This window comes from Saimiri boliviensis, chromosome 1, assembly GCF_048565385.1.
Source record: "Saimiri boliviensis isolate mSaiBol1 chromosome 1, mSaiBol1.pri, whole genome shotgun sequence".
NCBI lineage: Eukaryota > Metazoa > Chordata > Mammalia > Primates > Cebidae > Saimiri > Saimiri boliviensis.
In genome coordinates, this window is record NC_133449.1 from 207,748,259 (window position 1) to 207,892,437 (window position 144,179).

The following is a 144,179-nucleotide window of genomic DNA, read 5'->3' on the forward strand; positions in this document are numbered from 1 at the left end:
GGCACTTCTGGACCCACCCAGGGCCTTAGGGACCTCACTGCCCTGAAGGGTAGAATGCAGGCATGACTGACTTTGCCACCTGGTAATTGCAGTATCCCAGGCCTTTGAGAAAACGTAGGCAGTAGTCAGGGAGTGTTTACAACAGCCCTTGAATGAGACTCAGTGTTGTGCTGGCTGTAGGTCTGACCCAGTACAGTCTTAGTAGTAGAAACCCAAAGAAATTCAAGAAACACAGAGAAGGAATTCAGAATTCTATCAGATATATTTAACAAAAAGATCGAAATTATTAAAAAGAATGAAGGAGAAATTCCAGAGTTGAAAAATTCAATCTGTCTTTGAGTAGACACAAAGCCTCAAGAGTCCTTGTGTCATCTACCACTAGCTTTAGGTTGCTCTGAACAGAGAGAGAGAGACAGAGAGACTTCGTTACATTTGGAGAAAGTAAGGGAAGAAGACAATAGTCTTTTCCTGGTAATCCAGAAAATTCTCCCAGATCTAGTAAAGACCATCAAGCCAGTACCCTTACAAGTTCACAAGAACCACAGTGTTACTGGGCTTGGGGTTTCCTCTAAAGTAGATACAGTAATATTGGGGTTTAGGGACTCAGTTGGGTCCTCAGTTCCCCTGAGAGGATGTTTCTTCAGGTTCTTGGTTTATCACTACCCAAGAATGGGAGAAGAGACCACAGCACAGTGTGCTCGTAAAAGTAAATGCTGGACTCAAAAGTGTTTTTAGAAGTGATTTATTTAGGAAGAGAGAAAAAGAAGGAGAAAGAAACAGCTAGCTCTCACAATGAATGAGAGAAAGAAAAGCTGCTCTCACACTGACTGAGAAGGGTTTCCAGAGGGAGAAAACCAGAGAAGGAAAACTCCCCTCACACTGAGTGAGAGAATCCAGAAAGATGGAATTCAGGAGAGGAGAGACAGCTTCCACACTGAGTTGAAGGGAATAGAGAGAGAGATGGAGTTTAGAAAGGGAAGACAAGCTTCTGAGAGAGTGTGTAAGGGGACTCCAGAGGGGAAATCCAGAAGAGAGAATGACAGCTTCCATGAGGGTGGAAGGGGATCCAAACATGGATCCAAAGGGGTGTGGAAGAAGGGGATTTTTAACCTAGGAGGAACCCCCACCTTCTCCAAGATCTCTGGCCAATGAAAGGAGTTCCTTGGAACTTCCGCTGGAGTGATTGACTTTTGACCCTTTCCCGCACTTGTGAAAATTAAAACAGAGACTGTTAAATCTCCCTGGATGGAGAGAGATGGGAAGGGGACATGGCACTGGGAAGTTCTTGCCCTTAAAACTATGCCCCTTTTGGATCTGGAAAGAGAACATATTCCTTCAATACAGCAGAGGTCACAACACCCAAGTCTTTCCAAATACCTGGAAAGCCTTCCCATAGAAGATGGATGCAAAAAAAAAGACCAGACAGTGAAGTCTATAATCCCTAACACTTTAATGCCCAGACATTGAAGAGCATTTACTAACGTTAGTATCATCCAGGAAAACATGAACTCACCAAATGAACACCAGGTGAACTAAAGAAGGCACCAGGGATCAACTGTAGAGAAATAGAGATATGTGAACTTTCAGACAGAGAATTCAAAATTGCTGTGTTGAGAAAATGCAAAAGAATTCAAGAAACACAGAGAAGGAATTCAGAATTTTGTCAGATATATTTAACAAAAAGATTGAAATAATTTAAAAGAAAGAAGAGGAAATTCTGGAGCTGAAAAATGCAATTGGAATGCTGAATAATGTATCCCAGTACTTTAATAGCAAAATTAATCAAGGGGAGGAAAGAAATATTGAGCTTGAAGACAGGCTACTGGAAAATATACAGTTAGAAAAGAAAAAAGTAAGAATATAAAACAATGAAGCCCACCTACAGGATCTACAAAATAGCCTCAAAGGGGCAAATCTAAGACTTGTTGGCCTTAAAGAGGAGGTAGAGAGAGAGATAGGTGTAGAAGTTTCACTCAAAGGGATAATAACAGAGAACTTCCCAAACCTAGAAAAATAAACTCCCAAAGGTCAAGGATTAAAAAAGAATCCTAGGCCAGGCACAGTGGCTCATGCCTGTAATCCCAGCACATTATATTAGCAAGATCATATACATGACCAAGTGAGATTTATCCCTAGGATGCAAAAATGATTCAAAATATGTAATTCAATCAATGTGATACATTATATCAACAGAAGGAAGGATAAAAACTGTATAATCCTTTCAATTGACAATGAACACATTTTTGCTGAAATTCAATATCCCTTCATGATAAAATCCCTCAAAAAACTGGGTATAGAGAAGACATACCAGAGCATAATAAAAGTCATATATGACAGAGCTAGTATCATACTGAATGGGGAATAACTGACGGCCTTTCCTCTAATATCTGGAACACAACAAGGTTCTCACTGTTACCACTGTTATTCAGCATAGCACTGGAAGTCCTAGCTAGAGTATACAAAGATAAAAAGTGCATGCAGTTGGAAAGAAAGAAGTCAAATTATCTTTGTTTGCAGATAATATGATCTTATCTTTGGAAAAACTTCAAGACTCCACAAGGAAACTATTAGAACTTATAAACAAATTCAGTAAAGTTACAGGATATGAAATTAACATACAAAGATCAGTAGCATTTCTACATGCCAACAGCAAACAATCTGAAACAGAAATTTAAAAAGTAATCTCATTTACAATAGCCATAGGTAAAATAAAATACCTAGGAATTAACCAAGTAAGTAAAAGATCTCTATAATAAAAACTACAAAACATTGATGAAAAAAATCGAAGAGGATACCAAAAAAATTGAAAAATATTCCATATTCATGGATTGGAAGAATCAGTATTGTCAAAATGTTCATACTGCACAAAGCAATCCACAGATTCAATGCAATCCCTATCAAAATGCCAATGACGGCCGGGCACGGTGGCTCAAGCCTGTAATCCCAGGACTTTGGGAGGCCGAGGCGGGTGGATCAAGAGGTCAAGAGATCGAGACCATCCTGGTCAACATGGTGAAACCCTGTCTCTACTAAAAATACAAAAATTAGCTGGGCATGGTGGCGCGTGCCTGTAATCCCAGCTACTCAGGAGGCTGAGGCAGGAGAATTGCCTGAACCCAGGAGGCGGAGGTTGCGGTGAGCCAAGATCGCACCATTGCACTCCAGCCTGGGTAACAAGAAGGAAAACTCTGTCTCAAAAAAAAAAAAAAAAAAAAAAAAGCCAATTATATTCTTCACAGAAATAGAAAAAATATCCAAAATTGTATACAGAACCATGAAAGACCCAGAATAGCCAAAGCTGTCTTAAGCAAAAAGAACAAAACTGGAGGAATCACATTACCTGACTTCAAATTACACTACAGAGCTGTAGTAACCCAAACAGCATGGTACTAGAATAAAAACAGACACATGGACCAATGGAACAGACTAAAGAACCCAGAAACAAATCCATACATATACAGTGAACTCATTTTTAACAAAGGTGCCAAGAATGTAAGCTGGGGAAAAGAAAGTCTCTTCAATAAATTGTGCTGGAAATACTGGATATCCATATGTAGAAGAAAAAAACTAGATTCCTACCTTTCACCGTATACAAAAATCAAATCAGAATGGATTATAAGACTTAAATCTAACATCTCAGACTATGAAACTACTGTAGGAAAGCATTGGGAAAAATCTCCAGGACACTAGTCTGAGTAAATACTTCTTGAGCAATACTTCACCAGCACAGGTGACCAAAGCGAACATGAACTAATGGGATCACATCAAGTTAAAAAGCTTCTGCACAGTAAAAGACAAAATCCACAAACTGAAGAGACAACCTACAGAATGGGAGAAAATATTTGCAAACGACTCAACTCTTACAGCATTTATTTATAAGGCACTTTTCTGCTTATTTCCTGATAGATGTAGCACTAGTTATGCCTTTATGTATATGCTTTTGTCACTTGAAATAAATATTATGCTCCTTGAGGGAGGGAACACTATTTTTTTCCTCTAAATATTCTCTCCTTCAACTACATATGTGCCTTTTTCCCTGTTGTAAATAAAATATAAGATCAAGTTTATTCTGCAGAATAATGTTCAATATTTATTTTTTCTCTCACTTTGCTTCCGGTATTCTATAATTTTGTCTGATTCCATAGTGCCAATATTAATATTCTGTTTTTATGAATGTATTTTATAATACCTTTTGCTTTTAAAGGCATTGGAAATAGTAAGGAACTTTTTTTTTAATTGAGAAAGAAATTGGATGACCCAGGGAAACAGGATTTACTTGTTCCAGAACCTGATACTGAAATGCCTATGCCAATGCATTATTGAACTAATCTTTCTTCTTCCTTCTCTCTAAGACAAAAAGAAAACATATTGTACTATTTCTTTCCCCTGAACCAATGAGAGGAAGCTTCTCAGTTTTACATTTTTTTAAATGTGAGTTTTATATGACAGTAATTGCAAAACATAATAAGCATGATCCTTAATAGCAGGTATGCAGAAGTTGTACAAATGTTTTTCATACCATTTTGTAGTTGGCAAAAACAAAACTGGCCCCCATATATGTCTGTGCCTTAATTCCCAGAACCAATGAATACATTGTTAAATGGCAAAAAATATTTCTGGTTTTGAAGATGGGAGAGGACTAGGAGCCAAGTAATAGTGACACCTTGATTTTAGCCCAGTGAGACACATGTGGACTTCTGACCTCCAGGCCATAAAATAATAATTGTATGTTTTTTTAAAGTCACTAGTTGCGTTTGCTAAAGCGGTAATAAGAAACCAATACAATTGTCATGTCTGCATTAAAAAATTTAGGGGAATGGCACTGTCACAGAGATAATGTTAATCAAATTCTCTCTTTGCATCCTCCACTTAACATTTTACAGTCCTTTTGAAGTAAGGTATTACTAATTCTGACCAATGAAATGTGAGCAGAAGTGAAATGCCTCAGAGAGTACAGCTACAGCAAGATAGATCTTTACTCAGCATGAGCTTCTGAGTGAATTTGTATAGCATACCAAACACCCTTAAGCCCTTGTTAAACATGCACTGGAGCTAGAAATAGTTTTTTAAAAAATTATTATATCAAGACACCACAATACGAGGAGTACTATGTTACTGCAGTATGACATAATAAAGTATATCCTAAAAAATACGGACACTAAATTATAGCTTATAAAGAAATTTTATTCAGGAGATAATTTCTTTTTTTTCTTTTTTTTATTTTATTTTATTTATTTATTTTTTTTTTGAGACGGAGTTTCGCTCTTGTTACCCAGGCTGGAGTACAATGGCACGATCTCGGCTCACCACAACCTCCGCCTCCTGGGCTCAGGCAATTCTCCTGCCTCAGCCTCCTAAGTAGCTGGGATTACAGGCACGCGCCACCATGCCCATCTAGTTTTTTGTATTTTTAGTAGAGACGGGGTTTCACCTTGTTGACCAGGATGGTCTCGATCTCTCGACCTTGTGATCCACCCGCCTCGGCCTCCCAAAGTGCTGGGATTACAGGCTTGAGCCACCGCGCCCGGCCAATTTCTTTCCTTTCTAGAGTTCTGGCCTGGGAGATGGGGCCTAAAAAATTTAGAAGACTTCATGGTGAACATTCCTATATTCAATCTGCATTTATAGCATGCAGATTTGTAATTCTAAATTGTGTTTTCTGGTTAGTACCTGAAGTGAAAACTGCGTATCTCATTTATTATAAAATAATCTTTTTTAAAATTTTTTAAAAAGAAGATGTAGCTATACGTATTAAAAAGGCTGTATATTTTTTGTCTAGAGGTAATCCCATCTCCTCTTGGAAGTACCCAGGGCAGTCTACAACAATGCCTGACAAAGGGCTAATAATTTTCTGTTTTGAACCTCTCATGCCTAAACATTTATTTGACAATTCAGAATTACCTCCCAGAGAACTAAAAGTTATTCTTTTATTTGAGGTTAGTTGTTGTCATTTGACCAAGTCAATTGCAGATGTACTTTAGTGTGAATCTGTTATATAAATAAGTAAAAGATGATCCTTAGTTTATTTATTTCTTCACAGCAGTCTAAAATTTGTGAGCTCAAAAGCCTGCCAGTGGGAAACTCAAATTTTTACATATCCAGTAGTTTACAACATTGCCCAAATAAATTTTTAGCCATTTAGAGCCTACCTACTTTGGATATCATGGGAAACTGTGCTAGCCATAGATAAGATCAACCCTGTAGCTATAAAATATCCCAAGCTTCTTTTGCCTTTTGCAGCTCTCTGACTCAGTCTCACTGTTGGGAGTGTTGCATAACACTACCTACACACACAATGCCTCTCTATGATCGCTTCTCCGCTCTGAGTTTCCTTGCCCTCATCCCTGACCCGTGCAAGTGCTATAGCCTCTGGATGGGATCATGCTGTGTGGGACTTAGCCCACATGCAATCTTGCCAAAATGTTGCCTAAATAAAACTCATGTTATATCATTTGTCTTGATCAACCCTGAAATTCCATTAAATACTACCAACTCGTATAGAATGCTTTTATCTATCATTATTAGGCCCACTAAAAACTAATTTCCAAAAGTACCTCAAAGTAGCTGAGAGTATTTACTAGTTAGAATTATTTAATATTATTATTTGGATTACAGTGAATAACCAACCCCCAAAACGTGGTATTACTTTGAGATAGATGTGAAGAAGTATTTTTTTTCTGTATTGTTTTATTTTTATTCTTTTTTAAAGATAGGGTCTCTGTCACCTAGGCTGAAGTGCAATGGTATGATCGTAGCTCACTGCAGCCTCAAAATCCTGGATGGAAACAATCCTACTCCTTCAGCGTCTTGAGTAACTGGGACAACAGGCACCTGGCTAATTTATTTTTAATTTTACTTTTGTATAATGGGGTCTTGCTTAGTTGCCCATGTTGGTCTCAAACTCTTGGCTTTAAGCAATCCTTCCTTCCTGGCCTTCCAAAGTGTTGGGATTATAGGCATAAAGCCACCGTGCCCAGCCATATTTTTTACTTAAATTTATTTGGCAGTAGATTCAGATGCTTTGTAAAAGTTTATCCTGGGTTAGAACAATTTCATTAGTAGAAATATAACTACCATTGCACAGGGCCTTGTGAGTATATTACAGTGCAGTGACTAGGACCTTAGACTGTCTCTGAAAGCCCAGGGTTAAATTCCAGTTTGTCACTTAATTATGTAACTTTGGCTAGTTATCTAATTTCTTTAAACCGCTTTCCTCATTGTGAAAACAGAGATAATAATTGTACAGAACCTTGTGTGTTAGTTACCAATTACTGTATAACAAATTAATCTAAAACATAGTAGCTTAGAACAAGAGTTATGTATTATTGTGTAACAGGTTAACCCAAAATTTAGTGGCTTAAAACAACAGTTATCATCCCAGATTTTGTGGATTAGGAATCTGGATGCAGTTCATCTGAGCTGTGGCTCTGGGTGTCCCAGGGATGAAATCAATGTGTCAGGTATAAATGCAGTCAGCTTAATGCTTAAGTAGGGAAGAATCTTCAGGCTGGGTGTGGTGGCTCACGCCTGTAATCCCAGCATTTTGGGAGGCTGAGGTGGGTGGGTCATGAGGTTAAGAGATAGAGACCATCCTTGTCAATATGGTGAAACCCCGTCTCTACTAAAAATACAAAAATTAGCTGGGTGTTTGGCACATGCCTGTAGTCCCAGCTACTTGGGAGGCTGAAGCGGAAAAATCGCTTGAACCTGGGAGGTAGAGGTTGCAGTAAGCCAAGATTGTGACACTGCTCCAGCCTGGCAACAGAGCAAGACTCCATCTCAAAAAAAAAAAAAAAAAAAAAAAAAAAAAAGCATCTTCTTCTTTGTCCACTAATATGGTTGCTGGAAGGTTCAGTTCTTCAGGGTTGTTGGACAGAGGGCCTTGGCTCCTCACTGGCTGTTGACTGGAGGCCTCCTTCAGTTCTTTGTCATGTGGGCCTCTCCACTGGACAGCTTTTATGGAAGTTGCTTCATCAAATAGCAAGCACGAGCCAGAAGCCAGGAGCAGTAGCTCATGCCTGTAATCCTAGCACTTGGGAAGATCAAGGTAGGAAGGTTGCTTGAGCCCGGAAAAGCCATGATCATGGAACTGTACTCCAACCTGGATGACAGACTGAGACACTGTCTCAGAAAAAATAAAACCAAAACGAAAAACAAACAAAAAAAAACAAAAAGCAAAAGAAAATTGACTTCCCATCACTTTTATTAAAAAGCTAAATTACAACTTTACTCAGATTTCACCATTTTCTCTACCAGTGGAAGCATTTTTTTTTTTTTTCTGTTCCAGGGATCCAGTCCACATACATTGCATTTAGTTGTCATGCCTTCCTAGTCTTTTTGATCTATGATAATTCCTGAGTTTTTTCTTGTATTTCAAAATCTCGATACTTTTGAGAAGGAGTGGTAGTTATTTTGTAAAATGCCTCTCAATTTAGGTTTGCTTTATATTTTCTCAGGGTTAGGCTGAAATTTTGCATTATAGGAAGAATACCACAAAAGTGATTTGCCATTTTCTTAGTATCATATTATGGAGTACATCATGTCAATATGTATTACTAGTGCTGTTGACTTTGATAATTGTCAAGTTCGTATCTACCCAGTTGCACATCAATAAAGTTACTATTTTTTTTTTTTGTCATCACACCACTTTTGACATATTCTGTTTGTTAGAAGTAAGTCACTAGGTCCAGCCAGCACACACAAAGGGAGAGGATGACACAGGGCATGAGTGCCAGGAGGCATGCTTCATTGAGAACCATTTCAGAAGCTGGAAAGGTTAGGATACAATAATACAGATAAAGGACTTAGCATATGACTGTTGAAATGAATGGTAGCTATCATAATGATTCATACAGTGATACCTATTGTATGGATCACTTTCACATGGATTCATTTCATTTAACATATGTTTATTGAATCCCAACTGTGCTAGAACTGGAAGTATAAAACTATCCTGGTTCAGGAAAGAGATAATAATAAATATCTAAAAAAAAAAATCTAAATTGTGTTAGAAGATACAAGTAAGCAAAGTAAACAGGACAAGATGACAAGAATGCATGTTTGTGTGTATGTGGTGTGGGGGAGATGGGGGAGGGTGACAATTTCAATCAAACCAGAGAAAGCCTCCCGGAGATAACATTTATCCTGAGATTGGATTTGAGAAAACATCAGTTTTAGAAGATCCTGAGAGAATAGCAAATTCAAAGGCTACAAGGCAAAAAGAGTTTGACATGTTGAAGGAAGGAACAAAACATCCTTATAATACAGTATATTGAGAAAAGGATAAAGTAGTATGAGATAAGGTTAAAGAGGTAGGCAAGGGCGAAATACACAGGGCTTTGTAAGTCATGGGAATGGCATTTTATTTTATTCTGTCTATGATGGAAAGAATTGGAGGCTTTTACAAAAGATCTTATTTTTTTCAAATTTTATATTTTCAAATTTTGGTCTAATTGAAAAAAATTATGGAAAAATTGTAAGAATAGTAAAAGGAAATTTCATATGTCATTTACTCAGTCTTTCCAATTATTTTTTGTCACATTTATAGTTTCCTATTTTTGGCAATACATTAAAAGTAAATTTGGGAGATCACATCTCTTTCCTTAGTAAACCTTAGTATGTGTTTCCTAATAACATAAACATTCTCTTACATTATCATAGTATAATTATTAAAATCAGAAAACTTAATACTATAATTCTATTATTTAATCCACTGTCTATATTTAAATTTTGTCAGTTTTCCCCCTAATATATATTACACTCTTTTTCCTGGTTCAGCATTCAAAATAGAATTCTGGCTTTGGATTTAGTTGTGATGTTTCTTTAGTCGACTTCAGTCTGAATAGTTTTTCAGTCTTTATTTGCCTTTCCTTGACTTTAACAATTTTGAAGAATACAGGACAGTTATTTTGCAGAGTGCCTCTTAATTTTGGTTTGATAATTTTTTATTATTAGATTTAGCCTATGCGTTTTTGTCAAGAATGCTACATGGAGGCATGACATCCTTCTCAGTGCATGTCAAGACTCTTCAATATCAGTTTGTTCCAATACTGTGACATTAACTTTGATCACTTAAGTTAATCACTGTAGTATTTTTCCACTGTTAGATTTTCTTTTATAATTAATATATACTTTAGATTTTCTTTTATAATTAATATATAATTTGTGGAGGGATATTTTGAGACTACATAATATCCTGTTCATCTGTCTTTCACCCATTAGTTTTAGCATCTTCTAAGTCCATTTTTTTCTATATTATTAATTGGCATTTTATTGTATAGAAGGACTTTCCCTTTTCCTTCATTTATTGTTGGTTTACTTATTTATATTGGTATAGATTCACAGATTTTATTTTTGTATTGAATTATAACCCATTGTTAGAATTTTTATATTGATATTTAAATGTTTCTCATATTTTAAAAGAATCACTGTGAGTTCTATGAGCAAAAACAAAAAACACACAAAAAAAAACAAACTGTAGAATTTAAGGAGAAGCATAGAAAATCACATAAGAGACCATTGTAGTAGTTTAAATAGAAGATAGGTGACTTAAAGAGTTTAATGGCAGTGAAGAGAGAACAAAGTATGTGGATACAGGACACATTTTGGAGCTAGTATAAAAAGTTCTTGTTGATGGATTAATATTAGTCACGGTTCTCTAGACAAACCAAACCAACAGGATCTGTCTATCTTTCTTTCTCTCCCTCTCTTCCCAGCCCCCCTGTGTGTGCGTGTGTGTGTGTGTATAAAGAGATTTATTATCAGGAATTGGCTAACACATTATGGAGGCTGGCAAGCCCCACATCTGCAGGGTGGGTCATCAGGCTGGAGACCCAGGAGAGCTGATGTCCAGTTTAAGTCCAAAGGCAGTCTGCTAGAGAATTCTCTCTTGCTTGAGATAGGACAGTCTTTTTATTCTATTCAGGCCTTCAGTTGACTGGATGAGGCCCACCCACACTGGGAATGACAATCTGCTTTACTCAGTCTACTGATTCAAATGTTAATCTCATCCAGAAACACTTTCACAGACACAACAGAATATTGTTTTTCCAAATATTTTTGCACCCCATAGCCCAGTTAAGTTAGGCCATGGGGTCTCATAAAATTAACCATCACATATGAGCATATGAGATATGAGGAAATACAAAAAGTCAAGGTTTTTTTTTTTTTTTTTTTTTTTTTTTAATCTGCTTTCTGGCTCCAGTGAGGCCATTTACTGAGATGAGGCTACTGAGGGAAGACTTTACCAAAGTGACTGTTCAGCTGAAGCTATTTGAAACAGGAAATATAAAAAACACACAATTTTAAAATAAAGTGCCTAATAAATATTATTTAAATTTTCTTGAATTTTTTAAAAGATTAAGTTTATGGCTTTTTAGGCCTGATCTTTATTCATGTATTTAAAAAATAAATACTGAGTGTCCTTTTCGAAGAGCTTTAGTTCGCGGGCCAAAGTCATTTGCACCTCCGTACCCCTGATATTGTACTATTTTGGTTGGGGCGTATTGTAAAACCTTAAGAACCTGATAGAAAAAGTCAATATCTAAAGGAGTTCTTTGACCTAGAGGAAAGCTTTCACTTCTTTGTTCTTTCTTTTCTTTTCTGAAATGATGTTTTGTTTGGATGAGAACATTTAGAAAAGAGGCTTTGGGGTTTTGAAGTATATTCTTGAGAAATATCAGAAATCCAGAATGAGATACAGAAAAGTTTGATTATATCTCAAAACTGGTTCTAAGCCAGTAAATTTTAACTTTTGGAGGATAGAGAGATCATACAACTGAAAAATTTTGATGATAGGTACAAACCTGTTCTGAAAAAATTCATATCAATACAAAGATTTTTTATATGACTTCAGGTATTTCCCAGACTTCTTAAATGCCTCTATGTACCTTGATTACATGAGTCCATCAAAGGAAAGTGAAAGGCCTTGGAACTAGGGTCAGCAGGAGGGCCTCACCGCTAGGAAGCCTGAAGGACAACAGAGGCAGTAGTGTAGTTGGTACCAGGAACCTGCTGGAGCAGATGGCTGCTGATGGAACTGCATACTTAGGTAGAGAAATGCATTGAATCCCAATCTTTGTTGTGGCAGGGAGGAAACTGAACTTGCTATCCTCACTAAAAATATATTTTTGATGAAAGAGATCATTGTCAAAACCACTATTTAAAGAAAAGGCTGGCCCGGCACGGTGGCTCCTGGCTGTCCCAGCAGTTTGAGAGGCTGAGACGGGCAGATCATTTGAGCCCAGGAATTTAAGATTTGCCTGGGCAACATGGTAAAACTTCATTTCTACAAAAAATATAAAATATTAGCTGGGCATGGTAGTGCAGGCCTATAGTATCAGCTACTCAGGAGGCTGAGGTGGGAGGATCGCCTATGCCAGGGACGGTTAAGGCTGCAGCTAGCAGAGATTATGCCACTGCACTCCAGCCTGGGCACAGAGTGAGATCCTGTCTCAAAAAAAAAAAAAAAAAAGGCAGGGGATGGTGGTGGCAGGGGAGTAATCTGCTGTATAACACTGTACAATCCCAAAGGAGAAATCTGCATACTACAGCATAGTTTCATTAGAAAGAAGAGGCCCACCCAGCAATCTTTCACCCCTACTGTGAATCCTCCTCTTTTAGTCTAAGTTATTATTTTTCACCATCTTCCAAATATAATTTATTCCTTCTTCCTTTGTAATTGACATCTACATTATTAAGGAGCCACACACCTGCTTATAATAAACATGACCTTGCAGGCCTTCCTTTAGCCAGGTGTGACTGATTTCTGGTTTAAGGGATATAAACAAATGTGGCCTGTGCAACTTCCAGTTAGTGTCCTTTTTAAATCCTTTTCCTTCTTCCTTTTGGATGCAATTCAGATGTAATTTAATAGCAGGAGCTTCAGGAGTCATTTTGGACCAAAAATTAATTTGTCAAGTGGAAACCACATATGGTAGAACAACAGGATGACAGGATGAATCTCTGACTCTTTGGACTACCATATCACCATGAACTGGTTACCTCTGGACCTCTCGAAAAGGAAATAAACTTATATTGTGTTTCAAAATAATATTGTTTTGTTTCTTTGCTGTAACTCACAGCTGAACCTAATACAATTTCCTGATAGGTTCTACCTTTGGCTTCCCAAATCCAGTGCCATTCAGGAGCTGTGTTATTATTTTAAAGCATGAATTAAATGGTCATTTATATCTATATAAAAGCTTCCAAATGTTCCTGTGACCCTAATGGACAAAAATAGAGTTGCCTTGGCTAACACATCCCTTCAGGTTTGTGCAGACTGTCTTTAAATATCCCCCATTCAGAAGTCAGTTTCTAGAGAGGCCTGTCCTTACCACTCCAACTAAAGAAACCATCTGGTCTCTATCTACCATGTGCACCTGTTTTGACTGCCTGCCAAGCAAATACAGTTATCTTCAGATTTTTTTTTTTTTTTTTACTATTAATATTTTTCCTCTGAACTAGGATATAGAGCTCCACAAGCGCAGGGACATATCTATTTTATCCTCCACTGTATACGAAGGCCTTGGTAAAACAATTTCCATGTAGTAGATCATGATTTTAAGAGTGTATGAATAACTGAATGGAGTCTTTCTTACATTCCCGACACTCTGCCAGGCATATTAATGAATTAACTCATTTAATTGTCACACTGCAGACTTATACCACAGCTGCTATTTTCTCCATTTTACAGAAAAGGAAATTAAGAGAAGTGGAATAACTTGCCCAATGTCACAAAGCCAACAAATGGCAAAGCATCAATATTGTAGATACGAAGATAATGCATTAAGACCTTTTGAACTATATGGTGCCTAGTTTGTGTTTTTAGCAAATTCAAATAGATCTTTAAAAGTCTTTTTTATTTAAGTGCAATTTACACACAAAGCTCACCAATTTTACGGGTATAGTTTGATGAAATTTACAAGAATACAGCAGATCCTGGAATAATGTCACTTTGTTCAACATCATTTTGTTATGACATTGATGAGGGAAAAAAAAAAAATACCCAGCTGGAGACCCTGTCTGTGTGGAGTTTGCACATTCTTTCCATATCTGCATGAGTTTTCTCTGGGTACCTCTATTTCCTCCCACATCCCAAAGCACTGGGGGTTAGGTGAACTGTCCTGTCTCAGTGGTGCCTGCCTAGTGTGAGTGAACCTTCGAGTGTGTTCTGCAGAGTGACGGAGTCCTGTCCAGGGCTGCTTCCTGACTTGCCCCTGCGACGCCAGGACAGGCTCTGCCCACTCACAACCCTGAACAGGAATAAGCTGTCAATAATTACCTTACTTGTTTTTTTAATTCGTTTTTCTTAAACATATGCGTAATTCACTATTTTTTTCAGTGTTTAACATTAGAAACCTTTTGGTCTTTAGAAGTTTGTTGTTTTTATGACCAGAAATATGCACAAAAACTTATCACTTGTTTATATCAACTAGCCTAAGGTAAAACTGGTTTCTTTATACTTCCTTTAGCTTACAGTCAAGGTTTCCAAGGGCTAATGGACAACTCTAAGTGAGAATTTATGCCACTGTGGTTACACAATCATGTAACCACCACAACTGTGACACAGAACATTTCCAACACTTAACTGTATTTGTGAGTATTGATAAATGTACAACTGCTAAATAAGTGTGTATTACTGAATAGCTAGGTACAAAGACATGACATTTCTTTCCTTCTTCTTTTTCAATTTTATTTATTTTAATTTGAAAATCAGTGAAATTGCAATTCGAGTGGTATATTTACTTTCTTTGTGCAGCTAGATCTGAGATTTAAAAAAATATATTTATTAAGGTTTTTAAGTATTTGTGTTTTACCTTCTATCAAAACAGCCATATTAAAAAAATCTTGACATTTTTATGTGAGGTTCAAATTATATGACAATGCCAGCTTTGTGTTATTCTCTTTCTTCAGTCTGTTCTCTTCAAAATATCCAAACTGGTAGCTGGTCTTTACTTTTTCAGGACTCAAAAAACCCCACATTTCTGTATCTACTACATAAGAAGCAGGGATCATAATAAATGGCTCCTTTTCTTTCTAAATATCCAGATACTAAGTGCAAAAATGTTTGGAGATTATTGAAATTTCCTCCAGGGCACCTACTGGCAGTAGGAAACCATCTTCCAGATCGGCCTCTACTGACTGGTATCATTCCGACTAGCCAGTAGGCAGTTTTATTTTGCTGCCTTAATTTCACTTCAAGATTTGGGCTATATTCTTGATTTTTTTTTCAAGGAAATACAGTTAAAAACGTCTGAATCATGAAAATCTTAAAACAATATGTAAATGATTCTCAAACATTGACACAACAAACGTGTTTGAACATTATGACAAATACATCACAGTAACTAATTAATGTCCATAGTTACAACAATTTTCGTGCTCATAAAATTCTATATTCACTGATTTCTTTAGGAAGTCTTGCAGCACATCTATTTAGTATACCTTTTATATTCAGGCCTGTTATTTCGGGGAAGTATTTGTTGGTGTCCAATTGTATGTGCCTTAGTGTTTTATAACATCCCATCCAATAGATCAAAGGTCCCCAAACTTAGGCCAGAGACCAGTACAGGTCTGTGGCCTGTTAGGAATAAGGCTGCATGGGAGATGGTTGTGGTGGGAGACCTAGCATTACCGTCTGAGTTCCGCCTCCCTCAGTGGGGCGTTAGATTCTCATAAAAGCGGGAATCCTGAACCCTGTTGTGAACTGCGAGTGAGATTATGCGCTCCTTATGAGAACCTAATGCCTGATGATATGAGGTGGAACAGTTTAATCCTCAAACTATCACCTGTTTCCTCACCCCCGGCCAGGTCCATAGAAAAATTGTCTTCCACAAAACTGGTCCCTGGTGCCAAAAAGGTTTGGGGACTTGGGGACTGCTGACATAGATGATCTCAAAATTAGGTATTGTTTTCATTTGTTTCATTCTTGTCTTCTTACTTCCCACTCACATCCCAGACTGAATCTTTTTCTTTCTTTGCTAATATATACTTTGAATGCCTTGGAAATACATAGAGAGCAAGAGTCAAGGTAAACAAACAGCACGTCAGAAGACTGAGAGGTCTTTGTTCTATTCAGCCAGAGTGCTGAGAAAGGAAGGTGGTTGAAACTAACAAACATCTTAGATGCTGAGCTCATGGTTCCATTTAGGATGGAACACAGTCCATGTGTTTGCCTGGCCAAGGCTGAGGCAAATGTAAGGTTGATAACTAGAGGAATAGGATATAGGGAAGAAATAAAAGTGGAGGAAAAACAACAGAATTCTAATTATGGCTCTGACACAGTAGATGTTTGACAAAAACATTTTTAACTAACTTTATGTTCTTATCAGTATTTTATGAAATTAATCAGTGATTACAGAGTTTAAGCATCATTGAATTTTAGTTTTGGAATAGGCTTCAGTGGCTGTCTAACCCAATTACTATGGTTTGCATGTCTCACACAATATCCTCATAATTGACCAACTAGCTGTTCTAGTGATAGATAACTCATTTTCTATTAAGGCAGTCAATCCTATTTTATATAGTTCTACTTCACTGGATCTTAGACTTTTTGGTCTTTATACCCCTTTTTACTCTTAGAACTTAATGGAGTCTTTCCTAACTCATGTTTTGTTAAGAAAAGAAACTTATTGAAGATCCCAAAGAACTTTTGTTTAATGGTGTATAGCTATTAATATTTGTTACATTAGAAATTAAATGAATTGTTTTATACTAAATTAATTCATTAATAATAAACCCATTATATATTAACACTTTTTTTTTTTTTTTTTTGAGACGGAGTTTCGCTCTTGTTACCCAGGCTGGAGTGCAATGGCGCGATCTCGGCTCACCGCAACCTCCGCTTCCTGGGCTCAGGCAATTCTCCTGCCTCAGCCTCCTGAGTAGCTGGGATTACAGGCACGCACCACCACACCGAGCTAGTTTTTTGTATTTTTTTTAGTAGAGACGGGGTTTCACCATGTTGACCAGGATGGTCTTGATCTCTTGACCTCGTGATCCACCCGCCTCAGCCTCCCAAAGTGCTGGGATTACAGGCTTGAGCCACCACGCCCGGCTATTAACACTTTTTTAAATTAAAAATATGTTTTCAAAAATTATAGTGAGAAGAATGGAATGGTTTACCACTTTAAATTTTTTTTTAATTGGCATCTTAATAAAGGGTTCTCATGTTTTCTTTTTTGTGACACAACATGTCAGGTAGCCCCTGGAAAACCCCACTGCACACTTGTTAGTAAATGATTGTTTTGTTATTTTATAAAATTTTTCACTGCAGATACTATAGTGACTTAGGTAAGAAAATGAGAGTCTAAAAAGCAAATAACACCCTAATATTATTTTTAATATAGTTATGAACTTGCAGGCTCCTTGAAGGTCTTAGTTGCCTCTGGGGCTTCTGGATCACATTTTGAGAACAATTGCTCTATTCATAAAGTAATTTTCTTTATATTGAGCCCATATTGTCCTTCTATATACAAGGTACTTGTACTAATCCTAAGAACCATAAAAAAAAAGTCTGATCACTGTATTAAATGATGCCCATACTCAAATACTTTATGACAGCTACCACGTTAACCACTATGCATTTTCTTCAGGATAAAATTTCAAGTTACTTCAACTAATTTTTATGTGACAATTTTCAGATTTTCTTTTTCATTTTAACTATGTTATTGGGCCCACTCCCATCAGTCAGCAGTTCTCTTAGTGCAACATTTATAATTCAGTATAATATTTTGGGATAGTCTGAATAGCGCAGAGAGAAAAATAATAAACTGGAATGGACACTTCAATTAATGTCCTTTACAATCATTTATTTTTGACCTATATTTTAACCTGCTGATGTTTAGATAAATCTCCCTTATCTTACAGTTTTAAGTTGATTTGTAAAAAATTTTTTTAGCCTGTATCAGCTAAATATGGATCATGGTTTTAGCTCGTTTGATCCTGATGCTGTTATACAAAGTATTCATAATATTTATGGCTGATACATTGCTATGTGTTTACCAAATTATTTTACTATCCTCCTGGTATACAGGACAACTACATAACCAACCCCCCTTGTATCTTGGTAGGGGAAAGGACTAAGTTTTGCTCCGTAGCTTATGGGCAAAAATGCCATATGATCTATTTCAGTGCTGGGCAGAAACATCTAGCACAAAGATCTTCATCCTGTCAGCAACTTACTGCAGGAAGAAAATAACGCTGGAATGAGAGAATCAGAAAACACAAGGAACTTGGATCCATGCATTCATATTTTGCAGGAAAATGTTCCAGGAAAGCCATTATTTATTGTTTTTACCTCATGGGACCGTTTGATAGTTTGTCCTTGAGAGCTTGTTCGGAGGTTCTATCAGGGAAGCACAGCTACTCGTATCCTCTTGAAAGAAGACCCATTCTCCTCTACTGGAGATGGTTGTCCTCCTAGACCCAGGACACAGCTTCCAGAGCAACGCACATGGAGCAGTGAGGGAGGAAGAAGACACCCACCCCCAGCCAGCCATCAGCCAGATCAACCCTGGTGATCAATGGGATGAAAGATGTTGCAGCCAGGTAGCCCTTACATTCTTGATATCTTATCTTTATACATGTTCTCATTGTTTATTAAAGTTCTCTCTCCATGTTGACACTAATCTGCTATTCAGTCACTGTTTTGTTATAGTCACTCAGTCAAAAAGAATTGTCAGTCTCAACTGTACTAATAGTTACTGTCGTTTAGCACACATTTATTTATCATAACCACAGGACAAAAGGTAATTTTGGGCGGATACTAAGATGAAGTCCAGACAAATGATGAGTAATTCTGGCACCAGAGAATGAGTTGGAATCACCTCTGATTTTCTGAAAGAATTTGTTTAGAATTGATGTTAATTCTTTCTTAAATGCTTGGAAGAATTCACCATTAAAGTAATCTAGCCTAAGGCTTTCTTTATGGGATGGTTTTAAATCACAAATTCAATTTCTTTAGTAGATAAAGGCTCATTTAAATTTTTGATTACCCACAGAGATCTTTGTGATTTGTCTTATAAGAAATTTGTCCATTTTCTCTAACTATCAAATTTCTAGGCCATTTTATTTTTTTTTTCCATGAGACAGAGTTTTGTTCTTGTTACCCAGGCTGGAGTGCAATGGTGCGATCTTGGCTCACCGCAACCTCCGCCTCCCGGGTTCAGGCAATTCTCCTGCCTCAGCCTCCTGAGTAGCTGGGATTACAGGCACACGCCACCATGCCCAGCTAATTTTTTGTATTTTTTAGTAGAGACGGGGTTTCACCATGTTGACCAGGATGGTCTTGATCTCTTGACCTCGTGATCCGCCCGCCTCGGCCTCCCAAAGTGCTGGGATTACAGGCTTGAGCCACTGCGCCCGGCTTCTAGGCCATTTTTAATGTAAGCATGTTTTCCCACTCTTTTAGTCTATCAGCCTTTATACTTTATACAAAAGGTGTTTCTTGTTTCTTTTTTTTGGTGAGGTGGGGATGGAGTCTCACTTTGTCGCCCAGGCTACAGTGCAATGGCATCATCTTGGCTCACTACAACCTCCGCCTCCTGGGTTCATGCAATTTTCCTGCCTCAGACTCCTGAGTAGCTGGAATTACAAGAATGTGCCACCACCTGGGCTAATTTTTGCGTTCTTAAGAGACAGGGTTTCGCCATGTTGACCATGCTGGGCTTCAACTCCTGACCTCAAGCAATCCACCCTCCTCGGCGTCCCGAAGTGCCAGGATTGCAGGTGTGAGCCACTGTGCCAGACCTAAAATGTGTTTCTTATTGGTAGTATTTAACTGGTTCTTGCATTTTATATCAAATCGAACAAATTTTTCCTGTTAAATAAAATGTTTACACTTTTTACAATTAGTGTGATTATTAATATGGTTAGGCCCAACTTATCGTCCTACTACTGATTTTCTATTTGTCCCATACAGTGTTTGTTCCCTTTGTCCTCTTTTGCTGCCTTCTTTTGGATTACCTGAATATCTGCCATAACTCCACTTTATCTCTTTTTCTGACTGTTTTTTATTTTAGCCATTTTAGAGGTTACTCTAAGGCTAATAGTATAAATCTTTATCATATTTGACCTTTGATATTACATCACTTCACTTATAAGACACATATATCACTTTCTGTATAGGACATTTACAATAGCATACCTCTATTTCTCTTTTCCTGGCGTTTGCACGATTGCTGTCACACATTTTACCTTTACATGTCTTATAAACCCTGCAGTGCTTTATTATTGTTATTTTTTATGTATTATTGTTCTTTTTTTCAACAGTGACCACAGCCAAACTTATCCCCAGGTCCCAGAGTGGGCGACCCAGTGCTCATGAGCTGTGGAGCTTGCTGTGGCAGCCCCCACTATGACAGGAACAGGCACTGAATTTGACTTGACTGCATATTATTACTTTTAAGCAGTGAATTATCTTTGAAAGAGATTGAAATGATAAGAAAAAATCTGACATACTTATCTATGCATCTTTTGCTCCATCTCCTCATTTCTGGTGCTCTTCATTCTTTCATATAGGAAAATATTTCTACCCGGTATCATTTTCATTCTGCCTGAAGGACTCCTTTTAACATTTCTCAGGTGTAGGTGCTTTTGGTTATTTCAGTGTTTTTTTTTTTTTTTTCAATGTGTGAAAACTTCTTTATTCCACCTTCCTTAGGCCCCGTGTGAGTGAGCACTAACCACTACTCCTTTAATGCCTTCAGATGACTCTTTCCTTGGGCTAGATTAGTTTCTTGACAACCATGTGCTATCCATATCTGCAGAATGCATGAGGGGACACTCTGCACATCCCCTCCACACAGCTTTCTCCTTTTTGGTGCTCTGCTCTGCAAATTCCAGCTGTCTTACTCTTCTTGGATATTCAGCTCTGTCTCCTCAACTCACAGAGTGTTCTGGGCCTTCTGCAATTTTTACACTAGTGTTTTTACTATTGACTTTGTTTGCTTTCTTACAGGATTACTTTATTAAATGTGGACATCTTTTTGTTTCAAATAATTATCACCAGCTATTTTTTTTTTTTTTTTGAAACATATTCTTTGTCACCCAGGCTGGAGTGCGGTGACACAATCTCAGCTCACTGCAACCTCCACCTCCTGGGTTCTAGCAATTCTCCTGCCTCAGCCTTCAGAGTAGCTGGAACAACAGGCGCACACCACCATACCCAGCTAATTTTTTGTATTTTAGCAGAGATGGGTTTCACCATGTTTTCCAGGCTGCTCTTGAACTCCTGAGCTCAGGCAATACACCTGTGTTGGCCTCCCAAAGTGCTAGGATTACTGGCGTGAGCAACTGCACCCAGCCTACATATTTATTTCTTAATGATTTATGATTAATAAGATGAAAAGAAAAAGGATAGTTGTATTTCTTCTCAATATGATTATATATTTATGTATAATTACAATTTAAAACAATATTAAAAATAATACAGTTCAGTGTTAAATTTATTTTCTTAGATTTAATTTATTAGCTATGTGTTTTGTAAAACATTTAAAATTGAAAAGATAATACTAAGATGGTCACTTAGATTGTCTGGTTGCTTTTATTTAGTTAATATAAAATGCTGTGACATTAATAAATCTTTAATACTAGGATTTGTAATTAACCACAATAATATTCACATTTGACCATGTTTGTAATCAGCTACTGTCAAGATCCCTCTAATTTTAATATTCTATGAGCTCATAGTCTTATACTGCTAAAGGATTCACATTTAGTCTAAAACCAGAAGGGAACAAGTAAAGTATTAAAAACATATGGAAGAAAATGATAAAGTACTCAAGATAGACATAGCAATACATTTTCATCCGGTATACATATCTACATAGAAAGCCCAAATCACAAGATTGCTCTTAAGCTTGAAATCAGAGCAAGGGGAGTTAGCAGGGCAATCTTGATGACGGCTGTCATTAAGCCACTTCACCTTGGTTCATCCAATTCCCGATAGGAAAGACCTACTGCACAGCCCAGAGAATGATATCCACAGGCAGGGACTACTTCTGTTTACAGTGTTGGAGTTTTACTATAAATTTTGGACATTGCTCTTTATCCCATTCTCCACTCTTTAAAAAACATAGTAAATAAAATCTACTAAACAAAGAGTAACCCATCAATTATCTTCTGAAATTTAACGTGGTATATTTTGACTGTGTTCATTAGAGGCAGATTTAACCTAGATTGACCAAATAATTAATTTTAAAATGGACCTTTTTCCATAGAATTACCAGAGGTGAAAACCACCAAGTTTTCTTTTCTATTTGTCTCTTTTGGTTTTTGTTGCAAACCTGAGCCTCTTCCTATCATCATTGCAGCATAGAGAATGTAAGGGAACAGGAAAGTGGTGTTGGTAACACTTTGAGTAAGAGCAAGATGTATTTAAGATGAAGCAATAGTAATTTTCTAATCTTTCAGCAAAATTCTTCCTCTAACACTGTGAGAGTTCTCCTTCGTATGAATTTAAGGGCATGATGCTTTGCCACTCTGATTTTGATAATATAGCACGGATTTATTAATTCATAGCTGCATGATAGTCTTAAGTCACGATTGTATGTAACCACATCTCATCAAAACAAAATTTGCTGGTTGTGTAAATTACTTTGTATTCCATAGATAAAATGGCAATCAAAGCAGTTACCTACTCTGAGTCCATTTTTGTCAAAAGAAAGCCTAGGAAGATTACATACCATGCTTAATTTGAATGCCTCCAAAATCTGAGGTTTTCGGAGCAGCATTAATCTTCTAAACCTCACAAACATCAGAGACTTTTGAATTCTGATATCTTAAAATTGGTATGTAATAATTTAACCTGATGGAGATACACCATAGTAATTAAAAGACAGAAAATACAAAGTTCAGGGAAGATTTCTGGCTAAAAGAGCTGAGTTCATATCCTTAAATGGCAGTTCACTTATTAGCTATGTGACTTTGAGACAGTTACTAAACTTTTATGGGATGTGGTTTTCTCGATATGTATAATATACATGACAGTGCAGTTGTTTTTGTAAAGATTTTAATAATAGGGCATATAGCAAACATTTAAAATGTTAGCTCCTACTTCTACTCTATATTCACGTTTTAGGCCAATCTAGAATTTATTTTTATTTCTTCTTCTTCTTCTTCTTCTTTTTTTTTTGAGACAAGGCCTGGCTCTATGGTGTGGGCTGGAGTGCTTACTGCAACCTCAGCCTCCCAAGTTGTAAGTGACCCTCTTACCTCAGCCTCCCAGCTATCTGGGACTACAGACGTGCACCACCACACCAGGCTAATTTTTCTATTTTTGGTAGAGACAGGTTTTGCTGTGCTGCCCAGGCTGATCTCAAACTCCAGGATGCAAACACCTGCCTTGGCATCCCGAAGTGCTGAGATTACAGGCCTGTGCCTCTGTGCCCAACTGGCCAGTCTAGAATTATTTGATTGTGAGGAAACAGAGGACAGAATGTACCTCTGTCCAAAGTAGGATGCATATTTTATATCTGTGTCTCAACTCAGTAAACACAGCATATATAATTGAAATGAGTTTCACAAAACAGTATTTATCATATTCTGTGCCATATACTACATATTATTACTGTCTGTTTCCTGTTGAAACATAAGCACCATAAAGGTAGGGGCATTTCCCAGTTTTTGTTGACTTGTGTACTCCTAGAACCTAGAACAGTGTTTGGCACCCAGCACACAAGTATTTTTTTTGTGTTAAGTGACACACACAATATTCTGTGTTAAGTGAAAGAATGAATGAATAACTAAATTGTAACTATCATGACACAATGGTGTTAAGCTCTTCAAAGTGTTTTTCTTATTTATTCAGCAGGTAGAAATGTGTTATTATTATTGAGAGAGTTTTGCCCTTTCATCCAGGGGAAAGTGAAACGGCACAATCTTGGCTGACTGCAATCTCCACCTCCCAGGTTCAAGCGATTCTCCTGCCTCAGCCTCCCGAGTAGCTGGGATTACAGCTGTGCACCACCATACCTGGCTAAGTTTTGTATTTTTAGTAGAGACAGGGTTCCGTGTTGGCCAGGCTGATCTTGAACTCCTGGCCTCAGGTGATCCGCCCACCACGGCCTCCCAAAGTGCTAGGATTACAGGCGTGAGCCACTGCGCCTAGACTGGTAGAAATTATTTACATGATTGTTATTGTTGTGTATCTGAGATATGCAATATGCAGCAGAGAGACCATTTCTAGTCCTTCGGTTTCGGAGAAATAAAATCAAATCAGTGGTTATGTTGTGATGTTCATCCTGGTGGTGACGGGGGTAGGGGTGGGGTGGATTTCTTTTTCTAAGGAGTATCCAGGGAGGAAAATAGGGTCTGAAGGTAGGAAACTTTCACACTTCAACTATAACAGGAAATATCCTCTTCATAGGGTGTAGGCCATAAATTACTTTGCAACTTAACTTCATCCTCTCCATTTACATAGAGCATACCCAAAGTAAACAATGGAAGAATCTTCCAGGGGTTAAACTCCCCCAAATTCTGTAATGGTCCCTTGAGCTCCTATGCTCGCTCGCTCCCACACTGTGGAGCGTACTTTCCTTTTCAATAAATCCCTTCATTCATTCCTTGCTTTGTGCATTTTATCCAATCCTTTGTTCAAGATGCCAAAACCCTGGACACCTTCTACCAGTAACAAGATGACAGGCAAAAAGTCTTATCAAGATGCCCTGAATCCAAAGTATACCTCCGACGTCTTGAGTCTCGGAGTCCAAGCTTAGCCTGGTTTGGAAAGCAGCAAAGGAAGAAAAACGCAAGCCATTTTCTTGAACAATCTTCTGACGCAACTGTGTTTACAGGTTTCATGCCAGCACCCAGGGGGAGCTTTTGGAAAGAGACTCTCACAATCTCTGTGTGACCAGCGCCTGGGCTTCATGGAAGCGCGCTGGGGGCTGGAGGCTCAGGTCAGAACCGCCCGAGCTCGCGCAGAGGCGGACTTCGGTGCACATCGGTGAGCTGAGAGCTCTCGCCCCCTCCACTGGGCAGCGGCCGGGTGGCACGCCCACACCGCGCCTTCCGGCCGGCCCCTGCGGCGACAGGTGAGACACAGCTGAGCGTCAAAGCCACACCCTGTGGCGCTGACGCCCGGGCTCCGCGCTCTGCGCTCCACGCGGCCACGAGCTGGAGTAGGAAGGCCCGGGGGCGGCGGAGGGCGTGCCGTCACCTGCCGGTGGGAGGAGCCACAGAGGGACCCGGCTTTTAGCTGCTGCGAAGCGCCGGAGTCGGGAGAACCCATCCAGACATGAAGAGCGCCAAAGGTATTGAGAACCTGGCTTTCGTGCCCTCCAGCCCGGACATCCTGCGCCGCTCGTCCGCGTCGCCCTCCCAAATCGAGGTCTCCGCCTTCTCCTCCGACCCTCGGAGAGAGAATTCGCAGCCGCAGGAGCTTCAGAAGCCCCAGGGGCCCCAGAAGTCACCGGAGCCCCCTCTGCCTTCAGCCCCTCCCAATGCCTCCGAAGAGAAGCCCCGGTCACTGTCGCTGTCCGAGTTTGACGAGGGGCCTTGCGGGTGGAGGAACCTGCACCCCCAGTGTCTCCAGCGCTGCAACACGCCTCAAGGCTTTCTGCTTCACTACTGCCTCTTGGCCGTCACGCAAGGTAAAGTGTAGCGCCCGCTCGAGCGGACGTTGGTCTAGCGGAGAGCTAGGTGGGCACGGCGAGCCGGCCAGGGGAGAGGGCAGGTGCGCGGGGTCCGCGGGGCGGTGGACGCGCCGTGCTAGGTGGCCCCGGGTTTGGAACTTGCGTGCGTTCTCACCAACGTCAGCCTACCGGCTCCAGCCAGCCTTCCACAGTCCAGCTTCTCCTTTATCGCTACAGTTCAAACTTGCTATACAAGACTTTTTCTCTTTTGGGTATTATCCGTTTAGCGGATTCAGAACCTCCAGGGAAGATTACAAGAACCTTCCTTTGGGAAAGGTATACCCTGGGGGAGTTTATTTTACGTAGACAACAATTTACTGAGTCCCTCTTTAAAGGGATTTTACTTTTACATTTGTTTCGTTGCTTCTGGGGAAGGAGTAATACATATGCAGGTGAGAGTTGCCTTGCAAAGGAGAAAGCTATGCAAAATCTAGTGTATAAATTAGATGCAGACATTCATCTTTTGTCAGGCTATTATTTAGTTTGAGAGTATCTGGGCACCAGAGCAGCCCGCTAAGTAAATTAGCCAAAACTCCCGACGTTGTTGAAGGGGAGCCTTAATCTTCATTGTGTTACGATAGTTACCCAGTATGTTTTGTTCTAGGATCTCTTTTAGGTTATCTTGGGAGTTACAGATTAAGTTCAGATTAAGTTCAGATTTATACCCTCAGGGCTTTGCAATCTAAGCTGAGTTTAGAGGAGTTACATCCTGGTGGGAGAACAGCTCCCTTGAAAGGAAGCACAGAGAAGGTTAAAACTGCTATGATGTGTTTCATATGGAGGTTGAAAGAAAATAGGAAGTTATCCTGAGGTGATTTTGACCGGCCCGAAGCTTAGTTGAATTGGCACGTAGGTATTTTTTGGTCGCTTGAATCGCAGTCTAAGAATATTTTCTGTATAATCAGTCAAGGATTACTTGGAAGAAAAACAACCTTAGAAATATTTTTTTAGAGGGTTGGAAATAGCTCATTTTTTAGTTAATAGAAAACTAAGTAAAAGCATAAGTATACTTCTTGTTCTTATTCTTCCTCTTCAAGGAACCCAGGGCCCTTTGCTTTGCACATTAGATGCTAAGTAACCATTTGTTGATTGCAAGTCAGCTGCAGCTCTTCTACTGAAGGTAGATTTCTGTTGAAGAATTGTTTCCCTGTCCACTTTTCTTGTCCCCACCAAAGTTCCCCTCCATTAATGTCTTGATCATACTTTACCGAAATTGTTGATTTTCGGTGTCAAAGAAATGCAAAGATAAAAAAGTTGGACACAAGTAAAAAAAAGTCTTATCTTTTGTGTTATCTTAAAATTCCTCTGATGTTTTCATATTATACCAGAATATATAATTTTATATTTAATATAGAATATTGCTTAAAATTGTCAAATATAATTGTCACTTCTAGAAAATTATGTCACGTTTCGTCTGGAGCAGCATCTATCCAGAGGTCCCCAGTTTAAGAAGCTTAATCAGAGATAAAAGTGACCTACTAGGCTGGGCGTGGTGGCACACGCCTGTAATCCCAGCACTTTGGGAGTCCAGAGCGGGCGGATCGCCCCAGGTCAGGAGTTTCAGACCAGTCTGGTCAACAGGGCGAAACTCCGTCTCTATTAAAAATGCAAAAATTAGCTAGGCGTGGTGACACATGGCTGTAATCCCAGCTACTTCCGGGGCTGAGGTCGGAAAATCGCTTGAACCCGGGAGGCGGAGGTTGCAGTGAGCCCAGATCGTGCCATTGCACGACCGGACAACAAGAGCGAAACTCTGTCTCAAACAAAGAACAAAACAAAACGAAACGAAAGGAAACAAAACAAAACACCGCGCACATGTAGTTCCAGCTACTTAGGAGGTTGAGGTACCAGAGTCACTCAAACCCGCGAGGTAGAGATTGCAGTGAGCCGAGATGGCGCCACTGCACTCCAACCTTGGTGACAGGGCGAAACAAGGTCTAAAATAAAATAATAATAATAAAAAGTGTCACCCAATAAATTATTAGTTTACATTTCAGCTGAAGTTTGAATGGCTGAAAACTTTATTGCTATGTTTCTCAAACATGATCCTTAAGAAGGTCATTTCCATGGTTTATTTAAACATACGTTTAATTGGAAAGAGAAGCAAAATTTGTCAAATGACTTTGTTTAACTCAGCATTTCTCAGGGACAAACAGGAGATCTCTAATATTTAATTTTCAAATGTACTTCCTATTGCCATTTATTTACAATAGAGAGATGTAATATTCAGTGTTTCTTGATTTTTTGTTTTGTTTTAAGTAGTGTTCTTCGAACCTGTACAGCATAGAATCCACTTTAAGAGTCATTGGATTAATGTGCTACACTTCCAGAGGAGGTTACGAATTTTTTTTCAAAGAAAAGTTTTACCATAGAAATGCTTTCTAAATCAGTACGGTAGGTGTTAGGAAAGTTGATTTTATTGAATGGGGAAAATTTGTATGATTAGATAACTTATAAAAATGTCATCCTCAGGTACTTTAGGCACATTATTTTGAAATCCCAGGAACTGTAAATCAGCTTATAGTCTTATTAAGCTGATATAAAAGTAAAAATTATGTTAGGAGTTTTGAAACTTGTTAAACTTGTTGGATTTATTTATTTATTTTTTTGAAATATATTTTCAGCTATGGTCTTGATAAATCAAAATTTAAAGAGATTTGTGGAGATCATGACTTGTATGTGTATACTCATTATGTTATTGAATGAAAACAATTTATCATACCTAAATAAAAGGAGTATCTAGTTAATTCAATCAGATGTTTTCTATTTTCACTTTATAGCAATGTTTAAACTCCTGTAAGTTTAATCTGTACTGTTAATGAATAAAAGCAGTTTATTATACCTAAGTAAAGGAATCTCTAGTTAACACAATCAGAGTTTTTGAATTTTCAGTTTATAGTAATCTTTAAACCTTTGTAAGTTTAATTTGTATCTGGACAGAACATTTTTAATTAAGTCAAAATTTTCAGATTTTCAGTTTTACCTTGTTACATTCTATTCCTTCACTATAGTTATAATAAGTATATGTTTTTTTCTTTTACTTTGCATATAATTTAGAATGCAAGTGGTTGAAAGACTTATGTTTACTTTTGCTCTAAAGTCTTTTACATGGTAACTTTAATATCTGTAAGAATGTTAGAAAAAAAAGTAGGGGTTTGCTTAATTTCTCCTTCCTAAGACTAAATCAAGCTTATCTCTTTTTGGGGGGATAGGGGAAAGGAGGGAGAAGATAAAGTAACAGTCAAAGTTATCTCTTGTCATAGATAAGTACATTTAAGGATTGAGAAATGTGGGAAGCAATTGAGCCTAACAGTAATGGCCTATGTCGTCTCTGTGTCTTTTGCAGTCTTATGATTGAGGTCCATGGGAGTATGACTTATTATTACCTGGAAACTCTAGCAAAATGGCTTCATGGAACTTTACTAGTCTGACTTTGTCATTTAAAGAAAAATGAATGAAGACTAGTTAACTATAATTTAGTATGTAGCAAGCATGAGTTCTGTTGGACACCTGAAAATTCACAAGTGTACAATTTAAAAAGCAAACTGATTTTTAGGGAAATATCAGCAAACTGATTTTAGGTTGCCTAACGTTGAAACTTTGAGACTTTAAGTACTGGTATATTTTAAAAAACCAAAAGAAGCGAATAACCAAACTGTACTCCCTTGTGTTAATAATCTTAAATCATATGGTAAAATTTTAATGATGTGCATACATTTTTCTCTTTTTTAGGCATGGTAGTTAATGGCCTAGTAAATATTAGCATTTCCACTATTGAGAAGCGTTATGAAATGAAGAGTTCCCTGACTGGCCTGATTTCATCAAGCTACGATATTTCATTCTGTTTGTTGTCTTTATTTGTATCATTCTTCGGTGAAAGAGGACACAAGCCGAGATGGCTTGCATTTGCAACCTTTATGATAGGACTGGGAGCACTTGTATTCTCATTACCACAATTTTTCAGTGGAGAATATCAACTGGGGTCTCTTTTCGAAGGTAAGTTTCTGTTTGTGTTTATGTTTGTTTTAATCTAAAGATGTGGATAAAAAACTAGGTCATTAACTTTATATTGCAATTCACTTATACAGTATGGTAAGGGTTTACATCTCTTTCACTGCTCACTGCTTTGTTCATTGTGTGAACCTTGTGAGATAGGAGATTAGAGAGACTGTACATCATTCATCGTTTCAGAGGTTCTCCAAGTTTTTAAGCCTCTGATTCTTATTCCCCATGTTATGCACGGTCCTCCTCAAAAAGAGATGGCTTGTTTTCCTTTGCAGGTTGTGACCTCATTGGAATTCTGAGATCTTTAGTTTTTCGCTTTGTACTTTTATTTATTTATTTATTTGTTTGTTTGTTTGTTTGTTTGTTTGTTTTGTAGTAAGTGGTTTATTGAGAGGGGGGGAGAGAGAGAGAGAGAGAGAGAGAGAGAGAGAGAGAGAGAGAAAACAGGAAAAGGAGAGAGAAAGGAACAGCTAAACTCTCACACTAAGTGAGATAATCCAGAAAGCTGGAATCCAGGAGAGGAAAGCAGCTTCCACACTGAGTGGAAGGGAATAGAGAGAGATGGAGTTTAGGAGGAAGGGGACTCCAGAGGGAAAATCCAGGAGAGAGAAAGATGGCTTCCACGAAGGGAGTGTTGGTGGAAGGGGATCCAAACGTGGAGTCCTTGTACTTTCATTTGATGTGTTTACAGCTCTGCACCCCGGACATGTTGATTCCTGATTTGAGATAAAGAGAGGTGACATTTAGAAAAGTGGAACTTACCCTAAGAAATGAAACCAGCTCTACCTTTGGACTTAGATAAGGAGCACAGAACTTCAGAGCAACCTACACTATAGGTTGCTCTAGTTAGATGGAGAAATATATTATTAAAGTCTCAAAAAGGAAATTTGATTATATATTTATTTTCCAAAATAACATTTTTAATAAAAAAATAAATGTCGTATAGCCAGAAGAGTGGACTAATGAAAGTAGACCTTAATATTTTTGTGTCCTTCCTGGGAATTCTAATAGCAAATATTGAAATAATTAGGAATAAATTCAGATGGTTACCAATTCAGACGCTTTATTCACTTACTTAACCCCTGAAAATAAAAGGAGAATTGGAGCCTGTTATGCTATAGGTATTATTTTTAAAAAGTTAAGATTGTTAGATATGCGTGTTAGTTAATATTGAAAATTAATATTTGCTATAGTGTGGATGTTTGTCCCCCTAAACATTGATCCTTGTGTTGGAGGGAGGTATTTGGGTCATGGGGTTGGATCACTCATGAATACATTAATGCCCTAGGAATGGGGGTCAGTGAATTCTCACTCTGTTTGTTCCCAAGAAGACTGTTTGTTAAAGAGAGCTGGAGCTAGGTGTGGGGGCTCATGCCTATGATCACAGCACTTTGGAAGGCTGAGGCAGAAGAATCCCTGGAGCTCAGGGGTTTGAGACCAGCCCGGGCAATATAGTGAGACTTTCTACAAACAAAAAAATGATTCCAGCCTCTCCCCTATAGCTCTCTTGCTTCCTCTCTCCCCATGTGATCTCTGTGATCTCTGGCTGGCTACCCTCTGCATTCTGCTCTGAGTGGAAGCAGCTGGACGCCCTCACTAGAAGCAGGTGCTGGCATTGCGTTCTTGTACAGCCAGTAGAACTGTGAGCCAAATTAATTTATTTTTTTTTTATAAATGCCTCAGATGTTCCTTTTTAGCAACAAAAATGGACTAAGACAATATTAAAGTATTAATCTTTCCCAAGATCAATTTTCCAATTCTAGAACGATAACAAACAGGAAAATATTCTCAATAATAAAATATATATTATGTAGCATAGTTTTAGAAGTGCACTTGGTAAGTAGCCTTCATTTTGGAAGTAAAAATAGAATATGTAAGTGGATGAATGGAGAGTATTTTTAAAATGCGGTAGAGTCTGGAATGAATAAGATAAGAAGAATATGTTATCAGCAGCAAAACCACTTACATAGATTCTAGTACGTGATCTGAGATTGGACAAGTCTGCACAAGGCAACTTGACGTAATTTCACTGGGAGTAGTTTTAGGAACAAGCCACATATTGCAGTGTAGGCTTTAGGATAACACTATTGAAATCTGAATAGTAAGGGAATACCTAAATTTTAATCTGCCACACAAGAAAACATGATACTGATTCTATGACAGTTACTGTTTTATAGCATTTAGGTGGTAATCTGTGTGCTGTATCTAGGCCCTCACTCACCTTTCAGTTGCTCAGATACCTTTCTTGTTCTCAAGTACACAAACCTTGCTCAAAATACTATGACTCTCTGAACTGAAACATAAATACTTCTTCCAGTACAAAGCCTGATCTGTCTTCCACAATCTTCTCAGCTTCATCTCTTGCCATTTATACTTGGAGTTATGGCCATTCTAAAGAACTTATTTTCTTGAAGGAAAATTGCCACAAATTAAGGTGTTTGTATGTGACCAGAGACGCAGCTAAGATTGTTGAAGCCAGATTATAAACTTTTAGTACTTTAGTGTGTATTGTGCAGGTTTCACCAAGTTCTTGTTGAGCTAATTGACATTTTTCATTATTTTAGTAGATTATTGAAATAGGTTAGATAGAATTGACTGATCTAAGATTTTTACTTAGATTTACTTTTATTGATTCATAATTTAAATAGTAACTTGTGTGTGGCAAATGAAAGCAAAAACTCAGCTTGCCTTTATGTTATTCTGGCATTTATACAACATATATTGATTGATATGTTGAGATAATACCAGTAAAACAGTTCCATGCCATGTGGATTTTATGTATTAGTGAGAAGAAATATGCAATTAATAAACAAATGAACAAGGTAAGTGAAAATTGAGGTGAGTGGCTAAAGGGGCAAATAGTATGAAATAATACTGTGTTAAAGGATTAATATGTGGGCCAGGAAAGGCTACAGTGATAATATCTGAATAAAGAACAGCTAACCTTAAAAGATGCTTTTCAGGCTATAGAAAAATATGATTAAGGGCCTTGGAGCGGAGGAGGGCTTGGCAGGTTTTAGAAATTGTTGGTTTTGGCCAGCATCATCAAAGCAGGGGAGGCTGTTTTGGAGAGGCAGGTAGGCACCAGGGAGGCATTTAGATTTTGCTCGAAGTGCAGTGCACAGTTGTGTAAGAGTTTTACATGGGGAAGTGCATGATCTTACAGGAGTTTGAGAGACAAGAGTAAATGGGAAGCAATCACTCTGGAAATTTGTATTGTAGTCCAGTTGAGAGATAAATGTGGCTGGAACTGGGATGGCAGCAGTAGAGATCCAGAAGATGACTGATTCTCAGTGTGTTTTAGAGGAAAAAGAAACACGACTCTGTTGGATTTATTGCGAAGGAGGAATGAAGGACTCTGGTATTTTGCTTGACCAGCTGGGGCCGTTTTTACTAGAAGGTGGAAGACTAGGCAGAACAGAATTGGAGTGGAAATTAAGAATTGGGGTTTGGAGTTTTTAAGTATGAATTGCATTTTTTTTTTTTTTTTTCTTTTTTTGAGACGGTGTTTCGTTCTTGTTACCCAGGCTGGAGTGCAATGGCACGATCTCGGCTCACCGCAACCTCTGCCTCCTGGGCTCAGGCAATTCTCCTGCCTCAGCCTCCTGAGTAGCTGGGATTACAGGCACGTGCCACCATGCCCAGCTAATTTTTGTATTTTTAGTAGAGACGGGGTTTCACCATGTTGACCAGGATGGTCTCGATCTCTTGACCTCGTGATCCACCCGCCTCGGCCTCCCAAAGTGCTGGGATTACAGGCTTGAGCCACCGCGCCCAGCCATGAATTGCATATTATATATCCAGTGTTGCAGTGTATATCCTCAAACATATGTGTTTACATAAATGTGCAAGTCCTTCATTTGGTTTGACTCCTAGAGATGCATTGGATTTGAAGGGCTTCCTCATTCTAGTTTTTGGTAGGTAATGTCACACTGACTTTCAGGAAGGGATATATTACTTACTCTCCCATTGCTGGTGAATGAAAATGTGTTACTGTTGTGTTGAATTTTTGCATTTTTTTTCCCGTGTAAGTTTTTCTTGTGGTGTGCATAGGTGTTTATAATAATATGACAGACACAGAATTGAGGATTGAAATTATATTACATGTTTTAGGGAATCCAGACATTTAGAAATGGAAGGGATGTTAAAAATGATAAATCCCTTATTTTGACAATGTAAGCCTTCGGGAAAGAAGTGAATTGATTTCTTAAATGGTCAACAACAGCTAAAACTAATCCTAATTATTATGGTTTCTTTACTGTTTTTCAAATTTGTATGCTTATGACTCATACTAAGTTATTGACTTTATCGAATGATTTTAATTTTTTTTTTATGAATTTAAACCATTTCTTCCCCTATTTCTAGTAGTCAGGTACAATGGTTTGTATTAATCTACTTTTGCAAGTATGGGAATCTTTAATGAAAAATCTGAATTATTTGTGAAACTTTAAGTAGAATAGAGAAGAAAACTTATGAAAAGGAAACTGAAAAAGGAAAACAGATTAGTTGAAAGCTTCCTGTAAATTAATTAGAAGCAAGAGGATGTGTAGTCGTCTTAAGTAACTTAACAAAACATAGAGCATAATATTAATAAATCATTTTATGGCCGGGCGCGGTGGCTCATGCCTGTAATCCCAGCACTGTGGGAGGCCGAGGCGGGTGGATCACGAGGTCAAGAGATCGAGACCACCCTGGTCAACATGGTGAAACCCCGTCTCTACTAAAAATACAAAAAATTAGCTGGGCATGGTGGCGCGTGCCTGTAATCCCAGCTACTCAAGAGGCTGAGGCAGGAGAATTGCCTGAACCCAGGAGGCGGAGGTTGCGGTGAGCCGAGATCGCGCCATTGCACTCCAGCCTGGGTAACAAGAGCGAAACTCCGTCTCAAAAATAAATAAATAAATAAATAAATAAAATAAAAAATACATCATTTTATTTGAAATTACACATGTAATTTAATTTAAAATGGACAGTGAGAAAATTAACATACCATTGTGTGCTTTTTCTGTTGTTCTTGTGTTTTGAACTTGAGGGAAACCAAAGTCAGGGCTCATTTTGGATGGGATGATCTCTATAAGAGGAGACTAAAGTAATGTGATATAGTTAGTAAATAGAAGAAAACAAAACATACAATATGATAAGCACATATAATTTCTGCAGATGTGAGAATAACACAAAAGAACGTTAAGATCAAAAGTTAGGAAGGTATATTTTGAAACAGCTTGGATTTTCTATTGTGTTGTAAACGATAAGTTTAAGTAGGTTGGAGAGAAAGTTTTTTTTAAGGGAAGGTTTTAGAAACACTTATGCATTCAATGTGATTAACTTTGGAGATGATCAAAGAGAAGTTGTGTTGTTATTAGATTAAAAAAAAAGAGGTAGTAATAAAATTAAGAGGAACAAATACATATTATTAAGGGCTATTTTTTTGTACAAGTTAACCTGAAAGTAGAATAGTGTCAAAACACTTTCAAATGAGTCATATTTGACATTCATTTTTGACTTACTTTGACATATTATTAATATGACACAGCATACTGCAATATGACTTTAAAATATTTAAAATGCAATAAATAAATCTTTACCACATAACATTTTTTTATCTAAGCAATTTTAATTTCTTTTAGATGAATGTTATTTTAATGTTACCAAGCAAAATAATCTTTGTCTCTTTGAGACTTTGGGAGAGAGGTCATTGTTAAATAGTGAGGAATTGTAGAAAAGTAGTTACTAAATCCAGTAAAGCTCTTTTTATTTATTGACCAATAATTGGATAATTTTTTCTACATTACACCATTTTTTTGTTTTTCTTTTCTATCCCCTTTCCCTCAAAAATAACCTTCAATGACAAAAATTCACATTAAATTTCTCAGGTTTTTTTTTTTTTTTTTTTTTTTTGATTGGCATTTCAGAGAATGCTTCATCAAAGGACTTTGGTTATGCTTGGTAACTACTTACAGAAGCTGTGTAGGAAAATGGTTAGAGTAGGACTCAAAGTAGACTTTATTTCTAGTTACTATTTAATCTTTTATTCTTAGAATACTTTTTTTCTTTAATGGAATGCTTGCCTAGATTTGAGAAGACCTAGGGGAAGTAATCTTAGAGCTTTTCAACCACAAGTTCAATATAGGAAGCTTTAATTTTGCTTGGCTTTTGAGTATTTTTCCTTTTTTGATATTAACTTTTCCTTTATGGAAATCACTTTTTTTTTTTTTTACATTTTGCTTCTTTGTAACTGAAATGAATAAAGAAATAATGGGGAGAGGTGATTTCTTAGGTTAGAAGTTATAATGGTTTAATAAAACAAATGATTCCAATTTAAATTTAACACATACAATAAAAGGCCTATAGCTACATTTAGCAGTAGTCAATACTAGATGAAACTATCACAATTTTTTCTATCAGAGGCTTTTCAGTCTTTCCCATACTTCCTAGATAATATGAATTACCCTGAGCTGGGCAAGGTGGCTCACACCTGTAATCCCAGCACTTTGGGAGGCCGAGGCAGGTGTATCACTTGAGGCCAAGAGTTTGAGACCAGCCTGGCTACCATGGTGAAATCTTACATCTACTAAAAATTACAAAAATTAGCCGGGTGTGGTGGTGGGTGCCTATAATCCCAGGGTAATACTACAAAGTGGAAAGAGAAAAAAATCCAATTCACTGTTATTCTTTTCTCAAGGAACACAACTCTGGAATTGTCTTACTGTTTTCCTGTGCCTATTTTTTAATGCAGTTAATAAAATATGTTTCAACCTATGAGCATTTTTATTCTTGCATAGCATTCTGTTTTACATTTTAAACATACTCATAGAACAGGATTTTTACATATAAAAATATTTTTTAAATTATAAATTAATTCATGATAAACATTTTTATGGTTAAAGGTTTTACAATAATTCAGTAATATACAGTGGATAAGATTTTGGAATTGACTTTTTTTAGTTTGAGTAATTTTCTGAATATTCATCAGGTTATTGTATATATCAGTTGTTCTGTTCTTTCTATTGCTGATTAGTAATCCGTGGTATGGATATACCATAATTTGTTTAATCATTTGCCTATTAAAGAACATCTGGTTTGTTCTCAGATTTTGGTTATTACAAATAAAGCTACAGTATTAGTATGTAGCTTTTTGTGTGAACATAATTTTCATTTTTCTGGACTAGATGCCCAAGAGTAAAACTTCCGGGTCATATGAAAATTTTATGTTTACTTTTTTGAGAAACTGCCAAATTGTTTTCCAAATTCACTGTATTACTTTACATTCCCATTAGGACTATTGAGTGACTCAGTTTATTTGAATCCTTGCCAGAATTTGGTGTAGCCATTCTAATAGGTGTAGAGTAAAATCTCGTCATATTTTAATTTGTATTTCTCTAATGGCTGATGACACTGAACATCTTTGCTTGTGCGAATTTGCTATCTGTGTATCATCCTTTGTGAAATGTCTTTTCATGTCTTTGGATTTTTGTTTCTTTACTGTTGAGTTCTGAGTGCTATTTGTTTTCTAAGTACTAGAACTTACAAGCTAGTTTGCATATATTTTCACCCATTCTTTAACATGTCTTTTTATCTTCTTAACAGGGTCTTTCACAGAGTGAAAGTTTTCAATTTTAATAAAGTCTAACTTATCAATTTTTCTTTTTATAGATTATGCTTTTGTTGTCTAGACTAAAAACACTTTGCCTAGCTCTGATCCCTAAGATTTTCTTCTATTTTCTAAAAAAGGTTTATAGTTTTCTATTTCACATTTAAATCTTTGATATATTTTGAGTTCATTTCTATAAAAGATGTGAGGTTTATATCAAAGTTTATTTTTTGTCTATAAATGTCCAATAGCTCTAGAACCATTTGAAAATTCTATTCTTTGACCACTGAATTGCTTTTATAGCTTTTTCAAAATCAGTTAGGCATATTCGTATATCTATATTTCTGGGATTTCTACATTTTTCCATTGATCTATGTGTCTCTCCACCAATATCACATTCTTGACTATTATATAAGTCTTGAAATCCTATAGACCTTCCTCTCACTTCATTGTTATCTTTCCATATTGGCTCTCTTCATTCCTTTATATTTTCATACAAATTTTAGAATAATCTTGTCTATATCTACAAAATAATAGGATTTTGATGGGAATTGTATTAAATCTGTGATATGGTTTGGTTTTGTGTCCTCACTCAAATCTCATCTCAAATTGTAATACCCATAATCCCCACACGTCAAGGGAGGGACCTGGTGGGAGGTTATTTGATCATGGGGTGGTTCCCCCATGCTGGTCTCCTGTTAGTGAGTGAGTTCTCATGAGAGCTGATGGTTTTATAAGTGTTTGACAATTCCTCCTTCACATGCTCTCTCACCTGCCACCATATAAGATGCACCTGCTTCCCATTCTGGCATGATTGTAAGTTGCCTGAGTTCTTCTTAGCCATTTGGAACTGTGAGTCAATTAAGTCTTTTTTCTTTATAAATTACCCAGTTTCCGGTAGTATCTTTATAGCAGTGTGAAAATGAACTAATACAAGCTGCATATTAATTGGGATTGAATTGCTATAGTTAGTATGTTGGATCTTCCTATTCATGAATATGTATGGATTTATACTCCATTTATTTAGATTTTTTAAAATCAGTATTCGTATTTTTAGCATACAAGTTATGTATATGTTTTGTTAGATTAACATCTAAGTATTTCATATTGCTTTCTTATTTTGAGTGATTATAAATAGTACTATATTTTAAATTTCAGTTTCCATATGTTCATTGCCAATATATGGAAATACAATAGATTTTTGTATGTTTCATTGTGTATTCTGTGACCTTACTGAACGACTTGATTCTTGACATATTTTGTCGATTCCTTGGTGTTTTCTATGTAGGCAATCATGTCTTTTGCAAATAGAAACAGTTTTATTACTTCCTTTATTTTTTGTATGGCATTAATTTTCTTTTTTTTTTTTTTCTTTATTGCACTGGTTAGAACTTCCAGTTCTATTTTGAGTAAGAGTGATGAGAGTGGATGTTCTTACTTTCTTCCCTATTTTAGGGAAAAAAGCTTTCAGTCTTTTACTACTGCTGCATGTTTTCATAAATACTCTTTATCAAGTTGGAAAGTTCTATTTTATTCCTCTTTTTCTGAGAATTTTAAATCAGGAATCATTGTTGAATGTTGTCAGAAACTTGTTCTGCATCATTGTTTATTATGATTTCTGATCATGTGATCTTTCTTCTTCAGTCAGTTAATATGGTAGTTAACTTTTTTAAAATTTATGTGTTTATTTTTTTGATGCCAGCCTTGCATCTGAGAATAAACCTCACCTGGCAATGGTGTACAATTCTTTTGATACATTTGTGAATTCTGTTTGGTACTATTTTGTTAAGCATTTTTGTGTCTATATTCTTATATTAGTTTTCATTTTCTTTTTTGTACTGTCTCTATTTAGCTTTGTAGTTTTTGTGAATTTTAGGGGATTACAAACTTCATACAATAAATTGAGAAATGTTCCTCCTCTACTATTTTCTGGGATTAATTTTAATTTTTCATTATATATTTGTTAGAATACTACAAGTGAAACTACTTGGGCCTATAGATTTCTGTTTGGGGAGTTCCTCAGTTAAAAAGTCAGTATTCTTAATAGTTATCTTTAATAGTGATTCAAATCTAGTAGGTTGGTGCAAAAGTAATTGTGATTTTTGTCATTACTTTTAATGGCAAACACTGCAATTTCTTTTGCACCAACCTAATACTTCACTTTGGGTGAACAGATATAATGTATGCTTTTTATGGAATTGCTCCTTTTCATCTAAAATTTTCAAATTTGTGTGTATGGAGCTAGCTGTTCCTAGTATTTATTTAGTATGTTTTCTTTGCTGAATTTGTCATGAAATCCTTTGCTTGATTCCTGATATTGATAGTATTTGTCTACTTTTTCTTATTCTTTGTCAGCCTTGCTAGATGAAGCCAATTAAATTCATCTTTTCAAAATATGAACTTTTAGTTTCATTGATTTTTCTCTATAGTTTTCTGTTTTCCGATTTATTGATTTAAGCTCTATTTTTTTCCTTCTGCTTGTTTTAAACTCATTTTATTATTTTTTTTTTTTAGGTGGCTGACATGTAAGCTTAGATGATTAATTTTATTTTTTCTAATATGTGCATTTTAGTGCTATAAAATTTTCTTTCAGGACTACTTGAGTTGTATTTCACAATTGTTATATATTGTGTGTTGTTGTTTTTTTTTTATTTTTTTCCCTACCTCCCTCTCTTTTTTTTTTTTTTAATTTTTGTGTTTTCATTTTTACTTAATTTTGTGTATTTTTTTAAATCTCCTTAGAGACCTCCTTTTTGACCCATAGATTATTTGGAAGTGTGAAAGTATGTTGTTTACTTACCAATATTTGGATATGTTCTTGTTATCATTTTATTAATAATGTTTAGTTTGATTCAATTTTACTCAGAAAACCCATTATGTAGTATTTGAATTTTTAAAAATTTATTCATGTTTATGGTGCAGGTTATGGTCTATCTTGGCATATGTTTGCTGGGCACTGGAAAAGAAAATGTGTTCTGCTATTGTTTCCAGCATGTTTAGAAAATGTTGGTTAGATCCTGTTGGTAGATGTGGTTAAGTTAGTTTATGTCCTTGCTATTTTTGTGTTCTATCAGTTGCTCAGAGAGGGGTTTTGAAATCTTTAATTGTAATTGTGGATTTAATCTGTTCCTCTTTTTATTCTATAAATTTCTGCTTCGTGTTGGTGAATGTGTGTTACTATGTCTTCTTGGTAAATTGACTCTTTTTTCATTACGTAATGTCTTTCTGCATCAAGTAAATGTTTTTGCTCTAAGGTCAATTTCAACTGATATTAATATGGCTATTCCTACATTATTTTGATTAATGCTTGGATGATTTTTTTCACCCAATCTTTAAATTTCGGCCTGCCCACATTATTGCATTTGAAGTGAGTTTCTTATGGATGGCACAAAGCGGGTTTTTTTGTTTTATTCACTCTGTCAATATTCTTTAATTGTAATAGTCAGACCATTTACATGTAATACAAATACTAGTATGTTAAAGTTTAAACCTGTACTTTTTTTTTTTTTTTCTTTTTTTTTGAGACGGAGTTTCGCTCTTGTTACCCAGGCTGGAGTGCAATGGCACGATCTTGGCTCACCGCAACCTCCGCCTCCTGGGTTCGGGCAATTCTCCTGCCTCAGCCTCCTGAGTAGCTGGGATTACAGGCACACGCCACCATGCCCAGCTAATTTTTTGTATTTTTAGTAGAGACGGGGTTTCACCATGTTGACCAGGATGGTCTTGATCTCCTGACCTCGTGATCCACCCACCTCGGCCTCCCAAAGTGCTGGGATTATAGGCGTGAGCCACCGCGCCCGGCCCAAACCTGTACTTTTAATATTTAGTTTTGTGTTCTGCTTTTGTTTCTCTATTATCTGCTTCCTGCTTTTCTGAATGTGGGTTGCTTGAACATTTTTAGAATTCCATTTTTATTAATCTATAGTGTTTTGAGTGTATTTTTTGGTATATCTTTTTGAGTGTTTTTTTCCTAGATATTGAGTATGTACATAAGTATAGTCTTGGTATAGTATTAAACTCTGGTTCTTATTTAAACCTTCTGTCTTAACTAATTGACATTGCTCTGATAGCTTTGAGGTAGGGGTGGGTGTTGTCTTATTTGCCAGGTCGCATTGAAGTCCAAGTTCACCTCTTAGCCTCAATTGACACCTGGTAAGAAGACAGCCTTCTTGTTATTGTTGGGTGGTGGTGGCAGTCCTGGATCTTCACTAGAACTCCACTGATAACACTTTCTCTGGGATGGCTAGAAGTGACTTGTTACTGTTCTACTGACACCATAGAGGAGAGATATGACCTAATTCTAAGTGGACTACAGTGTAAGTTCTGACTCTTCACTAGGCTTCCTCTTGTACTAGCAAAGAGGGAAAGTGGTGCTTCTGGGTTTCCATAGAGCTGGAAACCCAGGCTACCTTCTCTGACAACACCCCGGAAGTGGGGATTGGGCATATTGTTACACTGTTATATATTGCAGGGGTGAGTGTGGGTGAGACTGCAGGTTTTCTCTGTGCTATTTGACTAGAGTAGCATGGTTACTAATTTTTCTGCCTTGCCAAGCTGCTTCTTACTTAATCTTTTGGCTAGAATGATGAGAATTTTCTTGTGGCTTTTTTTTTTTTTTTTTTTTTTTTTTCTGTCTGCAGCCTTTGGCATTTGAGGGTTGCTAGCTTATTCAGCTGCAAATCTGGTATAGATTAAGCAAAAATAAAACCCAGGAAACTCACCACAATGGTTGCTGGGTACTGTCTGGGAACTTAGGAGCAGCAGTGGATTGGTGCCTCTCACTACTACGTCTAATAATCCAGTTAATGAAATTCTTACTTCCTCCCTTGTTGAATTCTAGTGCCCAAGGGATGCAAGTTTCTATCAAGGCAGTCATTATTTCCTTAAATTCAAAGCTTAACTATAATTGTTCCCTAATCTTTTTTGATCTCCTCATAGTAAATATTCAACAGGGAGAGAAGTTCACTAAATTGGCAGTGCTAATGGATCCTAGTTACCGAGGGAAAATTGAGTTGTTCTTTTTCAGTTGCAAGGAACAGTGTATTTTTGGACTGCAAGATTGACTTGGGTGCCTTTTAACACTCCCATACCCAGCAGTACTTGTTAAAAGAAAACTTCAGTAACTCAATAGAGAAAGAACAGCTGGAGACTTGTAAAAGACTGTACAGTACCAGACCAGTTAAGCAGTGGCAAAGGGAACAAGAACTGGATGAAAGAAGCAAGTGACGCTTATCACTCAGGCCGTCTAACCAACTATAGAAAGAGAATTAGAGAGCTGGTTAATTGTTTCCCTGCTCTTGTGCCATGGTCTTGCCCATGCAGACCACTGCTGCCGCTAACACTTCAGTTGCTTTTAGGTGGAAGAATAACTTAATGGATGTTACCTCATGACGACATTTTGCTGATAGCAAAACGCTGATAGAAATTTTGCTGATAGCTTTTTGTGGGTTTCTTACATGGGACATACATAGATTTTTAAGTTCAGACAAAGATAAAAGTGGATTCTAGGTACAAAAAGGAGGGGCGGGGCTGTGTTGGATATTCTGTGTCCGTCCAGAGCCAATATTTATTATTTATCACTTTTGCTTTGCGCTTTAGTAGAAAAACCAGACACACTATGTCAATCTGGCACTTTTCTCCCCACTGGATAGTGGTTGGGTTTAGCTAACAGGAATTTGTGTGTTGGGAAGAAAGAGGTCCTAAGTGTGTATTTTTCTGGTGTCCTCCCCACTGGTGTGGTTTGGAGTGACTGTGTGCCACTGTAACCCTCTCGGATTTAAGTCTGTTTGTATAAGGGCTAAATTTAAATGTTTTTAATGATCTAGGGCTGTTTTGCTTCTTTTGACACTTTTGTTATAGTTCTAACCACTTTTTCAAAAGTGATTTATAGAGCACTAGTTCTGGGAGACGTCAGACATTAATGAAGAAAAAATCTAACTTGAATATATGATAAATGATTTTTTAAGGTAACATTCTTTATCATATTACATATAAATATGTATATTCCATTGCTATATTCTCCAAGAAGGAAGATACAAAGCACACAAAGCCTTTGTTTGCCTGTGCATTCTGAAATTATTTAGAAGTGCTAGTGACACTCGATATACAGTGTACTGCTGGTGTTCTTTACAAAGATTCTCAATAGTGCAAGTGTGTGTGCAACTTGGAGTCTCTCTTCACAGTCAACTCTAAGCTATGTCCTGGTGATGACCATTCACGTCATAGTTCCCTGGCCTCCAGTTATGCCGGTTGACCCATAGAGATTTACATACATATTTTTAAATTATAGTGACATTTCCTTAAATTATATGTTTCAGTATTTTGTTCTACGATTTTAGTTTTCTTTCTTAGGTACTTCAACTATGTGTATATATAATCACCTTTGGCTTCCTTATATTAACATTTCTTTTTTTTTTAATCACTAATCTTGCTCACTTTGCTCATTTGTATTCTTTATGCCCATAACTGTGTTTTCTCAGTTTACCCATGTGCCCCTTTCTGTTGTATCTTCGTTTCTATGAGGTTTTAATTTTTTTCCTTTTACTTTTTTCTCCCAGCGTATCTTGATCTCTCTTTCCTTCATCATTTCTTTTCTGTTCCTTCATTTCTTTATATAACTAATTGATTCATTTCATGATGAATTACGTGTTTACACTTTACATCTTCTCCACGAAAATATTTTTGTAGTCAGAGCCCTAATCGTAACTTAAATAAAATTATGATGCCTTTTTTTTTTTTTTTTTCTTATGACATCTTTCTGTAGATGCTGTGGTAGCTCCTTTTGAAAATCACTTTATTGACTCTGTTAGGCTCCCATAGGAGGAGAGTGACTTATCTGGCACCCCAGGCAGGTTGGTTGGGCAGGTTGGTTGCACAAACTCTTGGCTTTTCAGTTCCCACAAAGAGGGCTGAATTGTCTGTAAGAGTCTTTGTGCAACCTCTTTTCACCCTACCCTCTGCTTTTATGAAGCACAGTAACCCAGAAGGTCCCTACTGACACCTATTACAGGCAAGAGATATCAATCTTAATGTAGAGTGTTTCTCATCATCTTGAGGAGGAGTAGTATTTTTCTTGGTGCCTTCTTGGGTCTTCTACCACCAGCTGACATGAGGCCCAGATAAGAAGGGTCCTGCCCTGAGCCAGAGGGATCAACATTATCACAAACATTGAAACCTGAAGATACTTTGCTTTGTTTTCTCAAGGTTTAATAAGAGAGAAAGTGAACAGAGATGATAGGAGAGGAATGTAGGATTGAGCTAAATTCTTCAGGCCAGAAGATGCTTTTTAGACTTGCGAGTGGTCAACTATAAACAAAAGCAGCAGCCCTTTCTGCTTCCTCAGGGAAGTGGTTAGGAGATGAGGAGAGGAGTGAGGCCAAGGGAGGAAAAGTACAGATACCCCTTGGGAAAGGAAAAAGAGAGATTGCTTTTTTTTAGTTAGCCACCTCAAAGCACCTGATGCAGGTAATTTGGGAGACTGGATTCCCTGAAAACTAGGCTTTTTTACTGCCCTCTCCAGGATACATAGATAGGCATGTCCTGGGAATCCTATCAAATGTGTGACTGGGGAAGTGGAATCACATCACAGTAGAGTCCATTCTGCTACCCCTGGTAGCAGGATAGGCCCAGGAGAAAAGAGGGACATTTAGCCTCCAGGTCTTTAGGGCAGATGCCTGGAGAGCAGCAGGCTGTGGGTCTGTGAGTGGGATTAAGCATTTGGCTGAGCTTGGTATTTATCTTCTAAATATTTTGACATATGGCATGTGGATTTTCTTTTGTCCTTTTGTCACAGCCCTGCTAATATTAGTGGCAAGACTGGCCATCTCTTTGTTCATTAGGTAAAGCTCTAGTCCTTAATTTTATCAGCAATGCTCCTCTAAATTTATAAACAACATAGGAGCTTCCTCTTGTGGTGTATTGTCAAATCACTTGCCTTTTGATTAATGTTGAAAGTGCCTTTTAATTAATGTTGATTGGTTCCAGGACCCCCATGGATACCAAAATCTGTGCATGCTCAAGTCTCTTCTAAAAATGATGTGTTATTTGTATGCAACCTACCTACATCCTCCTATATATTTTAAATTATCTCTAGATTGCAATTAATACCTAATGCAGTATAAATGCTATGTAAATAATTATACTATATTTTTACTTGTATTTCTTTTGTTGCTGTATTGTTATTTTTCCTCCCTGAATATTTTTGATCTGTGGTTTGTTGAATCCACAGTTGTGGAAACTGTGGATATGGAGGGCTGACTATATTTATTTGATCAGAAATTGTTTGATTTTTCATCAGAAGTTGAAATTCTAGGTTCAAATACTTTCTCAACTAATAATCTCACAAAATTCATTGAGTAGGTAATTCTAGCTATTTTATAAACTGTATTATAAAAGTAGAATTTTCTTCAGATTATCTTGAGGTACACATGGTATCTCTGAATGAAGTTTTTCTCCATAGTATAAAATGTACCCTTTAGTAGTTTTTTCAGGACAAGTTCATTTTCTGAGATTTAGTATGTTTAAATAATGTAAGTTTAAATTTTTTTCTTTGTCTTTATATTTGAATGTCACTTTGGATAACCATAAAATTTGAGGGTCACATTATCTTGCACTGGTTACTTTTTTGGCATTCCTTTACTGCCTCTATGGGGTTAAAGTTGCTTTAGAGAAGTCTGAATGTAAGCTTACTGTTTATTTCTCTCTACATAAGTGACTTATCTTCTTGTTTAGCTGTTTAAAAAAGTCTTTTCATCTTTAAAATTCACAGACTTTACAAGAGAATATTTTGACACTGAAAATCCCGCATCAAATTTTCCTGGGATCTCTATATTTTTTATAATTATATATTAATCTTTATTTTAGAACCATTTTCTGTAAATTTACCTTTAAACATTTATTATTCTATTTTGGTTGATTATATTCGATTGCCTTTGTCTGAATTCCATATCTGTAATTTTCTCTGTAACCTTTTAAATCTTGGTGTCTTATTTTTTCCTTTAATTTTGTTCCTATTTCTCAAGTCTATTTTCTCCATCATAATTCTCACAAGTCTCTGGTTTTTTTTTTTTTTTTTTGGTCCATTCCAGGGTGACCTCCGTTTCTAATGTTTTGTTCTTTTATGTTTTATAGAAAAAAAATGGTAGTCTTTCTTGAGTTATTTTAGCCCAAGTTTGTGTGTGTATGTGTTTTTCCTTTCTTTATTTCACCACATTTTATTTATTTATTTATTTTTTTGAGGTGGAGTGTCACTTTTTTGCCCAGGCTGGAGTGCAGTGGCACATTGCAACCTCCTCCTCCCGGGTTCCAGCAAATATCTTGCCTCAGCCTCCCAAGTAGCTGGGACTACAGGGATGCACCACCACACTCAGCTATTTTTTCGTATATCTAGTAGAGACGGGGTTCACATTTTGGCCATGCTGCTCTCAAACTCTGACCTCAGGTGATCTGCCCACCTTGGCCTCCCAAAGTGCTGGAATTACAGGTGTGCACCACCATGCCCCACCTCACCACATTTCTATGAGCTTATTAAATCCCTGTTTCAAGCTCTGGATTTTCAGAAACAATTGTTTTCATTCCTTTTTTTTTTTTTTTTTTTTTTTTTTGGTATCACAATATAGTAATTTTAAAATCTACATTAATTATAGCACTTTTCTGGGACCATTCTCCCGTGCTAGCCATTTGTGTTTCTTTTTTGGTTAGTATTCACCTTTGAATGAGATGAAAGATTCCTTGGCAGCTTTTTGTGAGATGTTTGTATTAGATTTCGTAAGACAACACTGCCTGTATTATGAAAATGGATCAATTAATGAAGGGCTTTAAAATGGGTTGTAGCTGGGCTGACATATTGATGCCTTTAAACCTTAGAAAGCTGAAGTAATCACAAGAAATTTGTGTTGGAGTGGGATTGCAGAGATTAGTAACACAAGATTAAATAAACCCACACATAGTAAAGTTAGTAAAAGATGTGCTTTTTGGTTAATGCAACAGAATGCTGGACCTCTGTCTTCTCCCACTATAAGATATTACATATGAATTAACGTAGCGCTTCATAGTCCTGCTTCCTTTTTCAATGTATGCCTGTATTATTCACATTTTCTTTCTTTCATATATATATATGTTGTCTCCAGATTTTTTAATGGTTGCCATTCTAACTGGCATGAGAGGGTATCTCAATGTGGGTTTGATTTGCATTTCTCTAATGACCAGTGATGATGAGCATTTTTTCATCTGTTTGCTGGCATCATATATGTCTTCTTTTGAAAAGTGTCTGTTCATATCTTTTCAAAACATGCCCACTTTTGAATGGGTTTGTTTGTTTGTTTTCTTGTAAATCTGTTTTAGTTCTTTGCAGATTCTGGATATTAGACCTTTGTCAGATGGGTAGATTGCAACAACTTTTTCCCATTCTTTTGGTTGCCAGTTCACTCTAATGATTGTTTCTTCTAGAGTTTTTATGGTGTTAGGTCTTATGTTTAAGTCTTTAATCCATCTGGAGTTAATTTTAGTGTATGGTGCCAGGAAGGGGTCCAGTTTCTGCTTTCTGCACATGGCTTGCCAGTTTTTCCAACAACATTTATTAAACAGGGAATCCTTTCCCCATTGCTTGTTTTTGTCAGGTTTGTCAAAGATCAGATGGTTGTAGATGTGTGGCATTGCCTCCGAGGCCTCTGTTCTGTTCCATCGGTCTACATCTCTATTTTGATACCAGTACCATGCTGTTTTGATTACTGTAGCCTTGTAGTATAGTTTGGAGACAGATAGCATGATCCCTCCAGCTTTGCTCTTTTTGCTTTGAATTGACTTGGCTATGCTGGCACTCTTTTGGTTCCATATGAAATTTAAGGTGGTTTTTCCAGTTATGTGAAGAGGGTCATATGTAGCTTGATGGGGATAGCATTGAATCTATAAATTACTTTGGGCAGTATGGCCATTTAAATAATATTGATTCTTCCTAACTGTGAGCATGGAATGATTTTCCATCTTTTTTTTTCCTCTCTTATTTCCTTCAGAAGTGGTTTGTATTTCTCCTTGAAGACATCCTTTATATCCTTTGGTAGTTGTATTCCTAGGTATTTTATTCCCTTCATAGCAATTTTGAATGGCATTCTTTTTTTTTTTTTTTTTTTTTTTTTTTGAGACGGAGTTTTGCAGCCTCTGCCTCCTGGGTTCAGGCAATTCTCCTGCCTCAGCCTCCTGAGTGGCTGAGATTACAGGAATGCACCACCATGCCCAGCTAATTTTTTTGTATTTTTAGTAGAGATGGGGTTTCACCATGTTGACCAGGGTGGTCTCGATCTCTCGACCTCGTGAACCACCCGCCTTGGCCTCCCAAAGTGCTGGGATTACAGGCTTGAGCCACCGCACCCGGCTTGATTTGGCTTTCTTTAAGTCTATTATTGGTGTATAGTAATGCTTGTGATTTCTGCATATTGATTTTGTATCCTGAGACTTTGCTGAAGTTGCTTATCAGTTTGAGATTTTCAGCTGAGACAATGGGGTCTTCTAAATATACAATCATGTCGTCTGCAAATAGAGACAATTTGACTTCTTCCTTTCCTAATTAAATACCCTTTATTTGTTTTTCTGGCCTGATTGCTCTGGCTAGAACTTCCAATACTATATTTAATAGGAGTGGTGAGAGAGGGCATCCTTGTCTAGTGCCAGATTTCAAAGGAAATGCTTCTAGTTTTTGCCCATTCAGTATGATATTGGCTGTGGGTTTGTCCATAAATAGCTTTTATTATTTTGAGATACGTTCCATCGATATCTAGTTTATTGAGAGTTTTTAGCATAAAGGGCTCTTGAAGTTTGTTGAACACTTTCTCTGCATCTATTGAGATAATCACGTGGTTTTTGTCTTTGGTTCTGTTTATGTGGTGAATTACATTTACAGACTTGCGTATGTTGAACCAGCCTTGCATCCCCAGGATGAATGCTACTTGATCATGGTGGATAAGCTTTTTGATGTGCCATTGCAATTGATTTTCCAGTATTTTATTGAAGATATTTGCATCTATGTTCATAATGGATATTGGCCTGAAGTTTTCTTTTTTTGTTGAGTCTCTGCCGGGTTTTGGTATTGGGATGATGTTGGTCTCATAAATGATTTGTGGAAGGATTCCCTCTTTTTGGATTGTTTGGAATATTTTCAGGAGTGGTACGAGCTCCTCTTTGTACATTTGGTAGAATTCAGCTGGCCTTTTTTTGGTTGATAGTCTATTAATTGCTGCCTCAACTACAGCCCTTGTTATTGGTCTATTCAGGGTTTCAGCTTCTTCCTGGTTTAGGCTTGGGAGGGTGCAAGTGTCCAGGAATTTACCAATTTCTCCCAGGTTTACTGGTTTATGTGCATAGAGTTGTTAGTAGTAATTTCTGATGGTAGTTTGTATTTCTCTGCAATCAGTGGTTACATCCCTTTTATCGTTTTTTATTGCATCTATTTGATTCTTCTCTCTTTTCTCTTTTATTAATCTGGCTAGTGGTCTATTTTGTTGATCTTTAAAAAAAAATAGCTCCAGGATTTATTGATTTTTTGAAGGTTTTTTTTGGTGTCTCTATCTCCTTCAGTTCTGCTCTTAGTTATTTCTTGTCTTCTGCTAGCTTTTGACTTTTTTAAATCTTAACTCCTCCAGCTCTTTCAATTTTGATGAGTGGGTGTCGATTTTAGATCTTTCCTTGCTTCTCATGTGAGCATTTATTGCTATAAATTTTCCTCTAGACACTGCTTTAAATGTGTCTCAGAGATTCTGGTACATTGTGTCTTCATTCTTGTTGGTTTCAAAGAACATCTTTATTTCTGCCTTCATTTCATTGTTTATCCAGGCAACATTCAAGAGCCAGTTGTTCAGTTTCCATGAAGTTGTGAAGTTCTGAGTTAGTTACTTAATTCTGAGTTCTAATTTGATTGCACTGTGGTCTGAGAGACTGCTTATTATAATTTCCATTCTTTTGCATTTGCTGAGGAGTGATTTGCTTCCAATTATGGGGTCAATTTTAGAGTAGGTGTGATGTCATGCTGAGAAGAATGTATATTCTATGGATTTGGGGTGGAGAGTTCTGTAAATGTCTATTAGGTTTGCTTGGTCCAGATCTGAGTTCAAGTTCTGGATATCCTTGTTAATTTTCTGTCTCATTAATCTGTCTAATATTGACAGTCGAGTGTTAAAGTCTCTCACATTATTGTGTGGGAGTCTAAGTCTCTTTTTAGGTCATTAAGAAGTTGCTTTATGTATCTGGGTGTTCCTGTATTGGTGCATATATATTTAGGATCATTAGCTCTTCTTGATGCATTGATACTTTTATCATTATGTAATGCCCTTCATGGTCTTTTTTGATCTTTGTTTGTTTAAAGTCTATTTTATCAGAGACTAGGATTGCAACTTCTGCATTTTTTTTTATTGCTCTCCATATGCTTGGTAAATCTTCCTCCATCCCTTTATTTTGTTTTTCATTTTGTTTTTTTTTTTTTGTTTGTTTGTTTTTTGTTGTTGTTGTTTGTTTGTTTGATTTTTAAAGACAGGGTTTCACCATGTTGGTCAGGCTGGTCTTGAACTCCCAACCTCAGGTGATCTGCGTGCCTTGGCCTCCAAAGTGCTTGGATTACAGGCGTGAGCCACCACACTGGGCCCATATCTTTATTTTGAGCCTATGTGTATCTTTGCATGTGGGATGGGTTTCCTGGATACGACACATCGATGGGTCTTGACTTTTTATCCAATTTGCCAGTCTCTGTTTTTGATTGGGGTATTTAGCCCATTTACATTTAAGGTTAATATTGTTATGTGTGAATTTGATCCTGCCATTTTGATGCCAGCTGGTTGTTTTGCCTATTAGTTGATGCATTTTCTTCATTGTGTTGATGCTCTTTAATGTTTTCCAGCTTGGATTCATTCTCTACGTCACGTTCGGGTACACCTATCAAATGTAGATTAGGTCTTTTCACATAATCCCATATTTCTTGGAGGCTTTGTTCATTTATTTTTACTCTTTTTTCTCTAATCTTGCCTTCTCATTTTATTTCATTGAGTTGATATTCAGTCTCTGATAACCTTTCTTCTGCTTGGTCAATTCAGCTATTGAAACTTATGTATGCTTCTTGAAGTTCTTGTGTTGTGTTTTTCAGCTCATCAATTCATTTATTTATTCTCTAAGTTGTTATTCTTGTTAGCATTTCATCAAACCTTTTTCAAGGTTATTAGTTTCTTTGAATTGGGTTAGGACATGTTCTTTTATCTCAGAGAATTTTGTTAAAACCCACTTTCTGAACGCTGTTTCTGTGAATTCATCAGACTCATTCTCCATCCAGCCTTGTTTCTTGCTGTTGAGGAGTTGTGATCACTTGGAGGAGGAGAGACGTTCTGGTTTTCCATCCTTTTTGCACTGGTTTCTTTCTATCTTTGTGGATTTATCTACCTGTGGTCTTTGTAGTTGGTGACTTTTGGATGGGGTATCTGAGTGGACATTGTTTTTATTGATGATAAAGTTATTTCTTTCTGGTTTTTAGTTTTCCTTCTAACAGTCTGGCCCCTCTGCTGGAGGACTGCTGGAAGTCCACTCCAGACCCTGCTTGCCTGGTGATCACCTGCAGGGGCTGCAAAACAGTAAGGGTTGCTGCCAGTTTCTTATTCTGTTATCTTCGTCCCAGAAGGATACACGCGAGATGTCAGCCTGAGCTTTCCTTTATGAGGTGTCTCTTTGGATGTATGGGGGTCGTGGAGCTGCTTGAGGAGACAGTCTGTCCCTTATAGGAGCTCAAGTGCTGAGAAGTGAGCTCTGTATTTAAATTTATTTGTTGACACTGTCATAATATTCCATAGCATAAATGTCCTGTAATTTTATTACTTAGTCCAACACATGTATCTAATAATAAATATTGTTAATATTATATTGTATTATACATAGGTTTAAATCATTTTGTTATTTCTATTAGAATGTTGTGATATATATACATATATATGTATATATATATGTATATATATACATGTATATATATACATGTATATATATATATATATATGTATATATATATATTTAAGTTTACCCTGGCACATTTTGTGCAAGCCTACCTATAGGACAGGTTACAAAGAGTGAACCTTCTAGGTCAAAGTGAATGAATATTTGTATTTTGATACTGCCAAACTGCTTTATCAAAAAGTCTTACAAATATGCAATCCCCCAACAAGTCATTAACACTTTACATAATAAAACTTAAATTACTATCAATCTCATTGGTTAAAAAAATGTATATATATATATAAAATTTTTCATTTCCTTTTTAAAAATCATCTGAAATTAAGCATTTTTCCATACATTCGTTGTCACTTGCATTTTTTTCTGTAAACAAATTTTTCAATCAGTTCAATTTTCCTAGGTTCTGAGTTTGCTATATGACTCTTCCTATTCCATAATTACACAATGGTTTTATTCTAGCATTTTAATTATTTTATTTAGACATAAGACAGGTGGATAAACATATAAAACACAATAGATTGCCTGGCTATGTCTATGTAATCCTTATGCATACATTGCAAAATAAGCCTCAGAAGAAAAGTAGGTCAGAGGTCATCTTCTGCAGCTTGGGCAAATACATTAAGCCCATTAGCTCAGCCCAGGTGATTGTATTAAGCCAATTAGCTCAGCCCAGGTGATTGCAATAAGCCAATTAGATAAGCTCAGGTTAATATAATCAGTCAATTAGCTAACTTGTGAAAGCAGAGGCATCCAGGTTAGGCCCTAAGCAGAAAATGTGAGGAAGACGATCCAAGATGGCCAAATAGGAACAGGTCTGGAGTGCAATTCCCAGCAAAAATACAGAGGGTGTGTGATTACTGCATGTATCCTGTGGCAGTAACAATTAGTTTGGAAATGAAGGTTTAAGTGGGAATATCAAAGATAGTCAATAAGTGAAAAGTGGACATTGTTGAATATAATGATAGTATGTTTTATTAAGACTATAATTGTGTAAAAAAAAATTAAAGGGGTATACAACATGTAAAAGAAAGTATATTTTTCTTTTCACATATTTTCCAGTAGTTTAAATCAAAGTAAAATGATTGAAAGAAATAAATAATGTTATATTACACTAGGCAAATATAATTTATATGATAGAAATTTAAAGTATTAGCTAAATGTCTATAAATTCACAATTTTATTTTATTTTTTTCTCAAAGATACTTGCATAACAACAAGGAATAGCACCAGTTGTACCTCTTCAACTTCTTCACTTTCTAACTACTTGTACATCTTCATCTTGGGACAACTATTGCTGGGGGCAGGAGGAACTCCTCTCTACACCCTGGGAACAGCCTTTCTTGATGATTCTGTGCCCACACACAAATCTTCTCTCTATATAGGTAAGTTTACTCTCTAAACTGTCTCAGTTTCACTTTATCTTATTATTTGTTTACTTTAGAAGTAAAGTATAACATAGGCATATTAAAAGTTAGTTGTAATGCCGTAGGCATTCCTAGTAAATAAATGCAGTATTCCTTTTGTTTTATTTCCTGCCATATAATGTCAGTAAATATAAATTATAATAATTTTTGTTGATGCACTGCTGTATTTTTTGCTCTGGGCATGCTAGCTTTGCAGATTAGGAAGAGCCATTTAAGCAGCATTCTCTCTAGATCGCGTGAATCTCTGGATAACAGAGCATTCCAAAGAATGAACCAAGTAGAAACCTCTGAAGGAAAACCTCTATAAACATTCCATTTGGCTTATGAGGAGCTTCAAATTTAGCTCTCAATTGAAGAATTTGTTTCACCTTCAGTACCTGGTTAGGCTTTCATTACCTTACTCTACGGACCTCTTTACCCCTTTGGCAAAGTCCAAATAATCTAATTAAAAAGTAAGCAAAGAATCTATGTAGCCATTTTCCAAAATAAGATATACAGATGGCCACCAGTTATATGAAAAAATGGTCAACATCAATTATGATCAGGGAAATACAAATCAAAGTCACAATGACATTATCTCACCTCGATTAGAATGGCTATTATCACAAAGCCAAAATATCAAATGCTCGTTAAGATGCAGAGAAACAGGAACTTTTTATACACTGTGGGTGAGAATGTAAATTTATACAGCCATTATGGAATATAGTATAGAGATTTCTCAAAAACTGAAAGTATAATTACCATATGATCCAGCAATCTTACTATGAGGTAAGATCCAAGGGAAAGTAAATCAGCGTATTGAAGAGATAGTTGTATCCTCATGATTTTTTCACAATAGCTAAGAGATGGAATCAAGCTATTCATCAAGAGATATAGAATAGATAAAGAAAATGTGAAATGTATACACAAAAGATAAATACTGCATGTTCTCACTGATATCTGGGAGCTAAAAAGAAAAAAAAATCAGCTCATAGAATTCAAGAGTAGAATTACGGTTATTAAAGGCTGGGAAAGATTTGGGAAGGGAAGGTATGTAGCACTAGTGTTCTATGTAGCACTATAGATTGAATATGGTTAACCGTTACTTATTGTATATGTTCAAAGCACTAAAAGAGAGGATGTTGAAAGTTCCCAGCACAAATCATAAATGTATGAGGTAATGGGTATGCTAATTAGTGTGATTTGATCATTATACATTTTATAGTTATATTGATACATAACTCTGTACCCTCTAAAATGTGCAATGGTTCTGTGTCAACTACAAAATAAAAGGAAAAAAAGGGAAACTAGGAGCTTAAATAAACAACAACAACAACAATGAAAAGACCGGAGTGGTCAAATAAGTTTTGTTTTACAAAAATTTAGAGTTATATATGGCAAGATTTAAAATATCTGACAGATAGAAATAAATGCCATTTAATTCTACTGCAAGTAAAAATGGGGAAAGTCCCTAAGAGAAAAAGTTTAAACTAATGGCTTACTTTTAAGAAAGAGACTTCTCAGCAGATCCAGATTTGATGTCAGCTGCTATAGTGCAAAATAAAAAATTCTGTCTGAGTTGTACAGAGTGGAAAAGACTTCTCATTTCAGTTTGCTCACATTGTTTTCTTCCACGATATTATAAACAGCACTTATGATCACGATCAGTAAAGGACCAATAGTAGATATACTACTTCTACCACCAGTTACCAACACTTTCCATGGATTTGTAATTTTTAGTTTTGTTCTAATTATTACTACAAATATCTTTTACCCTGAGTTATATATTTTGGGCTCCTTGACTTGACTGTTGATTCAAATGGTATTGTTTTAGTAAAAATGCGTGTGATTTTGATATGTTTAGTTGTTTATTTTTCTACAGTAAAACATTTGTTTTCACTGTTAAGCATGCAAAGTGAGGTTGTACATATGACTATATTCAATGTCTTTGTTTTTCTTCTAGGAACTGGTTATGCTATGTCAATCTTAGGCCCTGCTATTGGCTATGTATTGGGAGGACAGCTGCTAACCATGTACATTGATGTTGCTATGAGTGAAAGGCAAGGCAGTATCAATTTTTCTTTTATTTAAATTTATTTTATTTTAATTATGCCAACATCATAGACAGAACATTTTCACAGTACTTCCTTCAGTATAGCATGAGAAATTATTCAGGAAACAAAACTGAATACAAAGAATTCTTATATTTGGCTGTATTGCCTTTTGGATCAATGCCATACCATCTTTTATTATAATAACATATTTTTGTAAATAAGGATGTTTAATAAAAATCATCTGGTGAAATTTAGAAAAAATATTTAGGACCTCATGCATTGTTCAAAAATAATAATTCAATAGAAATTAACAATATTTTCCATAGATTTAGTTGTGACTAGATAGTCTGTAGAGTCTCAAGAGTCTACGATCCTTCTTCCTTCCTTCCTCCCTTCCACCCTTCCTCCCTTCTATGGCATTATCAGAATTACTATCGTCAGAAAATGTTCCATAGTAACTCTGATAATGCCATAGAGATCACAATTACTCCATTTTAACAACAATGACAAGGAAGGATAATAATATAATAATAGATAATATTTATTTGTCCTATACTATGTACCAGACACCATATGTTTTTTATGTGCTATCTTATTTAATAATAGTTGATACGCACAGGTTGGTAAGTGGCTAAGACATAGATTAAAGTGATCTCTTTGACTCCAAAATTCAACAGTGAGTTAGTTACCTTCTCCATTTTTGCTTAGAGAAATTTGTGCCTTTGCTGAGATCATATTTTTTTTATTTTGCCACTAGGAATAGTAACTGTACAATTCTGTACATGACCTGCACTGCAATTCACTGTATTGCAGTGAATACAAAAATGTGGTCATGGTATGTGATTTGTTCTCTAAACTGTTAGTCCTAGGTTAATCTTTCACAGCCTTTAGAAAGGCATGCAGAAGAACTCTCGAAGTATTAAACCCAGAGCTTTAAGAAAGGACATTTTAATTTTAGTGGAATGATTTGTAGGATTCGTGTATTTTTAGAAAGGTCCAAAGTATATTAAAATATAAGAACCCTGTTTGGGCATGGTGGCTCATTCCTGTAATCCTAGCACTTTGGGAGGTCAAAGTGTAAGGATCACTTGAGGCCAGGAGTGGCTTTTAGCTATAGTAGCTTACGAGCTACTTGGGAGGCTAAGATGAGAGAATCACTTAAGCCCAGAAGTCTAAAGCTGCAGTCAACTATGATCATGCCATTGCACTTCAGCCTGGGTGACAGACTGATACCATTAAATAAAATTACTTTAAGAATAATTTTACATTAAAGAAATGCACTAATTGAATGAAGCACAGTCTATGGCCTTTTAACATAGATCAGTGATTGCCGTGATATATATTTAATTTAATAGAGTAGAGAAGAAAATTTAGCTAAAGTTAAAAAATGTTGAGAAATTCTATGTATCTCTTCAAATAGTTCTCAATTTACTATTAGAATTTTAAACTTTTATGTCATATTTGCCATTTTTAAACATTTTGTAAACCATTATTCTTATAACTCTCATTTATTCCTGCTACCTGTTTTCTGATTCTTCACAATGGCACCATTAAAATGTTGTATATTATAATAATATTCTAATAGATGAACTGGAAGTATAAAGTATGTAATTATCTTAACTGAGTTTTAATTAATAAGGTGGAGTTGACTTTTACCTCTTGTTTTTCTATCATGTAGCACTGATGTCACTGAGGATGATCCACGTTGGTTGGGAGCTTGGTGGATTGGATTTATTCTATCATGGATCTTTGCTTGGTCTTTAATAATACCTTTTTCTTGCTTTCCAAAACATTTACCAGGTAAACTTGCTTTCTTTAAAACCAGAGAAGTTTATTTTAATTGTAGGTCAGTTGTTATTTTCTATATGATTAATAAGAACTATAGATTCACCCAGTTTGTTTTATAGAATCTCAAGTATCTGCCTATGTAAACTTTTGAATATTCTTCATTCTAGAAAACATTGGGTAACAATCTTAATATTCAGGGGTTTTTTCAATTTCCAATTAATAATGAAACTATGAATATTCGCCTTCTTAGTACTTACTAAATTTGTTTCTGTTTTATCTGGAATTCTACTTTATGTGTATGCAAGGTACAATATCTTTTAAACTATTAGTTTGCATTCAGTTAGTCATTAACTTCAATCTGCTTTAAATGATTCATGTTAATTACTTGTAGTTAAATGTGCAAGTGCTTTTATCTTCCGTTATCACCGAAGTCATTCTGTAGTGTACTTACTTACTTTTTTACTGTATGTGAATACGAAACATCCCTTTCTTTCTTTCTCTCTCTTTCTTTCTTTTTTCTTTCTTTCTTTCCTTCTTTCTTTCTTTCTTCTTTCTTTCTTTTTCTTCTTTCTTCTTTTTTTTTTTTGAGACAGTCTCCCTCTGTTGCCCAGACTGGAATGCAGTGGTGTGATCTCTGCTCACTGCAACCTGACTCTTGGGTTCAAGCAATTCTCCTGACTTAGCCTCCCGAGTAGCTGGGACCACAGTCATGTGCCAGCACACTTGGCTAATTTTTGTATTTTTGGTAGAGACTGGTTTTGCCATGTTGGTCAGGCTGGTCTCGAACTCCTGACCTCAGTTAATTTCCCTGCCTCAGCCTCTCAAAGTGCTAGGGATACAGGCATGAGCCACCATGCCTGACTAGAATACTAAACATTCTATATAACAAGAAAAGGTTAATAAAAAAGAATATTAATTTTTCTTTATGAGCTCTTGCTTCTGCATAATGATGAAGTTAAAATGCATATCTGTAGAAGTATTTTTTTTTTTTAGGTTGAAGGTATTTAGTTGTTTACATTGTTATTTATAACAGGATAGATGATTACCTTTTGGAAATGGGCAAGAGAAAATCTGACAGACTATGAGTAGGTAGACTCATTAACTTAATTTCTACCCTGAGCCATTCATTTGTAATTCCATATGTTGACTATTTTCTCAGATTTATTGGCAGTACCATTATTAAAAATCCAAGGGACATGGTAATAAGATGGTAAATATTTCACTTGTCAAGCATGTTAGGATTAAGAAAGCAGAGGAAAAAAACCACAAAAATACTTTAATATACTTTATTAGGATCAAAAAGAGAACCACTTGAAAGAAAGAAAAAATGTTAAGAGATTTTAAATGAAAAGCATAGATATGTGATTGGAGCAAAATTGTCTCATTTTAATGTTTAGACTGGTTGGAACTTCCTTAGCAAGTAGTAATGAATACAGTTCTTGGGGTATCCTGATTATAGACATAGATATATGAACAATTTTATTGACAGAGAACTGGCCTCTTATGTTATAGCATTTATATACTAGTGGAAGTCTATGTCAATCAAAAAGTAAGCACTTTTTACATAAGGAATAAAGTGATAGAGCAAGTTCATTTACTATTTTTTTTTTTCTCTTTAGGTACAGCAGAGATTCAAGCTGGAAAAACTTCCCAGGCTCATCAGAGTAATAGTAATACAGATGAAAAATTTGGAAAAAGTATTAAAGATTTTCCGGCTGCTCTAAAGGTAAAATAAAACTCTTTTCTGTCTCTCAGTCTTATACACATATATATACACACACACAATCACATGTACATATGTGTAGATGTGTGTTTTATATATACACATATAACCACACATGTATACATTACATATAAACACCCACATAAACACACACACACACACACACACACACACACACCCCATCTTTTCAAAATACAGTTTTGTTTGCTTCTTGACAATAGTTTGAGCTCTTATAAACAACTCTTTGGATTCAGTTTTATTGTCCTTTGAGTAAATGAAAACTATTCCAGAGTAGAATGGTTGAAAGAGCATGAGTTGTTTTATTGGCAGTATCAATATTCACTGATTCCTTGTTGATACTAATAGTCCATTATTCCATGACATTTTCTTTATGAAATTGATTTGTCAATTATCACTGAATTATAAATATATTTGAGAATTCTGAACCAATATTTTTATTTTGTGTCAGAGGAAGTTAATGGTAACTTGTTTTGAATTCGACGCTAAAGAACAAAAGTGCTATGGTCCATTCAGTTGTACTCAGCAGAAAAGTATTCTTTCTATTTAGTGTTATAAAAGTTTTATTCATAAGAGACTTTATAATTTTACTTTTTCAAAAGGTGAAATTGTTTGCTTTTCATTGTTTTTGGCTTCTTGTCAAATAAAAGCCTTAAAATGTTTTTACTTCTCCACTTAGGCCATCTTTCAACTCTCCCCACCATACATGTGCATTCTTGTGTTTGGCTGACATTGTTCGTGCTTTAATTGCAACTACTGTTATTTTCTCTTATAGTAGTTCTATTTCATTATTCCTATTTAATTTATTTTATAAACTTTAACTAGCATTACTATTGAGAGTCATTACTGACCATTATTTTTTTTATTTTTTTATTTTTATTTATTTATTTTTTTTTGAGACGGAGTTTCGCCCTTGTTACCCAGGCTGGAGTGCAATGACGCGATCTCGGCTCACTGCAACCTCCGCCTCCTGGGCTCAGGCAATTCTCCTGCCTCAGCCTCCTGAGTAGCTGGGATTACAGGCACGTGCCACCATGCCCAGCTAATTTTTTGCACTTTTAGTAGAGACGGGGTTTCACCATGTTGACCAGGATGGTCTCGATCTCTCGACCTCGTGATCCACCCGCCTCGGCCTCCCAAAGTGCTGGGATTACAGGCTTGAGCCACCGCGCCCGGCTCATTACTTTTTTTAAGTCCTTATGTCCTCCTGCTTAGAGATCCCTATTCTGATTTCAATTTCTATGAATTCAAGATTTTGTTGTTAGTTTTCCTTAGATAAGATACTGCCTAGATATCTTTGAATGTCTGAATAATATATTTGACTAGGTGAATACTTTTGGATCATTCCTCTTTAATCCCAGTAGTCTATGGATATTGTTTGCTTTTTTCTACTTAATTGTGTTGTATTTGAGAAGTTTCATGTCAGTGTGATTCTGACTTATTCTTTTCATCTGTATGTTGGTAAGTTTTTCATTTATCTTTAATTACAGGAAATTTATTTAGTTATGTTGAAGTGTATGACTTTTTTCATTAATTCTTCTCGAGAATCCATTATTTTCAATCTGAAAACAATTTTTTAAAATATCATTATTTAAATTATTTTAAATTATTGCATATTTTCAGGTACTTTTCCCTCCCTTTGCCGGTTTTAGGTCATGTGGCTCTGACTTCTAATGCTCTCATCTTGCTCCCTTGTGACGTGTGTGTGTGTGTGTGTGTGTGTGTGTGTGTGTGTGTGTGTTTTGCTTGGTTTTATGAAAAATTTTTTGGCATTTGATATTTGACAACTATAATTTGGTTTTCATTTTCTGGTTAAATATATTAACATAGTTAACCTCCAAACTTCCTTTTGTAAATAAATAAGATTCTGAGAGGTCTAGCCATATAGACACCTATTTAAAGTTGCTTAACTGTGTTTCTAAGGTTCTTAATTGCTGAGTCTAATCATAGAACAATACTATGAATTTGATACTTAGAGACCATTCTCATCTGTGTTCATAGCCTCAAATTCTTTGTTTACTGGACATAGGAATTCAAAACACAAGAAAACACCAAATAGGTGGTAGATTTATAGTGTGAAGATTTACAGTAAGACTGGGGAAGGGAACTTTTCCAAGGCCTTTAGCTTCTTTCCCTGGTCCTTTAAATGCAATAAAAGCATAACCACCATATTGACGAATCATGTATCAATTTGTTGTAAATCATGTATATGTAAATTTATTAATTATCCATTGTTATATTTTTGTTCTAGAGGAAATGATGAAATTTTATAGATGATTGTATTACATTTATTAAAAATTTGCCATGCTAACCTTCTAACTCTGTACTTTGCAGTATAATCATAGCTATTCATTTGAGGAACTGTATTTTTTTCTTTAGAATTTGATGAAGAATGGTGTCTTCATGTGTTTAGTTCTATCAACTTCTTCAGAAGCCTTAATTACTACTGGATTTGCTACATTTTTACCTAAATTTATAGAAAATCAATTTGGATTGACATCCAGCTTTGCAGCTACTCTTGGAGGTAAAACATTTTCTTTATTTTAACTTAATCTAAAATTTTTACTTTACCATATTAAATGTTTATTAGGATAATGTATAATTTGGGATAGTCCCTCACTGAAATTTAACCTAAAACCAGCCTGGCAGTCATGGTGAAATTCTGTCTCTACCAAAAAACATAAAAATTGGCTGGGCATAGTGGCACGTGCCTATAGTCCCAGCTTCTTGGGAGGCCGAGGTGGGAGAATAACTTGAACCTGGGAAGTGGAGGATTCAGTGAGTTGAGCTTGTGCTATTGTACTCCAGCCTGGGTGACAGAATGAGACTGTCTTAAAAAAAAAAAATTAAAATTAATTTTGGTAAAAATTTCTGATTTTCTGACATTTGGCAATCTATTGTATGAACTAGAGAAAGACAAAGGCTAAAATGACTAAAGAGAATGTGTATTAATCTTAATGTTCAATACATGAATTTGATTAATTCCCTATTGATGGACCTGTTAAGTCATTTGTACACATATTTCTATATCAGGTGAATACTTTTACGTGTTAAAACCATATTGGCACTTGTTTTTGATGTTTTCCAATTGTTAATATGGGTGAGTTTATGTTTTCTCACAGTCTACATTCTTTTTTCTTATTAGGGGCTGTTATAATTCCTGGAGCTGCTCTCGGTCAAATTTTAGGTGGTGTCCTTGTTTCAAAATTCAAAATGACATGTAAAAACACAATGAAGTTTGCATTGTTCACATCTGGAGTTGCACTTATGCTGAGTTTTGTATTAATTTATGCCAAATGTGAAAATGAGCCGTTTGCTGGTGTATCTGAATCATACAATGGGTAAATACATTTCAGTGCTTTTTGATAATAATACCGGAATAATAGACTAAGCATTTCTAAGCATATGTTTTCTTAAATGGTGAGAAACTGGAGCTTTAAAAAATTGGAAGGCTTTTTTTCCTATGTGAGAGCATGTAGTTTTGTTTTTAGTTTAGATAATTGATGTATTATTAAAAGTTGGGAATATTTATACAAAGGGCATTTAAGAAGCAACTTTCATATACTGGGTACTATACTTCCTCAGGGATACAAAGATTAACACAGTGGGATTTTTGTTTCTAAGGGATTCATATCCTAGGAAGAATTTTTACATTATATGTTTTTATTGGTTTAAATTTTTAAAAACTGAAATAACTCCCTATTATAAAAATTCTCTTATTAGGTTGGTTGCAAATAGGCAAGAAGAGAAATTAGAATAAAGCTAGTCCTAGCTAATACTAATTGTTATTGTATCTACTTAGAAGGTTATGTTTATTCTAGATAAATAAATAACTTGTTCTCATCTGTACACTTTTCTAGCTTTAATTGATTTGACTATTTATATTTCTTTCTTTGTTTTGCTTTGACATTTTAAACCATAGTAGGTGGTCAGGCAGGAGGGTGTTGCACAGCATTTTATACCTCATAGTGCTGCTTTCATTGTTTCATTACATGTGTTTGAGGCGGTTAAGGAAGGTGATACACTAGGTCAAGGACTCCATAATTTTGTATGATACGACCTTCAGATGATATAAATATAATCTACTTTGTTCATTTGCCAGTAATGATGATCATGATTTATAGTTACTACTAACGTATCTGTGATTCTTTTACATTAATGCTGAGCATTCTAAAGCAGTGTTTGGTTAAGCTCCATTACATTTCTTTTCTTTTCTTTTCTTTCTTTCTTTTTTTTTTTTTTTCTCGAGAGAGAGTCTTGCTCTGTCACTCAGGCTGGAGTGCAGTGGCACCATCTTGGCTCACTGCAACCTCTACCTTCTGGATTCAAATGATTCTCCTGTCTCAGCCTTCAGAGCAGCTGGGACTACAGGTGCACACCACCATGACTGGCTAATTTTTGTATTTTTAGTAGAGATGGGGTTTGCTGTGTTGGCCAGGATGGTCTCAAACTCCTGACCTCAAGTGATCCACCCACTTTGGACACCCAAAGTGCTGGGATTACAGGAATGAGCCCCCACAACTGGCCAAGCTCCATTACATTTATTCAACATTTGTTGAATACTTCCTTTGGCAGAACTTTATAGCAAAAATCCCTGTTCTAAAGGATAAATTGCAAAAGAAAGAATGAATGAATAGTTAACTTGCTAATGGGAAATATTCAAAGTGCTATGGAATGGAAAAGAAGGTGAGCTTTTCAATTTTATTTGATTAGAATCTGGAAGGGCCTCATAGCATAATAGTGAAATGGGGTTTATAAATCCTTCAAGGATACAAAGAGTTTTGAGAAATAAGATTTGAGAAGAGAGAAAGGGAGAGAGTATATGTTAAAACAAGGTTATAAATGCTATTATGAAGGCTAGGTTCAGGGACCAGTTTGAATGGAACTTAGATTATGTGTCTAGAAATAGTAGAAATATATTTTGGAATGTTGAAAGGTAGGTAGAGGCTAAATTGTGTAGACCTGACTTTCAGCCCTATAAACTTCACCCAGACTTATCCCAGTAAACTTTTTCTGTATGATCCTTTTAGAAAAAAAAAAAAAAAAAAAAAGGAAGTTCTGGTTAGTGTAACACATAGGTTATCATCTTGAGTAACAAAATACATTGTCTACCTTAAATAAATAAGAGTTATTGCCAGGTGTGCTGTCCTTAGTGTAATCAGAAAGGAAGGCACATGTGATAGGGTAATTCTGAGGTTCATGTAGGGTTTGGCCATTAAAATATATTCAAATCTGGAACATAGTGTTTCATACAAGTACACATTTCTTATTGATGACAAGAACTGAAAGTTAATACACATGCACACACATAAATATCAGTAAATGTATGTGTTTTTACTCATATTTACTCATAAATATTTACTCATACTTATGTATGTGTGTGTGTGTATAAATAGAAATAGGGACAAAATTTAATGTCACTAAATAGGTGTGACAGTGTCAGATCATTTTTTCTCATGGCCCAAATTCTTAGTTTTAGCTTCTGTACCCTGAGTATAAAAATGTATATATTACAAAAAGGTCAGTCAAACTAGTCTCATCTAAGAAACATGTATAAAAAAAAGTACAGACATAGGTTGAGGATATTGTGGGTTTAGTTTCAGAGCACCAAAATAAAGCATATATTACAATAAGCAGCTCAAATGGGTATTTGGGTTTTCCAGTTCATATTAAGGTCATATTTATCCTGTACTATACTCTGTTGCCTATGCAATAACCTTATGTCTAAACAAGCATTAATGTTTGTATAATATACAAACATTAATTAAAAACTATTTATTGCTGAAACATGCTGACAATCATCTGAGCCTTCAGCCAGTTGTAACTTTTTTGCTGGTGGAAGGTCTTGTCTCAGTGTTGATGGCTGCTGACTGACCAGGGTGATGGTTGCCAAAGGTTGGGGTAGCTGTGGCAACTTCTTAAAGTAAGACAATAATGAGCAGTAAAAACACACACATCGTTTATTGATTAAATTTTACATCTTAAAGGAACATGGTTCATGGTGTCCCAAAACAATCATAATAGTAACATCAAAAACCACCTATCACCATAACAGAAATGATAATGAAAAACTGAAATTTTGCAAGGTTATCAAAATGTGAAGTAGACATAAAATGATCATACACTCTGGGAAAAATGGCACTGATAGACTTGCTGAATACTATCACTATCACTAGGTTGCCACTAACCTTCAATTTGTTAAAAAACAAACAAACAAACAAAAAACAGTATTTGCAAAGTGTAGTAAAACAAAGTGAAATAAAATGAGATAACCCTCCATCCTCAGAACCTCTTCTGTCTCTCACTCCCTAAAAAGGTATTCCTTGAGCTTCTTAAACTGTTCTTTCCATTGTTGCCATTTTTATTCCATGATTACTCAGTGATTTTTAAGTGAGAGCATGTGGTATTTGGTTTTCTGTGCCTATTTTAATTCTCTTGGGATAATGGTCAGGATATTTTTCAATAATACTTTAAAGTAATTTATTATTAAACCTTTAATTGGGCACAATATTAAATTCGATTGCATGAAGACTGTTTATTTTCCCACTGTTTTACACTGTGCTTTTGTTGCCTTGACAATCTATAGGAACTTTGAGTCTTGTTTTGGTGATCAGTGGTGGTAATGATGACTTTTGTTTTACTTAATAGTTAAACCTCATAGAATATAGAAATACCATAGTATATATACACAGTATTTTTTTCTGTATCTAGCCTTTAGCTAGAATTTCATTGATTATATGAAATAATACCTTAAAGAAGCATATTAATATTTTGCAATAGTTTTAGGGAAATTTTAGCCTGTTAGGGAGGCATAATTACAGAATAATACTTTGTATTTAAATAAGAAATTAATGTTTGAATTCTACTTGTGAAAACCATAAATATGTTTATACATGTACTTTTATTATATTAAAAAAGCTATTAAACCTTTTAAAAATATATTATAATTATTTTTTAAATAATATGGATACACTAAGAAAATTTAATAATCTTTCCAAGCATCTATTTTTCTACTAATAGTTTTCTACTTACCTCATGAAGTGAACCTTTGTAAAATATGTAGACTAATGTGACCAACCCTTGATATTAAGGAATATAAGCTATATTTCTTTGTTTCTAGTATAATTTGCATCATGCAGTCTTAAACTATGATCTCAGTAATTATTTATCAATAGTATGAGAATTATACATTGGGAACTTTAAAAGTTATTGTGTAAATGCTATTTCTAGAGTTGCAGGGATGATTTTTCTCTACTTATGTCTGCATCTGTGTTATGAGCTCTGTGAGCAGACACTCTAGTGATTGCTTTCTGAGTAGAATCATCACACTTGATAAAGATAAATCTGGCAGCGTCCTGCGGAATAGATTCGAATGAGATGAGACTACGGGCAGACTATTTTGATCACTTTTTCTTCAGACTCCCTACGGATTTAGTCGTTTCTGTGTTTGACCCCTGTACAAGAAAGCATCATAGTACAGGAGTTTCCTTCTCTCCCTCCCTCCTTCCCTTTTCCTTTCTTTTTCTCTTTTCCTTCCCTTCCTTTTCTCCCTTCCTTTCCCTGCCCTCTCTCCCTTCCTTCTCTCTTCCTTCCTGCCTCTCTTCCTTCCTTCTTCCTTCCCTCCCTCTCCTTTTTTTCTCCCCTCCGTCATTCTCTTCCTTCCATCTATTTCTCTCTCCTTCTGTCATTTCTTGTTCTAGCTGTAGCTCCTTCTTTCTTTTAAATATAATTCTACCACTTTGAGTAGTCTAGCACATAATTGGTGTTCATTATATGTTTATCAAATAAGTGGACTCCCAAGACCTCAGTACTCTTCTCAGTCCACACACTATATGGCTGATCTTATAAATGTTCATGGTTTCAACTGCATCTGTGTCCAAAAGGATATTAAGAAGTCTAGCTCCATGCAAGATTTCTTTACTAAATTTGAGAGACTCTTAATTTTAATATGTACAATCAATACCGTACTCATCATCTCTTCTCCAAAACTTGTTCTTCTGTACCTAAACACCAAGTTAGATGCAAGGAGTCATCCTTGACCCTCCCATTTTTTTTTTTCTTTCATTTTTTTTTTTTTTTTTTTTTTTTTTAGGGAGCAGTGCCACAATAACTCACTGGAGCCTCAAACTCCTAGGCTCAAGTGATCTTTCTGCCTTAGCCTCTTGAGTAGCCTCTTCCATTCTTAACAGGAAGAGTAGTCTTCAATCAATCCATCACCAAATCTTACTGATTCTATGTCTAAAACTTTTTAAAATCTGCTTCCTAGGTTCTGTTTTAGTTATCCTTTATATTGTCATCACCTACTGTCTGAGGTATTGTAACTGGTCCCCTTTTTTCAAATTCATGCTCTGTACAACTCCTAGAATTATTTCTTTGAAGCAAACTTTTGACAGTGTCACTTCCAGTGTAAAAACACCTTAATGATTGTCTTTTGTCAGGCCATGTTGCTCTCAATTAAGATGGTTCTTGACTCCTCTCCAGCTACATTTCCTGTCACTCTGTGCCTCAGATATCATTCACATTTCTCCACAGAGGGTGCTGTTTCTATACTCTATGCCTTTGTATCAGCTTTTTCTGAAGTGTGTTTCCCTTTTCCCATTTGACTGGCTAACTCTTACTCATTCTTTATTTTTCATTTTTTTTTCCAAGATGAAGTCTCACTCTGTTGCCCAGACGGGAGTGCAGTGGTATGATCTTGGCTCACTGAAACTTCTGCCTCATGGGTACAAGAGATTCTTCTGTCTCAAACTCCCAAGTACCTGGGACTACAGGTGTCTGCCACCACACTCAGCTAATTTTTGTATTTTTAGTAGAGATGAGGTTTCACCATGTTGACCAGGCTGGTCTCGAATTCCTGACCTCAGGTGATCCGCCCGCTTCGGCATCCCAAAATGCTGGGATTACAGGCATGAGCCACTGTGCCCAGCCTTTTACTCATTCTTTAAATCGCATCTCAGGCAGTAGCGCCTCCTCCAGCCCCTCTTCCCTAAACTTTAGCTTGTGTTAGGTGTCCTTCCTTTGTACTTCTAAAAGGCACCTTGCAGATATCTGTAACCACACTTGGCATATTAGTGAATAATTATCTATGTCCATCTCTACTTCTACACTGTGAAATCCTTGAGGATAGAAACTGTGTCATTCGGCTTTGTATTCCTGTTACCTAGCATAGGGCCTAGCAGTTGCTCAATGTATGTTGTTTGAGTGTATAAATAAACAAATGAGTTACTAGGGATGCATTTTTGATTAGTGTAACCCTTTGTATTAGAGAAGATGTTTTCTGTAAGAGGCAGTTTGAAATGACACTGGGCCTGGGGACCCAGAAAATTATATTTGGTAGGGAAAGAAAAGTAAGTTAATCTCCTTGGACCTCAGTTTTCCCATTGATGAGATGATTATGTTCAACAGCATGATTTTGTTCATCCTTCCAAGTTTAAACACTGTCTACATCCTGGAGCTATTTGGCATTGTGTGGAGACATTTTGGTTGTTGTAATGGAGAGTGCTACTGGCATCTGGTGAATGTCAGGGATGCCGTTAAACATTTTACAGTCCACAGAACCAACCCCACAAGAGAATTATCTGGCACTAGATGAGAATCTCTGTTTTCTTCACTTATTCTGTCTTATATTTTTAATTACTGACAGATACTACACTATATGACTATTGTTTTTACTGCTTTCTCCAACAGGAAGTTAAGCTTTATGTGCAAAGGAAGACTTTTTATTTGCTTTATTTGTTTAGTAATTATGTGTTGAGTGAGTGAATAAATGACTGAATGGTAAGATATAACAGTGCTTCTAAACTGTTAAAAGTTATAACATAGCTCATTTACCCTTCTTTCATTTCTTATTTACAGGACTGGAGAATTGGGCAACTTGGTAGCTTCCTGTAATACCAATTGTAACTGTTTGCGATCATATTACTATCCTGTCTGTGGAGAGGATGGAGTCCAATATTTTTCTCCCTGCTTTGCAGGTTGTGCAGACTCAGTTTCAAATAGGAAACCAAAGGTAACTTATGTCTCCTACTTTTCCCTTAATGAGGCAATGTGTTTCTGGATTTCTATCTTGACTTCTCTAATGGGATTATGCAATACCTATTCTTGCCTTCCTGCTCCACTGCTTCCATGAAGCAGCTCATGATGTCTCCAGCTGAAACAGACTGTTTTTTCTTCATGCGTCTTGCAGTAATTGTTGAAAAGTCAATTTGGAAGTTACAAGTATTTTAGTAACATCACTTTATTGCAGTTGTGAAATATCTTTTACCTTTCGTCTTGTTTTACCGTCATCCCTCAGAATACATGGGGGATGGGTTCCAGAACCCCTGCACGTACCCAAGTATGCCACACTTCAGTTCCACCAATGGCCTTGAAGAACCCGTTTTAAGCCAGTGCCTCATTATATGTGGGTTTTGCATCCAGCGAATACCATATTTTCAATCCATGTTTAGCTGACAAAAGTCCACATCTAAGTGGACTGGTGCAGTTCAAACCTGTGTTATTCAAGGGTCAGTTTTATTTTTCCTCAACTATACTTTAAGATCCTTGAAGGCAAGAGTCTTTTCCCGTTTTTGCTAGGTACAGTTTGTACAATAGAAACAGTATTTGTTTTATTTGATGTACTATGAATATGTTTAAAAATATTCAAATAATTTATTTTCAAATACAAATTCATGTCTACTTCTGTATCTGAATACTAATCAATGTGCCCAGATGTTATTTCTTTTTAGTGTAGTTAAATAGTTTAAAAGAACTCAATACAATTTAATTGTACTATATCTTACAATCTAATATTTTATCTTAGCTAAATTTAAGAGCCTTATCAATAAATAGTATTAGATTATGAGTAGTGCATAGTATATTATGCATTGGTAGATAATGTTATAACTTTAAAAGAATCTACGGGAAGTATCTACTGTGGTGTAAATGAAAACAATGAATAAGATGTGTAAGAGTTACATGACAATTTTGAATATTTGAATTTTTTTCTTTATATATGACTAATAAATGCTATTGGCTAACTTGAATTAGAAATAGATTATGACAAGGAGTTATTAGAAGGATTTTAGTCACATAATATGTATATACACAAATAACATCCTACACAAGGAAATAACACAGGAAATCTAATACCCAGAGCATACTTAAAATAGTTTTGGTGATTTTGATATGATTAATTTAATATTTATATTTTTCACCAAATGCTAAGGTAATTACTGTCTTACACAGCATGTTGTCTTCTAGAATTTTTTAGGAAGAGCAAATGATTTTGACTTGCAACTTTTCTATTTGTTCTGACTGTTTTATGTCCAATCAGTCCATGAAATAATCATTGATTCACAATATGTTTTTCTCATGAAATATTTCAGATAGGCAATACTTTTATAATACTTTTATAATACATTTATAATACTTTAAATAAACATCTATATACATTTGTTCACAGCAATACTGTTTTAATCTTATATTTCACACCAGTGACACAAACTACAAAAACAGACCTTAACAAACTGCTATATTGCAGGCAAATGAGAGTTGTAAAGTTTCATTAAAATAGAAAATGCTCTTCTCAGTTGCTCTCCTTAAAATTTTTAAAGGTTGAATTATCTCATTATTTGATATATCTGATTGCTGAATATGTAATAGTCAATTTTGGAGGTGTCATCTGCATATTTGGTTTTCCTGAATCAGTACCAGTTATCTTAGAATGGCTTTAGCACAAAAAAAGAAAAAAGAAAAAAAAAAAAAGTTTCTAGCCTTTGCCACAATAAAAGTACTGCTTCTCTATGATTTCTCTGGCTCTGCTCTGATTTCATTGAGGACTTAATGTCCAAAAAGATTTATAGTATAGTAAGGATAAAAGCTCTGGAAGGATTCAGTTGAGATGTAAAAATGGCTTTAAGAAATAATTACTGTTGAAAGAAATCTGAAATGTGCAAGATCATGTAACTTACATTCCCATTAAATTGTTTGGTACATCAGTAATTACTATAGCAGGTTACAAGCTGAAGTAATGGCCGCAATAGTCAAATACAGTTGTTTCTACTTTATAAATATGGTTTGTTTCTACTTGCTTAACTTCTTATGGGTTAAGTATTCTCTCAGTGTCATTTGCTGTATGTGTAAGTCAGTATGAGAGTGTTTGCCATGTCTAGAGAATAGCTAATTTATAATAATTTATTTTCTGAATAATCACTTCCATTATTTGTCTATATTTTTAGGTATATTACAACTGTTCCTGTATTGAAAGGAAAACAGAAGTAACATCCACTGCAGAAACTTTCGGTTCTGAAGCTACAGCTGGAAAATGTGAAACTCATTGTGCAAACCTGCCCATATTTCTTTGCATTTTCTTTATTATAATTATTTTTACATTTATGACTAGTACTCCTATGACTGTGTCTATCCTAAGGTATGTAGTAGGTTGAGAAAGTTTCATTCACTAAGGCAATATGTTGATGGAAAGAAAATGGACTCTGGGCTCATTTGGGGTTTATACTGATCATTAGTTCAATACCAATCTAGTCCTTACAAGATCATTAGTTCTGTAGCATTGGATAAGCTCCTCCATAGAACCCCAGATGTAGAGATTTAAATGATATGCATTTGAAAGTGTCTTCACATTGCCTACCTGGCTTGTGCTTGGTATTTTTTTCTGCTTCTTTCATGAAACTTCAGTTGTGAGCTGGAGATAAGTTCTTTTGAGTATCACAGAAATAAAATGCATTCCAATATGCCAGAATCAGAATGGCGTGCATTCTACCTTATGCATTAGGTACTGTGACATTAAATCTTTAAGCAGTGCTAATCAGTAAGAAACAGGCTGTCACCTGGTTGTTCACCTGTGTTTTATGTTTCCAGTTGCTCTTCCTTCTTCAATCCCAGTATACAAACACATTTCATACCTGTCCTTCCATGGAGTCACCAGTCTATGTATATCTTTTCCAATGAATTATAGCATTTTTTGTTGTTGTTGTTTCTTAATACTTACCCACTATCTTTTCTTTTTTTGTTTATTTAATTTAAGTTCAGGGGTACATGTGAAGTTTTTTTGTTTGTTTGTTTGTTTTGCTTAGGATAGCTTTGGCTATTCTGCAGTGAAGTCATTGGGTACTGGGCTTTTCTTTACTGGGAGACATTTTATTACGCCTTCAATCTTGCTACTTGTTATTGGTCTGTTCCAATTTTGTATTTTTCCTGATTCCATCTTTGTAGGTTGTATGTATCTAGGAATTTGTCCATTTCTTTTTGATTTTCCAATTTATTGGCATATTTTTGCTCATAGTAGCCACCAATGATCCTTTCAATTTCTACAATATCACTTGTAATGTCTCTCTTTATTTTTTTTCCTGATTTTATTTATCTGAATCTTCCCCTTTTCTTCTTAGTCAGGCTAAAGGTTTGTCAATTTTGTTTAATTTAAAAAAAAAAAAACAATTTTTTGTTTCATTGATCTTTTGTATTATTTTCTACATTATTTTATTTATTTCTGCTCTGGTCATTATTTCTTTTCTTCTACTAAATTTGGTTTGGTTTCCTTTTGTTTTTCCAATTCTTTAAGATGCATTATTAGATTGTTTATTTGAAGTTTTTCCTCTCTTTTAAGGTATAGCTATAAATGTCCCTATTAGTACTTTTTTGCCATATACCTGAGATTTTTGGCATGTTGTGTTTTCATTATCATTTATTTCAATAAATTTTTCAATTACCTTTCTTAATTTCTTCATTGACACACTTGGTGTCATTCAGGAGTATATTGTTTAATTTCCATGTATTTGTATGGTTTCCCAAATCCTTTTGTTATTAATTTCTTGTTTTATTTTATTGTGGAAGATGGTTGATATTATTTCCATTTATTTGAATGTTTCAAGACTTGTTTTGTAACCTAACATATGGCCAATCTTTGAGAATTATCCATGTGCTGAGGAAAAGAATGTGTATTCTGTAGCTTTTGGATGCAATGTCCTGTAAATATTCATTAGATCCATTTTGTCTATAGTACAGATTAAGTATGATGTTTCTTTCTTGATTTTCTGTGTTGAAGATCTGTTCAATGCAAAGTATGTGGTGTTGAAGTCTCGAGCTATTATTGTATCAGGACCTTTCTCTTTAGCTCTACTGATATTTGCTTGTATATCTGGGTGCTCCAGTGTTGGCTACATATATATTTAAAATGGTTATATCCTCTTGCTGAATTCACCCTTTTATCATTATCTAGTGACTTACTTTGTCTCTTATAGTTTTTGTCTTAAAATCTATTTTTTTCTAGGTATAGTGATGACTCCTGTTCTCTTTCAATTTCCATTGGCATAGACTATGTTTTTCCATTTCTTTATATTCAGTCTATGTGTGTCTTTATAGGTGAAGTGCCTTTCTTGTCGGCAACAGGTCAATGGGTTTTGTTTTTTCAACCCTTCAGCCAGGCTATGTTTTCTGATTGGAGAGTTTAATCCTTTTGCATTCAATGTTATTGATAAGTATAAACTTACTCCTGCCATTGTATTATTTGTTTTCTGGTCATTTTGTGGTCTTCTCTTTCTTTTTTCTTTTCTTCCTGTCTTTCTCTAGTGAAGGTGATTTTCTCTGGTGATCTGATTTAGTTTCTTGCTTTTAATTTTTTGTGTATTCATTGCATTTTTTTTTTTGAGGTTCATAATATTTGCAAATACTATAAGTCTTATTTTAACCTGAAAACAACTTAACACTGTTTGCATAAACAAACAAGTGAAAAGAAAACTAATAAAAACTCTACACTTTAACTTTGTCTCCTGGCTTTTTATCTTTTTTTTCTGTTTTCGTTTATATCTTATTGTACTGACTTTGTCTTGAAAAGTTGTTGTAGTTATTATTTTTTTATTGGTTCATCATTGAGTCTTTCTACTGAGGATAAGGGTAGTTTACACACCATAGTTACAGTGTTATAATAGTCTGTGATTTTCATTGTACTTATCATTACCAGTGAGTTTTGGACCTTCAGGTGATTACTTACTGCTCATTAATGTTCTTTTTCTGACTGAGGTACACCCTTTAGCATTTCTTATAGGACAGGCCTGGCATTGATGAAATCCGTATCTGGGAAAGTCTTTATTTATCCTTCATGTTTGAAGGATATTTTAACCAGATATACTGTTCTAAGGTAAGAGTTTTGTTCCTTCAGCACTTTAAATATGTTGTGCCACTCTCTTCTGGCCTGTAAGGTTTCCACTGAAAAATCTGCTGCCAGATGTATTGAGGCTTCAATGGATGTTATTTGTTTCTTTTCTCTTGCTACTTTTATGATCCTTTCTTTATCCTTGATGTTTGCAAGTTTGATTTTTAAGTGGCTTGAGGTTTTCTTTGGGTTAGTGTTCTTAAATCTGCTTAGTGTTCTATACCTTCTTGTTCTTGGATACTGGTATCTTTCTCTAGGTTTGGGAAGTTCTCTGTTATTATCCTTTTGAATAGTCTTTCTAACTCATCTTTTTCTCTACCTCCTTTTTATGATCAATGACTCTTAGATTTTTCCTTTCTAGGCTATTTTCTAGATGCTGTAGGCATGCTTCATTTTTTTTTATTCTTTTTTCTTTTGTCTCCTATGACTCTATATTTTCGAAAAGCTTGTTTTCAATCTCACTAATTCTTCATTCTGCTTTATCAAATCTGCTATTAAAGGAGTCTTATGCATTATTCAATATGCCAATTGCATTTTTTAGCTCCAGAATTTCAGCTTGACTTCTTCTTCTTTTTTTTTTTTTTTTTTTTTTTTTTTTTTTTTTTTTTTTTTTTTGAGATGGAGTCTCTGCTGGTCTGTTGCCTAGGCTGGAGAGCAGTGGCCGTGATCTTGATTCACTGCAACTTCTGCCTCCCAAGTTCAAGCAATTCTCCTGCCTAAGCCTCCCAAGTAGCTGGGATGACAGGCATATGCCACCATGCCCAGCTAATTTTTGTATTTTTAGTAGAGATGGGGTTTTACCATGTTGGCCAGGCTGAGTCTGAAACTCCTGACCTCAAGGGATACACCCACCTCGGCCTCCCAAAGTGCTGGAATTACAGGAATTACACCATGCCCGGCCAATATTCTTTCAGTCTTCTTGTAAAATATATCTGATAGAATTCTGAATTGCTTCTCAGCATTTTTTGAATTTCTTTGAATTTTCTCAGCACAGCTATTTTAAATTCTTTGTCTAAAAGGTCACATATCTCTCTGTTTCTCAGATTGGTCTCAGGTGCCATGAGCTCATTTGGTGAGTTCATGGTTTTTTAGATGGTGTTGATACTAGTGGGTGTTCTCCATCATCTAGGTATTTAAGAGTCAAGTATTTATTGTAGTCTTCGTTGTTTGGGTTTATTTGTAACCTCCTTCTTGGGATGACTTTCCACATATTTGGAAGGACTTGGGTGTTCTTCTTGGATTTTAGTTGTACCTGCTTTCGGGGACACCCCAAGGCCAGTAATGCTGTGGTTTTTGCAGTGTCTCACTCTGTTCTGAGCCACCTGGAGCTAAGGACGGAGCGACATAAACACCTCTATTGCCACCACCATTATGATTACACTGGATCACACCTGAAGCCAGCACAGTGTTGGGTCATTCCTAAGGCCTTCTGTAACCACTTCTTGGTTACTGGCTCTGTTTGCTTAAGTGCCTGGGGCTCTACAATCAGCAAGTAAGAACGCTAGCCAAGCCTGTGTCCTTCCCTTCAGGGTGGAGTGGTTCCACAGGTACTGGTGGATCTAGAAGTGCCACCCAGAAGTCAGAGACTAGAGGCAAAAACCTTAGACTCTTGTATTGCATTGTGGCTAAGCTGGCATGGAAACCACACAATATTTCCCACTCTTCTTTCCTTCCCCTTTGCAAAGACAGAGAAGCCTCACCCCATAGACACCACCAACCCAGGCCACGAGGAGTACTGCCAGACTACCACCAATGTTCCCTTAAGGCCCACTGCCTCTTTAAGTCAGCTTCTAGTGAGTGCTGCCCAGCCTGAGACTCATCTTTCAGGGCAGTAGGCTCTCCACTGACCCAGGACAGGTCCAGAAATTCTGTCAAAGAGTCAATTTCTGGAATTGGGGACCCCAAGGGCCGACTTGGTGCTCTACTCCACTGTGGCAGCACTGGTACCTAAAGTGCAAGACAAAGTCCCCTTCACTTTTCCCTCACTTTCCTGAAGCAGAATGAATTTTGCCCTGTAGCCACCTCAACTGGTAATTTGCTGAGTCTTATCTGGAGCCAGCAAGTCTCACCCAAGGCTTTCAATGTAGTACCTGGGTATGGGTGCTGGTGATTCTAGTCCCAAGGCCTCTTCAGATAGCAGGTGATGAATGCTGTCAGGACTGGTGTCTTTCCTTTAAGGGAGTGAGCTCCCTTCTGGCCCAAAGTGTGTCTAGAAATGTTGTCTGGGACCTAAGGCCTGAAATGAAAGGGCCTCAGAACTCTGACTGGTGCTCTGTCCTCCTGTAGCTGAGTTGGTATGCTAGATGCAAGACAAAATCCTCCTCACTCTTCCCTCTCTTCTCCTCAAGTGGCAGGAAGGGATTTCTTTTGGAAACTGGAGCTGTGCAGACTGGGATTAGTGAAGGGGTGCTGCCAGGACTCCCTTGTCTGCCCCAGCTGGTGTCTCAGTATGTCAGGTGTGCCTCCAGTCCACATTCACTAAGACTTGCCCAAGAGTTTCAATCCCTATGGCCTAGTCTGCTTTTTGAGTTAACTTGGAGACACAGTGCTGTAGTCCTGTGGTGAAGCTGTTTCTTAAGCAGTCAAGTTTGGACTGCTGCATAGAGGATTACCTTCTGGCTAGGGCTGGTTTAAATGCTCCCTCTGTGGACAGATGTCAGGTGAGTTGGTCTGGTTTTCCTTTCTGCTCTAACAGGTCGGCAGCAATTTTATTGTCTCACAATTGCTATGTTCTCCCTCCCAAACCCCAGAGATTCTCTCTGTACTGCGCTGCTACTGCCCAGGTTGAGGAGGGATGGTGTCCAAGATTCGGGACTGTTAATCTCTAAAGTGCCTCTTTCAGGAATATAAAGTTCAAACCAAGTACTGTAAATGCTCACCTGAAACTGTGTGTTTTTTTTCTGTGCAGATAGTTATTAATTTGGAGTTTTTTATTCCATCGTTTTGCATTTTGTTCCATCCTCTGGCTGTTTTAGCTATCCTGGATCTTCTATCATTCCATTTGAAGTTTAAGATTCTTTTTTCTATTTCTGTGAAAGATGTCTTTGGAATTTTGATGGAAATTACACTGAATCTATAGATCACTTGATGTAGGATATTTTAAAATATTTATTCCTCCAATTTGTTAACAAGAGATATCTTTCCACTTATTTGTGGCTTCTTGAATTTGTTTCATCAATATTTTATGTCTTTCAATGTACAAGTACTTTACCTCTTTGGTTAACTTTATTCCTAAGAATTTCATTTTTCAATGTTATTGTAAATGTTGTTGTTTACTTGATTCCTTTTGTTCATTGTTGATATGTAGAAATGCAGTTGACTTTTGTATTATGATTTTGTATACTGAAACTTTGCTAAATTCATCTGCTAGTTGTAGTGTTTTTTTGAGCAGGATCTTTAGGGGTTTCTACATATATAATCATGTCATCTGCAAAGAGACAATCTTACTTTTTACTTTCCAATTTGGGTACCTTTTATTTTTCTTGCCTACTTGCTCTGGATAGGACTTCTAGTACTATGCTGAATAGAATTTGTGAGAGTGGGCATTCTTGTCCCGTTCTTGATCTTAGAGGAAAGGCTTTCAGGTATTCACCATTGAGTATGATGTTAGCTGTGGATTTGTTATATTTGGACTTGATTATATTGAGGTACCCTCCTTCTATACATAATTTATTGAGTGCTTTTATGGAAAATATGTCTTATTAATGAATGCCCTTTCTCCTTTACCTTTACTAAAATTAGTAAAGACTAGTGACTCTTTGGTGTTATTTGCAGTATTTTAGGTTAGATAACATTTTTCTTCTTTTATAATTCCAGGAAGAGTAAATCATTTATAAGCTCTTACAAAAAATTATCTTGTGTTTGCAATGTTTACTTTAATATAGAAATGCTAAACAATTATAAATGTGAACTTACTCAAATACTGAATATACTATACCACCTTTTTTTGGTCTCATATGTATTTAATATTTCCAGGTGTGTTAATCACAGGCAACGGTCCCTAGCCTTGGGAATACAATTTACATTCCTTCGATTATTGGGTATGCCATTTTTCTTTATTCATTGGTAACTGTTGGCTATTTCGGTTCATTAGTGTTATTGATTTTTACATTTATGACAAGTGGCAAAAAAAAAAAAGTTAAAACATAGTGGAAGAATACGTCATTCTTTTCGAAGGAAGCCATTTTCTAATGCTTCAGGTGTAGGATTTTTTACATATTGCATACTTTTAACCTACCTGACTGGTTACCTGTTCCAACTCTGTTGCTAATAAAACCTTAAAAGGTGTATCATGTCTATTTGAAATATAAAATATGATAATCAGCACATAATTACTTTTCTTTCTGCTTTTATCTCTATTTGCTAATGTGTTACATTAGCAACTAAAATGATGTTAAAATATTTCAATAGCAACTGCAGTATGGATATTGTAACTAGTTAAGAATTATTGGAAGAAAGAATTTATACCAGAGAATTTTATAAAGTTCCAGATGCAGGACAAATTACAAGAAAGACAGACATAGTAAACATAATATTAAGGTTATTTTTAAACAAAAACAAAAAGTTGGGACACTAGAGTTACCTAGTCCAACTTTCCAAGTTTTTCAGATGAGTAAATTAAGGCCCTGAGAAGTGCAGGGTTTTGCCCATATATACAAGTTGTGGTAGAAATGAAACTAGGAAAATGATTTCTAACTCTGTCTAGTACTTGGACTATATCATGCTGTACAGATCATGAAAGAACAGATTGGATATAGCTGAAATCTTTGTCTAAGAATTACTACCTCAAATGATTGGAAGTTCCTTAACTATATGGAAGTTGAGTTCCTCATGTCCTTTTTTTTTTTTTCTTTTTTGAGACGGAGTTTCGCTCGTTACCCAGGCTGGAGTGCAATGGCGCGATCTTGGCTCACCGCAACCTCCGCCTCCTGGGTTCAGGCAATTCTCCTGCCTCAGCCTCCTGAGTAGCTGGGATTACAGGCACACACCACCATGCCCAGCTAATTTTTTGTATTTTTAGTAGAGACGGGGTTTCACCATGTTGACCAGGTTGGTCTCGATCTCTCGACCTCGTGATCCTCCCGCCTCGGCCTCCCAAAGTGCTGGGATTACAGGCTTGAGCCACCGCGCCCGGCCCTCATGTCCTTTTGGAGATGGCGGGTATATAAGATAGTGATATTACTAGATATGATATTATAAGACTGTATATCGGTATATATATACACTGATACACACAGAGGCCCATGTTAGTTTATATGCACATGCACACTTAGATGGATTTAACATATACAGTAGGTCAACAGATTTATTCGTGCATCATAAATAATTCATTATGATTTTTAAAAAGTATAATAGCTAATTTCAAAGGCATATTTATTATATTAGAAAAGCAGCGGGCTAATATATAAATACTAGCCCAATATATATTAGCTATTTATATTAAAATACTTTTCTGAATTGATTAGAAATACATAGTAATTACATATCATTATTTTATTTTAGAATATTATGTCTGTGCTTTGTATTCCTTTGATTTGTACATGAATTGATTAATTTGCATGTGGACAGATGAATATCTATTTTCATTTCTATAAAATATATGTATGACCATGTATAAAAAGATCTGTAATTATGAACCGTAATCTTTACCCATGTGTATTTCACCCATAATTCTTTTAGGAACAATACCTGGACCAATTATATTTGGTATCACAATAGACAGCACATGTATTCTTTGGGATATAAATGATTGTGGAATTAAAGGAGCTTGCTGGATTTACAATAACATCAAGATGGCCCATATGCTAGTAACCATAAGTAAGTGGTAACTTCTTGATAATTCTTGATAATTTTAGAGTAAACTAAGAATGTAAAAGAAAAATCACATTGTTGGTTACTTAGAGTCACAGTTGTTTTGGAATATTTGGTCCACAATGTTGAACTATTCAGTAGTTTTCCTGAAGCAGAGAACAATTATCACAGAATTTTATGAAAGGCTTTGAATGGATAAAGTCTGCAGGGCTCAGTGTTACATACAAGAAAATAAAATTCTAGTTTTTATTACATCATACAGTATATACTTTTCTTTTAACAGCTTATCTCAAACATTTTTGAAAAGTATACTTGAAAGCTAAAAGAGAATTCTGAGAAACTCCCTGGAATGATTGTCGTCTAGGTATTTAGGTGTTGTAAAACACGTACAGCTGAGACAGGGAAGCATCTTTTGTCTCTCAGGCACATTGTAAGGAACGTTTTTATAGTTTAGAAGGTTAGCTGTGGTGTTTAATTCTTTTTGCCTTTTGCAGTTTGCATTGTCTTATTGAAACAGTGAACAAAATCTAAGGTAAGTTTAAGGAAGTAGAACAATGTATTTAGTTTGTACTAGTAAGATAAAAATTGAAATTTAAAATTTGAAAAATAACCTAAGAAACTAAAATATCTTAAAATAGGGAAATACTGAATGTATACATGTGTATGTATTTAATGTATGATTTTCACTGTGATTCCTTTGACACAGTATCAAGATAGGCTTATTATTACTCTTACATGTATGTAAATCCAGAGTATACTTTCTGAGTTGATAGTGACAGACTAATAGAATATTTGCTGAAGAAATAAATGTATAAATTCATAAAATACTTGGGGAGTAAGTATCGACAAGTATAGGTAAAATTAATCATCCCATAACTTTTACCAGTTGTTAAAAACCATTTTTTATTCAATTTTTTAATTACATATTTTTACCATAATTATGACTACATACAATATTTTTATGTTTAAAATCCATTTAATTAGTTTTTTTTTGTACTTTTTGGTCAAAGATATTGATAATGAATTGTTCATTTTCCTACTCAATGATGGATGTGAGAATTTTCCCCATAAAATATATAAAAGCCAGCCGGGCGCGGTGGCTCAAGCCTGTAATCCCAGCACTTTGGGAGGCCGAGGCGGGTGGATCACAAGGTCGAGAGATCGAGACCATCCTGGTCAACATGGTGAAACCCCGTCTCTATTAAAAATACAAAAAAATTAGCTGGGCATGGTGGCACGTGCCTGTAATCCCAGCTACTCAGGAGGCTGAGGCAGGAGAATTGCCTGAGCCCAGGAGGCGGAGGTTGCGGTGAGCCGAGATCGCGCCATTGCACTCCAGCCTGGGTAACAAGAGCGAAACTCCGTCTCAAAAAAAAAAAAAAAAAAAAAAAAAAAAAAAAAAAATATATATATATATATATATATATATATATATATATATGCCTTAAAATTTTCAGAAACAAATAAAAGAATGTTGTAACTTGTACCTATGTAACTATAAATCTAGTAATGCCTAGATGAGCAAGCATTTCTGTTTTCAAATACATGATTTTAAATACAATATTAATAATCAACAAAAGGAACCCAGCTACTGCAAGAGCAATACTGTGAGAACACATTTAATTTATTTGGCTGACACTTATTAAATGCTTATACTGTGATTGGAAATAGTTTCTGTTCATATAACTGAGCTCAAAATCAGATTTACTTGAAGACAAATCAAAGTTTGTAAGGTGAATCTTAATGTTTTGTATTTTTATCTGACAACAAGAGTAGATTTGATTAAGTATTGAGTGTGATATACTCCCACAGAGGTTCTCTTAAGAACTCTAAAACCTATTTTATTTTTAGAATTATTTTCTAACCTGGGGATGTTCTGTAATTTATTCAGGTTCATGGATGTTATGAACTAGTTTCCCTTATTAACTTTTGATAATTTTTTTATAGATACAATATTGTATAAACAAATTATTTATTTATTTATTTATTTATTTATTTATTTTTCCTTATCTACTGGTGCTATTTTACTGTATTACAAATTATTTATTTTTGAGACAGTGTCTTGCTCTGTCACCCAGACTGGAGGGCAGTGGCATGATCTCAGCTCACTGCAACCTTCGCCTCTAGGGTTCAAGCAATCCTTTCACCTCAGCCTCCCAAGTAGCTGGGACTACAAGCTCACACCACTACACCTGGATATATTTTGTAATTTTTTTGGGTAGAGACAGGGTTTCCTATAGTGCCCAGCCTGGTCTTGACCTCTTGGGCTCAAGACATCCACCTGCCTCAGCTTCCCGAAGTACTGGGATTATGGGCATGAACGACCCATCTGGCTTGTGTTAACAAATCTAGAAGTAGAAGATGGATTTATTTAGTCCTATACGGCACTTATTTTGCAAGAATGCACAAGCATAACCAAGAATAAGATAATTATTATACTTTATTACTGCTTAGAAAGAAAATAAATACTAATGCACTGAATTGTATACAAATGTTTTTTCTTTCCCCCTAATGTTTTAAAAATTTTAAACATTTAACTATAATGGCTATGTAATTATTCTCTTTAATATGTTTCTATTCATGAAGATTTTTTGCAGTGATAATTTTTGTCACTGAGAAATTAAAGACAAAATTAAAGTAAAGACAAAAACGTGTGACTAATTTTTTTTTTTTTCTCCTAGGTGTTGCTTGTAAAGTTATCACCGTTTTCTTCAATGGATTTGCAATCTTTTTGTATAAACCACCTCTATCAGCCACAGACATGTCATTTCACAATCAGAATGCAGTTGTGACTAATGTTTTAGTAGAACAGGATCTCAACAGAGTAGGAAAAGAAGGGTGAAATGGAAAAATAGAAGACTGTTTTACACCTGAGAATTTTACCTCGATTTTTAAGAACACACATTACCATGGCAGCATTATCTATCCAATATGGACAATCATATTTAAAAAGTTGATATTTTTATAATCAAATGTATTTTTATTTTATATAAGTGTTTTTTTCATGCAAGAAACAGACACGTGCCTTCAAAGCCCACCAAAACCTCAACACACACACACACACACACACACACACACACACACACTCTCTTATTTCTCATTCCCAGTCTCTAGGTATGAAATCCTCAAGTAATAACAAGAAAAAGGCCCATAATTAGTTAGAAAAATTAACATTAAAAATAGTGATGTTTCTATCCCCATTACAACTTGTTTAATTTTAATTTTCATTGTCAATATTTTGAGCTTAGAATGTTTACGGTATAAAAATTTGAACTAATCAAAGTTGTATGATGAATTCTGGGAATTATTACTGAAAGCCTATGAATTTAAAACCAGGTTTGCTATGTAATTTGTTTTTGAATTTATGTATACTAGTTTGGCCTTTCTTTCTTAAAGCAAGTTATTTAACTGTTAGAATATGTTAGTTATTTTCCCTGTGTCCTGGTGTATAGTGAATACAGAAACATCAGCATTGTATACACATATTTTCACTTTAATTCAAGAATTCCAGGAAATAATTTATTGATATTACAAGTTTTCACACTTTTATGATTCTGTGATAGTATTATTCAATTACATATATTTCAGAGGAAAGTACCAGTCAGTAAAGAAAAATGCCAACTAAATATGAAACTACTGATCAATACTTATATACCTAGTACTTTAATTTTTCTTGTTTGAAAAGCCAGTCACTTAACACATTACTCATAGCACCTAAAACAGTGCCTTGCGTACAGTAGTCATTTATTATTGTTGTTTAATTAAAACATTAAACCTTACCCCTTAACTCAGCAGTCCTCAGCCTTTTTTGCATCAGGGAACATTTTTGTGGAAGACAATTTTTCCATGGGGAAAAGAGGGTACAGTTTTGGGATAAAACTGCTCCACCTCAGACCATCAGGCATTAGTTAGATTCTCATAAGGAGTGAGCAACCTAGATCCCTCGTATGTGCAGTTCACAATAGGGTTTGCACTCTTATAAATCTAATGCTGCTACTGATCTGACAGGAGGTGGAGTTCAGACCATAATGCTCGCTCACTTGCAGCTCAGTCACCTACTGTATGGCCTGATTTCTAACAGACCACACACAGCCGAGGGTTGCGACCCCTGCTTGAACTGATGCATTGATTTAATAAAGTATTTTATAAGCCTGATTATGTTATAACCCTATTTATTCAGGTCAGATTTATGCCAACTTTGCTGAGAATATGGAGGGTATAGATCAGTGTACATCAACAAATATAACTTCTACCATAGTTAAGAATTTTACTTATTAAGAAAATTATTGAAGTCCAAATCCAGATATTATTGCATTTAAAATTTTTATAAGGGTTATTCATTTAATAAAATTCATTATCACATTTCTCATATAAGTTTGTCCTAGGTTGGTTTTCCACAAGCAATGTTTTATATACACCGTAATCAGGGTAACCCAAGCTTAGTGTTAGTTAGATCTCGTAGGAAACCAGGGTTAGAAATACTAGAAATTTGCAGAATTTAAGAAATTATGTTTTATGGTAATCTATGGCCAAGGATGATAGCGCCTACTGCAATTGTAAAGTGAAATTCAAGGAGAAGGAATGAGCAGTTAGGCAAGCAAGCACACTTGAATATTAGAGAAGGAATCAGAGAGACCTACTAAAACCAGACAGATATAAACACCAAAGACATGCCTGAAGCCAAATAGGTAGCCAAAAAAATCCAGATATTTGAGAAGCAGGAAATTTATAGCAACCAAAGAAACAGGGCAGGATAGGCAGGGGAACACACACGCTACCTCAATTAACAGTCTCCCTCCCGCCAAGCCAGATTGTAAATGCTGCTTCCTATTAGAGTCCAGAAAAAAGGAGAGTTCAGGCTTGCTGTGTCCTATATGTGGAAGCAGGAAATTGGATTGAAGACTTTCATAGTTGTAAAATAATGGCAAATCCTGAGGAACTCACTGATAGAGATGTGAAATGACAGTAAGAAAGAAAACAGAATAACTATACAAATATATTAGTCTAGGGCCACTTAATTTAGAGGAAGAAAGATATCCCCCATCCATAGGAATAATTTGATAAACAGGTGACTAAATATTCAGAATTTATAAAGATTCTTAGTTATCAAGGGCTGTGTTGTATTTTATATACTCAGTTTTATAAGGTGGTACTCTTAAGCTTTTTAATGAAAGTGGTTAAACTGAAAATAATTTTGGTACTTAAAGGGAGTCAGGAGCCTTTATATATAATGTATATATTTTAAAAGAATATCTCCTTTATAATAGGGCTTTACAGACACTACTGTAATTTATAATAATTGCTTTTTACCTTTGGGTTCATCTTGATCATATGAGGTGGTACGATACTTCTGGAACAAATTATTCATAGTGTGTTTTTTTGTAATTTGTGATTTTTAAGTAAGACTGACTTATAAGTTGACATTGTAATTTTGTACATAATTGGATATATGTCTTAAAATGTAACATCTGAATTTATTTAATTGTAGAAAATACAAATGTAAAACTTATACATGAAAAGAACTGCATACAGTTGACTTTATTATATAAATTGGAGGAAAACAAAGTTTTAGATCAATTTTCTTTCAAAATTTTCATTATTGTAAAGTATGCAAAATATATATTCATACCATTTATTAAATCGTAATGTTTATGCTAAATTGTTGTAAGTGTTTGAGCTTATTAAATGACACATGTTTGAAACTTGGCTTATCTCTGTGAACATAAGCACATTTTATGGATGGGAAAGGGAAATAGTATACTTTTAAACTTGGTGAATGTATTAATAATTTAATCCAGTGATTTCTCATATCTCAACAGATGTTTCTAATTCAATACAAACCACATTTATTATGAAATATATACCAGGAAAATTCTCTTACACAATTTCTATATATGACAGATTAATATGTAAGATTTATATGAGGACACATTTTGCAGATGGTTTATTTGTAAATATCTGATTTTAAAAAGTGTGGGATGTATTTAATTTTTCTCAGTTTATTTTAATAGTAAAATATTTTAAGGAAATAATATTGAATGTTAATTTGAAATATAATGTTCCCATACATTTAGGTTCCTTCTGCTTTTTTGGCAGCAAAGTCCAATAAACATGACCTTTTACAGTACATATGAGTAATCAAAAATAGATAAATGATATAACCCACTTTGAAAAACTCAGTAGGTATATTGGGATTATAATGTTTTGGTGCTTCAGCTAAAATTAAGTTTATAAAAATTATCAAGAATTGATATATTTTTTCTTTTCAAATTTAGTGTGTCTGCCTTCCTATTTAAAACCATTTTGTAGCGCTTTTAGACTTTGTAAAATAGCACACATAAAATTCCTCTATCAGCTTTCCCTGGTGTTAATATTTTAAAAATCCATAGAACAGTTACCTAAAACTAGAAACAATTACCAAGAAATTAGCATTGGCATGATACTATTAACTAATCTACAGATTTTATTATAATTTTGCCAATCATAACACTAATAGTGACAGGGACAGGAGGCAGGGAAATTCTGGGCAGAAGAGAGAGGTAACCAGCAAAGGCCCCACCCTCAAGCCTGGGAACCACAGCCCAAAGTGAGAACATGCATTTCTGTTTTCTTGTTCAAATGTTGCCTTTTCCAAAATCACCCATGGCCCACTCCCCTCACCATCCTGTGCACAGAAAACCCCAGATTCTGCCAGAAGAGCAGGAGAGAAGAGGAAAAGCAGCTGGACATTGGAGACTGTGGTTTGAGTCTTTTGGGGAGAAGAAGTCTGGGGTGGCTAGACTTTGGGAGAAGATTACCTTCCTGCTTAATCCCTTTCCAGTTCCAGGTGAGAGCCACTTTCATCGGCAATAAAATCCTTTGCATTCACCACCCTTCAATTCTTTCATGCAACCTAATTTTTCCTGGATGTTGAACAAGAGCTCAGGTGCCACGGGTGCCAATGCTAAAGGCTATCACACTGACCCTCTGCCCTCGCTGGTGGAGAGCAACTGCCTCACACCAAAAGGCAAGGTAGCCCACGGAGCTGTTTCACACTTAAGCCATCTGCATATGGCAAAGCTAAAAGAGCGCTGTAACACATGGCCCTGGGGCTTTGGGGGTCACAGGTACTCCCCACTAGATGCTGCCATGGGGTCTGCATGGAGTTTTCTGTTGGTGCCCAAAAGCACTCGCCCTGGCTCCTTGCACCCACTCACTTACGTGCTCTCTTCTGCAAGGTTCTAGTGAGTGGAGTTTGCCCCTGCTGGCACCAAAGCAACCAGCTAGCTCCAGTGCCCACACTTCAGTTTCCGCCTGCAAAGGGATCAGGGTAATTTCCTGCTTCAGTGGTCTTTATGTGATCTGAACCCAGTCAAGGATCTCATGTTAAATTTATTTATTACCGCTTCTTAATCTTTTCCAATCTGGAATGGTTCCCCAGCCTTTTTCTTCAGGATATATTTCCTCTCTATTTCTATGTATCAAATAACTCTAAACTTTAGTGGCTTAAAACAGGAAACATTTATTATCCTACCATTTCTGTGTGTCAGGATTTCAGGAGCAGCTGTGCTGGGTGGTTCTGTTTTGAAGTCTCTCAAGAGATCTCAGTAAAGACGTTGGCTGGAGCTGTAATCATCTGAAGGCTTCTCTGGGATTGGATAATCTGCTTATAAGAAAGTGTGCTAACATGGTTGTTTGAAAAAGAAGAATGAAGTTATTCTTCAACATGTGAGCCTCTTCATAGGTCTTGTGACGTGGCCGCTGACTGCCCCCAGGTTAATGACACATAGGAGAGTGAGAGCAACCAAAACTGAAATCATAAGGTCTTATAAGACTTAATTTTAGAAGTCACATATTATCTTTTCTACCACAGTCTACTGGTCATACAGATAACCTTAGTAATCTTAATTCCAGCCGCAAAGTCCTTAAAAGGATTTAAAACAACTTTTCAGTAAACTACAATGCCTTGATTCATATTTGGTTGAATAATCCATGGAGGAGAAGATGTCTTTACAATTCTGCCTCCCACATCCGGTACTGGGTGGGAAGAAAAGACAAAAGGTGAATACCAAGAGGCATGAATGTTGTGATTATCACTGGGACGATATTGGGGGCTGGCTACCATACATTACCTTGACAATTTTGAAGAGGATTGGCCAGTTATTTTGCAGAATACACATAAATTTGGATAAGTCTGATGTTTTCTTATGATTATTTTAACATACTTTATTTTTGTAAAAATGATATCAGGCTCTTCTCAGCACACATATTATTGAGTATATGTTGTCTAAATATGACAGAACTTCGATCACTTGGTTAAGGCATATGTCTGCCAACAGTGATCACTCTCTAATTTTATTTTCTCCTGTGTTATTAATAACTAGATCTTGAAGGGATACTTTGAGACCATAGAAATACACTGTTTCTCAGCAAACTTGCATCCACTAATTTTAGCATCCATTATGATTGTTGCATGTTTAATGTGGTTTTTGCTAATAGTGATTTTCCATATTTATCACTTCCTTAACGTTTATTAATTGGCATTATAATCTAACAAAGAAGTGTGTCTTCCTCTGTTACTCAATTATTTGCATAAATATAAATTAATTGACGCTTATTTTATTCTATAAGGTTATTATCCACTAGTTTTCTTTTTGTCAAATTGTTTAATATGTGGACATTGGAGCCCCATTATGTTGGCTCCTGCATTTTTTGGACATATTTACATCACTATTTGAGCACATCTTTACTGTTTAACACCACAAGATACTCTAGGCTCCTCTTATGCTTTCTGTTATTTGGGGATTGAATAATGGCATTTGAAAACCAAGATGTGCCTGTTAACATACATAACATCTATTTCCATATTTATTTATGTGTGTATGAATATGGATACCTCCAAGTGCAATCCAACACCATAGAGTTCATGTTAATCTTCCTTTTCCTCATTTGTAAATACTTTAAGAGTGAGAAACCTGCCTCTTATTATCCACAACACATTACTTGTCCAATACTAGATAATTAGTTTCTATTGCTGACATGACAGATTACTACAAATTGTATGTCATAAGGTAATGCCCATTTGTATCTCACAGTTTTGTAGGTGAGAAGTCCAGGCATAGTGTGGTTCAGTTAGTTCTCTGTTCCAGGTTTCACAAGTTGAAATCAAGTTGTTGTCCAGGGCTGTATTCATTGCTGGAAGCTCTGGGGATGAATTAACTCCCAAGCTCATTGAGGTTGTTGGGCAAATTCAGCTGCATGGTGATATGGTTTGGCTCTGTGTCCCCACTGAAATCTCATGTCAAATTGTAAACCCCACATGTTGAAGGAGGGGCCCGGTGGGAGGTGATGGGCTCATGGAGGCAGTTTCTAGTGGTTTAGCATCATCCCCCGGTGCTGTCTTATGAGTGAGATCTCACGAGATCTGGTAGTTTAAAAGTGTTTAGCACTTCCTTCCACCCTTCCGCTTCACCATGGTAAAACACACTTGCTTCCCCTTCACCTTCCGTTATGATTGTGAGCTTTTTGAGACCTCCCAGTCATGCATTCTGTTAAGCCTGTCAAACTGTGTCAATTAAAGTTCTTTTCTTCATAAATTACCCAGTCTCAGGTAGCGCTTTATAGTAGTGTGAAAACAGACTAATACACGTGGCCATGTAGGACTAAGGTCCCTGTTTTTTTGCAATGTTGGAGGCTGTTCTTCGGCCCTAGAGAACATCCACATTTCCCGGTTTGTGCAACCCCCTTGCTAACTCCGTCTTCCAAACCAGCAATGACATGTGGACTCCTCAAGAGTTGAATCTGTCTGACTTCCCCTCTGTCTCATCTTTCTTGCTCTCTCTTTTGCTGCTTCTTTATGACCCTAGTCGGATAAAATTATCTCTGCTTTTAAGAGCTCAAGTAATTAGACTGTGCCAACCTGGAAAATTCGGGATAAACTCTCTGTTTTAAGATTCATCATCTTAATTACATTTACAAAGTCTCTTTACCACAGTATCCAGTTAAGAGCTTCTTTGAATATGCCAGGGTGTGGCAATGTTGAGGAAGCATCTTTAGAGTTCTGTCTCCTACACTTTATAAGCACACAAATTAGTTTCAGTATTTCTGCATGTGCCCTGTAAAAACCTGATCTACTGGAATGATGGAATGAGGAGTTCATCAAATCCTCTCCTGAAACACAGGAATATGACAAAATTGTCAAAAAACAACCACTTCGGCACCCTGGAAATCAAACACAGGCATATGACAGACTGGGAAATATTTATTCACCAGAAAAACCTATGAAATCTTGTGTAAGAAAAGTGAACAAGGCATGGTGGCTCATGTTTATAATCCTACTAGCTTGGGTGGCTGAGATGGGAGGATCACTTGAGCCCAAGAGTATGAGACCAGCCTGGGCAACAGACTTCAACACAACTCTTACAAATATGCTCAAATAACTGAAGAAACCATGTTTAAAGAGTTATATGAAATTATGATAAAATAGCTTAAAGAGAATATTAATAAGAAACAATTTTGGAAAAGAACAAAAAGGAAATTTTGGAATTGAAAAGTATAGTAACTGTAATGAATGAGAAATTCACTGGGGAAGCAACATCAGATTAGAAATTTCAGATGAAATAATCAGCAGTCTTGAAGATCTCCCAATTATTCTATCAGAGGACTAGAAAATAAAAATAATAAGTAAAAACAGGAGCCTCAGCAATTATGGGAAACCATCAAACATACCAACATATAAGGTAATAGGAATCAGAAGGAAATAAAGGAACAGAAAAATATTTTAAGAACTAATGTCTAAAAGCTTCCCAAATTAGCTGAAAATTTTAAGTGACATAGCCAAGAAAATCATCAAAACCCAAAGCAGGGTGAACACAAAGAGATTCATAGCTAGACACTTCCTATTCAAACTATTGAAAGACAAAGAGAACATGCTGAAAACAGCAAATGGAAAACCAGCCAACACGCACAGGAGGAAAACAATGCAACTAATGGCTGACTTCCCTCCAAAAATAATTGAGGCTAGAAGGTAGGGGGAAATGATAGAATCGAAGTATCGGAAGAAAAAAATGATTATGAAATAAATATTTAGCAAATATTTGCTTCAAAAGTGATGGTCAAATGACATCCCCAGATAAACTGAGACTGAAAGTATTTCCTCCTATGAAAACTGCCTTACAAGAAACACTCAAGTTAAGTTCTGAAAGAAATGAAGCGATGTGCTGAAAAGGCTGAAGAGAAATGACGCTAGATTGTAACTAAATTACGTGAACAAATAAAGAACACTAGAAAAGATAATTGCATGGGTGAATATGAAAGACTATATAGATACATATTTCCTTATATTTCTCTTAACTGAGTTAAATGATCATTTATCCATATGCAAAAAATGAAGTTAGACCCCTACTTCACATCTTATATAAAACTAAATTTGAATGGACTGTACGTTTAAATGTAAGAGCTAAAATTTGTAAATGTTTCTTCTAAAACATTAAGAAGGAAAAAAGAGGTAAAGCTTGGTGACCTGGTGTTAGACAATGGTTTTTTATATATGACACCAAAAGCGCAATGACGAAATTAAAAATGAAAACATTTGGCTTAACATTTGTAAACAATACCATAACAAATAAAAAGGTGATCCAAAAATGGGAGAAAAGATTTTCAAATTATATAGCTGATAAGGGACTCATTTGCATCCAGAATGTATAAAGAACTGTTACAACTCAACAATAAAAAAAAAAAAAAAATGGGTCAATACATAAATGAGCAAAGCATCTGAATAGACCTTTCTTTCTCTTTCTTTCTTTCTTTTTTTCTTTCTTTCTTTCTTTCTTTCTTCCTTCCTTCCTTCCTTCCTTCCTTCCTTCCTTCCTTCCTTCCTTCCTTCCTTCCTTCTTTCCTTCCTTCCTTCCTTCCTTCCTTCCTTCCCTTTTCGTTTTACACTCTCCAGGCTGGAGTGCAATGGCACAATCTCTGCTCACTGCAACCTCTGCCTCCTGGGTTCAGGTGATTCTTCTGCCTCAGCCTCCCAAGTATTTGGGATTACAGGAATCCACCACCACGCCCAGCTAATTTTTTGTATTTTTAGTAGAGATGGGGTTTCACCACGTTGGCCAGACTTGTCTCGAACTCCCGACCTTGTGATCTGCCCTCCTCGGCCTCCCAGTGCTGAGATTACAGGCGTAAGCCACTGCATTCCTTCCCAAATAATCATTTCTCCAAAAAAGATATACATACACATGGCAAATAAGCATATGAAGAGATGGAATAGATTTTGTTTGTCAAAAAGGCTACAGATACTGGTAATCTAGCAGTAATGAGCACATCTAGCAGACACATGTTGCTTTCCATAAAACATTCTTTATAAAGAAAACAAAACAAAACTAGAACTCTCTGGCAATATGGATAATGCTTTGTTGGAGAAGTAGCTACTATCACATCTGCAAAAGGGCATAGGAGTGATGACAATGTTAGTGTCTTTTTAAAAATCATTGAACTGTGTACTTAAAACTGGTGAATTTATGATATGTATTTTTCCCTAATAAAACTGATTTGAAAATTTTAAAAAGTAATATTGGAAACAATGTTTTTCTTTCTTTCTTTCTTTTTTTTTTTTTTTAAAGCTATTGAAGTCTTCCACCAAATTGAATCAAAGTCCTAGTGATGAAGGTGTAAGACAGGAGGCTGTTAAAATATTTCTAGTTGAATGCTTGTTGAATTACGGTCCCACCCGAATGGAGTATGAACCTGAATATATTGAAGGAGTGAAGGAACTTTGAAATCTGTCTTAAGCCTACAGACCACAATGCAAAGAGAGGGAGTCTTACAGGAATAGCTGCATTCCTAACATCTGAGGATGAGAATTTCCCATACAGTAAGATTCCATGAAGCATTATTGTACTTGATGGAACTCTGCCTCAGGTGCTCCTTGCTGTGAGGTCCTACTAAAGTATGGAACAAAGGAGGATAGTTCTGTAAGAAGTCAGCTCAAGGGAGCTCAGTCTGTCCGGGAATTGATGAGTTCAGAAATAAACATGGACCTAACAGTGCACCTCCTAAATGAAGCAGAATTTGAAGCCTGGCCATAATGGAGGGCACGGAAGTCAGCCAGTGTCAGCCAAGAGAAGACTGTGTCGGCCCTCGTCATATAAGGATTTTGCCTCTCTTCCTGTATTTCTCTCATCCCTTCCCTGATGCAAAGAACACAGAAAACAAAAGGGACTGATGAAGAATACCCTCCCTTCCCTTATTGGTACCTTTTCCATGAATGAGGTCTAAATTGGTGGCATAAGAGAAATGAGACTTTTCTAATGCCTAAGATTCCCATATAGTTATGGAGTCTAAGCTTTTTTGCACAGGGCTCTTTCTTTCCGAAATAACCACAACAACAAATTAGAGAAAACCATTTGGTAAATTTTCTTCTTTCTTGGGATTCATGAGCTACTTCAGTAATAGTATAAACATAATATTACTGGGTATTTCATGAATAGATGCAGAAGTAGTTTGATAGAGTACAGGCAGCATGTGGTGATAGTAATGAGAGAAATTCTGAAAAGGAAAGTGGGGCAGGTTTGGCATGACTAAGGTAGAGGTGCTAAAGACACTCCACTCAAACAAAAAACAAAGATATCCTAGGACATGCTCTGTAGGTATATTCTTGACATCTTTCTAATAACATGGAAACAGCGGATCTGTCTGGCTGCACAATGGCACAATACTTTGGTCTCTGCTTGTTATCAGCAAAGCTTATTTTCCTTCCAAAGAAAGGAAATCACAATATTAAGTATGTTTGAATTTTTTTCTTCTTCTCTCTCTTTCCTCGTCCTATATACATCCCATTTGGGTCCTGGTAAGATTAAATACATCTATTATTGGCTTTCCTTTTATATGAGTAATGAATTGATAATTACCATATTTCTTTTTCTTTCTTTTCTTTTTTCTTTCTTTCTTTCTTTTCTTTCTTTCTTTTTCTTTTTTTTTTTTTTTTTTTGAGACATGGTTGCACTTTGACACCCAGTCTGGAGTGCAGTGGTGCCATCATAGCTCACTGCAGACTAGACTCCTGGGCCAAAGCAGTCCACCTGCCTCTGCCTCACCAGTAGCTAGGACTACGATTATGTATCACCACATCTGGCTATCATATATCTTTGACAGGTGATTTGAAGTTCTGAAATTTATAAGCAGCACTTTCAAAAAGTGGTCAAGAAGCACTTTCTTCTTCCTTTTCAGTGCATGTTCCTGGTTTTACTCTTTAGGGTTCTTCTGCAGGAAGTGGTCTAGCAACTCGGTATCTGTGGCTCCAAAGTTCAGGCTTTCTCTTTTAACTAACATATGCTGAATTTCACTTTATAAATTAAAAGGAACACAACCCACAACTTTTAGTCGTGGGTATTATACAGTATCTCTTTTAATCCTAAAAATCATATTTAATTCAGCAATTGAACAAATTAGAGGCACTAGACATAAAAATATAATATTCTCAAGGAAAAGATGTTCACTGTGTTTTGGACTATCAATAAATTTAAAAAGGAGAAAAGAAAATGTTAAATGTAAATCCTTTGATATTCTTTCTGGGATTGAAATTTCTATTTTTACCAGAAGGTGGCGGTGTTGCTTTTCTAATACTAAGACAATAAGGTGCTTTGTTTTTAAACATTTTTCCTGTTCTTGGAGTAAAAATTGTATTTGCATTTGCTCATTTTCATTTGTTCCCATACTCCCACTAATTTTGCAAAAATTCTTTTCTCATTGCAGGTCATTGAAAAGATTTCCCGTTAAAAGAAAAACTAGTAATGAATTAGAATTATTTTGTGGATGCTGCTTTCACTATTTTCACTTCCTTACTAGGTTAGAAATAGAATAGCACACGATTCTCATTTCACAGGTTTCACTGTACATATTGACCAAAACCAAATTTTTATACTATTCTATAGTTTATTTTAAAATAACAAATATCTATGGACACATTTTCCGTGTCCAGTCTATCATCGGTTTTCTTACAAAATGCCTCTCCCAAAGTTTTCTTTTTAAGTTAGTTCAGGCTTTAATATAGAGTGTCATAACTAGAGTTACTCTCCTCAAAAACTTAAAATCTAATTGGTGAAATAAATATGTGAAAGTTAAAAAGTAAAACAATATAAGATTTAAGCAAAAAGTCAAAGATAATACAATCAGTTTCCAGAAACATTTATTGATACTTTACTTAATGTCAAGAACTGTTTTTAGCTCCAAAAATGATTGAACAAAGGGAGATAGGAAAAGAGAGGTACTCTGTCAATATTTGTTCTCAGAGATACAGACATACCTCAGAGATTCTGTGGGTCTGTTTCCAGATGACTGCAACAAAGAAAATACTGTGATAAAGCAAGCCACAAAAATGTTTCTGGTTTCCCAGTGCCTATAAAAGTTGCGTTTACACTACACTGTAGTCTACTAAGTGTGCAGCATTATTTCTAAAACTAGATAAACTTAATTAAAAATAGTTTATTATTAAAATAATACTAAGAATCATCTGAACCCTCAGCGAGTTGTAATCTTTTGGATGACAAAGGTTCTTGTCTCAGTGTTGATGGCTGCTGAGGTGGTGGTTTTTTGCTGTAAGAGTGGGGTTGCTGCATAAAACAAGACAACAGTCAGGTTTCCTACACTGATTGACTGTTTCAGGAGAGATTTTTCTGCAGCATGTGATGCTGTTTGATAAAAGATTTGACACACAGTAAAACTACTTTCCAAAATTAAGGTCAATCCCCCCACATCTTGCTGCTGCTATTTTATTAACTACATTTATGAAATATTCTAAATCCTTTGTTGTCATCTCAATAATACTGAAAGCATCTTCACCAGGAGGACATTCCATCTCAAGAAACCACTTCCTTTGCTTGTCCATAAGAAGCAACTCCTATTCCTTCAAGTTAAATCATTAGATTATTAAAATTCAGTCACCTCTTTAGGTTTCACGTCTAATTATAATTCTTTTGCTGTTTCTACAACATCTGTAGTTACTTCTTTCACTGACATCTTGAAGCTCTCAAAATCATTCATGAGGGTAACTCCATTAGAGCCCTTGTCAATGTCATTGGTGCATTGTCAATAAGCAGTAACATTTTGAAAGTAAACTATTTTTTTTTTTTTCTGAACAGTAGGTCTCAACAATGGACTGAAAATATTCAATAAACCAAGAACTTTTTCAGTTCATGTGTTGTCATCCATGCTTTGTTGTGCCATTTGTAAAGCACAAGTAGAGGAGATTTAGCATAATTCTTTAGGGCCTTAGGATTGTCAGAATGATAAATGAGCATTGATGTCAATTTAAAAATGTCAGGTACCTCTAACAAGAGAGTTAGCCATCCCTTTGAAATTTTGAAGCTACACATTGACTTCTTTATAGCTAGGACAGTCTTAGACCCTAAGAACTGGAACAAGACAAGGATGCCCACTCTCAGCACTTGTATTCAGCATAGTACTGGAAGTCCTGCCCAAAGCAATCAGACAAGAGAAAGAAGTAAAGGGCACATGAATTGGTAAAAAGGAAGTCAAACTGCTACTGTTTACCGATGATAGAATTGTATACATAGAAAACCCTAGAGTCCTCCAAAAAGCTCCTAGAACTGATAAATTAATTCGATGAAGTTTTGGAATACAAGATAAATGTACACAAATCAGTAGCTCGGCTATAAATTGATCACAATCAAGCTGAGAATCCCATCAAGAACCCAACCCCTTTTGCAATAGCTGCAAAAACAACCCCAAAGTACTTAGGAGTGTACCTAACAAAGAAAATAAAAGACTTCTACAAGAAAAATGACAAAACACTGCTGAAAGAAATCATAGATGACACAAACAAATGGAGATACATCCCATGCTCATGGGTGGTAGCGTCAATATTGTGAAAAAGATCATACTGTCAAAAGCAATCTACAAATCCAATACAATTCCCATTAAAATGCCACCATTATTCTTCACATAACTAGAAAACACCATCTTAAAATTCAAATGGAACCAAAAAAGAGCCTGCATAACCAAAGCAACTCTAAGCAAAAATAACAAATCTGGAGGCACCCCAGTATTTCACTGCAAATTGTACTATAAGGCAATAGTCACCAAAACAGCATGATAAAAGTAGAAACATAGACCAATGAAACAGAATGGAGAACCCATAAATAAGGCCAAATACTTACAGCCAACTGATCTTCAACAAAGCAAACAAGAACATAAAGTGAGGAAAGGACACCCTATTCAAAAAATGGTGTTGAGATAATTGGCAAGCCACATGTAAAAGACTGAAACTGGATCCTCTTTTCTCAGCTTATTAAAAAAAAAAAAAAGAAAAGAAAAGAAAAGAAAAAACTCAAGATGGATCAAGGACTTAAATCTAAGACTTGAAACTATAAAAATTCTAGAAGATAACATCACAAAAACCCTTCTAGACATTGGCTTAGGCAATGACTTTATGACCAAGAACCCAAAAGCAAATGCAACAATAACAAAGATAAAAAGATGGGACTTAATTAAACTAAAAAGCTTCTGCACAGCAAAAGGAACAATCAGCAGAGTAAACAGATAACCCACAGAGTGGAAGAAAATCTTTGCAGTCTATATATTTGACAAAGGAATAATATTCAGAATCTACAAGAACTCAAACAAATCAGCAAGAAAAGAACAATTCTAATAAAAAGTGGGCTAGGGACCTGAATAGATAATTCTCTAAAAAAGACATACAACTGACCAACAACCATATGAAAAAAATGCTCAACATCATTAATAATCAGGGAAATGCAAATAATACTTTACTCTGGTGAGAATAGCCGTAATAAAAAAAAATAGAAGTAGGCATAGATATGGTGAAAAGGGAACACTGTTACACTGCTGGTGGGAAGGTAAACTAGTACAATCACTATGGAAAACAGTGTGGATATTTCTTAAAGAACTAAAAGTAGAACTACAGTTTGATCTAGCAGTCCCACTACTGGATATCTATCCAGAGGAAAACAAGTTATTATACATAAAAGATAGTTGCACATGCTTGTTTATTGTAGCACAGTTCTCGATTGCAAAATCATGGAACCAGCCCAAATGCCATCAATCAATGAGTGGTTAAACAAATTGTGGTATATACATACCATGGAATACTACTTAGGGCTAAATATGGAATACTACTTATGGTTAGTAGTATTCTATGGTATATATATATACCACAATTTGTTGTACAGAAGGAACGAAATAATGGCGTTTGAAGCAACCCCCTGAATGGAATTGGAGATCATTATTCTAAATGAAGTAACTCAGGAATGGAAAAACCAAACATTGTATGTTCTTATTCATAAGTGGGAGCTAAGCTAAGAGGCAAGGCATAAGAATAATACAATAGACTTTGCAGACTTAGGGGAAAGGATGGGAGAGGGGTGAGGGATAAAAGACTACACATTGGGTCAGTGTAATCTTCTCAGGTGATGGATGTAACAAAATCTCAGAAATCACCACTAAGAAACTTATTAATGTAACCAAACACCACCTGATCCCAAATAAAACCTATTGTAATAAAAAATGAATTATTAGATGTAAAAAAAGAAAAAGAAAATCTGTTGTTTAGCTTAGCCACCTTCATCAATGATCTTAGCTAGATCCTCTGGGTAGCTTGCTGAAGCTTCTCTATCAGCACTTGCTGCTTCACCTTGCAGGTTTTTTGTTGCTGTTTTTTGAGATGAATTCTCCCTCTGTGGCCAGGTTGAGGTGCAGTGGTGTGATCTTGGCTCACTGCAACCTCCGCCTCACAGGTTCAAGTGATTCTCCTGCCTCAGCTTCCAGAGTAGCTGGGATTACAGGCATGAGCCACCACACCCAGCTAATCTTTGTATTTTTAGTGGAGACGGGGTTTCACCATGTTGGCCAGAATGGTCTCAATCCCCTGTCCTTGTGATCCCCTCGCCTTGGGCTCCCAAAGTGCTGGGATTACACGTGTGAGCCACTGCGCCCAGCCTCACCTTGCACTTTTATGTAGAAAGAAGGCTTACTTCTTTAAGCCTCGTTAACCAATCTCTGTTAGCTTCAAACATTTCTTCTGCAGTTTTCTCACCTCTTTTAGTCTTCACAGAATTAAAGAGAGTTTGAGTCTTGCTCTGGATTATGCTTTAGCTTAAAGGAATGTTGTGGCTGGTTCAGTTTTCTATTTAGAATACTCAAATTTTCTGCATATAATTAATAAGGCTGTTTTGCTTTCTTATCATTTGTGTGTTCACTGGAATAGCACTTTTAATTTCTTTCAAAAGTTATTTCTTTCTGTATTGATAACTTGGCTGTTTGGTGTAGGAGACTCAGCTTTCAGCCTATCTGACTTTTTGACATCCTTTCTTCACTAAGCTCAAACATTTCTAGCTCTTGATTTAACGCGAGAGATGTGTGACTCTTCCTTTCACCTGAACACATAGAGGCCATTGTAGGGTTATTAAGTGGCCTATTTTCAATAATGTCGTGTCTCAGGGAAAAGAGAGACCTGAAGAGAGGGAGAGAGATGGGGGAATGGCCTGTCATGGAGCAGTCAGAACACACACAGTATTTGTTCATTGTTTGCCATCTTAAAGTTTTATGGTGCATGGCACATCAAAACAATTATAATAGTCAGGTCAGAAAGCACTGACTACATGTCACCAGGACAGATAATGAAGAATTCTGAAATATTGAGAGAGTTACCAAAATGTGACACAGAGACACAAAGGGCACCTAGGCTGTTGGGAAAATTGCACTGATAAGAGTTGTTCAACACAGGTTTGCCACAAACCTTCAATTTGTAAAATTGCAAAACTTGCAAAGGGTGATAACGCGAAGCACAGTAAGAAAGATATGTCTGCAGATATGTAATTAATCAATTTTATTAAAATAATTTAATTTTTCACACAGCGTTTTATTGAAGAGGTGTTTAGAGAGTCAAGCTTAGCACCAGTTAGACAGATATACTCCACCCCTGCCAGCCAGTGCTTACACACAGTCAATGAAACAGTGAAGACATACAATACAAAGTGTTCAAATTGTCAACACAACACACAATGAAAGTGACTCACCAACTCTGAGATTTTTATGCAGGACAATGACAGCTGTGTTAATGATTTCGAAACTGACAAATTGATATAATGTTACAAGGCAATACCTGATTACAAATGACTTGCACAGCTCTATGCTAAAACTGGTTTAGTTAGAGCTATCTCTATAATGCAGCAGACATCTAGAAGCGTCTATTGGGCTTTGCATCCTAATAACATTTGCCCTGGGTGTTATTACTTTTTACTTCAGAGAGAAAAGCGATACTACTAAATAGAATCATTCTCAGCTTTCATTTACATCACTTTACACAAATTAACATATTTCTGTTATTTCATCTCATCTCAGTGGCAAATAGGTCCCTTCTTTTTAAGGGTAATCTACTAACCTAGTCCTTTCATTCTATTATGGATCTTCCGAATTGTTTTCTTTGGGACCTTGCTCAATTCATTTCTCTATGCTCTCTAGAATATATTAATTTCTTCTCTCTTTCATCTTTTCCCATCTGAAAACTTGAAGTTCTCTCTTATGTAGAATATTCTCCCCCATCCCCTTATGCTCACCAAATGCCCAATTCCAAGCCTAATCTGTCTTCTCATATCTTTGCTCATAGTAGACATCTTCTTTGAGATAAATCATAAGCATCATAAACTCAATTTGTCAGCAACCGAACTCAACATCTAACTTCCCTTCCAACCATTCTTTCTTGCTTTCTTCATTTTGAGTAATGGCAGTACCTTACCTGTTGTCTTTGCATTCTAAACTCATCAGCAATCCCTATGTCAACAGTTAACTATAAACTAGCATCAAATATTGCATATAGTGACTATGATTTCAAAGAAAGGATAATATATAAACATTATTTGAAATTTCTTTGTTGAACATACATTAGATTTTACTATGTCGATGTACAGTAAATGGAATGCCTATGTAGATATAGACTAAATGTTCTCTTCTATTAACTACATATATTTTCAAGAAATAACTTAGAGAAAAATCAAGAGTGACAAAGTGTTTAATTTAATTTCTTGGTTTAATTTTTATTTTCAAGCATTATTTCTCTCATGAATATATGACAATTTAATAATCTCCAATCTGAATCACTTTTGATGTAAGCTGGAAATTGAAATGCTTGTTCTTTTGAATTCTTATTTTCCAGCTTTACAATACTTGGCTGATAGCCCAGAACCAGTCCCAGAAAAAGCTATAAAGTAAAACTGATAGTTTTAAAAGTTTTTATAATTTTGTTCAGCAATGGGGTGGTCAAAGCAAAAACTGCATCAGGCAAAGTTAAGTAGACAAGGAAGACTTCAGTCAAGGAGATTGCAGGGAGGAATGGGAGGAAGACCAGAACTCAATTCTGATCAAACAAAAGCAGGTAGGGTGTTTACGAGGTGAAATAAGAGGAAAATCATAGGCCATCTGTGTTTGCCAGCTGGCTTTAATTCAAGAAAAAGTAAACTTTCTTTTACTTTCAAGACAGGAGGTAGTTTCACAACTTGGAGCAAGGAGCCCATTGAGGTTAGGCTCCTACTCTCCTGCAAAAACTGGGAAATAGGGGCACTATCTACCTTGATGATTGACTTTTCAAGGAATGGCCTCTAGCTATTTGAGAAAGACATTCCTAGGTTGTAAAACCAGCAAAAGACCTTAAAATTATTTACATCTCAAAGCGGCAGGGAAAGAATGAATTATAAGTTTTTCAAAGTAAGTGCTCGAGGGAAAGAGATGTCTGGTGCCTACAATCAGGAAGGAGAAAGTCTAAAGTTTAGTCAAACGGAGGGATATGTGAAAGCTGTCGGAGTAAGGAAGATGCAAATTCTTTGACTTGGTTTCAATTTGTCTAAAGTTTCTCTAAGCATGTTTTGTCCTGTAGTTGCTAGGTATTTTATTTTGGATTCAGGGACTCACTAATATAGAAGCCATTCTTAAATCTACTCAGACTTAGCCTGTTATTTTTCATTAAACTGCTTATCTGTCAATGGATTTGTGATTTTAATCAAATGAGTACCACAGAGCAATTAGTTGCAAGAAACTGAGAAACTAAGCCACAGTGTCCTCAACAGACATTGATTCTATCTTTCTGCTTTGAATTCTGATATAATAAGAGTACTCATAAAAGACTGCTGTGAACAGAGCAGGCTGAGATAGCACAGACTCAGACACACTAAAGCTAATTACCTACAGTAAATGGCTTGAATGTGGGCCAGTAAGAGATTGGGGAGTAAGCATATTAAAACCACTGTAATAGAAGACATGAGATGAGACAAAGGAAATGAGGCATGGAAGTGTAATGCATGAAAAGAAACTCATACAGGAGATTAAGAAAATTACATTGCTATTGTGTTTTATTCCAGTTAAAGTGAATGACCTTCTCTGGCAATGGTTCATGAATCTAGTATTTATGAAAGAACACAGAGTCATACAATAGTTGATGGCATACAAGTTAACTCCTTTTTGCTTTTCCTTGTTTCTTTCCTTATCTTTTTCCCTTTATGGGTTGGATAATTAGCTACATTGCAGATACACAATGTATATACATAAAATCACCGAGAATGGAGATGCAACAGGCTATACTTACGTAGCTGAAGACTGGACTTTTCCAACGTCACATCCTCTTCACTAGTCAGAAAACTGCTGTACTCATTCATTAATATTTGGTTTAAGAAGGAAGGTGTTTTCAGAGCATTTTCCCAATTCTCATTGAATTACTAGGCCCAGGTGGTCTAGTAATTCACCGAAAATTGGGAAAATGCTCTGAAAAAATGCTTTGTTGGAAGGATGTTTCTTTTTTGGTAGAAAGTCATTTTTACACAAATTTGCTCTCATGCACATATAAATATGAATAATATGCCTTGTTATTCCCATGACGATAGAGCAACGGACCCCTGCTGGGGGTGAGGGGTGGCAAACAAAGCCTAAGTTGGGTGCCATCTTGGATTTGTGTTTTTATCTCCTAGGTAAAAAGATTGTCTTCAAACTATTCCCATTCTAATGAATATAACCTTAAGTCTCAGAGGATGGGAGGGAGCAAATATCTTTCTGTCATTAATATGAAGAAAAAGGCTGGGTACAGTGGCTCACGCCTCTAACCCCAGTACTTTGGGAGGCCAAGGTCAGGAGTTCAAGACCAACATGGCCAACATGGTGAAATCCTATCTCTGCAAAAATACAAAAATTAGCTGGGCATGATGGCGGTTGCCTATAATATCAGCTCCTCAGGAGGCTGAGGTGGGAGAATAGCCTGAATTCAGGAGGTGGAGGCTGCAGTGAACCAAGATGGCGCCATCACACTCCAGCCTGGATGACAGGGAAGACTCCACCTCTAACAAAACAAACCAAAAAATAAGAAGAAAAGGCACACACACTGAGGTGAGTTTACCATAACCCTATAAATCAGTACAGCAGTTTTCCAGAGATTAGGTATTAGACCAGGGATTCCCACATTTTCTCTGTTCACAGCAAACAGTGACTCTGTATTTTTTTTTTTTTTCCTGGAATACCTAGACCCTAAGAAATGGCTAACAATTGTTTTTATTAACTAAATAGGTCCAAAAATTTGTAAATACTGATTTCCTAAAATTTGATAGTTACAGAGAAATAGTCATAAAGTATATTTATTAATATATTTTTCATTCTTAAATAATCACAATAACTAATGTGTGTAACTGTCAGAGACTGCACATCTTAAACCTTGGATTTGGATTGGATACTGACTTCCTCCTTTTATATCCTACACTGATTTTCAAAGTAATTTCTTTTTATCATAGCAGTTGTTGAAGACTCCGCTTTGCAAAGATGTGATGTCACCTAAGGAATACAGTACAATTAAGTATTAAGACCCTGAATTCCTCAATCTAGCAGTTTGTACAAAGTTCAACAGATGTGAAGTATTGCTTTGCTTTTCCAAAACTTTTAAAAATATTCCACAGGGCTTTTGTGAGTTTGCTACTTCACAATGGGGTATGTAAAGGCAAATACAAATTAAAAATAAAAGATTTAATTCTCCCTGTTGAGAATAAGGAAAGAGACTTCTCTCCCTTCCCTTTGCTTCAAGTATTTATTTTAGAAAACCTGTTATTATAACTTATTTCTGTAGCCTTGAAATGTATGTAAATCTTTTCAAAAGCTAAAAGAGCCTCTTGCCCAGTTAATGATCAGGAATGTCTTTCTTCAAAACCTGGGAACCATCTCTTTGAAATATAATCATCAAGGAAGATAGAGCCCCTATCTCCCAGGTTGTATGGAAGGGAAGGAGCCTAAGGTAGTCAGGTCCTTGGTCTCAAACTACCTCCTACTATAAAGATATGAGAAGTTTGTTTTTCCTTTGGATAAAACCAATTCAGTTACTAAATATATTTATAAATCTTAATCCTATGTGTGACAGATGATGCTGATAGCTCCTCTTACTTGGGAACTAGTTATTGTTTATTTTGAGAACATGCATGTGAGTTGTGTCTATTTGGCTATATAACAGTACGATAATTCTGCTCTTGGAATCTCTGTAGTGGATTATGCTATGTTGCACATCACATTCTGATTTTAATGTTTATTCGACAATAAAATTGCTTTATTTCTCTTCCACCTTTATGAAGACGTTTTCTGGATGGGGACGAGATTTTATTTTAGTTATATTTTCCCAGGAGGTGCTTTTAGGCCTATTATGGGAAAATGGTCCTGTCTCAGGAAGAAACTGCCTGTGGTTCAAAAATAGGTAACATGCAAACAAACAAACAAAAATTTCAGGCAAACAATACCACAAGAGTTGACAGGAAAGGACACGTAATTGTAATATATTATTTAGCGAAGAAATATGTGGTAATACAAACCATACATGAATAAATAAAGATTAGGCAAAAATTATATTAAGGTGGGTAGATGGATGGAGGGCAAGATAGATGATAAGGAACCTGATATTTCCACTTACTGCAATTAGAAGCAAATGGATAATAGCTAGAAGCGATGAACAAAGATCTAACAACAAATATACTATTAAGCAATAGAGAAGTAAATAAATAAGAAATAGACAATAAATATGAAAATGGTTGCCTATGGTCAATAGGACGGTGTTTGTGTATGGGTGAGGTGAAGCGGTAGACATTTGTGAAAATTTGTTTTTGTTAAGCTTTCAGAACTATTTGACATTTCAAACTCTGAATTTTTTTTGATAAAGACTAAATTAAAGTTAAATAACCTCTTGATTCTTAGAGCAGAAATGATTATTTTAAGGGGAAAATTATTTATGATTGTTTAGTGAATTTTTTAGTGCAATGTCTAGAATTTTCCCTCAGTTATGATTGCTGAAGCTTTGAGACACCTTTTGTAGGATATCCTCTTTCACTCTACTTCTCCCGTGTACTTAAGAAGAGGTTGCCGGCCGGGCACGGTGGCTCAAGCCTGTAATCCCAGCACTTTGGGAGGCCAAGGCAGGCGGATTATGAGGTCAAAGATGGAGACCACCCTGGGTAACGCAGAGAAACCCTGTCACTACTAAAAATGCAAAAAATTAGCTGGGCTTGGTGGCACGTGCCTGTAGTTCCAGCTACACGGGAGGCTGAGGCAGGAGAATCACTTGAACCCGGGAGGTGGAGGTTGCAGTGAGCCAAGATTGTGCCACTGCACTCCAGCCTGGGCTACAGACAGAACCAGACTCTCAAAAAAAGAAAAAGAAGGAAAGAAAGAAAGAAAAAGAAAGAAAGAAGGAAAGAAAGAAAGAAAGAAAAGAAAAGAAAGAAAGAGAAAGAGGAAGGGAGGGAAGGAGGAAAGGAAGGAAGGAAGGAAGGAAGGAAGGAAGGAAGGAAGGAAGGAAGGAAGGAAGGAAGGAAGGAAGGAAGGAAAAAAGAGGTCGCCCAAAAACTGATGAATCTCAAAGTGAAACATGGAGTTTGAAGACATTGACCAAGTGCCGATTTCTGAGATCTGTAACTTGTCTGTAAATTTGGAATAGACAAAATATGAATACTCTGTCTACAATGTACACGATGCCAGAATAAACAGCTCCAAAGTGAATAATTTAGGCAATCAAGGTAATGCAAAAAGCCTTTTGTCTCATTGCCAAGTTTTTTTTTCCAATCTTTTATAGACACACAGTCTTTTATAGTATCTATGCAAAAGTTTTTGAAAGTAAATTTGATTTGTGATTGATTAAATATTATAACTCCTAGCTTTTGTACACACACACATACACGTGCGCGCGCGCCCGCATACACACACACACACACACACGCACACACACATATATTCTGAGACGGAGTCTCGCTCTGTAGCCACGCTACTGGAGTGCAAAGGCGCGATCCCGGCTTACTGCAACCTCTGCCTCCCGGGTTTGAGCGATTCTTCTGCCTCAGCCACCCGAGTAGCTGGAATTACAGACATGCGTCACCATGCCCAGCTAATTTTTATAAATCAAGACCGGGTTTCACCATGTTGGCCAGGATGGTCTCCATCTCTTGACCTCGTGATCTGCCTGCCTTGGCAGCTGGGATTACAAGCATGAGCGACTGCACCCAGCCCATTTTTTCTCGTAGGAGTAAACATTTTAAAACAAATAAAAATGCGTGGAAACAGAATACTTTATGTTTATGGTCAGAAGCAAGACCTTAAATTTATTTGATTGAAACTAAATATTGTGAGCTTATGGCATGAAAATAATCAAGAATTGGTCAGAAAGACAAGTTTTGTGATTTGTTAATATGGAATAAATTTTGGCTCAATATAGGCTTTAAGAATTACGTGCTCCACATGCTTTGTTAATCTAAAATCTGTGGATACATTATCATACAACACTCTGAACAAAGTAATCATTATTTTTCCATTACTGATAAGCAGGCTTAAGCAAAAAGCTGAAGAAATGAGAGCTAATCTACTAAAATTATCACTGAATTCATTTAATATCTGGATATTAGAAGCTTTAACATTAAACAAAAAAAGAAAAATAGCTCATTATGCTGCTAAGATGCTACAATGAGAGATCATAAGCCTGAAGAATCTCTCAGAAAGGACTTCTTTGTCTTTTTCCTCTTTCTTCCTGATAGCACATTTCTGACGTGCTTTTATTGCCTTATATTTTCTTTCCTTTTCTTTTTTTTTTTTTTTTTTTTTTTTTTTTTTTGAGACGGAGTTTCACCCTTGCTACCCAGGCTGGAGTGCAATGGCGCGATCTCGGCTCACCGCAGCCTCCGCCTCCTGGGTTCAGGCAATTCTCCTGCCTCAGCCTCCTGAGTAGCTGGGATTACAGGCACGTGCCACCATGCCCAGCTAATTTTTTGTATTTTTAGTAGAGACGGGGTTTCACCATGTTGACCAGGATGGTCTTGATCTGTCGACCTCGTGATCCACCCGCCTCGGCCTCCCAAAGTGCTGGGATTACAGGCTTGAGCCACCGCGCCCGGCCTATTGCCTTACATTTTCTCTAGTCACAAAACTGTTAGGCACCTGGGCCTGAAGTATGATGCCGATTAGGAGAGCAGCATTTGCAATCTCAGCAATAACTAACTTTGCAGTGGCAGTGTCATTTTAAGTTCTTTCTGAATGAAGAAATTATAGAAACAACTTTCTTATTAAACAAAGGCAAAACTCATTTGGACCAAATGACTATATTATGGATTTGTAATCATAAATACAATGGCTAGGATTATAAACTAGCTTTTAACAAAATATGCTGTCTTTAATTTTAAAAATGTCCTAATCGTTGACTTGTGTGTATGTGTCTGATAAGAACATCTAAGGTCTACTCTCTTAGCAAATTTTAAGTGTACAATACAGTTCTGTTAACCATATTCACATTCCTATATGTAAGGTCTACGGAACTTGTGTAACTGAGACTTGCATAACTGAAATTTCAGACCTCTCATCCTCATCTCCTCATTTTCCCTTTCCATTATCCGTCCCTGAAAATCACCATTCCACTTTCTATTTCTGTGAACTTGATTGTTTCAGAATCCACATGTAGTGAGATCATGCAGTATGTGTCTATTTCTCCTTGTTTTATTTCAATTACCACAGTGGCCCCCGGATTCATCCTTATTGTCACAAATGTAAGGATTTCCTTCTTTGTAAAGACTGTATAAGATTGCATTGTGTATATATACCCACACTTTCTTTATCCATTCATTCACGGATGGACACTTAAGTTGATTCTATACCCTGATTATTGTGAATAATGCTGCAGTGAACAGGAGTAAAGATATCTCTTAAAGATGCTGATCCCATTTTCCTTGTATTTATACCCAGAAGGGGGATTCCTAGGTCATAAGGTAGTTGTAATTTTAATTTTTTTGAGCAAACTGTGTACTGTTTTTTATAATGGCTGTACCAATTTACATTTCCACCAACAGTGTACAAGGGTTCATTTTCCTTCACATCCTTGGAACACATCTTTTCTTTTCTTTTTCATAGTAGTCATTTTAACACGTGTGAGATGATATCTCACTTCCACTGGATGCGCATTTCCCTGATGATTGGTGATGATGAGCTCCTTTTTATGTATCTGTTGGCTACTGGAATGTCTTTGGAGAAATGTCTATTCCAGTCCTTTGCCCATTATAAGATTAGATATTTGTTTTCTTGCTACTGAGCTGTGTGGGTTTTATATATATATAATATATATATGTGTGTGTGTACGTGTGTGTATATATATGTGTGTGTATATATATACACACATACACACATACTTAAGTATATATGTATATTTTAATAAAGATATATATACATATATATATGTATATTTTAATAAACACACACACACACATATTTTGAGACAGAGGCTTAAAAGGAAGACGTGCCCCCATGATTCGAGGTTGGAGTGCAGTGGTGCAATCTTGTCCCACTGCAACCTCGGCTTCCCGGGCTCAAGCAATTCTCGTGTCTCAGCCTCCCCAGTATCTGGGATTATAAGTGTGTACCAGCACGCCCGGCTAATTTTTTTTTTTTTTTTTTTTTTTTTTTTTTTTTTTTTTTTTTTTTTTTTTTTTGAGACGGAGTTTCGCTCTTGTTACCCAGGCTGGAGTGCAACGGCGCGATCTCAGCTCACCGCAACCTCCGCCTCCTGGGTTCAGGCAATTCTCCTGCCTCAGCCTCCTGAGCAGCTGGGACTACAGGCACGCGCCACCATGCCCAGCTAATTTTTTGTATTTTTAGTAGAGACGGGGTTTCACCATGTTGACCAGGATGGTCTCGATCTCTCGACCTCGTGATCCACCCGCCTCGGCCTCCCAAAGTGCTGGGATTACAGGCTTGAGCCACCGCGCCCGGCCTAATTTTTGTATATTTAGTAGAGACGGGGTTTTACCGTGTCAGCCAGTCTGGTCTCAGACCTCTGGCCTCAAATGCTCTGCCTGCCTTGCCTCTCAAAGTGCTGGGATTACAAGCATGAGCCACCGTGCATAGCCCTGCCTATATATTTTGGATATTAAACCCTTATCAAACGTATAGCTTGCAAGTATTTTCTACCATTCATAGGTTGCTTTTAATTCTGTTAATTGTTTCCTTTGCTCTGCAGAAGCTTCTTGGTTTGATCCAATCCCATTTGTCTATTTTTGCATTAGACAGTCATACTTTTGGTGCTATATTTTAAAAATCATTGCCCAAACCAATGTTAAGAAAATTTTCTCCTGTCTTTTCTTCTAAAAGTTTAATGGCTTCCAGTCTTCCTTTTAAGCCTTTATAAATTTTGAATGGATTTTTGTATATTGTCTGGAATAAGGGTCCAATTTCATTATTTTGCATGTGGCTGTCTAATTTTCCAAACACCATTTATTGAAGAGACTATTCTTTTCCCCTTGTATGTTCTTGTCATCCTTGTCAAAGATCAACTGACTAATAACTATGTACTTTTATTTCTCAGGTTTTATTCTGTTCTGTGGGTCTGTATGTCTGTTTTTATGCCATCATCATACTGTTTTGTTTACTTTACTGTATCTTTGTAACATATTTTGAAGTCAAAAAGTATCATGCCTCCAGGTTTGTTTTTCTTACTCAGGATTGCTTTGATTATTCAGGTCTCTATAGATTTCCTATGAATTTTATGTATTTTTAAAAAATTTCTGTAGAAAATGGCATTACAATATTGATGGAGAGAGAATTGAATCTGTAGATCACTTTGGGTAGGGTGGAAATTTTGGCAACACTAATTCTAATCCATGAACAATGGATGTCTTTCTATTTATCTGTGTTTTCCTTGATTTCCTTCATTAATGAAATTTATAATTTTCATTGTATAAGTATTTTACCTCTTTCATTAACTTTATTCCTATGTATTTTATTATTTGTGTTGCTATAGTGAATGGAATTATTTTCTTAATTTCTGTAGTTTGTTATTGTATAGAAATGCCACTGATTGGCTGGGCATGGTGGGCTCATGCCTGTAATCCCAGCACTTTGGGAGGCTGAAGTGGGTGGATCGCTTGAGCCCGGGAGTTTGAGACCAGCAACATGGTGAAACTCCGCCTCTACCAAAATTACAAAAATTAGCTGGGCATGGTGGCATACGCTTGTAATCCTAACTACTTGGGAGGCTGAGGCAGGAGAATCTCTTGAACCCAGGAGGCAGAGGTTGCAATGATCTATGATCATGCCACTGCACCACTGTACTCCAGCTTGGGTGACAGAGTGAGACTTTCAAAAAGAAAAAGAAAGAAATGCTACTGATTTTGTTATGCTGATTTTGTATACTGTAACTTTACTAAATTTTTATTAGTTCTAATAATTTTTGTTGAGACCTTAAGGTTTTCTGCATATTTTATTATCTCAACTGCAAACAAAGATGATTTTACATCTTTTCTTATTTAGATACCTTTTTTTTTTTTTCTTTCTAATTGCTCTGCTTAGGACTTCCAGTACCATGCTGAACAGGAGTGGTGAGAGTGGGCATACTTGTCTAGTATTGAATCTTAGACAGAAGCTTTCAGTTTTTCCCCATTGATTATACTAGCAGTACTTTTCTTGTATGACCTTTGTTGTCTTAAGGTAAGCTCTTTGTGTGTTGATTTTGTTAAGGATTTTACTCATGAATGAGTACTGAATTTTTCAAATATGTACTCTACATTTATTGAGGTGATCATTTTTCCTCTTTTGTTTTGTTGGTGTATGTATCACTTGATGGATTTGTGTATGTTGAACCATACTTGTATCCCAGGCATACCATTTTTGTCATGGTTCATAATCCTTTAATGTGCTGTTGAATTTGATTTGTTTGAGCTTTATTGAGAATTTTTGCATCGACGTTTATTGGGGATTTTGGCCTCTAGCTTAATTTGCTTGTGTTTCCTCTTTTCTGGTTTTGGTATCAAGGTGATGCTAGCTTCACAAAATAAGTTTTTTTAAAAAAATTATTTTAAGTTCTGGGATACGTGTACAGAATGCACAGGTTTGTTACATAGATAAATGTGTGCCATAGTGGTTTGCTGCACCTATCAACCCATTACTACATATTAAGCCCTGCATGCCATTAGCTATTTATCCTGATGCTCTTTGTTCTCCCACCCTCTTGACAGGCCCTGGTATTTTTTGTTCCTCTCCTTGTGTCCCTGTGTTCTCTTGATTCAGCTCTCATTTATTAGTGAGAACATGCAGTGGTTGGTTTTCTTTTCCTGTGTTAGTTTGCTGAGGATTATGGCTTCTAGCTCTATCCATGTCCCTGCAAAGGACGTGATCTTTTTCTTTTTTATGGCTGCATAATATTCCACATTGTGTATCTACCACATTTTCTTTAACCAGTCTATCATTGATGGGCACTTCTGTTGATTCCATGTCTTTTCTATTGTGAATATCACTGCAATGAACATACCTGTGCATGTGTCTTTATAATAGAATGATGTATATTCCTTTGGGGATATACCCACTAATGGGATTACTGCCTCAAGTGGTATTTCTGGTTCTAGATCTCTGAGGAATTGCCACACTGTCTTCCACAAAAGATGAACTAATTTAAATTCCCACCAATAGTGTAAAAGTGTTCCTATTTCTCCACAATTTCATCAGCATTTGTTGTTTCTTGACTTTTAATAATCACCATTCCGACTTTGTGAGATGGTATCTAACTGTGGTTTTGATTTGCATTTCTCTAATGGTCAGTGATGTTGAGCTATTTTTCATATGTTTGTTGGCCACATAAATGTCTTCTTTTGAGAAGTGTCTGTTCCTGTTCTTTGTCCACTTTTTGATGGGGTTGTTTTTTTCTCATAAATTTATTTAAGTTTTTTGCAGATTCTGGATTTTAGACCTTTGTCAGATGGATAGATTGCAAAAACGTTCTCCCATTCTCTAGGTTTTCTGTTCATTCTGATAATAGCTTCTTTTTCGGTGCAGAAGCTCTTTAGTTTAATTAGGTCCAATTTGTCAATTTTTGCTTTTGTTGCAGTTGCTTTTGGTGTTTTCATCATGACATCTTTGTCTGTGCCTATGTCCTGAATGGTATTGCCTCGATTTTCTTCTAGGGTTTTATAGTTTTGGATTTTACACTTAAGTCTTAAATCCATCTTGAGTTAAATTCTATATAAAGTGTAATGAAGGGACCCAGTTTCAATTTTCTGAATATAGCTAGCCAGTTCCTAACATCATTTATTGTTTAGGGAATCCTTTCCCCATTCTTGTTTTTGTTAGCTTTGTTGAAGATCAAATAGTTGTAGATGTGTGGTCTTATTTCTGAGATGTCTGTTCTGTTCCAGTTGTCTCTGTGTCTGTTTTGGTACCAGTATTATGCTGTTTTGGTTACTGTAGTCTTGTAGTATAGTTTAAGCTGAGTAGCATGATGTCTCCAGCTTTGTTCTTTTTGCTTAGGATTGTCTCGGCTATTCAGGCTCTTTGAATTTTAAAGTAGTTTGTTCTAATTCTGTGAAGAATGTCAACAGTAGTTTAACGGGAATAGCATTGAATCTATAAATTACTTTGGACAATATGACCATTTTTATTGATTCTTCCTATGCACAAGCAAGGAACATTTTTCCATTTGTTTGTGTCCTGTCTTACTTCTTTGAACAGTAGTTTGCAGTTTTCCTTGAAGAGGTTCTTCACATCCCTTGTTAGCTGTATTCCTAGGTATTTTATTCTCTTTGTAGCAATTGTGAATGGAAGTTCTCTTATGATTTGGCTCTCTGCTTTTCTATTGTTGGTGTATAGGGATGCTTTTGATTTTTGCACATCGATTTCATATCCTGAGATTTTGCTGAAATTACTTATTAGTTTAAGGAGCTTTGGGGCTGAGATGATGGAATTTTCTAAATATAGGGTCATGTCATCTGCAAACAGAGACAATTTGACTTCCTCGCTTCATTTGAACCTCCTTGATTTCTTTTGTTGCCTGACTGCCTTGGCCAGAACTTCCAATACTATGCTGAACAGAATTGGTGAGAGAGGGCATTCTAGTCTTGTGCCAGTTTTCAAAGGGAATGCTTCCAGCTTTTGCCCATTCAGATGTTGGCTGTGGATTTGTTATAAATGGCTCTTATTATTTTTATATATGCACCATCAGTATCTAGTTTATTAAGAATTTTTAACATGAAGTGATGTTGAGTTTTATCAAGGACTTTTTCTTCATTTATTGAGATAATCATGTGTTTTTGTCATTAGTTCTGTTTATGTGATGAATTACACTTACCGATTTGAATATGTTGAACCAGCTTTGCATCCCAGGGATGAAGCCGACTTGGTCATGGTGGATAAGCCCATAAAATGAATTACGAAGTGTTTCTTTTTTGTTTTTTGGAAGAATTTAAGAAGGATTAGTATTAATGTTTCTTTGAATGTTTGATAGAATTCGGCTGTGAAATCATCTGGTCCTACGCTTTTCTTTTTTGGAAGATTTTTAATTACTAATTCAATCTCCTTCTTTTTTATTGGTCTGTTCAGGCTTTGTTTTTCTTCTTGCTTCAGTTTTGATAGGTTGTGTGTTTTTAGAAATTTACCTGTTTCTTCCAGTTTATCTAATTTGTCGCCATATGTTTGTTCATAATAGTCTCTTATGATTCTTTGTATTTCTCAGGCATCTGTTGTAATGTTGCCTCTTTTATAACTGATTCTATGAATTTGAGTTGTCTTAGTCTAACTAAAGTTATGTCAGTTTAATCTATCTTTTTGAAAAAACAAACATTTTAATTGAGTTTTTTCTGCATTTTTTTTTAAAAAATTCTCTATTTGGTTAATATGTGCTCTAATATTTATTACTTCTTTCCTTCTGCTAACTTTGGGCTTAGTTTGTTCTTCTTCTAATGCCTTATACATTTAGGTTGTTTGGGGTCTTTTTTCCTTTTTTTATGTAGGCATTTATACAAACTTCTCTCTTTTTAGTTAATTCCAAGTGATTTAAAATAATGAATTTAAAGTGGTATTTAAAACTAGGTTTTATTTTAGTTAATATCAAGTAGTTAAAACCTTGCTTAAAATAAAATATGGTTCTAGGTTTTTGATATTTGTTCTATGGCTCTCCTGAGGATAAAGTTTCTGAAAGTGGAAGAATATTTAGCAGTGTTAGAAAACTGAATCTCAGGAAACAATGTCTACTTTTGAAAATATTAATCTATATAGTTCATCTTATTGCTATTATATATATATATTGCTGATATATATATATATCAGCAATAGGTGCAACTTAATATCCTAAAACCTAATATTCCATAAACTTTGGTACATCTCTGAATTATTATTGATGCAAACATAATTGTGGCTTTTGCTATTACTTTCAGTGGCAAAAGTAACAAATACTTTGTCCCAACCTAATAATATTCAAGAAAAATTAACTTGGATAAAAATTCTATGTTATAAAATTAGCATAATGCTGTTAGTTCAATGCCAGTAAAAATATCTGGCTCTCTTTTAATCTTTACGCTTATTTTTTTAGAGAGTCCCTTTTCTTCTTGCCTCCTAGATATCAATTTTTCTGTTACCAACCTCAGCCTTGTTCCTGCTGTGTATTACCCACATCAGTTCTCAAATTTCAGACACATGTTTTGATTGTCCCAATAGCCTCACTTGCCCAGTGCTACCAAGACTATACTTAGAGTGCACACACTGCTGTACTTTTTGACTATTCTTATTCCATTACTTGCCTCTGAGTCACACAGATTCAAACAATCTTAAATGTATTTGACTTGTTAGCATTTACAGAGCAGGAGCATTGCCGTGAATGTTGCTTCTGTCTCAGCCAATTAGGCCTAGTGAGAAACGCTGTTGAAAAAACTTAAAGAAAGGGCTAGAAAGCTAAGAGAATACCAAAACAACAAAATAGATTATTGGTTTGGGAACAAAATCATATCATGGGTCATCCCATTCCTGGGCCCTCTACTAATGGTATGCCAAGGACTAATGTTTTCAGCCCGCCTAGTTAACCTTTTTCAACGATTTTTAATAGACAGTATCATGTCCATCTCACAGACAACTACCCAAAAACATCTACAGATGGCATTACTCCTACAGTCAATCTGAGACCAAAATCCTCTGCCCCCACCTCAGCAGGAAGTAGCTAGAAAGTACATGCCTCCCCTTGTCTTTTTATAACTGTAGGGTCTGGATTGATAGAGCAGGACATTGCCATCTTGGACAAACACCACCGTTTTAAGTTCCCCTTGATTAAAAACTGCCTAAATCCAGCCCCCAGACTGCCTAATGGCTAATTCAGCATGACCAGAAATATTCCAACCCTGAGATATTCCAACCCCTCTGACCAGAAAGATGCCAGTTCCAAGATAACCTCCCCACCGACCAGAGGCATTCCAACCCCTCAATAAAGCTCTCCTTCCCACAAAAACATTCTGAGCCTGCGATAAATCTCTCCTCCCTAAACCCTTAAATATCCTTGGTCTGTAAGAGAGAATACTCCTGACAGAGATCAGCCAGAAGCCTTCTCATATTTATTCTCCAAAATAAACCTGTCTTTGACTGTGAAGCCATTTTTCATGTTTCTTTTCTCTTTCTTTAACTCTTACAAGCGTTCCTTCCTCTACCAAGATACTGTTAATGCCCAACCATATCCTTCAGTTCATCCAATGAGGAAAGTCTCTGATGGTGGGAGTATGCTTGTGTCATGCATGGGGCAAGCTGGGAGTCCCAGGCTGTTGATGGCTTAAAATTTAAACTAACATTTAAGATATATGAACTTTGAAAATGTTGAAGTTAATCACCTAAAGAAAAGTTTCTGTGATTTTCTATAGATATAGAATCATAATTTTGTATACTTAGCTACTGATTTATGAAAACATTAGAGAGAAACTTATAAAACACTAGTCATAAAATGAAATGTCAAGATGTCCTTATGGTGCTAGCATAGCACATACATTTATTTTATAGTATTGCCTAATCTTTTAAAGAAGATTTGGACATTTTTGCCTTAAACAGATCACAAAAATTACACTCTTTGTCACACAAATCTAGCAAATGGGTTACCTATCCAATCTCGTTTCTGTAGCAGGATATTATCTGTCAGTCATTTTGTTCTATGGCATATTTATTATGAGGCTGCTATTTTCTATGCAGCTTATCTATGACCTGTTAGAATTTTTTTCCCTAAGCAGTAAAGCAAGGTCATGACTGGAATAATAGTAAAGCACTATGGGTCAAGGAAGAGAAGCATGGTGGAACTGAAGCCAGGGTGCCTCATACAGACCTCTAGCCCAGTGAGAGTCTTCATGTGCAGTAGATGATGCTGGTATTGTTGACTAGTCAGTGCTGCAATAGTTCTGAGTTTCTAATAGTAAGGTTCCCAATGGCCAAGGCAGGAAGTACATAAGCGACCTCTCACAAACCATTATTGGGGACAGAATGGTAGTATGCAACAAGTTTACTTGGTCATGCTTCAGGTTCTGCTACTGACCTAGTTGTGAATGTGCCTCAGAAATTTAGAGTATGAAATATTCCAGTATACATCCTTGCCTACTTCATAGTGGGCACTTAATGAATCAATAAAGATGAGATATATTAGGAACCTGTTTTGTGCCTGAAACCATTTCAAGAGTCTTCACATGTACTAACTTCATTAGTCTGCATAACTGTTTAGGGTAGTTTTAACAGATAAAGAAATAAAGTTTTGAGAAGGTTAAATTGCTGTTTGTTATCTAAACTTACTATTATAAAATGAATGAAAGATATACTTTAAGGTTGTAGCCGGGCGCGGTGGCTCAAGCCTGTAATCCCAGCACTTTGGGAGGCCGAGGTGGGTGGATCACGAGGTCGAGAGATCGAGACCATCCTGGTCAACATGGTGAAACCCCGTCTCTACTAAAAATACAAAAAAAATTAGCTGGGCATGGTGGCTCGTGCCTGTAATCCCAGCTACTCAGGAGGCTGAGGCAGGAGAATTGCCTGAACCCAGGAGGCGGAGGTTGCGGTGGGCCGAGATCGCGCCATTGCACTCCAGCCTGGGTAACAAGAGCGAAACTCCGTCTCAAAAAAAAAAAAAAAAAAAAAAAAGGTTGTATAGGTACAATAATATCAATATTTCACTCCCTTTTCCCTGCAGTCAACACACAGAAAAGACGTCCTTGAGCTATTTTGGGTCTAGTAAATAATTGTTCTTAACAACTCTATAACTACAGATAGTTCAGGAAGTGAGTTCCAATACTTGTAATTAATAGCATATATCATAAAATTTACTGTATACTAATGGAAACCCTGAATAAGTATAAAACAATAGAAATAATCTAGATTATTTAAACATATTTTTGACTTCCTTTTTCTTGTAACTCAATAAAAAGAAACAACAAAATTAAATACATCAATTGCAATCACTATTTATATTTTGTAACTTTTACTGTTCTTCCAAAAATAACTTAGAAATTAGGTTATAATTGAATCAAAGACATCTAGGCCAGCATTGCTCCTGCAGGGAATTGATAATAGAAATGTGAATGCTACTTTCTCTGCCAGACACCTCTTCACCTGCCACTGATCTACAATTGACTTCTTCCCCACTCTCTCAATCCATTCTCTTGGCTTTTATCACCACTGGCAAACACGAAGAGCTGGGAAATTGTGAAACATCCCTAGAGAAGCTCTGCAAGGTTGCTGTCTCAGAAAAAGGATGATTGCATTAGATTTTTCTCCTTTTCTTTTGATGTACTTCTCAATAGCCCATTTCCCAGTATCAAGGGTCATAATCCTCTTAAAGATTTGGTTCTTTCTCTCCCCCCAGTCACACTTAAATTAATCTCTTCGTTATACTAGTATTTCTCAAAAATCAGAGAAAAGTCTTCAAGAAGATTTTGGTTTTGTTCCTTGAAAAACTCTCTTAGAAGGGAACTATTACAGATCTGGTGATCTCCTTGATAGTAGCAAAGGATAAACTGTAACAAGTATAAATACACTGACTTGTTTTTATTTATCTATCTAATAAAAAAAATGTTGCTCGACAGTTCCAAATTCAGAACTTAAAAAGAAAGGTTTGATGATTGATCTTTTTTCCTCATAATTAAACACATTTTACTCTGTGGAATTAGATAGTTAAATGGAATAAATATTAGGAAATAGAGGTCTCAATTAAGAGTACTCTTTTATGTTTAATTAACTATATCCTTAATTAAAAGGATCTCTTAAATACAGTCATTATTCTTTATTCCGTGGTAAGATTTAATGAATATGTTGAAAGTATCCATAGATCAGAACCTGAGTGCTTGTATGCCTCTAGGCATCGAGCTAACATCTTTTCTTCACAAAATCAATTTTCTAGAAATAAGAAATATCCTATGTGAAGTTATGTGTAGCAGGGTTAAATATTTATGTTTGATATTTATCTATTTAAATAAAAGGGTTTCTTTACTTCCTACTTTTTTTTAAGTCAAATACTTAAAAGCCCTTTACCATTTATAGTATTCCTAAGTTGACATTTCATCATTTGAAATTTGAAAGTAGAGAAACTAATATTAAGGTAAAGCAAAATTCTAACCTTACAAGTAAAACCAACTATTTGAATTTTTAAAACATTTTTCTATGCGACCGCACTGTTTGTATGGTTTCTCTCTTCCTATTAGAATTCAGGCCATGTAACAATCTTTGACTTAAAGATGAAAATTGCATTGGGATTGGTTTTCTATCTTGATATATAGGAAGGTGCACAATTGTCATTATAGGCATTGAACTAACATCTTTTCTTCACAAAATCAGTTTTCTAGAAACAAGAAATAGCCCATGTGAAATAATGTGTAGTAGGGTTAAATATTTATTTTTGATACTACTTATCTATTCAAATAAAAGCGTTTTTTTTTAACCTCCTATAATTTAGGTGATCTTTACAATGCCTTGACCCTGTAGGGTGAAACAGAGTCTCTGTGTCCTCCCAGCTACACCTCACTATGTTAATTTACAATATAGCAAATTCATTCAAATCCAACAGTTTAAGTCCTTTTTTTCAGTTAACTTGGAAACTTATTCTCTTTGGGATGATTTGACTTCTCAAATGTTTTTTTCTGTCATCCTCAGCTGTTTGCCAATATGCCTTCTGGTAATATGATATGGGGTTTTTGTGCCCCTATGGTGGTGTCAGGTCTGCGGAATCAGGTGGTTTTCTTTGATCTCTGCTGTTGTGTGACTAGTTGTGTAGAGTCTATGAACTAGTGATTACTGTGGTGGGTCAATGGATGCTTGAGCATTGTGCTGACATCTATTATTGAAATACATGGAAACCACCTTTTACCACCAGTCATAAAATCTGTACTCATAGTAGTCTGTTTATCCTAATCCTATATTCTTCTGAAGAGCCACTGTATCTTTTCAGGAGGTTTTAAGAAAACTATTGAAGCCTCTTTAGGTCACCACAATTAGTGGGGAGCCAGAGGCTAATTAGGCTATCTTTCTAATCACTTCCTGCTGCCAACACTTTATGATTCCTGACATGCCATGTTAAATGTGGCCACATGCAAGTCTTTCGTTAGGACAGGGATATGCACACTGTAGCCTATAGGCCAAATCTGCCTGCCACCTGATGTGAAAAAGTGTTGTATTTGAACACAGCCACACATTCATTTATATGTTATCTATGGCTGCTTTCATGCTAGAAGCATAAAGTTGAGTAGTTGGGACAGAGATCACCTGAGTCACAAAGCCTAAAATTACTATCTGGCCCTTCATAGACATTGGCTGACTCCTGTTCTAGAGACTTATAGCTTTCCCAGGGTATCCTGGACAAAATGTGTCACTATCCTCTCTCCTATTCTCAAGATCCACCATGCCCATTAGGAATTTTCCAGAAAGGAAAAATGAGGACATGGGTCGACCTCTTTCACCATCTTCTTTTCTTCGTGGGGCCTTAAGGGGTACTTTTCTGTTCTCTTCTTGTCTGCCAGCAATTCCCTTAAGTCAATATCTCTTTCTTAATTGTATTCTCTCTGCCTTTTTCTTGTTATTAAAATCACAGGTAGGGAGTATGGAGGGGGGAAACAACTTCATAAAGGGGATGATATAAATTGGAAGATGTTTCAACAGATGTTATTCTTTGATTTTCATACTTGTGTAAGTAAATACCAATAAACGGGCACTTGAAAGACTAAATCGTTACTTTGGTTTTACTAGTAATGCTAAAATATTCACATCACATCATTCTTTTTTCTCAAATAAATTAAGTAAAACATAAAGATCATGAATGATTTAAGTAAGTGAAAAACTAATCAGAAAGACAGCTTAGGAATAATATTGTAGCATTAGCAACTAGATGCAGTGCTCAAATTGTGTTTATACCGCACATGGTGTATCAGCTTCTAAAATTTATAGTTTATATTCTTCCATCAAAACATACTTATTTATATATTTATAAACCTCATATCAAGTTGGATTGACTAATGTTTCAATTCTTATAAGTGGTAGGGTTTCATTATAATTACTGCATCAGAAATTATCCTCACAGCATGGTATTTGGATGCTTGAACTCATATCTGTTACCTGGTTTCTACAGTTTCCATAAGCTGATCAAAAGCTATTTTGATTTGTCAGCATATGCTGTGTCATCGCCTCCTTCATGAGAGTTCTTAACATAGTTTAAAAACTTTGAGACGCTTGTACATAGTACACTCAAGCATGCCACAATTTGTGACATGTGCTATGTTTATCTGATGTGTGTGTATATGTGTGTGTGTGTGTGTGTGTGTGTGTGTGTGCTTGTGTGCACACATTCATACAAGCAGTATGTTGCCAGGATAGCAGGAAGCATTGGTGATGATTAGCCAAGAGGACCTGAAGTAGAGAACCAGCTAACTCCTTTGGTTTTCCCTCTATCAATTGTACTCAGTTAGCAAAAGAGTGATCTTCTAAAATCCAAATTTCTATCCACTAGCTACTTGCCTCCAACTAGCTGAATGTGGTTAGAGAAAAACATTCAATTATTGCTCTCATTTGAAATTTATGATCATAAATCTTCAGTAGTCCTCAGGATTATCTGCAAAACCGTTACCCAGTGGAGAAGAAGACGTTGAAGATGTTGAGGAGCAATGATCTAGTTGCAGGAGACTCTTGATGTTAGAGCCAGTGATATCCACTGGTCACAGGATGGGCAAGACTTGAGTAAGAGCATGAATTATGTAACCACAGTTATAGAAGTAAAGACAGAGTGTCCACTCACTCTTTTACTTCCAAGAAAACTATTTGTCAAAGATCAAATGGTTGTAGATGTGTGACATTGCCTCCGAGGCCTCTGTTCTGTTCCATTGGTTTATATCTCTGTTTTGATACCAGTACCATGCTGTTTTGATTACTGTAGCTTTGTAGTATAGTTGAAGTCAGGTAGCATGATGCCTGCAGCTTTGCTCTTTTTGCTTAGAATTGTCTTCACCATGTGGGCTCTCTTACGGTTCCATATGAAGTTTAAGGTGTTTTTTTCCAGTTCTGTGAAGATCATTGGCAGTCTGATGGAGATATCTGTGAATCTGTAAATTACTTTGGGCAGTATGGTCATTTTTGCAATATTGATTCTTCCTAACCATGAGCATGGAATGTTTTTTCATCTGTTTGTGTCCTCTCTTATTTCCTTGGAACAGTGGTTTGTAGTTCTTCTTGAAGAGGTCTGTTACATCCTTTCTCAGTTATATTCCTAGGATTTTATTCTCTTTGCAGCAATTATAAATGGGAATTCACTCTTCGTTTGGCTCTCTGTTAGTCTGTTATTGGTGTATAGGAATTTCTATGATTTTTACACATTGATTTTGTATCCTGAGACTTTGCTAACATTGCTTATCAGTTTAAGAAGATTTTGAGCTGAGGCGATTTTGTGGGTTTTAATGGATGAATCATTTGCTTCCTTACCTAGATTTATTCCTATTATATTGTATATTATTCCACATAACTTTATATGTGTTTGTTTCATTTTTAAAATATTGTGTTATATTTTCACTAATGACATAACATAGTTTAACAATTTGCTCTTGACCAATATTTCAGTTTGGTTAGGCTATTTAAAATATTTTACTATTTAAGATATTTCACATATACAAATTCTATCACAGAGTGAGTACATCTTTAGAGCGAATTATTAGAAGTGGAACTGTCAGGTCAATGACAGTTAAGTCTGTTTACCCCACATCCTCTCGTCTAACTGTTTATTAGAGTAGAGACAAGGGGATGTGGGGTAAACAGACTTAATTGGGAAAGACTCGTTCTTATCTTCTCCCTAACTTAATGGACTGGCCAGTACCTTTGGCTTGCCCCAATAAAACCTTTCAGCCTTCCAAAATGTTTAAGGCTAATCCATCATTTTTCCCAATACATCTTTAATATTTTGCCAGCCTTCCTGAGTGAATATCAACACAGAGTAAGATTCTATTTAGCCTGGTTCATGTTCCTTGCCTCAACCTTAGCAAATATGAATAGGGTGCTATTATTGGCCCAGCCTTGATCACCTGTCCACAGATCATCTGGACAGTAAGAACTGCTGCCATTGCAGAGGTATTATTTGCTCATGAGTAGCTTCCATTTCTTTCTCAGATCACACTATATAGGGAGAACAAACTTCTTAACATCTGACTCTAGAGAGAACAGAAGAAAAATATTCTTGTGGCTGTGTGTGAAGAAGAGCAGGAAGAAGAGAGAATGACATGGAGGAGGGGAGGAGAGAGAAAAGACAGTAAAACAACACCAATAAATGAAGGAGAGAGATGGAGAAACTCGAAAAAGCAAAACAATGGTGGAGGATGGAGGATGACTAAATAAAGATCTTTATAGTAGTAAAGAAAAAAGTGGGCCAGGCGTAGTGGCTTATGCCTGCAGTCCTAGCACTTTGAGAGGCCGAGGTGGGTGGATCACCTGAGGTCAGGAGCTCAAGACCTGGCTAACATGGCAAAACCCTGTCTTTACTAAAAATACAAAAATTAGCCAGGCATGGTGGCATGTGCCTGTAATCTTAGCTACTTGGGAGGCTGAGACAGGAGAATCACTTGAACCCAGGAGGTGAAGGTTGAGGTGAGCAGAGTCACGCCGTTGCACTCCAGCATGAATGACATGGCAAGACTCTGTTTAAAAAAAAAAATGTCAGGGAAGGAAAGAACATGAATTGTTAACAAATTGAATATACAGGCCTGCCTCAGAGCTCTGTGCTCTAAGAAAAACTTACATATCCATAGAAAATTGCAACTACACTTTGAAAAATACACCTCTAGATGAAAAAAAGCACTGCTTATTTGGAAGAATAGGAAGGAGATTTTGCTAAAATCACTTTTGAGTATTGCTGCCTGACTGGGTATAATCGAAATTGTTATTATCTTTAAGCATTTTATAATGTGTAGTGAAATGTGCCCTGAACTCAACCCCTTCAGCACACTCTATACATCTCTTAGCTACGAAGGGCAAAGCACAAAGTACATTTTAAACTCTGCTTTAAAACCATGCATAAGAGGGAGAATTGGCCTGCATATCTGAATTCTTTGACTAAAGCCATGGAGAAACATGAAAACATCTAGGCCAGTTATTCCTCTTAAATCAATGATAATATCAAAAAACCACCCAAGTATATCATGTAATTGCCTTTGTTTCTATTTGTGAATACCTCCCTTTTTTCCTCCCTTCCCTTCCCTTCCCCTTCCTTTCTTCCTTCATTCCCTCCTTCCCTCCCTCCCTCTTTCTTTCCATTCTTCCTTCCTGCCTTCCTTCCTTTCTTTCTTTCTTTTCTTTTCTTTTTTTTTTTTTTTTGGAGCCTTGCTCTGTTGCCTGGCTAGAGTGCAGTGGTGCAATCTTGGCACACTGCAACCTCCACCTCTGGGGTTCAAGCAATTCTCCTGCCTCAACTTCCTGAGTAGCTGGGACTACACATACCACCACACTCAGCTAACTTTTGTAGTTTTGGTAGAGACGGGGTTTCACCATGTTGGCCAGGATGGTTTCTATCTCTTGACCTCGTGATCCACCTGCCTCAGCCTCCCAAAGTGTTGGAATTATAAGCATGAGCCACATGCCAGGCTAGTGAATAGTTTTCTTGAGAAACTCATAGACACATACTTCTTTGGTGATTAATGTGAAGTCAGTTTCCATACATATAAACATGTTGTCTCATAGAAGGGAGGCTGGAAATCTTTGTGGCATTTGGCTTTATTGATGTAAAGTGACATGAAATATTTATGTGCAAATACACTTTAAAACATATTGCAATAAGATTTTTGGCAAGGAATTCTTTTTTGAATGCCAAGCTTAATCTTAAACAAAGTTTTCATCACAACACTTTGGAGCAAAAACAGACACTGCTTCTTTATGACTAATTAGATGACTCTCAAATCTGATCATCTGTGTCCACTATTGAAGTTCTGTTGTCTGAATAGTATAGTCTTTCTTCCAAAATGATGGTGCATTCATTGAAAGCAGAGAGAATTGTAATCTTTTATATGCTCTTAAAAATGTCTGGTGCAGATCTAGGCATGTGGTGTATACTTAATATATCTTCATTGACTTGATGTGGTCTACCTTATCTTAACATGACTGTCTGCAAGATGATATGGGTCAGCCAATGAAGTGATTTCCTTCCAGAAAATAAGATTTCCTAACCTTTCTGTCCTTGACATTCCTTTCAAGCTATCCAATATACTACCCCTGACCCTAAACTTGGTGAAAGCCAAAGAAGGCCATGGGGATATGTATGTGACTTTATGCTCTTTCTCTCTGTATCTCATTTTTTTTCAGTCTATAGAAATATATTATATGACTTTTTTTTTTTTTTTACTGCTTGTATTACTGAAACTTCTCATTATATTCTAAGATAGATTAATGGCTTGCTATTTCCTCATTTATATTTTTATAGCGGAATCAAGGTTCATGGCTTCAAATTATGTCTTCTCATCTCCCATTTGACAAAGCAAGTCACATGGCTGGTCCTAAAATCAGAATTGGTCCAGCTATGGACTTAACTATGCCCTCCCCTTCATCTTCTCAAACTAAAATTCACATGCAGAAGCTCTAATCACCAATGTGACTATATTTGGTGGTAGAGCCTTTTAAAAAATAATTTATGTTAAATAAGGTCATAAAGATGAAGCCCTAATTCAATATGACTGGTGTCCTCATCAGAAGAAAGAGAGACACCAGGGATGTCAGTGACAGAGAAAAGGCCTGGTGAGAACACAGTAATGAGATAGCCATTTGCAAGCCCATGACAGAGACCTCAAAAGAAGCCAAACTTGGTGACACCTTGGTCTTGAACTTCCAATATCCAGAACTGTGAAAAGTTAATTCCTGTTGCTTAAGCCGCCTATTATGCAATATTTCTTAAAGTAACCCTAATGTGCTAATATAGGTGGGTTGTATAAAATTTCAGAAGAAAACGCATGGATATATTATAGATAGGACATTAGTGCCATCAATGTATAAATAAATCTACAAGGATATTTTTTAGCTTATTCTAATATTTCATGCTACATATTTACTACATAATATATATACTATTACTACATAAATACGTAAAATTTTACAAATTTATGTAACATAATATGACATCTAATAGACAGGAAGAAAAGTACACAAATAAGGAGTGTGAAGTACGGCTTCTACCCAAAGTTAACACACCCATTAATCACCATCAGTATTAAAATACAGAACAGTGATTCCTGTTGTGTGCGTTTTGAGATAGCAATTAATTCATATTTAAATGGATAGTCAATAAATCATAAAAAACTAATTAGAAAGATATCTGTTCTCTACTGCATGCCCACTTTGCTGTAAATCAGGTAGTCTTAATTGCTATAGTCCTACAAACGTACTGTTCTTGCTTAAGGTTTCTGAGGCATATCTGCTTTTTAGTCTTTTCATAAACATTTTAGAATCAGCACGTGCAAAAACCCTGCTTAGATTCTGATTGGAATGATATTAAATCTACAATCAATTCAGAAAAACAGGTATCTTTACAATATTGTAAAGATATGTTCAGCTATCTTTACAGTGATGAGTTTTATGATTTATCAATGTTTTATGTCTTTATTTATTATATCTTAATTATACTAAGGGCTTTTAGTGTAGCCGTCTCCCAAACAGCCTACATTGTACCCATTAAGTAATTTTTCATCTCCCACCCACCTACTTTCCGCTTCTTCACTGTAGATTTCTCCACCATTTATGTTCATGTGTGCACATCATTTAGCTCTTGCTTACAAGTGAAAATGTGATATTTTGACATTCTGAATTACTTCACTTAAGATAATGGCCTCTAGTTCTATCCATATTGCCACAAAATATGTGTTTATTCTTTTTTTTAAATGGCTGAGTTGTGACCATAGTATGTGTGTGTACACACACACAGACACGCATAGACACAAACTCTACACACACAAACATGTGCAAACACATTCTTCACTACACACACACATACAAACACATACCACATTTTCTTTATCCAGCATTAAAATACTCCATATCTTTACTATTATGAATAGACTACAAGAAACATATGTGTGCTGGTATCTTTTTGGTATAACAATTTCCTTTCCTTTGGGTAGACACACAGTAGTGATATTGCTGGATTGAATGAGACTATTATTCAGTATTTATTGTAGGAGAAATATCCCTTCAGGTTCTTTCTATCTAAAAACTTGTTTATTGTACATGAAATCCTGGCAGACTATAATACATTATTAGACTTTTTATTTTAAGATAAACTGTAGATTCATGTGGTATTGTAAGAAATTATAAAGGCATTCTGTGATCCTGTATATCTTTTGGCTGATTTTCTCCAAAGCTAACATCTCATAAAACTCAACTATAATTTTGCAATCAATATGTTAACCTTGATACACTCTACCAATCTTACTAAGACTCCCCCAATTTTATTAATGTCCTTGAGTGTGTGTTTGTGCATGTTTTTAATTCTATGCAAGTTTATCACATGCACAGATTTAAGTATCTACTGTCATCTTTTGTATTAGTCCATTTTCACACTGCTGATAAAGACATACCTGAAACTGGGAACAAAAAGAGGTTTGATTGGACTTACAGTTTCACGTGGCTGTGGAGGCCTCAGAATCATGATGGGAGTCAAAAGGCAATTCTTACATGGTGGTAGCAAGAGAAAATGAGAAGCAAGCAAAAGCAGAAACCTCTAATAAACCCATCAAATTTCTTGAAACCTATGCACTATAACGAGAATAGCACAGGTGAGATTGGCCCCCATGATTCAGTTATCTCCCCCTAGGTCCCTGCCACAACATGTGGAAATACTGGAAGATACAATTCAAGTTGAGATTTGCGTAGGGGCATAGTCAAACCATATCACTCCCCCAGGCCCCTCCCAAATCTCGTGTCCTCATATTTCAAAACCAATCATGCCTTCACAACAGTCCTCCAAAGACTTAACTCATTTCAGCATTAACTCAAAAGTCCACAGTCCAACACCTCATCTGAGAAAAGTCCCTTCCACCTATGAGCCTGTAAATTCAAAAGCAAGTTAATTACTTTCTAGATATAATGGAGGTATAGACATTGGGGTAAATACAGCTGTTTCAAATGGGAGAAATTATCCAAAACAAAGGGATCATAGACCTCATGCAATTCCAAAATTCAGCAGGGCAGTCAAATTTTACAGTTCCAAAATGAACTACTTTGACTCCAGGTCTCACATCAAGGTCATGCTGATGCAAGAGGTGGGTCCCTATGCTCTGGGGCAGCTCCACCCCTGTGGTTTAGCAGGGTACATTCCCCCTCCTAGCTGCTTTCATGATCTGGTATTGAGTGTCTGTGGCTTTTCCAGGTAAATGGGGCAACTGTTGGTGGTTCTACCATTTTGGGGTCTGGAGAATGATGGCCCTCTACTCACAGCTCCACTAGATGGTGCTCCAGTAGGATCTCTGTGTGGGGACTCCAACTCCACATTTTCCTTCTGCACTGCCCTAGCAGAGGTTCTCTGTGAGTGTCCCACCCTTGAAGCAAACTTCTGCTTGGACATCCAGGCATTTCCATATATTCTGAAATCTAGGTGGAGGTTCCCAAACCTCAATTCTTGATTTCTGTGCTTCTGCAGGCTCAACGCCATGTGGAAACTGTCATGTCTAGGACTTCCACCCTCTGAAGCCACAACCTGAGCTGTACGTTAGCCTCTTTCATCCACAGCTGGGTGGCTAGGATACTGGGCACCAAGTCCCTAGGCTGCACACAGCACAGGGACACTAGGACCAACCCATGAAACCACTTTTCCTCCTGGGCCTCCAGGCTTGTGATGGGAGTGGCTGCTGTGAAGGTTTCTGACATGGTCTGGAGACATTTTTCCCATGATCCTGGGGATTAACATTGGCTCCTTGCCAGTTACGCATATTTCTGCAGCTGTCTTGAATTTCTCCTCAAAAAATGGATTCTTCTTTTCTCCTGCATCCTCAGGCTGCAAATTTTCCAAACTTTTAAGCTCCGTTTCCCTTTTAAAATAGAATTGTTTTAACAGTACTCAAGTCACCTCTTGAATGCTTTGCTGCTTAGAAATTTCTTCCACCAGATGCCCTACATTATCATTCTCTAGTTCAAAGTTCCACAAATCTCTAGGGCAGGGGCAAAATGCTGCCAGTCTCTTTGCTAAAACCTAAAAAGAGTCACCTTTGCTGCAGTTCCCAACAAGTTCCTAATCTCCATTTGAGACCATCTCAGCCAGGACCTTATTGTTCATATCACTATCAGCATTTTTGTCAAAGCCATTCAACAAATCTCTAGGAGGTTCCAAACTTTTCCACATTTTTCTGTCTTCTTCTGAGCACTCCAAACTGTTCCAACCTCTGCCTCTTACCCAGTTCCAAAGTCACTTCCACATTTTTGGTTATCTTTTCAGCAATATCCCACTCTACTGATGCCAACTTACTGTATTAGTCCATTTTTACCTGCTGATAAAGACACACCCAAGACTGGGAAATTTACAAACAAAAGAGGTTTAATTGGACATACAGTTCCACATGGCTGGGGAAGGTGGAGACTTATTCACTAACATGAGAATAGCATGAGAAAGAATGCCCCCCCCCCATGATTCAGTTACCTCCCACTGGATCCCTCCCGCAACATGTGGGAATTCTGAGAGAGACAATCCAAGTTGAGATTTGAGTGGAGGCACAGCCAAACCATATCACATTTGATACAGAACAGTTGCATCACCACACAAGGATTTCTCATATTGACCTATTAAACCACACCCACCTCCCTCTAACACCCTGATTCTCACCCCAGTCAATAGCAACTGAAATCACTAATTGTTTCTTCATCTGTATGTATTCTGTCCTTTCAAGAATCTTATATAAATGGACTCATACAATATGTAAACTTTTGGGATTGGCTTTATTCACTTGGTGTAATTGCCTTTACATTTATCCAAGCTGTTGTGTATATCAGGAATTATTCAATTTTATTGCTAAATAGCCTTCCATGGTATAAATGTACAACACCTTGCTTAATATCCCCTCATTATAGAACATCTAGGTTGTTCTTAGTTTTGACCATAATAAATAAAGCTGCTATGAACATTCATATATACATTTTTCTTATGTTTTCATTATCAGGGAAAAAAACATATAGTTAGAAATGTTATTTTGAATTTAATATTTTTTATTATTAAGAAATAGCATGTATACCAGGAAGAAAGTATACAAAGTAACTATACCCATGTAATCACTCTCCATGTCAAGTCACTGCAAAGATAACACCTATCTCATCTTTGGACGCTCTAAGTTAGCTTTGCAAGGTTTTGAATATTCAAGAGTTAAAACATGACATTCTTTTGTGTTTTATTTCTTCACAAAATATAGTTGTCATATTTATCCGGTGATTTCATACGGTTACAGCTCATACAATATTATATTATATTATATCACACAATTTTTAAATTGACATTGTACTTGCTAAGTTGGGCAAATTACAGAAAATGCTCCTATTAATATTCTTACACATGTTTTTTTAGGCATGTAGTTATCCATTTCTGTTTAGCACATACTTTGGATAATTTCTTGGACATGTAATATGAGTATGTTCATAAACATGAGAAATTGGGAGTTTAAAAAATAATTTTATCTATTTACTCTCCTTCAGTGGTAGTTAAGATTGCAAATTTGGTTGCATTTCATTTGTGTCAACATTTGAAAATGTCTTAAAAATGTTAGCCAAATGTGTGGAGGTATAATGGTATCTTTTGTTTTAATTTGCAATGTGCCGATAAATAATGAACTTGAGCACTTTTTTAAATGCCTACTGATTATTGGCATGTCCTTTAGAATATACCAATGCTTATGCTATGTAATAGAGTGACTTTGTAAGTCTCTTTCTAATTTTTCTGTTAGATTCTTTGACATTTGCTGAATTGTAGAGATTGTTTTTGTATTTACATTTCAAGTGATTGTATTACAAATATGTTATCTAAATATGTAGGTTGCTCATTCATTATTTCAATAGGTTTTTAATATACAAAAGAAATTTATTTTGAATACAATCCCAATACATAATCTTTTTCTTTTTATGCTTTTTATGCTCCACTTGAGAAATATTTTTCTGCACCAAACTCTGAAAGTATTTCCCTCTTGCTATATTTCAGAAACTGTATTTCTTTGGTTTTTTACATATAAGTCAACAATTTTCCTGTTTTTTCTCATTGGTAAGGTATGTCTGATACAATTTAATTCTCCAAAGCTGAAGGGGAAGTCCTACAATGATATTTTTTAGAAGAATTTTGGGGGAGATGAAGATAATTTGTACTTCTGGAAAAGGTATGCATCTAAATGATAAGACTAAAAATTGTATAAACTGCTTAAAATAGAGTTCAAAGTACTTTTAATTTCCTTCATGTATGATGAATATGAGAATTAAGATAATTTAGCAACAGCTGTCTAATCAGGATAGAAATAGAACAGTAAAAGGAACATGGCAATCGTTGTTGTGAAACAGAAATAGAATATACATAGAGAATCAACATGAAGCAGTAGATCTATGTTTAATGTTATGACAAAATAAATGAACTTATGTGTCAAGAACTATGGTAAACACAAGAAAAGAGGCAAAGTGGAGTTCTTCAAAATAATAATGCTCATGCTTTATTTTTATTTCAATTGAATTATTTTCTAAGGATAAAGACTAATAATTAGACAAATCACACAGTCTCAAATTCAATTCCCTAAATTCAACACAGAATTTTTCATGATGTCTCCCTGTTGTAATATATAACAATGCAGTTTAATGTTGCATAGTGACCTTCAATAAAAGTAAATTTAAAGTCATTTTTTTTTCTGAATCAGAAAAAGGATATTTGTTAATTTTCTGCTTTAAAATAGACTTTTAGAATACTTATTAAGGTTATCTTTAAAATATGTTTTAAAATAATTATTAGTAAAAATACTCAGGATGTCTATTTTAAAAATAATGATAAAAATAAACATAAACATGTTGTAGTGTATACATTGATGCTAAATGTTTTTTAAAGTGTCAAAGGAACGTGAAAGTAGAAATTCTAAATAGAAAAACTGAAATCAAGCAATATAATTATTGCAGCAATAAGAGAAAGTGGGCTAAATTTTTTTAATTAATTGTAAAGAGTCTCAGATTTTAAGTTTTACTTTTTAACTTTTATTTTATTTTATTTTATTTTATTTTATTTTATTTTTTTTTCGAGGCCGAGTTTCGCTCTTGTTACCCAGACTGGAGTGCAATGGCGTGATCTCGGCTCACCGCAACCTCCACCTCCCGAGTTCAGGCAATTCTCCTGCCTCAGCCTCCTGAGTAGCTGGGATTACAGGTACACGCCACCATGCCCAGCTAATTTTTTGTATTTTTAATAGAGATGGGGTTTCACTATGTTGACCAGGATGATCTCTATCTCTTGACCTTGTGATCCACCCGCCTCGGCCTCCCAAAGTGCTGGGATTACAGGCTTGAGCTACTGCGCCCGGCCTTAACTTTTATTTTAAGTTCAGGGACACATATGCAAGTTTATTATATAGGTAAATTTGTGACATGGGGATTTGTTTTACAGAATATTTTATCACCCAGGCATTAAGGCTAGTATTATTCATTTTAACTGATCCTCTCTCTCCTTCCACCCTCCACCCTCAAAAGGCCCCAGAGTGTGTTGTTCCCCTTTATGTCTCCATAGAGGTTTGTTGAAGATCAGATAGTTGTAGGTGTGCAGTCTTATTTCTGAGTGTTTATTATATTCCATTGGTCTATATGTCTGTTTTTGTACTAGTACCATGATGTTTTGGTTACTGCAGCTCTGTAGTATAGTTTGAATTTGGGCAGTGTGATGTCTCTAGTTTTTGTTGTTGTTGTTGTTGTTGTTCTGTTTTTATTTTTTTCTTTGCTTAGGATTGCCCTTTGCCTTGGTTATTTGGGCTCTTTTTTGGTTCCATATGAATTTTCAAATACTTTTGTCTAGTTCTGTGAAAAATATCAATGGTAGTTTGATAGGAATAGCATTGAATCTATAAATTGCTTTGGGTGGTATGGCCATTTTAATGATATCAATTCTTCCTATCTGTGAGCATAGGAGGTTTTTCCATTTGTTTGTGTCATCTCTAATTGCTTTGAGCAGTGTTTTCCTGTTCTTCTTGCATAGACTTTTCACTTCCCTCTTTAGCCTAGGCATTTTATTCTTTTTGTGGTAACTGTGAATAGGAGTACATTCCCGATTTGGCTCTCAGCTTGACTGTTGTTGGTATATAGGAATGATATTGATTTTTGCACATTGATTTTGTATCCTGAAGAGTCTCAGATTTGGTAGTTAAAAATCAATACGGTTCAACAACATGCCACTTTCAAGCCTATGGATTGAAGGGTGTGGGTAACAAGGTAGCTGGCATCACGGCCTTAAATGAAGGAAGAATGCCAGCAGCCTCATGCTCAGTGCTGTCAGGAAAACTGTAGATGTATATGTTTCTGTTCTAAGGTTTACTGAATGTAATGTCCATATCTTTTCTATTTTGGCACTTAAAAATGAAAAGAATATAAAAATGTGATTATAATAAAACTAACTGAAAAAAAACCATGAAAGTATCTGAAAAATGTTATTCAAGTGTTCTATATTCATTAACCAATTATAATTTCTATATCAATTGCACTGTCAGACTAAATGCATAATTCTTAGAACCTATGCTGTCAGCACAACTGATTATCATAAAATTAAGCTGCATGCTTTCAAATTAATACACATCACCAATGCTAAAAATCCTAAAGAACGAATCAAGTTTGCAATCATACTGATTCAGAAGGAGGATTAGAACACAAAGGGCTGGTTTTGTTCTGCAGTACTGACATTTGGTAAAGGCTCCAGGTGAGTAATCTGTATTCACAATACTGCACTCATATTTGAGGCACTGGGAGGAGAGAGTGCATGGTTTTGTAAAAATGTGAAATTCCAGGCCAGAGAAATGACCTTATTAGATTTGAGCTTGGCTAAAGGCTGATGCTGTATGTTAGAAGGCTTGCTCTTCATTATGCTGCTCACTTCCAATCCACGAGAAGATAAAAAGAGGGCAGAAGATCCAAAAGGTTTCTCTCTCTTCAATCACCTTGTGGACATCTGCCATATTCTTCCTCTGCAGCTCTGATCCTCTCTGCAGCTGTTGGCTATCCAAGCTTTGGGTATGTGTCTATCAATACAGCTGATGTCCATTGCAACAATGCCAGGATCACTGTCAGAACCCAGAATCTGACACTTGAAAAACTGAGTTTCAGAGTGGTGAGTGTTACAGTCCCCAGAACAATGCTAATTATTTAGTAGAACTGGGGAGAATGTTGATTTTCTGACTTAATCTTACATTTTCTTACACAAAGACTAGCAGCAAGGCTAATATGCCCACTACTGCACCCAAATAAAGATTAAGACTGAAGTGTTTCAATGTTAAAAGTTTATTTTTAATTTTCTTAAGCCAGAAATTCCTGTAATAATCCTTACTTTTATGAGAATTTCCCAAAACTAATGTTCTTCAGAGGATTGATATTTGAGATGGGTGGAATCTCTATTTCTATTAAAATGATTTAATCATTTTCTTCTACTTCAAGAGCAGGTAAATTTTGTAATTTCATTTCTAAACACTTCTAGTGATCTGCTGACCACTGGCAGGCAACTACCATAGTGACCAAACTGCAGGTAGATATTTGGTATTTGGGGTGGAGTGACAGCTCTAACTCCTAACTTTTTTTTTTTTTTTTTTTTTTTTTTTTTTGAGTTGGAGTCTTGCTCTGTCATCTAGACTGGAGTGCAGTGGTGCCATTTCGACTCACTGCAACCTCCGCCTCCTGGATTCAGGTAATTCTCCTGCCTCAGCTTCCTGAGTATCTGGGATAACAGGCATGCACCAACACACCCAGCTCATTTTTGTATTTTTAATAGATACGAGGTTCACAATGTTGGCCTGGCTGGTTTTGAACTCCTGACTTCCAGTGATCTGCCTATCTGGGCCTCCCAAAATGCTGGGATTACAGATTTGAGCCACCACACTTTGCCAAGATCTAACTTCCAAAGTGAGCATCCACACATATAAGCACAGTGAGGTTCCCTAAAGTATGGTTTTGATACATACCTCTTAAGAGTAGACAATAAATACAAGGGGTAGAAACAATTTAATGAGTTGGAGATACATATATCTGTTATTTACAATAACTTACATATCCAAAGTCAATGGAAGACCAAGCAAGACAACATAAGAAAGGTGGGGATTTAAGGGAAATGAAAAATGGCACTTTAAACCTAATAAACAGTTTAACTCTTTCCCACTGTTTGATAACTAGCTGGGGTAAGTTGAAGAGTAGAAGTAATTATTATTATTATTATTTTACTTTGAGGTTATTAGAAAAAAAATCTTCCATGATGAATAGGGTTTTGGAAATAAATATAATGTGTGTATAAAGGTTAATCTGTGTTTTTGGAGAGCTCATTTACAGAGAAGCTCTACCAAATAAGCTGGAGGTCTTTGAGCCTTTTCATCCTGTGATTGCTCATTCTCTTCACAGTGCCAGCTTCTTGGGAACAGCCATTTCCTTTCTGTTACTTGCATTCTTTTCCTTAGAGTGTCATAGGGAGACAGTTATGGGTCCTAGATTGCAAAGTTGCCTCAAACTAATACACTAAGATGCAATCTTCCAGATTTTGTAATTTTTCTTTAAATGTTCTGGCTTGCCTTCCCCTCACCTTTTCTCCTTCCATGCTTCCTGACTACCTAACCCCCACTCCACCTCTCCAGCCAACTTAGCAGGAGCTGCTTCCTTTGTCACCCACCTATATCATCTGTTTTTTGAAACTTGTCCTGCCCTGGAACATTATTGAAAAACAACCCACTTCTACTTTTCAAAATTCATACTTCTTAGGCAATCTCAATACTGCAGTTTACAAATGTTGATGAATTAATTATTCCATAGGCAAATGTAATTAGATGTTTATATGCAGCCATACTAGAACATGTCATTTATGTTGCAGATGAAGATTTTTTAAAAATAATAACTCAAAGGAAAATAGGGTTGGGCATTTAAGGCAACAAAGTTGTCATGGGAATTATATCTGTCTTGGGACAGGTCTTAGTGGATCCCTCAGAATCAGCCAAGCAGGGGGAATTTGCACTAGAGGGGCCTCTGCTTTAAACTTGACCGATAGCTGCCTGAATCTGGTGTCTGGAAATCTGTTATGCCGTTGGAAACATTCATTCTGTAAATGTCAGAGTTAAAGAAAATAGTAGAGGCTGCTGAACAAATTTTGACTTCATACGTTCATCTCTGGAGTACAGTGTAATGCTTTGTACCAAGACCTTTTCAGATTTCAACTTAGTCTTCACTTATTTGATACTTAATAGATGCTTTTTCCTGCACAGCAATCACACTTATAATACGTAAGCTTTTCAATCCTGTTTCAGGTCCCTGTGAGAGCAACAGAGCATTTTTATCCTTACAGAACTCAGCCAGTTGCGGTAAGAAGGGCAAGGCCTGGACCCCAAAGCGATGATCAGTTTCCTCTTTTACCCATTACAGCCACAAGATGGCAATGTGACAATTTAAATACAGTCTAGAATTCCATTTCATTTAGCTGGGAGGCTTGTAAAGACTGTGGAATCCACTTAAAGCAAATAGTTTACCTGAACTGGGAATTATATTCCACAATGTATTAATGTTTGTGCTGTGGTTCAGAGGATGAGGGACCTCTATAGCCAGAAGTCAGGCTGGGACAAAATATAATTCTATAGCCACACCTCTTGCCTTCTGGTTTCTCCTTTAAAGGGCTGCTGTATAATGGCTGATGCAAAAGTGCGTGGATTCTGCCTTTACACAGTAATGAGAAGGTTTCAGATGACGTTGACTGGCATTAGAGGACAATGGCAGTCACTTTGGTCTTATATTTCTTCTTGAGAGATGCAGTCTGACTGAGCAAATTCCCAGCAAGTAGTTAGCTTTTGTAGGGCAATAAATCTTACCCCTTTTACAGCTAACTCATTTAACAGTTCCTCCAAAGTTCATTGTTTTTCTCAGTGAGCAAATGTCTAATGAGCTTTACTTTATGAAAAGTGTATCATTTAGGTACTTGAGCCTATGTTGTACCATATAGAAGGATTCATTATAGAGAAATGTTTAACTTATTTTAGGACCACAGTTTGAAATATGCATGCATATGTTTACTTTTTAGTAAATCTAGGTATATTTCTTTTCGTATGACCTAGAATTTTAGAAATATATATAAAAACTGACTGCGTAATAGAAAGTGTGTGAAGATCGAGACAATAATTCACATAAACAGTGTAGCCCTTGGCACTTAGACATCAACCATCAAATGTTAATTATTATAATTATTTCTGTTGTTGTGTTCATAGTTGACATGACATTGATGCTTTTCCATGGGAAACAGCTTGACTCTGTCACAAAGTCACAGATAAAATTGCTTATGCAATTATCTTTGGAAATGCAAACACAGTAATATTTATAGCTAAGTCATGCCATTAAAATGTTAAAGTATATGTCTTATATGAATAATATTGTTTAATTTTCACAAATCTATGAGGTACGTAAATATATATATACACATACACTATATACATTTTTATACTGTAGTATCAATAACATGCATATTATATCTCTATACATGTGAAAACAAGAATTTTTGTTTTCTTTGTTTAATTTCTATCTCTTTATTGATCTATTTAATGGGACATTGTCATCATACATTACTTTTTAAGCATGGTTTTCTATTTTTATGAATATATTTTAATAGCTGCTTTGACGGCACTTTCAGCAAGAGTCTTTCGGACGCTATCTTTCCCCTAGCTCTCTCTAAATAAAGGGATCTGCCTTGGTTGATATCATATCCAGCTGTTGGCCTCTGCTAATTGACAGTTCACTACTCTTTGTTTTTGACAATGCCTTGGACACAAATTGCTCTGTGGTCATTTGGTTTCCTTTACAGGGTTGGTTTTTGATGACTGATATGAGTTTTTGAGGTGAGTTATGACCCCAGGAAATCTCTTCTTACATAATTATCTCTACGTGATTCTCTCTAGTAAATGTGTGCCCTATATTTCATTCTGTTCCCTTACAGCTACCAGTCTCCTCTTAATTACTTTCTACCCAAATCTTCATTGTTTTGAAAACATCCTTATGTATGAGCTTTGTTATGCTCTATTTCAAATAGTTAGTTCCTTTGGGGAGAAATTTGCACTGCCTCCATCCTTTAGCAAAATCTCTGAGTCACTGCTCCAGGGTTGGGGACAGAAGTGGCAGCCTTGTTTTATGAGCACGGTACTAGGCAGGGATGGTAGCCTTTATTTTTCTGCCTGTATAGAACCTCCACTCTGGAGTGAGCTGGTGTAAAGGCATTTGGAGCCCCAGCATGTTTATCTTGCTGTTACGGATTGAATATCTTTTCCCCACCCTGCCAATTTGTATGTTGCAGTTTTAACCCCAAATATGGTATTGATTATATTAGAAGGTGGAACTTTGACAAGTGATTAGGTCATAAGTGTAGAGCCCTCATGAATGGAATTAGTACTGTAAACCCAGAAAATCGGATACAGGTCTCACTTATTTTATAAAGTTTATTTTGCCAAGGTTGAGGCTACACTTCTGTGACACAACCTCAGGAAGTCCTGATGACATGTGCCCTAGGTGGTCAGGGCACAGCATGGTTTTATATATTCTAGGGAGACATGAGACATCAATCAATATATATATATAAGTACATTGGTTCCGTCCAGAAAGACGGGGGCAACTTCGAAGCAGGGAGGTGGCTTCCCGGCCACAGGTAGGTATGAGAAAAATGGTTGGATTCTTTTGAGTTTCTGATAAGTCTTTCCAAAGGAGGCAATCAGAATAAGCATCTATCTCAGTGAACAGAGGGATGAACTTGAATAAACTGGGAGGCAGGTTTGCTCAGAGAAGTTGCCAGCTTTTCTGTTAGTTTAGTGATTTGAGGGTCCCAAGATAGATTCCTTTCACAGTGCCTTTATGAAAGACATCCCAGAGAGCTCTCTCACCTCTTTCTGCCATGTGAAAACAGAGTGAAGAGGTGGTTATCTGTGAACCAAAAAGTGGCTCACTAGACATCAAACCTGCTGATGCCTTGATCTGGGATGCCAGAACCATGAGACATCAATGGTTGTGTTTAAGTCACCTAGTCTATAGCAGCTTCGTTATAGCAGTCCAAATGAACAAAAACACCTACCATTCCTGGGGTAGACCTTCTGCTCTATGAGTGTGAGCTTGGTCAGGAAAGGGAGCCCTGACCTCTTGGCTAAAATAACCAGGAATCAACCTCTGCAAATTGCAGCGGAGGTGGCAAGAAATAGAAATAAGCTTTTCCCTCTGGGGAGATACTGTTTTCTTAGACAGGGAGCTGAGGGGCCACATCAACCTTGATGAGCTTCTGCTGCATTGAGCTGGTGTGGGGGAGACAGAGAATGCACTGTGACTCAAATGTCATGGATTCTTGGGGTTCTTGGCAGAATTTAGCAGATTTTCTCAAATAAATGTTTCTTCTTTTACTGTATGTCCATAGGAAAATTGCCAGACTTTAAGGGGTTGTTTGTAAAGAATTTTAACCAGTTATGATTGTTTCACTGCGGAACATATTTGCAGAGCTCCTCACACTGCCACTCTGGAATTGTACCTCCTATAATAAGCATTTACTGAATGCTTACAGTACTTACTGTAAATGTAAGCATTTATTAAATGGCTTACATTTACTGAATGCCATCCAGGAATAAACATTTAAGTGCTATCTCATTTTATTTTATTTTATTTTTTATTTTTTTTCTTTATTTTTAAGTTCAGAGGTACATGTGCATGTTTGTAATATAGGTAAGCCTGTGTCGTTAGGGTTTTTTGTACTGATTATTTCACCACACAGGCATTAAGCCTAGTACTCTTTAGTTATTTTTCCTGATTCTCTCCCTCCTCCTAGCCTCCACTCTCTGGTAGGCCCCAGTGTCTGTTGTTCCCTTCTTTGTGCCCATGTGTTCTTATAGTTTAGCTTCCACTTATAAGTGAGAACATGTAGTATTTGGTTTTCTGTTCCTGCATTACTTTGCTAAGGATAATGGCTTCCAGCTCCATCCGTGTTCCTGCAAAAGACGTGACCTCATTATTTTTTATGGCTGCTTAGTAGTCCATTGTGCATATGTGCCACATTTTCTTTATTCAGTCTACCATTGATGGGTATTTAGGTTGATACCATGTCTTTGCTACTGTAAATAGTGCTGCAATAAACATAGACATGCATGTGTCTTATACGCAGTAATGGGATTGCTGGGTTGAATGGTATTTCTGTTTTTAGCTCTTTGAGGAGTCACCACACTGCTTTCTTTCCACAGTGGTTGAACTGATTTACATTCTCACCAAGTGTATAAGTGTTTCTTTTTTTCTGCCATCTTGCCAGCAGCTGTTATTTTTTGACTTTTTAATACAAGCCATCTGACTAGTGTGCAATAGTATCTCATTGTGGTTTTGATGCGCATTTCTCTAATGATCAGTGATGCTGAGCTTTTTTTCATATGTTTGTTGACTTCATGTATGTCTTCTTTTGAAAAGTGTCTGTTGATGTCCTTTGCCCACATTTTAATGATGTTGGTTTTTTCTTCTTGTAAATTTGTTTAAGTTCCTTATAAATTCTGGACATTAGATCTTTGTCACATGCAGAGTTTGCAAAATTTTTCTCCCATTCTGTAGGTTGTCAGTTGACTCCACTGATTGTTTCTTTGGCTGTACAGAAGCTCTTAAGTTTAATTAGATCCCATATACCAATTTTTACTTTTGTGAAGTGCTATGTCATTTAATCCTCACAAGTACCCTGTGAGCTGAATATTATCATTACCCTTATTTATGGATAATAATACTGAGACTCAGATTACATAACCTGTACAAGGTTACACAGCTAGTAAATATTGCAGCCTAAATTTTAACTAAAGTCACTCTGACTTCAGAGCGCACTTAACTTCGGCCATAGTGAAAATCAGTGTGGTTATCTATAGCCAGACTTCCTTGAGCTAAACCCTGGCTCTGACACTTACTAGACAAGAGACCTGAGATAAATGACTTAATTTCTTTTGCCACAGTTTACTCAGACATAGCCCTGGTACTTTCCATATAGTATTGTGATAAACATTGAAGGAAGAAGCATATAAAGAAGTATTATGACAGTTCTTGAAACATATATGGATTTAATGGTTATTAGTTTTTGTTGCTTTATTTTCTATTTTTATTCTTATAATAATTTATTTCTTCCATTTAGAGACAAATTATTTGGTTCAAAAGAAAAACAGAGAAAATATTCTGTCCACTGGAACTGACATACTAGCTGAGTCTCTGAGTATACTTTATCTTTTGAAGAAAAGAGGGGAAAGATACTTTCTATCCCCATAGCTCATAGCATTTCTTTTAGTGGATTTTGAGTTATTAACCTTTCGATAGTTAACAGTTTTTTAATATGAAGTCACTTTTACTATTAATATTTTAAAATAGTAGTACTTTTCCTTGTCTTTTTCATTAAAATGGCAATTTTCTCATTTAGAAACACTTATAATCTTTAATAAGACAGCATCTACTCCCTCAGAATTTGCCTCCTTGTCATTGGGCAATAACTGAGATTAAATTACAGCACAACCCCGCTGGAGAAATACTGGGTCCTGTAAGGGAAGAGATTATATTAGTTTTCTATAGTTGCTGTAACAAATTGCCACACGTTGATAGTTTAAGACAACAGAAATTTATCCTCTTTTTTCTGGAGTCTAGAGGTCCAGAATCACTCTTACTAAGTCAAATCTCAGAGCTATGCCCCATCTAGAGTCACTAGGGAAATCCGTTCTTTGCTTCTTTCAACTCTTAGTGAGCACTGACATTCCTTGACTTGTGTCCACTTCAGTCTTTGCCTCCATGGTCACATTGCTTCTTCCTCTTCTGTGTGCATAAAATCTCCTTCTGACTTATGAGGACACTGGTGATCACATATAAGGCCCATCCATGAAATGCAGAATAATCTCTCCATATAAAGATCTTTATTTTAACTATATCTGCAAAGACTCTTTTTCCTTGCAAAGTAACATTTATAAGTTCCAGTAATTAGGGAGCCCTAAGTGATAAGACTGGTGTTTTGATAGGAAGAGAAAGAGATACCAGATTCACTCTTTCCATGGCCTGCACACCAAAGAAAGCCATGCAAGGGCACAGAGAGAAGCTGGCCATCTAAAACCAGGAGAATAGACTTCACCATACACCAGCCTTGATTTTGGACTGGCAGTCTTCACCACCATGAGAAAATAAATTTCTGTTTTTTAAGCCACCCAGTCTGTAGGATTCTGTTATGACAGCCTGCTATGGTACAAATGTGACCCCCAGAGTTCAAGGGCTGGAAACTTAACCCTCAGTACAACAATGCTGAGAGGTGGGAACTTTATATAAACAAATTAGGTTATGAGGCCCTGCTCTCATGAATGGATTAACGTTGTTATCACAAGAGTGAGTCTGTTATAAAAGAGAGTTTATTCCTCTCTTTCTCTCTTTCACCATATTATGATGCAGTAAGAAGGCCCTCACCAGATACAGGCCTCTTGATCTTGGACTTCCCAGCCTTCAGAGCCAGGATCCAATATACTTTTGTCCTTTATAAATTACCCTGTCTTAGGTATTCTGTTACAGCAATACAAAATAGACTAAGACACAGCCCAAGCAGAGTAATACACTCCTGTTGCCCAATTATTACTGTAAATGATCAGTTACAGCAACTCCAGCCTGAGAATGGCATGCTGACTCGGGCCCAGTTTTCTCTGGTCTGAGAGTTTGGGTCATGCCACTAAATACGTCCCTGGGACCAGCAGATACAGTCGCTGAGGGTCAGAGAAATCTAGCATTAGTGGTAGAGGAATGTGAAAATCGCTGTCAATGACAGATCAAGCAGCCGTCTCTATCTGCTACTAACCTTCCTCTTACATATTCCCCAGGATGTAAATTCCTGAAGATGCAGTTCTATGAACATATACACAGACATGGTTCTCGGTGATGTGAAGGTGTCTATATGGATAGGAATATGAGCCACCCAGATCTCCCTTCAAGAAATAGCTTGTTGCCTCGGGTGCTGCAGCAAATAGTTTTCAGCTGTCAGCTTGAGTTATTGTCTCCACTGCACAACTGCTGTCAGCTAAAAGCATGTTCTTCCAGGGTCAGTTTACATCTAGTGACTGATACAGGCAGGGGTATAAAGGCCATATGTTTTGTTCAAAAGCAGGACAACTCTGAAGGGCCATTTTAGCTTTACGTCATTTCTGGGGTCCGGTGAGGCTGTCAGACCTGCACTGCGGTTTGACCCTTTCCTTTGTGCACTTCTGCTTCCTTCCCTCTCCGTCCACATCTGCTGAAACAATTGGCACTCCTTATAAACATCTTGTCCTGTAAACTCTAACACGGAGGCTGCTTTCCAGCAATACACACATTTAGTAGTCACTAAAAATTGCGGTAATCTTATTAGAATGGGGAAAATTTAAAGCCTCTAATTTTACGTTGGGGTCCTAGGCACGAATTTTATGGCAAAATGCGAGGTCACTCTTTGTCTCCTTGAGTTTAATTTTTTTTTAATTTTTAGCTCCCACACTCAGTGTGTTGTTCCAGTAAACAATTGCCTTTTGGTTTAACTTTGTGTGGGTTTGTTTATAACAAAGAATCTTAAATGTACCTGATAGATGAGGAATTTATACATTAAGATATGTATCTATGTTTTATTAGTCTGCCCTAACAGAACCTTATCACTCTGATGCCTCCTTTCCCTAGAAGGCTTTAAATGTTGAAGGCAGATGAGAAAAGACTAGTATAATAGAGCTGAGAAATATTAAATTTTTCTTCCATGGGTGATATATAACCAGATATAATCTTATAATCTTTGTTTTAAAATTGTGTCAAAGCAACAGCCATTGTAATTGATATTAAAGAAGGCCAAAAGATGGGACAAGCTGTGTGTGATCTTATTTGAGATTGAACATTCCTCCTGAGTAGGACAGCCTATAATTCTGTACTTACATTCTGCAAACTATGTGAAACAGAAACAACAACAAAAACTTTCAGTATGTGCATCAGATAGGAACAATACGATACATGCATCCTGCTTTGTTGATTAGCTGCTTTTCTGAACAGTTCTTTTAGTATGATATTTCTTTGATGTTCCAAGTCTGTTTATTCCATTGAGC

General features: G+C 36.2%; 1 protein-coding gene and 1 non-coding gene across 3 annotated transcripts; one reads left to right on the forward strand and one right to left on the reverse strand.

Annotated features, from left to right (window-relative positions):
• Window positions 1-20,268: 20,268 nt before the first annotated feature.
• Window positions 20,269-20,392, reverse strand: LOC120365751 (small nucleolar RNA SNORA5). The gene has a single exon (XR_005580614.1). It is a non-coding gene; the product is annotated as a small nucleolar RNA SNORA5 (small nucleolar RNA).
• Window positions 20,393-25,155: 4,763 nt separating this feature from the next.
• Window positions 25,156-86,325, forward strand: SLCO4C1 (solute carrier organic anion transporter family member 4C1). 2 transcript variants are annotated; one of them, XM_074383168.1, is made up of 14 exons: window positions 25,156-25,592; window positions 29,367-29,630; window positions 53,400-53,582; window positions 55,567-55,663; window positions 57,336-57,457; window positions 59,065-59,171; window positions 61,566-61,710; window positions 62,332-62,527; window positions 69,042-69,195; window positions 71,405-71,595; window positions 78,310-78,374; window positions 80,014-80,151; window positions 80,640-80,677; window positions 82,827-82,904. In XM_074383168.1, the coding sequence occupies exons 1-13, from the start codon at window positions 25,238-25,240 to the stop codon at window positions 80,663-80,665; spliced, it is 2,043 nt and encodes a 680-aa protein (XP_074239269.1). In that variant the 5' UTR covers window positions 25,156-25,237; the 3' UTR covers window positions 80,666-80,677; window positions 82,827-82,904. The 2 variants fall into 2 exon arrangements, with proteins under 2 accessions (XP_074239269.1, XP_003920771.3); XM_003920722.4 differs by lacking the exon at window positions 80,640-80,677 and having other exon boundaries at window positions 25,157-25,592; window positions 82,827-86,325.
• Window positions 86,326-144,179: the final 57,854 nt, after the last annotated feature.

Bases quoted from the DNA above. Each gene is read 5' to 3' on its own strand.
- SLCO4C1 (XM_003920722.4), top strand. From the start codon at position 25,238: ATGAAGAGCGCCAAAGGTATTGAGAACCTGGCTTTCGTGCCCTCCAGC. The intron at 59,172-61,565 runs GTAAAATAAAAC...TTTTTTCTTTAG, and splicing joins ATTTTCCGGCTGCTCTAAAG to AATTTGATGAAGAATGGTGT. The intron at 62,528-69,041 runs GTAAATACATTT...TCTTATTTACAG, and splicing joins GTATCTGAATCATACAATGG to GACTGGAGAATTGGGCAACT.